At 45.6% G+C, this 144179-nt stretch overlaps 3 protein-coding genes and 1 long non-coding RNA gene across 7 annotated transcripts in view; 2 read left to right on the plus strand and 2 right to left on the minus strand.

Annotated features, from left to right (window-relative positions):
• Positions 1-257: 257 nt before the first annotated feature.
• On the minus strand, positions 258-27044 carry XK (X-linked Kx blood group antigen, Kell and VPS13A binding protein). Its single transcript, XM_006133929.4, has 3 exons — positions 26519-27044; positions 19643-19905; positions 258-7413 (listed from the first exon to the last, which is right to left on the minus strand). The coding sequence occupies exons 1-3, from the start codon at positions 26761-26763 to the stop codon at positions 6584-6586; spliced, it is 1338 nt and encodes a 445-aa protein (XP_006133991.1). The 5' UTR covers positions 26764-27044; the 3' UTR covers positions 258-6583.
• On the plus strand, positions 25880-61449 carry LOC142822003 (uncharacterized). Of its 2 annotated transcripts, none has more exons than XR_012898420.1 (3): positions 25880-26023; positions 48329-48420; positions 61013-61449. It is a non-coding gene; the product is annotated as an uncharacterized LOC142822003 (long non-coding RNA). The 2 variants fall into 2 exon arrangements; XR_012898419.1 differs by lacking the exon at positions 25880-26023 and adding an exon at positions 48109-48171.
• On the minus strand, positions 39713-91701 carry LANCL3 (LanC like family member 3). Its single transcript, XM_075913252.1, has 5 exons — positions 90911-91701; positions 47546-47669; positions 46703-46900; positions 42683-42890; positions 39713-41333 (listed from the first exon to the last, which is right to left on the minus strand). Exons 1-5 carry the CDS (start codon positions 91451-91453, stop codon positions 41174-41176), a joined length of 1233 nt encoding a protein of 410 aa, XP_075769367.1. The 5' UTR covers positions 91454-91701; the 3' UTR covers positions 39713-41173.
• Positions 91702-127703: 36002 nt separating this feature from the next.
• The window catches only part of ZP4 (zona pellucida glycoprotein 4), a 23589-nt gene continuing 7113 nt past the window's right edge, over positions 127704-144179 (plus strand). The window contains exons 1-12 of one of the 3 annotated variants that reach the window (XM_075913254.1): positions 127714-127933; positions 128235-128356; positions 128436-128538; positions 129618-129773; positions 130117-130304; positions 130503-130600; positions 130954-131084; positions 131727-131916; positions 132004-132151; positions 133247-133325; positions 133991-134104; positions 134436-134602. In XM_075913254.1, coding sequence (XP_075769369.1) covers positions 127735-127933; positions 128235-128356; positions 128436-128538; positions 129618-129773; positions 130117-130304; positions 130503-130600; positions 130954-131084; positions 131727-131916; positions 132004-132151; positions 133247-133325; positions 133991-134104; positions 134436-134581 — 1674 coding nt within the window. In that variant the 5' untranslated portion in view covers positions 127714-127734 and the 3' untranslated portion in view covers positions 134582-134602. Of the gene's footprint in view, positions 127934-128234; positions 128357-128435; positions 128539-129617; positions 129774-130116; positions 130305-130502; positions 130601-130953; positions 131085-131726; positions 131917-132003; positions 132152-133246; positions 133326-133990; positions 134105-134435; positions 134603-144179 lie in introns of those variants that run through there. The other 2 variants (XM_075913255.1, XM_075913256.1) reach the window with 2 other exon arrangements.

Consider the following 144179-nt stretch of genomic DNA (forward strand, 5'->3'; position numbering starts at 1 on the left):
CCTCCCCGCAAGGGGAACAGCCTATGACAGGGACATATTACATTGCTGGAGAAAGTAACCCAGAAGCAGAGGGAATACATGGGTCTCACGATGATGTGTGCAATGATGAGAATGCACCTCCCATGTGCCTTTGCTTTAAATATGGGTCACTTCCCATTTTGCCAAGGGCTGCCCAACCCTCCCCTCTGCTTCAGGCCCTGCCCCCACTCCACCTCTTTCCTCAACCGCCCCCTCCCCCGCCTTTTCCTTGCCTCCTCCCCTGAGCGCACCCTGTCCCTTCTCCTCCTCCTCCCTCCCAGCATTTCCGGAGTAGCATGAAGGGCCCCCAGTGCCCAAGAGTTGTAGGGGAAGGGGGTTACATGTAGAATCCTGATGGCTGCAGCTTGCACGCCACTGGTATAAACCATTTTCAGGGACATGCAAGCTTCTCTACACTCCCATTTTCACAACAGTGGCACTGATTTAAAAAAAACACCTATAAAAATGATGTGACTATTTTGTTGTTCCTTTCTGAAACAGCACTGTATTCTAATATTACCTCCATAATACAATAAACGACAGGGGGGAGGGGGAACAGGAGGAAATACAGCCTAAAGAATATAAACAAAATTTATTAAGGTCACTGATTGTAGAGCAGCAGATGCAAGCATATATTCTTTGTATTTGTTGCAGTTACTGTGTTTGGCACAACTCAGCATACAGAACTGATGGTCTATTTACAAGTACAGAGGTGCATACATAACCATGACATATTTCCAGTGTCTTTTCAATGAGATGCTGTAGTCCTCATTTAATGCTCAAAAGTTAAAGTGAATTAATCTACAATCGGACTGCTTCTTTGCTGTCTGGTTATCAATATATACCATGATTCATTTTTTGGACACATAATTTATGGATGATTAAAGCAGTAGACTGACAGGAGAGATTAGCCAGATGAAAAAAATAGTTGAAGACAATTTTTAAAAGCTAACAGATGAAACACATTATGTATTGCTATTTCCTGCTAATGTGCATGTGGATTTTAATGCTCATGAAAGTGAGGACCTAATAGCAGATGTTTAAGATAGATGTATTATGTGCATGCACTGTATACTGTTTCCCCACAGAGACCCTGAACACCCCTATGGCAGATCAGTGTCCTATATTTCAGTGAGCTAATCAGCTCTGTACCTGGTCTCAGGTCAAACATCCTATTTTTGCCTTGAATGTCCTATTTGGAGAAAATAAAGGCAGGTTACTCTTGGCCAAGATTTTCAAAAGTCACTAGTGATTTTAATTGTCTCAATTTTTGGATACCCAGCTTGGGAGGCCTTAAGGAGCCTGTTTTTCAGAGAGTAGCTGCTCGGTACATCATGAAATTTAGGCCCGATCGGGCTGCCGCAGCCCCAACCCTGCTGCTGGGTGGCACGTGACTGTGCTGATTCTGCCAGGCTGCCATGGCCAGCTTCCCCTCTCAGGCTTCTGTGGCCATAGTCCTGGCCCCACTGTTGGGTGATAGGCAGCCCTGCCTTCTGTGCGGCAGACAGTCCTGATTGCGCTCCACCCAGGCTCCTGTGGCCCCATGGCTAGCAGTCTCACAGGGCTGCACTGGACTCCCAGCTGCTTGCCCTCCTGCCCCAGGACTCTCTCATCCTGGAACATCTGTGGTCATGCTCTACCACAGAATTTGCTGGATGAGAGAATCCCAGATTTGGAAGGTGCAACCCATAATCACTTTGGAAGATCTTGGGATACTAAAGACAAGCAATCTCAACCATCGGGAATCTGTGCAGATGGCTCGTGTGCACCCAGCTATTAATATTTTTAGATATTATTTTCTATTTACATTTCAGACACATGCTATGTCTAGTCTTGTTTTCTCTGTATTCACTTTAATTAAAAAGGTACAAAACTGCAAACACTTGCTGTATTATTTCACTTGCTCATGCAATGATGAGTACCTTTTAAAAAATCTCACCAAGCAACAGCTGGCATCCTGCAGTTGGCTCCCATTTCTAAATTTACTTTACTCCCAGCCCACAGTTAAAACTCTGCAAGTATGCACTGCATTCATATATAAATTAAACATTTCACAAAACCTTGCTATTCAATTAAGGGGAAAATACTGTCATTTCTGTCAGCAATAATGAATCCGACTATGGAGTGGGTAAAATTTAGCATAGACTAGAACTGATAATTTTTTTTTGCTATTTTTATAAAATTTGGATGCTCCCACTCCAGCAATATAATAGGTTGACTGGCTGAACAAATGGCCTTTCCTTTTATCCAGAGGGCCAAGAATTTACGGTGATTTTGCGAAATATTTAATTTTTACTGAACTGAAATTTTGGGGGCAGTTAGAATTCACATGACCCTTGTATTTACTCCTTTTCCAGTCCTAGGTTTCTTTTGACTAACTCTGCTTGCAGCTGTGTTCCGAGTGCAGGGTGGAACAGGAGCAGTCCGATGATTTTCTCTTTCTTTATTCCCCAAATGGAGTGGCTCACTCAGCTATCAGATACTTCCCAGAGCATTGAAAAGGGAGAGGTGCATGCTTGCAGGGCAGCAGAGATCACAACACTAAGCACAGCCATCAGGGCAGGCATTGTGGGATACTGGCAGAAGCCAGTTATCTCAACAAAACAAACACCAGAGTCTATACTGGCTCTTTGTGAACAATAAAGGGAAGGAGAAAGACAAAATTCCCTCATGGAGCTGAAAGTTCTTTGTAGACAAAAATGTCTACTTTTAGCGACAAGTCACATTGTAGTGTGAACACTCACGCAGTTTTATCAAAGGAAGACACTTTTCCTTGACAAAATTTGCCAGTGTAGATAAGTCCTGGGTGCAACAGTACATACAGCTTTTGCCTCTATTTTTCCTTTATACATTCTCTTCCCTGCAGCAGTGGTAACACAGTTAATATATCTATATCTATCTATATATAAATAAAACCATCAGATAACACAGATATATATAGCAGCTGTGTTTATCTGATGGGTTTATTTAACCTCCTTTCTTAGGTCTGATGACTGTATATCTGCAGGCTGGTAGCCTGAAACAGTAACACTTACATGGAAGAAGTGTTTGATCTAGTATCTCAGATATAATTGGCTACTAGGCATGTTACATTTTGATTAATCAGCTAATCGATAGTCGATAAGGGGGAGGAGGGGCACTCATTATCCCAGCTGCGCCTCATCCTTTTACCTCCCATGGCTCTTATTACATTTAAAAGGCAGATGAGCAGTGGGGAACTGCAGCGCTACAGCTTATGCTTATCGGACAGTCGACTAGTTGCTTACAATCCTCTTGGCTACCTCTGCATAACTGAGGCAAAGGCAACATAACTGCAACAAAACTTATATATAGTCATCATGATAATTATCTAATATATTCAGTAGCTTCCACATGCATTTCAACAGACCAATCCAAAAATAGTAAGTAACATGGAACATTATCTAAAAATATGCATAGACAGACTTCATTATTGTGGGTGTAAAAACTATGTGTATACTAGACTCTCAGATGTCAGCTTTTGCTATTATTTATTTTAGCGTGGTATAAATATCTTACTGACCTGAATTTGGGAAGATCACATTGTTCCCAAACAGCAAAATCACAACACCATTATTTATCCCATAAACCATATGAATTACAGGGAAAATGTTTTGGAAATATCTTAAAAGAGCTTCACTGGTATTATTTTTAATATCCCACTTGTGGGAGAATTTTGCAATGATGAATTTATGCAGAAATTAGTGGGTTTTTTGTGCACAATTTCCTCCCCCTGCCCCAGAAATGGGTTGCAGAGCTGTTAGCTACCATGATGGGGGTGCTGTACCCAGCAGACCTTTGCAGAAATCAGCTTGCAAATAGTGGACAGTACTGGGTGAAGGGGAGGGTACTAGAGGTGCCAGAGAGCTGCAGTTCCCTTCATGTCTTGAAGGAAGGAGGCACCATGCATGAAACTCCACACAAGCTGGGACTTAGCATAAGACTGTTTCTCCTTCTGGATCCCAGTGCTCTGTGTGGGGGGAACAGGTACAAACGTCTGAGTTGGAGGGAGCTCAGCTGGGGTTCTTGTGGAGGGGACATGCAAGTGTCTGGGCTATGGGAGCATGCTGCAGCTGGGCTCTAGGGGAAGGGGCAGTGAAAGAGGAACTGAATTGTTGTAGCGATTTCATTTACTCTCTACTCCTGCAGGATTTTTTTGTGTATTTTTCAGACATTGGACCGGTCTACACTAACACTATCACTCTGAAATGTTCGTAATTCTGAACAAAAACATATGGTTGTTCTTTCATAAGTTCACAACTAAATATTGACTTAATACAGTTTACAACTTTATTCTGCAGAAGAAAAAATGCTGCTTTCTCTTTATTTTTAGTAGTTTGTGTTTAACCCAGTATTGTCCTGTTGGGAAATAACCTGCTGGATTGTTTGGGGTTTTTTTGGTCTCTGTGGCTGCCTGACAGTGTACTGCTAGTGCCAAGACAGGTGTGTGGTTGTCTGGTCAGTTCATAACTCTGGTGTTCATGAGTCTGTGTTTCTACTGCATGATGGGACATATTCCCTTGTGTATCCAACTGTACAAAGTTGGAAGAAGATGAGAACATTTCTACACTACATTCCTAGTTGGTGTAAATCACTATAGCACCATTGAAGATAATTCAAGCTTCCACACTCTGTTCCTCTAATTCATTGTTGAAGAAACCTGCAAATGACAGAATGTTTTTTCCTACACACTGAAATACTGCAGTCTCCCCAAGAATGTATTCCACGCCTTCTTGGAGAAGGAGACTAATCAACAGAGTAGGTGTCAGCCCCACTTGTTTCTTTTAAGGACTTCATGATCTACTTTAAAGTAGAATAGAAACTTAGCCAATGATGGTAAAAGAGATTCCAGCTAATGAATTTCTATTTGTTTTCGGTGGTATCCACGGTGTGTAAGGCTCAGGACAAACAAAAGGGGCTGAATCACCCAGGAAAGTCTGAATAAGTGAATACAGTCTTCAGACTATCTGTCACTGTCTTGCTGTTTAAAACAAAGCAAATCTCTTTTTAAAATGCTCCTAATACGTTGTCTTTCCTGAGTGCCCAGCATTCTCAGCAACATGAGGAGCACGTGAATAATCAATATGTTGTTGTGCCAAAAGGTCTTTATGCTCCTCTTTTAAAAGAACCCAAATCTGTGGAACTTCAGAGGCCAACAGGGCAAGGCAGTCCAAAATAATGACACAGTGATAATCAAAACACAATGTAAAATAAAAAAATATGGGGCTGAATTTCTTCTGCTTCCACATGACCCATGACGTAGAAGCCCCACTCTTCCTCTAGTTAGAGAGGGATCCAGATACATTGTATTGGGACATTGATAATGTACATTACACTGTGTCCATTCAAGGCTTTAAACATGACAGTGTAAATTCAATCCGCAGACTAAGCAGGAGCAAATGCAGAGAGTGAAGGGAGGTTCCAAAGCAGATGGAGAGAGGCTGTTCACAATAGTGAGGGATGGCAGAACAAGGAGCAATGGTCTCAAGTTACAGTGGGGGAGGTTTAGGTTGGATATTAGGAAAAACTATTTCACTAGGAGGGTGGTGAAGCACTGGAATGGGTTACTTCTAGGGAGGTGGTGGAATCTCCATCTCTAGAGGTTTTTAATTCTCTGCTTGACAAAGCCCTGGCTGGGTTGATTTAGTTGGGACTGGTCCTGCCTTGGGCAGGGGTCTAGACTTGATGACCTCCTGAGGTCTCTTCCAGTTCTACGATTCTATGAAGTAAGCCTAATGCTCTCTGCCCATTCTCAGAAATAATCACACTCTAGCACTAGCAGCAGGGCATTGGGTTGCATTGTAGCCAGCTTAGTATAGAATGCCTTGCAGCAGTCTGATCCTGATGTCACAAAGGCATGTAGTATGGATGGCATCACAGCAGTCATGGTGTAAAAGTTCATTATCATAAAAACTGAATCACCTGCACCACAGTTGATCATCTACAATTACTAGGTAGACCACAACTCGGCTCAGCTTCCATGCTGAAGTGGCCGGCTCTCATCACACTCTCTAAATTTAGTAGGTCTTCTCATTTTCCTCAGACCTTCTGAAAGAACCAGACCAGTGTCAGGCCCATTTTGCTATGTATTTAAAGACCTCACCTGTGGGGATCTCAGTCCAAGGAAAGTGTCAGTTATTTCTAAATAATTTTTGGCATCCCTGTAAACCTCATTCCACAAGGAATCAGGGATGTCTCAAAATAGTGCTTTATTTTGAAATTTGGCGCTGTGTAGAAATAGCCTATTTTGAAATAAAATTGAAATAAAAATCGATTTTGCGTATCTCATTTCGATTTTAGAGGGCAGTCTAGACATTCCCTAAGATGAAAAACCTCTGTGTGGAATCACCACAGAATATAAATCCACAAGCAGCAGTGGCCATACGTGTACACACGTCAAGGGTGCCATCTGTGTTTGCATGTCAGAGCACACAAGCAGTTCTGCTGCACCACCAGAAAAATTAACCAGGCTCAGAGTTCAAGATATGCAGTGCTTTGGGTCAGTGTGCCGTAGCTTTCCGGTTATGCCTGCTTGCTACTAGCCACTTCACGCATTGGAAGAAGCACTCGGGTGCGGATTCCCATTCTGAGACTCATTTGTCTTGTAACTGGCTTGGGCATCATCATCAGTACCATCCGACGATTTCAAGTCTGCCTTATCCATAGGCATAGCAGCCGCAGGTGGTTTGCAAGCAAAGCAGAGGTATTTGAAACAAGACAGCAAGCCTTCTGAAATACTGGATGAGAAAAGCTTTTTGCAGGGGTGGCAGAATTGGTAGAACACCAGCATGAAGAGGACAGCCATGCAATAGCCAATCAGCAGCTGCAAGACTAATAAAGGGGCACACACGTACAGGTAGACGTCTGTTCTATAGGCATACCACAGCAAAAGGAGGAAAGCATTCTCAATGAACCTTAGCATGTAATATACAGCCAGTCGGTACCAGTTCTGGGATTTGTTAATTAAGTCAGAATCATTCAGCTTCAGCTGCACTGCTGACCAGCAGAACATGTTAATGCCAGCATACAAGAAGGTAAGGAGGCACAATACAATAGTTGTGCCCACCCGGCTCAAAGCCTTCTCTATATTTTCAGGGAAAGGGGATTTGCTTTGCCAAAAGAGAATCCAGGGGTAAAAGAAAAAGCCAAAGAAATTCAGGAGCACCACAGGCAGGACCCAGATTTGAAGCACAGAACTGAAAAGAACCAGAACTACAACCCGGGTGGCAATCTCAAAGCTTCTCCAGAGGAATATGCAGAGGTAGGCTGCAGGTTTCACGCTGACATCATAATCATCATACTTAATCTTAATGGCCAGGATGTTGCAGCGTAATGCGCCATATACAATCGACAGCAGAGAAAGAACCATGAAGATGCCTGGGAAAAGAGAAGATTTTCAGAACCTTCTGTTTTAGCAAACAGTAAATGCAACGTATTCAAGTAGTACAAAGCAACTGGAAAGCTGCTTTCAACAGGGAAGCTGGTGATGCCCCTTCTATAAGACAGTGGTTCCCAAACCACTGAAGGGTGGGGGCATGGAGAAATATTTTGGGGGGGATGCAGTGGGACCCAACCCAGTCCCCAATGGGGTGGGGAGGAAGTGCTACCCTGCTCTGTTCTGCCCCCAAACCAGCAGCTCCCCCCGCAGCCACAGCTCCACTCAAGCCCCAGCCTGGCTCTGGTCCCAGCAACAGTTCTGCTCCGGCTCCAGCCCAGCTCCACCCCATACCAGCTCTACCCTCATTCCCTCTCTACTCCTAGGCCAACATCACCTCTAGCCCCAGCTGCTCCCCCATTCCTGTTCCCCCCCCCAAACCTGCAGTCAAAACCCCTCTGCTCAGTCAACTGTGCAGTAAGGGGAAGGGGAGAAGAGTGCACCCCACTGTGCTAGGGGAATCCTAGCAGCCTTTCTACACCACCCACTCCTGAAGAGTGTTCCCTGTAAGCTGGGCACTTGTGTGGCTCCTCAGGAGAAATTCAGATGCTATCCGGCTGATTAGCAGAGTGCCCGCAGCTTGATTTGTGTTTCTACTGGTGGTGCCCATTCAGACATGCCTCAGTGAATGTCATAAAACATGTTCTGCACATGGATGGAAAAGATTGGAGTTTCTTCTGACGCCAGCCTGCCCCTGAGCTAGGAGATGTGGGTGGGAGCATCACCAGTCTGCACTGTGCTCTGGCAATCGGGGGCTGACAAAATGGCCCCATGGAGTTAGTGCAGCCAGCACGAGTTAGAGCCTGGGAGTTATTCTAGCTTCTGCCAAGGGCTAAATCAGTTCATGGACGGCCCTTGGGCTGGGGGTTGAGCGGGAGCAGAAAAGTAGCAGAAAGCAACACATGTCCCGTCCTTCCCACCCTCCTCCAAGGAAAGTCTAGCAGTCATGGGTGTTTGGTAGCCTAGGTGGGGGAAGGCTTTGTTTTCCCAAACCGCCATGCATGGCCCCATCCCCAGAACACCTGCTGTGGGCAGAGTGGTGCTGCCCCCAGCGCCTGCCCTCCCGGTGCTCCTGGACAGGGAGACTGGAGCCATGTGGCCTCCTCCCTCCCTCCCTGTGCTGGGGCCACACTGCGTGCCCTCCTCCTCCTCCTGGTGCTCTGGGGGCCAGGGAAGCTGAGGGGCATGCATGTACTCACCCCCCCCATCTATTCCCCTCCTCGTGCGGGGGAGGGGCCCTCAGCAAAGGGGGCGGGGCTGTAAGTGTGGCTGGGGGCCTGCCTCCCTCAGCCCCAGCAGCACCAACTGCCCATGCTAGCAACACAGTCTAAACATGCTACCCCATTCTTACAGAGGGAGCCCTTCTCCCTGCCAAACATGCACACTAAAAGCAAGGGTGAATTTGGGGGGCAAGTAATACCTAACTTATTTTGTCACAAAAGGAAAAAGATCCAGCTAACTGCACTGGGTGGATCAGACAAGGATCTGCAGGCGCTCACCAGCACCCTATCCAGTGTGATCAGAAAGGTTACTTGGGTGGATAGTAAGGATGTTAAAATTCAGTCAAATAGGTAACCATGCAACTGCTGAAAATATCAGTGGTTACACGCTGCGGGCTCTGCAGTATAAAGACAAAATAAGCAGAGCCAGCAGTGAAACCTCTCCAGGAACGGGGTCACCCGCCCGTGTCCACCCAGCTCCTGGGGAGGAGGTTTCACTGCCCTGCCGCAGCAAAGCCGTCTCCCCAGGAGCCAAAACCATTAACCAATAAGAATCAGCTTACTGGTTAAACGGTTAGTCAGTGACACTCTAACTTCCTTAGTGGATAGTCTTTGAGCATGGGATTTCAGCAATGGTGCTCCCCAGTCATGGAATCAGCCACCCATCCATGAGTGTTATTAGTAGGCTAAGTGAATTTTGCAAATCACAGCTCACGGTGCTTTGATCTGGCTGTAAATTTGAAAATGCCCTGGGACATTTGTAAAAACAAAACAAAACAAACAAACAAAAAACCCCCCAGCTCTACACACTATGTAATCCTCTAATAAAATAATACTTTGCAATAATACAGTGCGTTTCCCATCTAAGAGTACAGTGGCATTATCCCTATCTCCTAGACCAGGAATGCTGAGGAAACCAAGAGATTTGAAGTATTTTATGCAAGCTTTGTGTAAAATCTAACTATGTGATGTACTTATATCCTCCTCCCTCCCCTGTCCCCACTGTAGTATCTGTGTGCCTCTCAATCTTGAATGTGTTTATCTTCACAACAACTCTGTGAGGTAGGGCATTCTTACCAAAGGCGAACTGAGGCACAGAGACTTGCTCAAGGTCACATAGGAAGTGTGTGATGGAGCTAAGAATTGAAGCCACATGTTCCAGGCCAGCACCCTGGCCACTCACTCTCTGTTTTCTCGTGGAAAAGATAAATATGGCATTTGTTCACCTAGCTGCATTGTATTTTCTTTATTTGTCTCTCTCCCCGCCCTGCCTCTATTATATAACCTTAGACTGAATTTAGAGATGCTGACTTGTAAGTATGGAAATCCACCCTTCTGTGTTTTTCCACACCTACTTATGATTCCTCAGGGGAAGAGCTTCATTGTGATTTAAACATGGCAGAGTGCGGATGGGGCTACTTGGAATCTGGCATCCAAAGTGACAACAGGTGGCACTAAAACATTACTGTGATGGGCATCTCCTTACATAGCTCCCGGGCACGTGAAACAGCAAATGCAGCCTCTCGCACCATGAAAAAAACATGGAGATTGGAGTTCACAAATGTCATGCAGCATCTGAGCTCAATGTCATGTGAAACTGTGATAGCAGAATGTTAGATACTCCATAATATCAGAAGCTTCAGGGGGTAGCCGAGTTAGTCTGTTACAGAAAAAAATGGTCTGGTAGCACTTTATAGACTAACAAAACATGTAGATGGTATCATGAGCTTTTGTGGGCACGGCCCCCTAACTCTGGTCATCTGAAGAAGTGGGCTGTGCCCACAAAAGCTCATGATACTATCTACATTTTTGTTAGTCTATAAAGTATTACCAGACCATTTGTTGGTTTTTTCCATAATATCAGTTACTAAAGTGCTTTTTTATCTGACTACAGGGAAGTAGGAGCTGTGAATTAAGATACCGAAAAAATGCATCCACAGGCTGAAATATATTAGCACAGAGCTTTCATACCTGATGTCTAAACTTCAGACTCTTCAATCTATAATTAGGCACCTAAAAATAAGTGGCTTGCTTTTTTAGAAGTGCTGAGTAGCCAAGCCACTGTTGGGCACTGCATACGTTCAGCACCTATGAAAATCAGGCCACTTTTATTTTAGGAGTTGAACTATAAATTTAGGACACAAGTTTTAAGCATGCACGTTTGAAACTTTCAGCTTTAATCTTTGCATTTTCATACAAGGCGTATTTTAAATGCAAATAATTAAAGTAAAACTCATAAATTATATAGTCATTTTTCAGAGGGGTAGCCATATTAGTCTGTAACTTTACAAACGAGTAGTCCTGTGACACCTTAGAGACTAACAAAATTATATATAGTATCATGAGCTTTCATGGGCAAAACCCACTTCTTCGGAAGTAGTGGGTTTTGCACACAAACGCTCATGATACTATATATATTTGTTAGTCTCCAAGGTACCACAGGACTACTCATTTTTTAATCATCATTTCTGTTAGCATTTAGAAGGAAATATGTGTTGAATATTAAACTGGTGATGCTACAGCACTTTCTAGTTTATCAGATAAAATGAGATTAGATAGATTTCACTCGAGTCAATTATTTTAATTTAGTGCTTAGCAATCAATGCTATCTGCAACTTCCAATTAGTTTGTTTTATTATCATATAAAAGGACCACATTTACTGCTTTATTACAGCTATTTAACCACACTTGTGCTATTGAAAGGAATTAAGCTCTGAGCATGACTCTAAGAAACTGAGATATTTTAATATCTTTGAGTGATTAGCTAGTGAGCTTTTCCCTGTACATTTTAACTGCCACCTTGTCTTCAAACATCTCTGAATTCATTTTGAATAGAATGCCTGACAAAGAATTACCGTATTTTCCGGCGTATAGGGCGACTGGGCGTATAAGACGACCCCCTATCTTTTTAATTAAAAGATAGGGTTTCATCTTATACCCCAGCGCCCCTCCGCCTCCTTTGCTCCCGGTGTCCCTGGTCTGCTGGAGATGGTCCCCAGCAGACCAGAGGCACCGGGAGCAAAGCCGTAGCAGCTTTGAAAGCCTCGGGGGAAGCCGGCGGGGGGGCATCCCAGGCGCGCCTGGGATGCCCCCCCCCCCGCCGGCTTCCCCCGAGGCTTTCAAAGCCGCGGAGGGGCTCCGGCGGCGGGGCATCCCAGGCGCGCCTGGGATGTATACCCAGCGTACAAGACGACCCCCGATTTTTGGGGGATGTTTTTTAACATCAGAGGTCGTCTTGTACGCCAGAATATACGGTATCCATGTACCTAAATACCCAGTATCAGCTTGTAAGGCTGAATAACCATGACAATTGTATAATGGTACAGTCCATATTCCATTGTGGGGAAGGATTTCTCCTGTAATATGCATTCTGTGTGTTTGTTTATTGCTTGAATTGTTCCCCATTTTTCTTTAAAAACAAATTATGTTTTATATATGGCATGAGGATTTTTTTAAGCACTGTATCCTACAAAGTAATGGCCAAAAGCAGACTAGCAAGTGAACACAGTGAGAGCCTGTCATTTCAGCACTCTTAGAAATCTTTGCTCAAGATCAAAACTGGTTCTGGAATTCCAAGAGCAAATACTGACAAGAGTTAATTAAGCAAAAAATTGTTTCTGCAATTTTTGCAAAGCGAATGCTCACACTAAAAAAGTCTTCCTATCGCAGAAAGATTTTACGGAAAAGCTGCCTGCAACCTGTTTGATAAGCTGGCAAGTATTCAGAACACAACCTGGTCCCTTTTAGTGATTCAAAAGAAATTATTTTAGCCCAAATCTGCCTTCCCAGCTGGTGGAAGCTACTTCCTATTCTGAATGGGTGTTTTCCCATTGGTAGCAATCTTGTACAGCAGTAGGCTGTAGTAGCCCAAGCTTGCTCTTTTACCTGAAGTCCCATGCTTGTAACAGCCTGCCAGCCATCAATCCAAATGCCACAATCAAACCAGTGGGGATGACACTGTTGGGCCACCAGGGAAGAAAATATAAAGGACTAGTACTGCCTGCAGTGAACATGTACCTGGCTCAGCACCCATCAGTGAGGAAGGGAGGGGCTGATGGAGTCAAATATTTTCCCGTGAAACTGTCTTACACCCCTTGATAGCAGTGCTGTGTGATGAAGGATTTCATTCTCTTGGAAATTTGGGGCTGTATTCTTTTTAAGAATGAATGGTTTGAGTAACACTCTGTCTTCCAGCACTACGAAGTAAGTTTTTGGTTTTTTAATGACTTACGGCTGACAAGATCTGTTCTTCCCCACTTCTTGGTAACATAAGGGCGACTACTGTCCTAAGGCAGTCATATAATAGTATGCTGATAATGCTGATACCTGGTAGAACCCAGCTGCTAAATCTAGAATGTTCAATATTTGGTAGGTACAGTTACCTGTACCTATGCTCAGGCCACTTACTTTGGTACCTAACATTTGGGACCTAGATATGAAAATGTGGTTGACATCCATAATTTTCCATGTTAATAAATACATTAAAATACTCAAAAGTATCCCACACCTCTTAAAAATGTTGTCCTAAATTCTGATAAGGAAGTGTTCTGTGGTTGACAGATTGCTGGGAAAGCAGACTCTGCAGCAACATCTTAATACTATCTGGCATTGGCAATGATAACAAGAAATCACTTTTTGCTTCTCAGTCCTTATAAAAAATCCTAATTTATATTTACTAGGATTGTCACGTTGCAGAAACAAATGTGTTTTGAAGGCCATGTAATTAAATATGGCATCTTTTCATAATGTCACTATTACTACCTTCTTTAACAAAATCTTTTTCAAAAGAAACTGCTGCAGCTGTATGAAATCTATCTATTCCTTAGATGGAGGTCAAATAAAACAGTAACTGAAGGTTATTTTAACTCTACTGATGACTGTCTAAGCAAGGCAACAAAGGAATGGAGAATTGTAGAGAACTTGATACACTACAGACATGTGCCTTTCTGTGAATAATCCATGAAACTTGATTTGAGATTCCAAAGCACTTTACACATTTGTGTAAGTATTGTACACATGAGAAAGAAACTGGGACACAGGACATTCCATGTTTTACCCAAAGCTACATACAAACTGAGGAGCAGAGTGAAGCACAGAACTAAAGCCTCGTGATTTCTAACCCCCAGGTCTAACCATCAGCCCATGCTCACCCAATGCTCCAAATCACTATGGTACCTTTCACAAACAATTTCAGCACAAATAAGTGGCGAGCAGATAAATAGCACCACGTTTAACTCTCGGTCCTTCTTATGCTTGATTTAGATCCACTTCTGTATTACAGTTTATGAGATGAGGCACCCAGGGCAACGTGCATAAATTCACAGACTAGGCAAATGCACTCTGGCTAACTATCAGCATCCTGTTTAAGTTGGTGTTAAGTCCAGTTTTGAAAGTTAGAGAAATGTGAATAAGGCCCAAATGTCTAAGGGAAGACAAGTGCAATGCTTTCCAGCTAATAAGTTGCCTCCTTGCATTCAGTATTATATAGTAACATGATTTGCTCTAGGCTTCCTCAAAGTTAGGGTGTGTTTGTGTGTGTAGATGTGGCATGCATGGAAGTTGCTGTCTTCGCCCAAGAGGAGGAATTTGCCTATGAATTTGTCATTTAGAACTCTGTGAAGTTTCTTCACTGCTCTGCTTTTGGTGGATGTACCAATTACCTTTGTATTTTTTTTATTATTCTCTATCAATCCGAGTGGCCCGAGACAGCCTTTCTCCTTGGTGACAACTACTAGCAGCCAACAATATTGGCTGGGGGAGGGAAGAGATGACTTTTCTCCAGCAAAGGCCATCTGCAGATCAGCACTTGGAGACCGAGTGCTGATTATGTTGCTCAATGCAGGATACTTCCATTCTGTTCTCATCCTCTTGCCATGGCTCAGCCTGCACGTGATTAATTCATCTTAGCTGTCAGGCACAATGAAGTACCCAGAGCAATGCTTTGTCTTTCAATAAGCTACAGCGCTGTGCCTAAATAAGCACTTTAGGTGCCTTTAAAAATAAAGCTGGCAGCTGCTAAAGCTGACATACTATCACTGGATGCTGATTAATTCTTTGGTGCCAGCTGCTTTACAGGCATTTGTGCTGGTAATGGACACTGTGGTCTGAGAATCCAGGTCCAATGCTTTTGCAAGGTCTGGAAAAGAAACTTTGTTTTTGCTGTTTAAAAAAGTACCACTGCCAAAGGCTAATTGACTAGCTCTGAATAAGTAATTTGTTCAGTGATCTTAGTCCAGTCTCTTGTGACCATTTCACTAAATAATAATGCCAAAAAAATTCAATGTATACTCACAACATGGACAAGAAGGCTGCTGCCAGTCAGTAGAGAGATACATTGACAGATCTATAGTGCTTGCACTACACCTGTATGCTTGCACTACACCCGGCCATAACTTAATCAGTTGAAATTTAACTCTTTCAATTTCTTTGCAAGTTTAGGTGTGCCTTGAAACTAGAAGGCATCACACCCAAATCAGCATGGTTGTATTGCTAAAGAATACAAATGTATGTGCATGGGGCTTTAGGAACACAGCCTTACCGGATACGCAGACCATAACTGGCTTTAAAAAAAAATTGTGTGTCAGTACCATGGGCACACTTGCCATATGAGAGACCTTAGTCTACAGTCAGTTCCACATATTTATTTTCTGCATGAGATGATACAGGGAGCAGACAGTGTGATGGGGGAAGGGCCCATCCCCTCCAAAAGGAGCATTTTGAATCAGTTGGCAGACATGTGGTTGAATGCTGTCTGTCATACAGCACAAGTGAGAAGCATAGGTGTGCGCATAGGGTGTGCGAGGCGTGCCCAGGCACACCCTAATCATGTCTTGGGCCGGCTAGCGGCTGCTGGAGAAGGAGAGAGATTTGTGACAGGGTGCCGCAGCCCCTCACTTTAAATTCCCCACAGCCATCTACGGGGCACTGTGGGGCAGAGAGAGCACATGCGCGGCGTGCTCAAATGCCACACAACAGATGAGAGGGGAGATGCCCGGGCGTGGCGTGATGTCACAGCCTGGGACTTTAAAACCATGCAGTCCAGCTCCAGAAGCAGCTGGGGCACGATTAGAGACGCCGGCCAGTTGGCCGGCACCATTTTTCCACCCCAGGCCCCAGCAGCACTACGCGGCACCCCTGAGGGGCCCCCGCCCAACCCGGCAGCACCACGCAGCACCCTGGTGGCACCCCGCGCTAGGGCCTGGCCGGCCTGTAGCTTGAGCTGGCTCTGACTCCAGCCCCACGAATTGGAAGGCAAAAGCCGAAGGTAAGGGAGGGCAGGGGAAGGGGGGAAAATAAGAGGAAGAGGTGGGAGAGGAACGGGCTTGTGCTGAGGGGAGGGGGGCAGGTCAGGAGAAAAAAGGGGAAAGGACCAAGGGACAGGGTAAAGGAGACACAAATGCCAGGGGGTCAAGTGGAGACAGTGAGGAAAAGGGAAGGAGGGGAGGTGTCAGTTGGAGGGGGGACAGGGTGATGCTGGGAGAGGAGAGGGTAAGGGCATTGGGGATTAGAGGGGGAGGAGGAGGTGCTGGGAGAAGGCTTGAAAGAAGGGGTGGGCATGAGGAAGGCGGGGATGGAGCAAGGCATCTGTGAGGGCACGGGCATAAGGGGAACGGGGCAGAGGGTGATGAGGGGGTGGGCATCAGGGAAAAAGAGGGCAAAGGGGGCGGGGGCAGTGAGGGAAGGGGAAGGCACCAGGAGGGTGCAGGTGCCAGGGGATTCTGGGGGTGAAGCAGAAGGGCAGACACCTGCAGGGGAGGGACCAGCACCAGAGGAGAGAGGCAGGGCAGGTGTGTAGAGGGAGGTGTTAGGAGAGGGGATGAGGAGGGGTAGCTCACATGATCAGAGTGGGGCTACTGGAGGAGTGGGCACAGGGGGGAGAGAAGGGCTGGCGGGGGGTGTAGGCAGGTCTCAGGAAGGCTGAGGGCAGTTAGAAAGGCAGGAGTCAGGACAGCAGAGGAGGATGAGGAGTTTGGGGGGCAGCAGGCACCAGGGGAGCTGATGGAGTAAGGGAAGGAGACATGGCAGCAGAGGGAAAAGGTAGAGGTTTATGAGATATTTATTAATAACTTGGGTGCCACAGTGGCACATCCAAACAAGCCACATTAACTCAGTACTGGTGCACAACACAAAATTAATTCTGCGCATGGGAGGAAACTTAGAGGGAACACTTCCCCCAGCCTCTCCATCCCCGAGTTAATGTCACACACATTGGTGTAATGCAATTGCAGGATAGTTGCATGAGAGGGGTTCTGGGGGGGCAAACTAATCCCTATTGGTAGGAGGATGGTGGGAAAAGTCCTTCGAGGGGGGGTATCACATGACACCTTTTACTTCTGGTCATGTGTCCATCTTGCTCCGAGAGTGTTACCTCCAGAGGTGTGGCCAATGGGGGTCAGGGGCGTGGTTAACAGGGGTCAGGGGTGTGACTAATGGGGGTCAAAGTACATTTAAAAAAAAATTCTTTGGGTGCACACCCTAATGAAATGTGCTGTGCACGCCTATGGTGAGAAGTGTTATAAAAACAACAAAGGGTCAGTTGTTGGTCAGTGGGGCACAATCATCTGCCTCTGAACATCATCTTAGATCTACATCTGGTACTTACCAAGTTAGGAAGCTGACAGTTGCCACCACCACACTGTCCTCACTAGCGAGCCACAACCTGTACTGGATACCTGCTCTCCCCTATAGTCACAGCTAAAGTACAATATTTAGATAAGCTGTTACATGGGGACTTTCTGAAAACTTCCCCAGCTGCAAAACCAACCAAAGTCTATCACCTGCCTGGGCTTCCCAGCCAAAGGAGCCCTTTGGTAATCTATCTGGGAAAGAGACACCTAAAACTCGCATTGCTGCTCAAATACTACTACTTCTCACCTGATTAGTAGGGCTGCCAAGTGACTAAAAATTAATAATAATTAATCACAATGTTAAACAATGTTAGAATATTATTTATTTAAATTTTGGATATTTTCTACATTTTCAATTACAATACAGAGATACAGGGCTCACTTTATATTTTTATTAAAAATATTTGCATTGTAAAAAAAAAAAATGAAGTATTTTCCAGTTCCCCTAATACAAATACTGTGGTGCAATCTCTTTATCATGAAAGTTGAACTTACAAATGTAGAATTAGGTACAAAACATAACTGCCTTCAAAAATAAAACAATGTGAAACTTTAGCGTCTACAATTCCACGCAGTCCAATTTTTTGTTCAGCAAATCACTCAGACAAGCGAGTTTGTTTAAATTTGCTTGCTGCTTGTTCACAATGTCATCTAAAAGTGAGAACAGACGTTCACTTGGTACTGTTGTAGCCAAGATATTTACATGCCAGATGCACTAAAGCTTCATACTTTCCTTCATGTTTCAACAACCATAGAAGTGTCCATGCTGATGACGGGTTCTGCTCAATAACAATTCAAAGTTGTGTCAGATGACACAAGCAGAAGGTTGATTTTCTTTTGTGGGGGTTCAGGTTCTATAGTTTCAGAACGCTTAAAAGAGCAACACTCTGATGCAGAAAGTATGCTCTACATCTCATCCCTCTCAAATTTTGGAAGTCATTCAGATTCTTAAACCTTCCGCTGAACGCTGTAGCTATCTTTAGAAATCTCACATTGGTATCTTCTTCGTGTTTTGTCAAATCTGCAATGAAAGTGTTCCTAAAACAAATATGTGCTGAGCCATCATCCAAAACCACTAGAAGATGAAATTTATTGCAGAATGTCAGTGAAATAGAGTTGGAGACACACAATTCTCTCCAAAGGTGTTCAGTCACAAATTTAATTAACACTTTTTTTTAAAACGAGTGTTGTCAGCACGACATCTGGAATGGTGGTCAAAGCATAAAGGTGCATACAAATGTTTAGACTATCTGTCACGTAAATACCTACAAAATTGCCATGAAAATGCAAATGCCTGCTATCTGGTGACATTATAAATAAGAAGTGGGCAGCATTATCTCCTGTAAATGTAAATAAACTTGTCTTAGCATCTGAACAAGAAGTAGGACTGAGCAGACTTGTAGGCTCTGAAGTTTTGCATTGTTTCATTTTTTAGTGTAATTATGTAACAATTTCTACATTTGTAAGTGGCACTTTCATGATAAAGAGATTGAACCACAACATTTGTATCAGGTGAACTGAAAATTATTTACAAACATATGCACTGTAAAACGATAAGACAAATAATATTATAATGTGAGCACTGTACACTTTGTGTTCTGTGCTATAATTGAAATAATTATATTTGAAAATGTAGAAAAACACCTAAAAAATTTAATACATTTGAATTGGTAGTCTTTTGTTTAACAGTGTGATTAGAATGGTGCTTAACTGATTGCATGAATAACTGTGATCAGTCAATAACTCTACTGATTAATAATTGGATCTTACAGAACATCAGCAGGCAAGGCATGGACCATGTCCTTCTAGTGCTATAACAGAAGCACGTGCTACCATGGCAACAGCCAAGGAAAAAGAAATCTTTTAGGGTGTCTCTGTACATATTTTATTTTTATTTTATTTCTTAAAGTAGTTCTTCCTTGTGCCAGCATGGGGGACACATGTATTACCATGTATCCCTGCCAAGCATTTAAGGGGGAATCCAGGGCAATTTTTTTCTCCTTGAATATATCTCAGTTACTCTGCCTCCTTGATAATCTATCTCCTTATCTTGCCATGAATGTGATCCACAAGATTACTTTTTATGGAGCACCCTAAATATGCCATAAGAAGTGCTTTAATCTAAAATTTAATGGAGTGGAGGAGAACAGGTGTAGCACAAAGTAATTGCTGGCTGAAACATACTGGAATATGCCCAGCAAATGAAGTAGTTTCCAACTTGTTTCTCCAGCTGAGGCAAAAGTAGGCAGTTTAGCAGAGAGCAACCTCTGACCCTCCACCTCTTTTTCCCACCAATACACAGATGGAACACAAACTGTACATACTTCTAGCTGCTGTGATCTCCTGTTGCAGGACACATATATACAGCTGAAGAGTCAGCTGCGGTGCAGAGCCAAGGAAAGCCTGGATCACAGAGGCCCTGCTGAATGCAGATCTATGTGTAAACAGCTTTCTTTCAGCCTGGCCTACTTCTTTTTCCACTTCTTCTGAATGTCCATCTTTAGGCATCTGCCTCTTCTTCGTGATGCTGACATAAGGCTCTTCAAACCTCCCCGCATGAAAGTAAATATAAAAGACTTCCACACACCTGGAAATAAATTGATAGAGAAAGTGTCACAGAAAAAAAATGAAAGGGCTTGCAATAACCTTATTAGCATTCTGTACCATTTCTACAATTGCTAATAGTGTGTGCTCTACTCTCTGAGAACCAATTCATCTCTCAACTTCTGTATTATGACAACCACAAACGTGACCCAGAGAGGGTGAACCACCCTGAATTTGAAATTAAGTACGTGAGCAAGATTTGTGAGCCTAGTGTAATTTCCTGTGAATGAGGCCAGTTCTAGTAGCCCTCATAAAACAAGTTTAGTACATATCTGTGGCACTAAAGTGGACTACGCATTCACACGCAGCTGCATCACAGGGTTAGACCCAGATCCTCACAGTTAATACCTAATTCCAATTGGGATCTAGGCACATAATTACCTTTGAGAAGCTGGCCCTCAGTTGGCTCACAGGAACAATCATTGGTTCCATTAATTTCTAAAATAACCACTTGCCAACTACCCTATATAAGAAGATAAGACTGGCCATATTGGATCAGCTCAAAGGTCCATCTATGCTGTATTCTGACAGGTCCCCCAGAGGGAATGAACAGAACAGAGAATCATCAAGTGATCCAACCCGTCACCCATTTCCAGCTTCTGACAGAGGCTAGGGACACCATTCCTGCCTATACTGGCAAATAGCCATTGATAGACCTAATCTCTGTGAATTTATCTATTACTTTTTTGAACCCTGTTAAAGACCTGCTCTCTTCATAATATCTCCTGGCAAAGAGTTTCACAGTTTGACTGTGTTGTGTGAAGAAATACTCCCTTCTGTTTGCTTTAAACTTGTTACCTGTTAGATTGTATTTGGTGACCCCCAGTTCTAGTGTTATGGGAACAAGTAAATAACTTTTCCTTATTTATTTTCTCTACATCAGTGATGATTATATAGACTCCTATCATATCCTCCCTTGGCCTCCTCTTTTCTCAGGTGAAAAGTTCCAGTCTTACTAATTTCTCCTAATATTGCAGCCACTCCATACACCTAATCATTTTTGTTGCCCTTTTCTGAACTTTTTCCAATGCCAAGTAACTTTTTGGAATGAGACGACCAACATTTGTACACACTATTCAAGATGTGGGTGTACCATAGATTTATATAGAGGCAATAAGATGTTTTCTGTCTTTTTCTCTATCCCTTTTTAAATGATTCCTAACATTCTATTTGCTTTTTGACTGCTGCTACACACTGAGTGGATGTTGTCAAAGAACTATCCACAATGACTCCAGGCTCTCTCTCTCTGGAGTGGTAATAGCTAAATTAGTCCCCATCATTTTGTACATATAGGTGGGATTATGTTTTCCAATACGCATTACTTTGCATTTATCAACATTAAAATTCAACTGCCATGTTGTTGCCCAGTCACCTAGTTTTGTGAGATCCTTTTCAAGCGCTTCATAGGGTGCTTTGGATTTAACTATTTTGACCAGTTTAGTATCATCTGCAAATTTTGCCACCTCACTGTTTACTCCTCTCTCCAGATTTTTTTTGAATATGTTGAATAGGATTGGTCCCAGTACAGGCCCCTGGGGGACTCTACAAGGGTATGTCTACACTTGTACCCTCTTTCGAGAGAGGGATGCAAATGAAGACATTTGAAATTGCAAATGAAGCTGGGATTTAAATACCCCATGCTTCATTTGCATAATTGCGTTATGACGCTATTTCAAAATAGCGCTATTTCGAAATAACAGACACTGTTAAGACGCAGTTATTTCGAGAGAAAACCCTTCTCTCAAAATAACCCTTATTCCTCATAAAATGAGGTTTAACCAGTTATTTCGGAAGAAGGGTATTTTCTTGAAATAACCGCATCTACACCGTGTTTTGTATTTCGAAATAGCGCCATAACGCGATTATGCAAATGAAGCATGGGATATTTAAATCCCGGCTATATTTGCAATTTCAAAGGTCTTCATTTGCATCCCTCTCTGAAAAGAGGGTGCAAGTGTAGACGTACCTCCTAGTTATTAGGAATGTAAATTATTTTAAAAGTTAAATGGTTAAACACTATGTTTAACCGATTAATCATGGAGCAGTTCCCCACCCCCACTTGCAGGACTGGCTGGGCCCATGACACTGCACCATGGGTGGGCGGAAGGAGCTTCTCTGGCTGGACTGGCCCCACTGCACTGTGCCATGAGTGGGGAGCTGCTCCAGCCTGGTTAGAATCATAGAATCCTAGGGCTGGAAGAGAGCTCAGGAGGTCATCAATCTAGCCCGCTGCCCAAAGCAGGACCAACCTCAACTAAATCATCCCTGCCAGGGCTCTGTCAAGCCAAAACTTAAAAACCTCTAGGGATGGAGATTCCACCACCTCCCTAGGTAACCCCTTCCAGTGCTTCACCACCCTCCCAGTGAAATACTTTTTCCTAATAGCCAATCTAGGCCTCCCCCACTGTAATTAGAGACCATTGCTCCTTGTTCTGCCCTCCATCACTACTGAGAACAGCCTCTCTCCATCCTCTTTGGCCTGGTTGGACCATCAGTCGCTGGTTCGCATCACCCAGTAAGAGTGTACTGTGCAGACTAAGGCTATGTCTACACTGTAGCCTTCTTCCGCAAAAGCTTATGCAAATGAAGCGCAGTGGCGCATATCGCCACTCTTCATTTGCATAATTAATTAGCAGACATTTTTGCGCAAGAGGCTTTTGCGCAAAAAGGAGCTATGTAGACGGTTTCTTTTTGCACAAAAACCTTCCTCATTTTTTCAGGAAAAACGGCTCTTGCACAAGAGGGGGTTTTTGCGCAAAAAGGAGCCGTCTACACAGTTCCTTTTTGCCCAAAAGCCTCTTGCGCAAAAACGGCTGCTAATTAATTATGCAAATAAAGCGTGGCGATATTCCACTCTGCACTATTTGCATAAGCTTTTGCAGAAGAAGGCTACAGTATAGACATAGCCTTAAAGTGTGTAACGATGTGGCTGGTTTTCTGGAAGAAGGTGTTCTCTCTACCACTGCACTATTTACACAATAGATCAGTACTGGTTAATAGCTTTATAGGCAGGGCCTGACGGAGGCATGCGCGCCCTGGGCAGCTGCCCGGCTCGCCAACTGATGGGAGGCGCCTGAGGGCAGCTGTAAGGGACACGTGGTGTTCCTTACAACTGCCGTGAGGCGCTGGGCGCCCGGCTCCCGCAGCGCCCACATCCCTGCGGTGCGGCCAGCAATGCCCTTCCCCCCACGGCCGCGGCGCCCTATATGGCCCAGCGCGTGCGCCAGCAGCAACAACTGGGCCGGACTGGGCCGTGCCTGGGAAGCCAGAATGCCTCGGGCCGGCCCTACTTATTGGGATCTGTTTCCTGTTCTACTGGACCAAACTAGGATTTGTGCAAGTGTGGATGGGGGGAATCAAGGTAGAAAAACACTGTGAACTTATTACCATTAGCTTCCTTATTCTAACCACTCTCCTCTCACACATACATTCTCTTTTTGATCTCTTGATTGATTATATTCTTTGAATATAAAGAGAACATTGATTTACTAAGCTTCTATTTTTATTATGTAGGACAGTGTCCTTAGTGCTGTTGCTATAGAGGGAATTTCATAAATGAAATGAATATATTTATTTTTGTGAACAGTAGTGAAAATCCGATAACCTCTAAATTCTCTAGAGCTATCATTCAGTTCTTTGCAAATCTACTATATATTTGAGAGAGACTAACAGATGAATAGACAGATACACACAAACTGTCCAAGAACTCCTAAACGGTAAGAGCTAGGACCACCAAATTTGGTATTCAGATGCCTATTATCAGAAGCAAGGTAAGGATTTGGTTGTGCCAGGACAATCGGATGTGTCTGGAATATGATTGTTCCTCATAAAAAGGAAAAAGAGAGTGAGAGAGAGTTATACTATATAATGACCACTGGGGAAAGCAAGGGGTCAGAGATGGGGGCCAGGGCAGTATAACCCCATTGAGGCAGAGGTGGAGAAAGGAACAGCTAATCTATTATATATTTTAGAGAGTGTGTCTGTAGCCCAGCAGAGGGACATCAACCCCTTCCATAGCTGTGTCCGCTGGAGCTGCAGTGGCCATAGAGAAGCGCTTCTCACCTGGACCCAAACTGCTGTGGTGAGAAAGGGCTGGGGGTAGTCCTCTCTCCCTGGGAAAGTCTACATACTGAGCCCCTCATTCCCAGGCTCATCCCAAAACAACTATTTACATGAAGACAAACAAAAATTATTTCAGTTAAGCACCTGCGCAGCACCATGTAAATCCTCTAGTGATTAAATATATGATAACCAGTTTAAAGACAATCTAGTTCCAAAGTGTAGCAATGACGACATACATGAACAGGGAAACCTCCATGGAAATGACAATATTTCTGTAGGGCCATGCTAACTGTACTTGCATTTTGGTCTTGATCAACACATCACAGAATGCTTACTACATAATGTAATTTAAGACTCAGATACTGTAAACAAACATTTATTTAGCTATATTATTGAAACACTTAAAGATGATTAAAAAAGAGGTGGCAGAATACTAGAATCATAGAATACTGGAAGGGACCCTGAGAGATCAGCAAGTCCAATCCCATGCACTCATGGCAAGACCAAGCACATGTAGATCATCCTTTCACTTCAACATGGTTAAGATTTCACTCACAGAATTTTTGAAATTTTTATTTATGTCACTATTTAAGCTTTTTGTTTTCTTTTTCCATGTCTCTTGTCTTAGGAAATGAAAATTGATGAAGTCAGACTAGTTTTCGTTCATAGTCCTTTTCACTTTGATTTCACTGGCAATATTTTATTTGGGTTTGGAACTATTTCTATTGGACTTCGTTTTTAGAAAATCTAGAACATAACTTAAATTTTGGGCCAAATTTAAATTGACAGTATCTCACCAAAATAATGAATGAACAAAAAAAATTCAGATTTACAGATGGCTTTTCAACAAGTTTTAAAATCTTTGAGCCAAACCCCTTCTCCTTTCCATATAGAAATTTTTTTTTTTTACTCTTTTTTGTTGATTTTTGAAAAATGACATGCATATGTATACTTATGCAGATAAAAACATTGTAAAGAGTCATGGCACATAAAAGAAAAAGAGAAAATATGTTGTTATAGGCTTATATCAAATGACCAAAATATTTTTCTTGCGAATAGTATTATTTCAAAGTGCATTTTCAATGCAATATCTAAAGTGGAATTTTGGGCTCGCTTGTTAAACAGAACACACCTTGTGGAAGAAAGGAGTCTTGAAAGTTATAAATACTAACATTAACTATGGTTTCATTATCACAAAATATTTAAATTAAGCCACATTAGGAGTTTCCCTTTGTTCGTGTTACATCATTCTGATGTATGCCACCACTATGCAGAAATTTGCAGTGAGGTATAGATTACACATTCACCACAACTATCAAATGGCTTATCTCATTCACAAGAGTCAAGCAACTTTAGAGAAATGGCCCCTGTCTGCACAAACAGAAAATAGCTTCTAGAGTCCATCTCAGCCTCAGCAAAGGTGTCACTATTTAGAAGAGAAGACTGTTTGCTTGCCACTTGGGAGGTGTAGTGTGGGGAGAGGGACTCACAACCTATTTTCTTCAATGCTAAGTGTTAAAATTTGTGGATTCCCAAGACTGACCAAATACTACAGCCTTTCCCTGAATTAGTCCTGTCTTTTGTTGCAGCAAGACCAGACTAACAGGACTACCTCTCTATTACTTTTCCCTGTATTGGCCCTCAGGACAGCAACATAAATCATTCTGACTGAAAAAAACAACAACAACAATTAAAGCATATTCTACAGTATTACTGTTACTTTGAAGAATGCAGGTGCATAGGCACAAAGCCTTGTAGGGGAGTTCATGCAGTTGGGGAGGTTGTGCAAAGACACACACAACATGCACAGATCTAGCTGATATGCATAAACATGGCTGTACCTATTAGCACCCACACAGAACCCAAACACCCAGCATATGCACATACACACAGCTCTCTGCAGACACACAGGACAGGGATGTGAAGAGAGCGAGCGAACGAGCATGCACACACATCTGCGTGTATTACAAAGGCGTCACCGTGCTGCCATCCCAGGAACACAGCGGCAGCTGCAACACAAATCTGAAGACTGCGCCAAGGTAACACATGGAACCGCGCGCGCTGCACATTGCAAACCTAGACACGGCTGCACCGGACACGGGGGGCGATTACAGGGCCGCCGGGGAGGGGGGGGGGGGGAAGTGGGGCAATTTGCCCCGCCCCCCCCCCCCCCCACTAGCATGTCTGAGGTCTACAGTATTTTTTTACGGAAGGGGCCCCCGAAATTGCTTTGCCCCAGGCCTCCTGAATCCTCTGGGCAGCCGTGGGCGATTATGCACAAACGCAGGGAGCTCGCTAGGCTTCCGAAAGCGAAAAAAAGCTGCAGCAAATGAGCTCAACGCTGCAGAGCGAGCGGACAGCTCCGCTCCATGGAGTCGAGCGCGGCTGCTCTCCGGGCAGCCCCCCGCTAGAGCCCGCGGGGAGGGAGGGAGCGGCGGCTCGCCGGGGATGCCTTTTAACCCAGCGAAAAGGGCCAAGGCAGGACTCGGTCCCCCTACCCCCGGCCCGGCTCCCAGCCCAGCAGCCGCCCCCACCTGACGACGGGCCCCAGCTGCAGGATGTGCAGCAGCAGCACCAGCGGTCTGTCCCGGCTCAGGTCCCGGTGGATTAGGACCAGGTTGAGCTGCACCAGCACGCAGGGCAGGAGGGCGAAGAGCAGGGTCAGCCCCTGCCAGATGCGGTCCCCGGCCGAGCGGTAGGTGCTGCCCAGGTACAGGGCGGTGCCCGTCTCGGCCACGAAGAGGAGCAGGGAGACGAGGACGGAGCCGGGGAATTTCATCTCCGCCCCTGCAGGCAGCCCGCGCGTGGTTATCTGTGTGCGGCAGCCGGCTGGGCAGGGCCCCCGCTCCGCCCAGCGCCCGCTCCCCGGCCGGGGCTCCCCGGGCTGCCTGCCGCGGGGGTGTGGCGAGCGCCGAGCCCGCTAGAGGGAGCCTCGGGGCGGCCGCCTGCTGCAGCTGCCCAGCCGCGGGCCTTTGGGTGCCCCCGCCCGCCTGGCTCCTGCCCGGGCAGCGGCACCTCCAGCCGGGGCGGGGAGCAGCCAGGGCTGCACGGCAAAGGGGCTTGGCCAGCCCAGGCCGAGAGGCGCCCGCTTCTTCCTTTGTGGGGCGGGGAGTAAGGGCCCGGGCCCCCGGAGGAGTCAGCTCCAGGGGCCCAACAGCGGGCGGCGGGGACACGGTGTATAGAGCGGGCGGTGCCATTGAACCCAGTTACCCCCCTAGGCTCTCCGACCTCATTGCACTGCCACCCCCTCCTGACAGCGACCCGCAGCCAGCAACGCTCGGGGGAGAAAGGTGGAAGCAGGAGGGTGGAGAGGACTCCGGTCCTTGTTGCCTACCCCTAGGATAGGGGGCTACACTTCTGAGTTCAGCAAGCCCGGCAGATGGGTAGGGGAAGGGTAGCTTGCCAGTGTCATAGAATCATAGAATCATAGGACTGGAAGGGACCTTGAGAGGTCATCGAGTCCAGCCCCCCGCCCTCAAGGCAGGACCACGCTCCACCTACACCATCCCTGACAGATGTCTATCTAACCTGTTCTTAAATATCTCCAGAGAGGGAGATTCCACCACCTCCCTTGGCAATTTATTCCAATATTTGACCACCTAATGCCTCCTCAAATGACTACTCCACCAACTGCGGGACTAGGAGTTGTGTTCCTACAACACCCAGCACAACGGGTCTCTGATCCTGACTGTGGGACATTAACATCATAGTCAACACCAATTGTGTGCTCAGCAGGGATGTGCAGACCGCTTCAGAAAAGACCTCCATTTTCTCAAATCAGACGCCAGCTATCACGGATTATGAGGGGAATGTCTCACCACAACCCTCCTCTGCAGAAGTCCCAGGAGGCTCCACACATTTTTATCCATCCGGCAGCGAAATCGTCCTGAGACACATCTCCACCCTCAAAGAGGCTGTCATTGATATTAGTCCACGGTAATTATAATGTGTCATCTAAGTTAGCAGAGACAATCATTAACAAGGTTCATGCTGAAAAGGAGTTTTGTGGCTAATCGCTGTGCTCTCTCCCAACGATGCCACCCTGATTACATAACAGTTTAATGAACCCATCTAGTAATTAAGGCGTTTCAGATGCCCAAAGAGAAATGCTGCTTTAAAGGTTAAGACCATTAATTCTTAGTTTGGCCACCTGCTCCACAGAAACAGCCACTGCTATTGGATGGTGACACATACTTCTTAAAGAGGAATGAAGATTGAAGCTTATAAAGGCAAGGTGAACACATCTGCATCAATAGGGTGGCTTTAAAGAAAATAAGCTAATGACCAGAAAGAGCATGTGATATTGTCTCACTTACTGGGCAAACTGCACCTTCCTGGTCTCTGCAAGCTCATCCCTTCTAGCTTTCAGGCCTCAAGGCATCACCAGTTTCATAGCAGAATTGTGAGATTGTCCTGCTCTCAGACTGGGTCCTGGGTTCCAGTCTCCTCCTGAGTAACAACTGTCATTTAACTCAGCAGCATGGGCAGTGAGTCATATGGACAAGAGTGTCCTGGCTCCAGGAATATTCCTGGCCTGGGAACCCTGCTCCAGCAAAGTTCAAGACTGAGGCTATGTCTACACTGTGGGGTTTTTCCTGGATCCCAGAAGTATCCGGGGAAAACTCCATCACATCCAGGGAATGCATCTTCTCTTCCACTTTTTTTTGCAGACGAGCAGACGTGCTCTTTTTGGAAGCCCGGTCTTCCTCACTCCACGAGGAAGAAGGGCTCTTCTGAAAGAGGAGGCTTTTTGGAAATTTGGCCCAGTGTAGACAGGCCAAATTTCAGAAAAGCCTCTTCCAAAGGGTGCAATTTGTGTACCTTTTCCCAATACATCAGTGTAGTGTAGACATAGTAGGTGCGTCTAGACTGGCAAGATTTTGCGCAAAAGCGGCTGTTTTTGTGCAAAAACTTGCCGCCTGTCTACACTGGCTGCTTGAATTTGCGCAAGAGCACTGACGTTCTAATGTAAGAATTCAGTGCTTCTTGCACAAATACTTTGACGCTCCTGCTCAGGGATAAGTCCTCTTGCACAAGAGGGCCAGTGTAGACAGGCACCTTAATTTTTTGCTCAAGAAAGCCCAATGGCTAAAATGGCCATTGGAGCTTTCTTGCGCAAAAGCGCGTCTATACTGGGCACGGATGCTTTTGCGCAAAAGCATCCGTGCCAATCTAGACGCTCTTTTGCGGAAATACTTTTAACGGAAAAACTTTTCCATTAAAAGTATTTCCGCAAAATCATGCCAGTCTAGACGCAGCCAGTCTGTCTCCCCCTCATCCCTCCCTGCATCCCCTTATCAATTTAAAAATGGTCCAGCCCCTGCTCCCTCCTCCTCCTCGCCAGCACAACAGGGCTAGAGTGGCGTCCTGTTGCTAACTGCATGGCTGCCAACATGTTCTTGTGCTACATTTTCTCCATGTGCTGCCCCTGCTCAGTGCCACTGTGACCAATGGAAGCTTCAGGGCTCCCTACAGCCCCCAGCTTCCCCTGTATCCCTCAAGCTCCCAAAGCCCCTTCCAGAGCCTACATCCTTATCTCCTGCCCCCACCCAGAGCCTGCATGCTACACCCCTGCCCATACCTACAGTCCTTTCCAAAGCCTGCACTCTGCATCCCCTCATGCCCCCAAACCTTTGTTCCAGCCCAGAACCTGCACCAGCACCCAAACTGCCTCCCAGATCATGCACCTCCTCCTGCTCCAATCCCCTGCTCCATCCCAGAGCCCGCATCCAACACCCAAAACTTCCAGAGCCTGCTCCCACCCAAACTCTTTTCCGGAGCCTTAGGCAGGGGATGCATGCGAGGCAGGGGCTGGGTGAGGAGTTTGAGTGGAGAAAAGGGAATGGGCTCAGCAGGTCTGACTTCTAAATCCTGCAATTCTTTCTAAGGATGTTAAGAGGCGAGTAATTACGTAGTCAATACAATTTGTATCAACCACACAATTAGTCGATAAGGAAAGGCACTCAGAAGCAGCTACCCCCACTGCGGCTCTACAGTTTAAATGTAGTAAGAGCTGGATGTGCTTCTACTACATTTAAAGTGCAGAGTCAAAGTAGGGGTAGCTCCTGGACCTGGCATGTGCCGGGTTTGCTCAGTCCTGGTTTATACCCAGTTCAGCAGCCCCTGCAGACAGTGCACTTTCAACCGTGTGCTTGGATACTCCTATAGGAGAAGCTACTGTGACATCTGCCTGTACAGAGTCGCCAAACTTGAGCTGCCTTAGTGCATAATAAACATTCCAATAAACCCATAATTTGCCATTAGTGGCCAGGTCACAGTGTTCTTAAAATTATTACAGAGTAGTATTCATAACATTATGTATCAACTTCAGATTTGTTACGAGTCTTCTGAGAAAAAGTGATAACGGTCTTGTTCGCAGATTTCTAGATCTGCATCTGCACTGGCAAATCAAGAGCTCACAGTTTACCGCAGCTCCATAATTTGTCACTCCACAGGTGATAGCACAGAGGGAAGCTATAGTGAAGAGAGGGCTTAGATATATTTTTTTAAATGTGCTAACATTTTTCACAAGGTAACTGAAGGTGCTCTGAGGATTGGGCTCTTTAAATAAGGAAGAGGGAGTGTGTGTATGTATGTATACACAATTGGAAACTGCCCAATACACCGAAGATTACCTGTCTTTATTATTATGAATGCTGTCATGGGATCTTTAATGACCACAGATGGTCCAGACCTTGGTTTTACTTCTCATGCGAAAGACCTCATCTCCAGCAGCACAGTGCCACCAAGAATGATACAGGCAGTCCCCGAGTTACGCGAATCCGACTTATGTCGGATCCGCACTTATGAACGGGGCTTTCTCGCCCCGGAGCTTGCAGGCAGCGGGACCGCCCAGAGCGCAGCGGTCCCGCCACCTTGACCTCCGGGGCGAGAAAAGCTGCTCCAGGTGCCCCTGGTCTGCTGGGGACCGTCTCCAGCAGACCAGGGACACCTGGAGCAAAGCCGGGGAGGCGGAGGGGTCCCGCGCCTCTGAGGCTTTGCCAAAGCAGACCAGGGAGACGTGGAGCAAAGCCCCGGGCCTGTGGTAGAGCAGGTGGGGCGCTGCCGGTTGGTCCCGCAGCACTGTTCCTTGGAGCTACTGGACCAACCTGGCAGCACCCCACCTGCTCTGCCCCAGGAGTCCTGATTCAGCTGCTGCTGATCAGTTTCAGCAGCGGCTGAATCAGGACGCCTGGGGCAGAGCAGCTGGGGTGCTGCTGGGTTGGTCCAGTAGCACCAAGGAGCGGCGGCGCTACTGGACCAACCCAGCAGCATCCCAGATGCTCTGCCCCAGGCGTCCCCAAGTCAGCCGCTGCTGAAACTGACCAGTGGCTGACTACAGGAAGCCCCTGCCCCGGGCTTCCTGGAATCAGCCGCTGATCAGTTTCAGCAGAAGCTGACTTGGGGATGCCTGGGGTTCTTAAGTTGAATCTGTATGTAAGTCAGAACTGGCGTCCAGATTCAGCCGCTGTTGAAACTGATCAGTTTCAGCAGTGGCTGAATCTGGACGCCAGTTCCGACTTACATACAGATTCAACTTAAGAACAAACCTACAGTCCCTATCTTGTACGTAACCCGGGGACTGCCTGTAATGGGATATTGAGTCAGTATTGATCTGAAGGGGTAAAAAGTGGTACCTAAAGCAAGTATTCTGAAGAATAATTAATCAATCAATACAAATATCCATAACATTTAAGATTAGGCTTTTATTGTAAAGCAAAAGATAATCACAGCTTTTATATCATCAATGTGTGTATACATAGATTTTTCTCTATCACTGCTAAGCTAATATTAACATGGCTTTAAAAGGTTCTATTACTCTGGCTTCTATTACTGCATGTATAATATACAGTACAAAACTAATACAATAAACTTGAAAGATCACAGTGTTCCCAACATTATAACAGGGTGTTTAAACCAATAAGGTGCATTTTTACAAGGATAAAAATCACTTTTAGTTCTATAGGAACTATACCACGCTATGGCTATGTGCAAGTGTCACCGAGAAAAAAAATGAAGCTGAGATATAACACTTGCTTACTACCCAAGAAACAGATACCATATGTCATATGCTGGAATATAGCCAATGATCAATGTATAGCAAATGATCAAGATATATGAAATAATATCTATGTTAGCAATGCAATATGCTTTCCCTCAACTTGCTGGTACTCATGTACATATATTTTTTAATAAATAAGGCAAAAGCAGATGTAAAATGCTAATCAGACAGGGCCTTGGTCATACAAACATGCATGATATGGTTAACTGTTCTCATACAAATAATCTTCTTGACTTCAACAAGACTTGATGTCAATGGGCAACTCATGAATACGTTTAAATGCACACATAAGGGTTTGCAGGTTTGGGGCCCAGAATGGTAGTTTTACACCTACTTCACATACATGCAACGATCTTATCCTTCATCATTGACATCAACAGGAGTTTTACCACTGATTTCAATGAGACAGAACAGGCCCTAAATAATTACACAAATCTGAACACAGCAGAAAAATCAATCGCATTATTAGCACAAACCTTCTCCCCCACATCAGATGTGTTTAAATAAGAATGAAGATTGAAGTGCAACATAATTTTAATTCATATAGTACTCTTGCTTGATATGAAACATATTTAAGAAGACTTTCTATATCCCCATATATAGAACACAACTGACCCCAGGATTTCTATACAAAATGTTTTTGGTATGTGTTACGTAACATTGTTTAGGAATATAATTGTATTATAAAATATCTGTTATTCAGCTATCAACACACTGCTATGCAAAATATGCTTTAATTAAAAGTTTTCTGCCATATTTTTTGTATTGCTGTATTTGAACCAAATTGCCATATCTTTCTCTTTGAGTCATCACATGAAAAATGTCACCGGGCTCTATCTATTTGTTAGACACTAGAGCCTTTCATCTTTTATGATAAAGCAGCTTCTTGCGTTTTGAGAAATCAGTGCATCAATAACAGGATGTATTACAAACATAGTACTCGTAATGACAACTATCACCATTGTATCAGGTCAAAAAGCTTGTGTTCTTTAACCCCTTTTTTCTAGAATGCTCACACACACACTGAGCATTTTTTCATAATTGCACGTATTAAATTAATCTATGTGAATGGACAGAAGTAGGTACAACTACAGACAATTCCTATATGAACAGAGTTTTTTCAGTGAATATACCTGTGATGACTTTGCTATAATTGGCATTGATTCAAGGCAGCAGAAATATGTTAAGTACAGTGAATACTGTACAATATTTGTGCAATGAAGCAAACTGTGCTATTCTCTTGAAAAATGCCTATTTGTATCCCTAAAATGCAGTATTGTTTTGTGGGCCCTGAGTTTTTCTGGCTTATGGCTTTGCAGTATGTTGTTCCCATAGTAATGTGGTTTTTAGACATTTTCTCATTTCTTTACATTTTAGTCTTAATGCTACTTTCAGCTCAATCCAGAACATTTAAATACAAACTCAAATTTCTTCTCACAGTAACGTAAACCACTGTTGTTAGCCAATGGTTGTTCATCCATGTGGTTCTTTACAACAAGTTTCATCTCTTAAATCTGTACAGCAATGCTCATCTCTGACTTTGTGATCTTTGTATAGGAGAAGAACACCCTTTGGTATTATGTTAATTGATGTTCAGGATATGCAAGTGGAGTAGACCATCAGAACTGAAATCTGTCTGAAGCATTTTGTCCATGACCATAAATATTACTGATTAAATTTAAAAAAATGGTCAACTCAGATGTACTCTGAATAATGCATGCATGGGTCAAAACAGGAAACTACATGCATAAAACATTCAATTGTGCTTGTAAATCCTGTAACTACATCTGCAAATGAATTTCTGCCTAAAGAATTAATCCCATTTGCACCTACAAGTCTATATTTTGCATACAGTGGTAATGTTACCTTTGTATTTCTGATGCTAAATATATGGAAATGTCATTAATGACATGAAAACATGGATTATTTTCAAAGGTAACTGTAAAATCCTTAAGGGTACCAGTGTGTGTGTGTGCACGCATTTGTGCATATTTCCCAGGACAGTTTAGGTGTATATTTTGGAACATTAGACCATTTTACCCAACATCTTGAGACTGCCTAAGTAAAAATGAGTTACAGCAGAACTGTGCAGATTCTCTACAAATTCATTTCTATTATATTCATGGATTTGAAAAGACAGTAGCAATCAATATACAGTCCCATGATTATAGCTAGAATCATGGAAGTGCCAGAGCCAATGAGCAGAGGTCAGCTGAGAGTGAGAAAGTAAGGTAATATAAATATGTAGAAAACCTCCTTTTACTCTAAAATAGATGATCTTACAGTAGTGAGCTTTGCTTTCAAACACAAAGGAGTTGGGCTGCTAAAACAGCCTTCTGAAGTGACTCATAACATGGATGAGGGAGGAAAAGAAAAGAAAAATACATGTAGACAAAGCTGTGATTTAAAACAATAGCATAAAATAAATGTATTCCTGATGATGAAAGCATGAGTGCTGGAAAACAATACATGTTAGAACTCACTTTTCTGTTGCTGAAAATTACACATTGTACCAGGTTTTATGCATTAAAAAAAAAAAAAAATCACACAACCTCAGTATTTTGGATCTAGTGTTCTAATGCCAACTGAAATGAATTACTCAACAGTAACAATTTGCAGATGATTTGCCAACAGTCATAAATAGTATATAGCTACATAGTCTGATAGCTATTCTACAGCTTCACACAATAACAGGATACATACACACCATAAATAAGCAACAACATACACAATGAATGATAAAGTATAACCCTTTTGCTTAAAGAAAAAAATCAGAGACTCTATTATGTCACTTAAATTCCTAGGACCTATACTTCAGCAACCAGTCACATTAAGAGACTTTACTTTAATGAGTAAAAAAGATTCTGCCATTTCATGTTCTACTTTTAGTAGGTGGGTGAGGTTCTCCTAACATATATCACATCACAGTTAGAAACTGCACAGGGTTATGCTTCCAACTGTTAACTTCTGGTTCTGAAAGAGGTAACTTCTGCTAGATGTTTTGTCTGCGCCTGGAGCTGAATCCAGCATGCAGCTTGCCTGGATGTGGCCTGCATGGCCCAGGGCTCCCCCCCACCCCAGCATTGGGGAGCCTGCACTCACACTCCAGATCCCTGCTGGGGATGGGGGTAGCCCTGAGACTTGTATGCTAGAGTCAGGCAAGCTAGAGCTGGCTCTGGCAGTCTCTGCCTGGAGTGGGGAGGAAGTAGCTCCATGTGCTGCCACTCTCCCTCCCACCAGCTGGGGAAGTGGCAGCACAGGGAATTTCAAGCCTGGATGCTTTTCCCTGCTGCTCCCATTGCACGCGATGACGGCCAATAGGAACAGCATGGGGCGGTGCCTGAGAGTAGCAGGGGAGGGAGGGAAGCCATGTGTCTCCAAGGAGCTGAGGAAGTAAGTGCCCCCTCATCGTGAGATCCTGCACCCCCACCCCATTCCTGCACCCCTCTGGCTTAACCTCCCAGCCCCAGTCTGCTCCTGCCCCCTTCCCACCCCGATCTCCTCCAGCCTGCTTCCCAGCAGCTTCCTCCCACACACTGAACCCCTCATTTTTGGCCACATCCAAGAGGCCAGGGGGTCCCACAAACTCTACTAGCTTGGGCCTCCCTAGGCTCTGGTGCTGGAGTGTGAGGGGAATGAAGGGAGTGTCTTTTTTTCTGCTTTTTAGTTGGGTGCCACATCAGAGACTGTGAGGGGTTTTTTTTGCTTCTCACTTGTGGGGTCCCCGACCCAAAAAAGGTCCTCCACCCTAGTCAGAAGGCAGTAAGTATGAAACATAGAAAAGTGTATCACTTTGTGGTATCTCATTCACAGAAGCACTGACATCCGCAGACAAGTTGTTTAATTATCTACCTGTTAAAAGTAACAATAAAGATTGCAACAGGATAAGTATGAGGGGAATTTACAAGTAGATGTGAATTAGGAGGAAAAAGTTAAAAATCCAGATTTACATTATGGCTAGCCTTTTCAGAAGTGCCTAAGTGAGTTAGGTGCCCAAGTTCTAGAGGAAATTAGGTGTCTAGCTCCTTTATAGGTTTTTGACAATTCCACCCTACATATCTCACTGTACATTATTACGATCAACACATGAAATTGTTTGCTACTAAAGAAATATTGAAAAATATGTCCTTACCCATCTGCAGGATATGCAGTTGCACAGGGCATCTGAAAATTTAGAGGTACCGGGTGGTGCCCTACACTACGATGTTTGCCGGAAGAGGCAGTGCAAATGAAGCGTGAATTAGCATTTTCTCGTACTTAATTTGCATAATCTCTTCCGATCTGTATTTGGGCAAGGGGTTTTTGCGCAAGATCCTTATGCCTCAAAAAAGCATAACGATCTTACACAAAAGGATGGGGGGGGGGGGGGTTTGCACAAAAAGGAAATGGTCACACTGCTTGTGTTTGCGCAAAAACCCGTTGCACAAAAACAGATCGGAAGAGATTATGCAAATAAAACGTGCAAAAATGCTAATCCAAGCTTCATTTGCATTGCCTCTTCCGGCAGACATTGTAGTGTAGACGTAGCCTTAATGTTCACCCACCTCTTTCTATCTCTCTTCTGTGGCTTCTGCTTCCTCCAGAGAGGATCTAGTTAACTTTAAAGTGAAAAAGCCTGCCAGATCTATTAGCAGAACACTGAACTTGTGATAGAGCTATTCAAGTGGTTATGAAGCCATTTAACAGGAATTTGCCAGCCCCAGGTATATACTGTCAGATTCTGAATTTACTGTGTTAGTCTACAAGATCGTCATTTAAAATTTGCTTTAAAAATATTTCTTTAGTGCATTACTGAAGATTCTAAAAAATCATCTCTCCCTCCCCTATCATCAGGCATTGGGGCACCAGTTTAATAGTACTGTGGAAGTAGTGCCCCTTAAATCCTAAGGACAGCCCCGCCTGCAACTCTTACACAAGTATTTGCTACTCTCACTAGCAGCCCCAGTTGACATTACCCACATGGCTAAGGATTATGAGCAATATTTACAAGACAAGCCTGGAAACTTTTTTTCCCCTATTGCTTTTAGAATATACAGCAAATTAGAAGAGATTCCTTACTGAATGTAAATCAGAAAGAATGAACTCTGCAAAAGGACAGAAATGGAAAGCCATCAGAGCAGATGATGGATACTTAACATTTTCAATTCCTGCCATTTATATTGAAAAAGTTAGAGATCAACAGAACTATACTTATTGGAAATTAAACAGAATAGCAAAGTAAGAGTGGTCTAACTCATTGCCTTTACAGAATACTTTAACTTTTTTTCTGCATGTTTAAAACATTATGTCACCGTATTCCTATTTGAAAACTTAGGTCTTGTATGTAACAACATCAAAATACTTTTTGCCTAGCATCTGAATTTTTCTATTTATTCCCATAACCTAGATTTGTGTGGGATTTTGACGTAAATTTCCATCTGCAGTGGAGATTCCTGAGATATAACTAGTGGATAATAATTAGGTTTTGTGGTGCCAGAGATCATTATGAAAAATTACATTTTGATGATTGCTGTGCTAATATATATATATATATATATATATATATATATTCCATTAAGGCTGAAATTCTAGATCTTTTGCTTGTGACTGAATTGGGTGCACTATGGTTCTTAGGGTGTATATATAAAATACACTGTTTTCTTCCATCTGCACCTATAAGTAAGGCTGTGGCTAATAAATGCAGGATTAAAACAGCCCTGAGTCCAGATGATGGCAGAATCCATTTCTCTTTTGTAAGAAAAAAAATATTTCCAAGATTGCTTTTTATTCTACTGTGAAAAACAATTAGATCAGCTCTCTAAATACTGCAACATGGATATTGTTACTCTTATATTTTAACTGTGGGAATACTATGTACACAAGTTTATACTTCATTATCATATATATAGTAGCCTGGTGTCTGAGAGTCTGTAACGCCGAAATGCTGGCTGTTCCCTCTGGGCGGCGCTGTGGCCTAAAATGCTGGCTGTTCCCTCTGGGCAGCGCTGTTGCCTGAAATGCTGGCTGTTCCCTTTGGGCGGTGCTGTTGCTGAAAAGCTGGCTGTTCCCTCTGGGTGGCCCGTGTTGCATGGGGAGTGCGGGTCCCAAACAGCTGCTTGCACCGCTTGCTCCCCTGCGGTGGCCCAGCTGAGCGGCGCAGAAGGCAGCTGAGTGCCATGGCGGAAGGGGAAAGGAGGCGGGGCGGTGATGTCCATGCCCGGGGGTGGGGCCTGATCATGTACGTCACCGCCTCGCCCCCCCTTCGCCTCCTGCCGTGGCACTCGGCTGATTTCTGCGCCGTTAAGCTGGGCCACTACGGGGAAGCCCAAACGGACGCTTGCCTCCCCGTGGCGGCCCGGCTGAGCGGCGCAGAAGTCAGCCGAGTGCCATGGCGGGAGGCAAAGAGGGGCAGGGCGGTGATGTGCGGCGTGACAGCGGCTCCAGGCCCTGCCACCTTGCCGTGAACGTCACTGCCCCCCTTCGCCTCCCACCGTGGCGCTCGGCTGACTTCTGCACCACTCAGCCAGGCCGCCGCATGGGAGCAAGTGACCGTTTGGACTCCGTGGTCCCCCGAGTGAGAGGTAGGAGTGGGGAGGAGAAGAGAAAGAGAGAGACAGAGAGAGAGGCAGGAGGCAGAGGAGAGCTGAGAGAGAGAGGAGGGGGAGAGAGACCAGAGGCTCAGGAGAGAAAACCAACATGGAGGAGAGACCTGAAAATCCCGTCTTATGACGGGCTAATTGGCTAATACTTCAATAATAACAGATTACAAAGAAAAAAACATGACAGGTAAAAAATTTCACCTTTCCTAAACACATGTTTAAAAAAGCCAGATTATGAAAAGTCTATTAGCCATCCAAAATAGGGATACAAGCTAGAAAAGGATCCCAATATCTCAGATGGGCAATCCATTAGATTTGGAGTGCTGGGGTGACCTCAGATTTTGGGCACACTTCTGAATACACTGTGACAAATCCCACTCATTTTATTTATCCTAGTTCTCACCATGACTTCTGGTTTCAGAACAACAGGTACATATACATGTTTGCAGAGACACAATGCAAGAATGAAGCAAATAATGATTCACTTTGCATTTTGACTGTGCTCTGCCACTTCTTGTTTTTGAGTAAACAGACTAGCATGACTATCCCTCTGATACAAAGTGCCTAACAAACTGATTCAGAAAAAGATTGTTTTATCCATCACTGAAATGCTTTGCTGAAAATGCAGCTACTTCTGGGATGAAATAACTACTTAACAATGCAACACAATGTCATATAACATGGAACTGATTCTTCAGCCCTTAGTCATCCCATTAAATCAATTAATGCGAAAAAGGTTATGGGAGTGAGTAAGGTTTACTAACATGTGAAAGGGCTGCAGGATTTGATTTTGTTCTATAGCCCTATCCAAAACCCATGGACACCAATCATCCTGAAAGAATCAGGCCCTAAGAAAAACTCAATCTTAAAATTAAAAATGGAAGGTGAATGGTAGGTCTGCAGAGTACTGGGATAGGGTAATGCACATGTGTTAGTTCATACACATGAATCCATTAGGTGTAATTTTTGACCCATCAGCTTTCCTACTTTCTCCTTAAATTCAATTTTATTTCTGTATTCCAGTATAAAGAAATATATTAGTTTGATGTATCGTAAATTCAGGCATTTGCTCCTACAGTATTTTAAACAAATCTACATTTGTGTTTTGTTTAAGTTTCAAATAGCACCCCTTCCCCCTGAAAATAGGGAATACAATTTTAACTTATCTATGGTAGCGCATTGTTATTGGACTATCCATAGGTCTTCATAGCCACAAATCACTTGGGCATTTACAATACTTTGTGTGGTACATTAGCAACATTATTTTGTTAATAAGAGAAATAAGTGGTTTTCATTTAAAACTTATCATCCTTCTCCTAAACCCAGTACTCAGGGTAGCATAAAAGATCTGTGATACAATTTGTATCTCTGAAATGTATTACTCCATTTCATCAGGACTTATTTTGTCACTTTTTCTATCATAATATATATGCTACAGTTCAAATAATGCATTAAAGACAATTTTTCTATGATTGGCAATAAGCAATATTACCTACTATCTGATGCTGTGGGAATAACACTTGATTGTATATACTTCCTATTTGCAGTTTTGTTGTGGCCATGGTAGCCCCAGGATATGAGAGAGAGACAAGGTGGATTAGATAATATATTTTATTAAACCAACTTCTACTGGGGAGATAAAACTTTTGAGCTCTTCTTCAGGTCTGATCTCAAGTTGTCCCAGTAAAAACCGTTAGCTCGCCCACCTTGTCTCTCTCTCTGGACTTTGCTATAGAATTTAGTGATCCAAGTCTTCTACATGGATTCTGTTGATCTTTTTCATGAAAGAGAAGATAAAAAGGAATACTACACCTGTAAGGTCGTGTTGGGGATTAGTTTTTCTCCCCACACACACAATTTTGAAACCCATGGTCAAATGTAACTGTCAGTTACATATATGAAACCCCACTGACTGCAATAGGAATGTGGCACGTGCAATTAGAGACAGATGGTTGCTGTATAATTGTTATTATATACATAGGACTGTGAAAAGATTCCAAGATATAGGTACTTGTAGAAAATGTGGTACTAATACTAGGAAATGTTTAATTAAGAAAGCCCAGATTTTGCCTTTTCACACTTTAAGTGACCTGTCTGTGTCACCTACAAGAGCATAGTTGTGCATTGTCCTATTTTGTGTGCCACTTCTTATGCCATTGGCTTAATTATTTTATTTCCCTTGCATGACCCTAATATTCAGATTTCCATTTTGGTTTTTTTGTACAACTACCATGTTAAAGATTACTAATGCCTCTGTCACTCATTTGAATAATGAAAAGACTTTACTTCCCTTGGTAAAGCTGAATTGCTATCCCTTCAGTTTTGAAAAACCACTTCATTTTCCCCTTTTAAACTTAATTTTTTTAAACCACATACTTCCCTCCCTAAGTCCCACTCTATTTCGTCTTCTTCCTAGCCCCTCAGCAAAATTAAGGCTAGCATTAGTGTTAGCACTGAATGTGGCTTATTTTCTAAATAGCCTCCCTTTACAGATAAATAAAACTGCAAGTGCCTAGCTGTTCCGATATGGCACTGGAGACGGTTCTTCTCTAGACAAAGACACTGAAGAGAGGGAACTCAGCCTGGTTGGGTTGCAGCAAGTCAATCAGGAAACACACAGTCCCTGAGAAGCCTTCATACAGACTATATATGTTTTCTAATGCCCGGGAACCAGCTTTAAATTCTTCTGTAAATAAGAACTCCGCAAACCTAAGAAACAGTAAAAACAACATATGAAGTCTTTATTATCTCTCTCTTTATGCAACTAGCTTTGGAGCCAACCTTGTGTATCAGTTCATTTGTCAATAGAAGATTTCACATCAGCACATTCACTAGGAAGAATCTTAATAGTTTCACATTTACTAGTTACCTGACACTTGCAAATTTGTTTTTATCTTTTCCTCTCCATTGGATCAAAAAGAACTGAAAAAATGCCCATCTGAAATCTACAAGCTTTTTCATGCCTCTGTATAACATTTATTAGTGTATAAATGCAAGGATTTTGTTTTGAAAACATGTTCTTATATTGGTCTGCGTTTCATAAGGACCCAGTGGGGCACAGAACAGCAATGTTTTCTAGATGGATGCGAGAAGACCTGTTTTGCAGAAATGCTTGAGCAGGAGAAACACTCTTAAAATACTATATAAGGAGCAGCACCAAAAATAAGACATTGTGACTATTGACCCATCCCCTCTTGCTAAGGAAAATGAAAACAAACACATCATTTAAAAGAGCTACAATGTGTCAGGAAAAAATGAACTAAAAAGCACTGCTCCCTGCTATAGTTCTATTTAGGCCCCATCCTCATCCCATTTAAACCAGCATGAACAGTAGTTGATCAAATTACACAGGTATAAAACTGGCGTAAATGAAAGTTGAATGAGGCCTGCCACCTTCAAGTACTCCCTCTTCCCTCCCACTCTGCTGCCTCTATATGATAGAGGCAGCAAGTTTGTGGGGCGGGGTAGGGGTGGGGGAGAAGGCGGCAATCGATTAGTCAACTAACTATCTGATAAGCATTTGCTTACTGGATAGTTGACTACTCTTTAACATCCCTAGAGCCAGCCCTCTAACCCTCACTCTTATGGCAACCATAAGGAGAGGTATAGAAAGTCAATGAAGAACAACCATGGACACTTTTGAGTTTAATCCCAGAAAAGGTTTTGCAGAATTCCACTAGAAGTATCTCATCAATTAATGTAATCAGTTGCTTATGATCCATTTGGATACAGACCGTAGAGAGAGACCAACATAGGCTGAGGAAGAAATAGGTATTCAGAATGTAAAATCTGTTTGCATATTCTTCTCTAGAGACAAAATGCCCCTATTTAAAAATATTTTGCATTTGGCTGGTTCTGACCACATTTAGATCTGTTTTGGATGTTTAAAGATTTAAATACTTGACAGGACTGTGGCCATAGACTATGCAAGTCTAACACTTCTGCGAGTGCTCTTTTTATTTTACAAAATCTCTATAATAATAAACCCCAAAGCCAAAGTGAGGTGTTGCCAAAGCCCCAAAGCCAAAGTGAGGTGAGTGAATTATGAGAATACTAACCTTTGTGCTCTGTAGATGTATTTAGAGTTTCCAGTAAGCCTATACAGGAGTAGGAACACATAGGCACTACCAGCCACTCCATGACAAATTCCAGGTCCCTTCTTCAGCAGGCCTTTCTGCCATGTCAGTTCCCCACAGCGGATGCAAGTGTCTAGATACTGAGGCTTCTTGGAAATCAGATAAGCTTTAGCGAACAGGTATGCAATACCTAGGGATACAGCAGATAAATCAGTTTTGTTTTTGGAAGTACAGTTAAGTTAGTAAAATATTATCTGATCAATACATAAGAGAACTTACATATTCTTCATCTATGATATATATTCAACAGCGTGTACATGCCACATATATGAAGGTGTTTGCCATCTGATAGCCTTGTGGTAAGTTGCATTTATCACACACTTTTAAAAGCCTCACGTGCACCACTAGTTCATTCCAGAACTAGCTTTCCATCCCCTCTGAACAACTTAAAACAACAACCATGTTTTTGTGTTTAAATACTCCTAAAAAGTAGAGTTCTTCCACCAAATCACATTATTTCCCATCATTGATCTTGGGTCAGTTAGTCTTGCAACAGTGATAGGTATAAGACCCAGTAGCTCTCATTTCTAAGAGCTAGAAATAGGAAGTAACTTGCTTTCCAGGGGGACACACTAGTTTATTCTAGACCTGGCAGATCTTGAGATGCTGGATGTCAGTCATGTCCTTTTTATGTATGAAAAAGCCATTTTAAATCATTTTTAGAGGTGAAGGGGGAAGGTGGGTGTGTAGCAGCTGGATCCTGGGTGCAGGTGGTCAGCAGGGGTACCCCAATTAAACCCTCCGGTAGTGGTAGCATCCTATGCATTCCTAGTTTTCACGCCTAAGCATGGGCCTCTGCCCCTGAACTTTGTTTAACAAATGAACAATACTGGAGCACTGTGTCAATTTTGGCTGTTAACTCCTAAGTTTTGGTCACAAACCCACTAATGTGTCTTGGTGGAAAGTAATTTCAATTTCCACTGTTAGAGCAAGAAAGAGCACCCTCAGTTAGGGTCAGTCACCATGGAACTCAGATGGAAGATTCCCGTCCATCCCCAGGCCTCTTCAATTTGGGACAATTCCACAATTAATATTTTATTAATGAATACTCATAGACCATAGACTTTAAGGTCAGAAGAGATGATCATGATTATCTACTCTGACCTCCTCCTGCACATCGCAGGCCACAGAGTCTCATCCATCTACCCCTAAGAGGGTACGTCTACACTACAGCGCTAGTTCGAACTAACTTAGTTCGAATTAGTTAATTCGAACTAAGCTAATTCGAACTAACGCGTCTAGAACTAAAAACTAGTTCGAATTAGCGTTTTGCTAATTCGAACTAGCAAGTCCACATTGAGTGGACTCTGAACAGGGCTTAAGGATGGCCGGAAGCAGTGCCGGCAGAGCATAAGAGGAGGACTTAGAGCGTGGAGATGCTGTCTCAGGCTAGCCGAGGGCTGCGTTTAAAGGGTCCCGACCCCCACCCCGGACACACAGTTCTAAGGGGTGCCCCGCTTGCAAAGAAGTTCTGGCTTGGAGTGCCCGGAGTACCCACACTGGGCACATCACACCACTCGGCCATCAGCCCGGCTGCACTTGCCGCAGGCTGCCATCTGGGGAGAGGCGGCAATTGGGGGGCTGCAGGAGAGCTTCCACCCCCAGAAGCCCGCAGAGCCAGCCCAGTCCTCCCCATCGGGGGCTCGTACCCCATTCCTCCCTCACCTCCTTCCACTTACCCTTCCCTAGCCCCCCTTCTTATTGATGTACAAAATAAAGATAACGTTTCTTCCAACACTGACTCTGTCTTTATTGAACAAAACTGGGGGAGACTGGGAAAAGGAGGTGGGAGAGGGGAAGAGAAAGGCTGGGAGAAGGGAGGGCAACTAACATGATCAGGGGTTGGGAACAGGTCCCAGATGAAGAAAGGCTACAGAGACTGGGACTGTTCAGCTTAGAAAAGAGGAGACGGAGGGGGGACAGGATAGAGGTCTCTAAAAGCAGGGGTTGGGTGGAGACGGTGCATTCAGAAAAGTTCTTCCTGAGTTCCCATAAAGAAGGACTAGAGGACACCAAAGGAAAGGCATGGGTAGCAGGCTTGAAACTAGTAAGAGAAAGTTGTTGTTGACAAAGCAAATAGTTAACCTGCGGAACTCCTTGCTGCAGGAGGCTGTGAAGGCTACAACTAGAACAGAGTTTAAAGGGAAGTGAGATCAAGTCATGGAGGTTGGGTCCATGGAGTGGTCTTAGCCAGGGGGTAGGAGTGGTGTCCCTGCCCAAAGTTTGTGGAAGGCTGGAGAGGGATGGGACGAGATAAATGGCTTGGTCACTGTCTTCGGTCCATCCCCTCCAGGGTCCCTAGGGTTGGCCGCTGTCAGCAGACAGGCTACTGGGCTAGATGGACCTTTGGTCTGACCCAGGACGGCCATTGTAAGCTCAGGGCTCAGGGTCGGGGGTCTCAGTGGACCCCCTTGATTTTCATGCACACCTGCTCCTGGGTGGCCAGGCTGGCAGCTCTCCTGCCCTAGCCGGCCACTTTCCTGTGCCTAGTGCGGAGATCGTGGACGAGGTCCACGATGTCCGCACTAGCCCAGGAAGGTGCCCGCCTCTTGCGGTCCAGGGCAAGCTCCCGGGAGCCGCCAGCCTGGTCCCGGGAAGAGGGGGTGGGCTGGGGGACATCAGGTGGGTGGCTCTGTGCTGTGCCAGGTGCAGGGTCTGCTGGCTGGGTGCTGGCAGGCTTGCACCTGGCACGGGCACCGTAGCCAGCCCGTGCCCCTTTAAGGGGTCCGGGGCCGGGAGGGGGGCATAGAGTTTCCCTGGTGTTGGCCAGAGTGGCCACCAGGGAAACCTGGGGAGGGCTAGCCTCCCACTAGTTCGAATTAAGGGGCTACACACCCCTTAATTCGAACTAGCTAGTTCGAACTAGGCTTAATCCTCGTAAAATGAGGTTTACCTAGTTCGAACTAAGCGCTCCGCTAGTTCGATTCAAATTCGAACTAGCGGAGCGCTAGTGTAGCGCCTATTAAAGTTAGTTCGAACTAACGTCCGTTAGTTCAAACTAACTTTGTAGTGTAGACATACCCTAATAGACCCCTATCTTCTGGCTAAGTTACTGAAGTCCTCTAACCATGCTGAGCTTCACGTTACACAGAATTCACCATTTACACTAATTTAAACTGACAAGTGACCCATGGACTATGCTGCAGAGGAAGGTGAATACTCTCCCCACAGGGTCTTCACCAATCTAACCCAGAGGAAAATTCCTTTCCAACCCCAACTATAGTGATCAGTTAGACCCTGAGCATGTGGGCACAACCCACCAGCCAGACACCTGGGATAGAATTATCTGTAGTAACTCAGAGCCCTCCCCATGTAGATGTCTCATCTCCAGCCACTGGACATATCTGCTAGCCCTTTCCCCATAAAATAAATCCTCAGGTCAGATCTGTTCATGAGTATACATTAGTAGTAGACAAAAACTGGCTATATTGAGGGGGAAGAGACAAAATACTCTTTTCCAGGCCCACCAATAAATACTAAGTCTGGCATTGGCTAGGCCTTCTTTCAGTACACCAAGGCCACTTCACCCTCCAGCCAAGCAGGATTTGCCTTGGCACTCAGCTATATCGTGCACTAAAGTCCTGCCTCTCATGAGAGCAAGGGGATTGGAATATATGTATCATACCTGGGCTACTTGTATAAGAGTACAGGATATTATAGCTAGATCACCAGGTGAAATACTGTGCTACTGGATTTTAAAGGCTTTCATAACCTATTTGAAAATCTCTCAAAGCGTTCTGGAAACTTTCTTCATTGCCTGATCCTCCACCCATTTCCGTAATAAACAACTGAAAAAACCCATGAACAATTTTCCTGCTTCACGTAAAAGGTAAAATCAATAAAATTTGACCTGATGGTATTTTTCTCAATAGAACAATTTAGTGTGAAAAGTACTGTAATTGGTAACATCTGGCTACTTCACAGCATCAATTTGAAAAGGACCTGGAGCTCCATGACACCAGTGCACAAGCTCATTCTCCCGCTCAATTGTCTCTCCCAGTTCAGGAGGCCAGTTGCAGTTCTGTTCCTGGTCCATAAGAAAGTCAATGCTCTGCCACACAAGCTCCTGATCTGCAGGCTGGAGGTACTCGTAATAGGACAGCAGCATCTGAAGGATGGATGAAAGGCCATGTGCTGCACCTATAAAGAATACAAATGGTTAAAATAAAAATTCTCTTTGCTCACAGATCCATCATGCTACATCTTTCTTCTGGAAATAATTTCTGTGTGGTTCAGATGGGTGTCTTGTTTTGATAGTTATAATGTTGTGTGGAGTAAAGGTCTTACACATGCAACTCAAAGATTCGTTACCACTTACATCTTTTAGATGCATACATTCAAAAAAAAAATCTGTACTAATTCACCCATTCTCACTACAGAGCGACAACATTTAAGAATAATGAAAATTAAAGTGCAGATAAAAGATTTCTTGCCTGCATTTCAAAAATACATAACAGCTGCAAACTCCCTGCTTAAGAGAAGCAAAGGCCCCAACTCAGTGAGGAATTTCACAAAGTTAAAAGATTTTCCCCTCTATCACAAGTTTTTCAGAAGGGAAATATCTGAGCCTGATTGGAATATGCAGTGTACACCTAGAAGCATTAATCACTGTGTTAATTTTAGGTGGCCACCTATAGGTAAGCGGATAGATATTATATGATCATTTGTTAATTAGGAACAACAATGATATACTGCTTGCCTGTCAATGTCTTATTTCTAAGTGGCTTGTTACCTTAGTGTCAGAGCAATGCCTTGGTTTCTAAGTGTCTGGTGTGTTCTACTCACCAAGGTATTCTGTTCCATAGTAAGAGTACATGAGTGGGCATGGTTTCCTCTTCTTCACTGCATACTGCTTCCCAGATTCTAATATAGCCTGGCAAATTGATCTGATTTGCACTGGGGTCAACACCTAAGCAGAAAACACCGAAAGAGACAGACTGTTACAATTTTTCCTTTTAAAATGATAAAGTTCCTTCTTTCTCATCCTTGCACACGTATTAAAACATTGCCTCTGTAGGCATACTATAATGTATTTTATAATACATTAACAGTAACAATCATTTATATAAAAAATGAGTGGCCCTGTGTCACCTTAAAGACTAACGAAGTATATAAAGTATGTGTGCGGAGAGAGAGAGAGAGAGAATATGAATCATGAGCTTTCGAGGGCACTTTAGAAGCAGGAAAAGGGAAAAAGGGGATTTGTGCATAGCCATCTCAGGTTTGTTACAAGCTAACCCTAGCCCTAACCCTAATAACGCGAGAGTTGTAAGAGATGCTGCCTCCGTCTCTCTTTAGGAGATAAGAATAGAATGCTGAGGTAGGCAGGAACTTCGAGATAAGGAAGCATCTGGAAGGAGTTTGTATAAACAAACAGATAACCGTTAGCTGTTGATGTATGTAACGGGAAGGTATATATACTTGTCTTTTACTGTTTGTACTTTGAAGATCTGCCTAAGGAAGGGGGACCCCTCTGTCCGACCACAGTCTTTCCTTGCAATTGCGCGAATAAACTGCTTCTAACTCATTGCTTGAAAATTCAGAGTGAGGACTTGTTTTCTTCCACAGTTTGGTGCCGTGACTTGGATGGCAACGCCTGGCTGATAAGCGGAGGCTGCTATGGACCGTTCCCCTTCAAAACCTAAGGCGCCAAACGGGAGGTAAGAGACCTTTTGAAATCTCTACTGGGATGTCGAAGGAGGACTTCCCATGGGGCTGTCCATTTCTTTTGGGCTCACGCCATGCAAACTTACTGAATCTGCAACAAGGTCAGGTGCAAAGTGGTGCTGAGGAATTTTTGCCACCTCATATAAGGGAAAGGTTATATTAAGTCCGGACATAAGGTATTAAGGTTATGGTTAAAGGAGATGCATCTGAATATTGGGAATGAATGAGTATGAAGTATGAGTGAGTGAGTGAAGAGTGAATGCCGCTGACCAGGTCTGAGACTTAAGCTGACTCCAGCTGCACCAGGGCTACTCTATGAGAGAGTCCTGAACACAAGGGGTGTCAGCCGAGCCTCATGAAAGTGAGAGAGTGACTCTCCTTATTTAATGAGCTGCTGATAAGGTCGCATCTCGAGACCCAGCAGACCCATTCTCTGGAGCGTGTAAGGATAGTCTAATATGAGCCGCTGAGCAGATGGGAATGAGCCGCTGAGCGGACAGAATACTCCCCTGTGAGATTCTAAGGGTAAATTGGTTGCTGGTTTTGCTGTGTGTTCTTCATATTCTGTTATCGAAAGTGCTTTTCTCTCTTCTGTATTGTCAGCCCAGGTTGCTGAGCTCATTGCTTTAACCCAAGCCTGTATTTTAGCTCAAAATCAAGCTGTTACTATTTATACGGATTCTTGATATACTTTTGGAGTGATACATGATTATGGTTTACTTTGGAAACACAGAGGCGCTCTCACATTCTCTGGTTCCCCTATTAAGAATAGTCTGTATGTATCTGCTCTTTTAGATTCCCTTTTATTACCCAAAGCTATTGCTTTGTAAAATGTATTGCTCACCAAATCCCCTGACGATGAAGTTACACGTGGAAATGCTTTGGCTGATTCAGCAGCCAAGAATGCAGCCCTTTCTGCCCCTCAGGCTGCATATACTTATGCCTTGATTGAGCATCCTCCGCTAGCATCCCTTGACGATCTCGCCAGCATCCAAGAGGTGGCGCCTGATGCTGAAAAATATTCTCGGAGTGTTACTGGGTGCACTTTACACCCTGATCACCTTTGGCGCTCTCTGGATGGCCACCTGGTTGTGCCTAAGGTGCTCTTGCCCTATTTTGCTCATGTGCACCATGGTGGGGATGATTGCTGTAGTTAAACGAGACTGGTATTCACCAGTTTTTTCTTCTGTAGCCCAGCACTACTGCCAACAATGTACAATCTGCCAGCAACATAATGTTGGTAAAGCCGTTAAAGTTGGGCAGGCAGCACCTCCCCCCACCTTGGGGACCCTTTGTAAATATTCAGATTGATTTTATTCAAATGCCTAAATGTTGTAATTATGAGTATATGTTAGTATTAGTTGATGTTTTTTCAAGTTAGGTTGAAGTCTTCCCCTGCAGAAGGGCAGATGCCAAGTCTGTTGTGAAAATCCTGCTGAAAGATTTTATACCAAGGTTTGGTATACCTATTGGTATCAACAGTGATCGTGGTACTCATTTTACTGGATAGATTGTAAAAGAGCTACGTGCAGTCTTGCAGATCCAACATAACTCCCCTGCCCCCACCACCCGCAGTCTGACAGGACAGTGGAACATCAGAATGGAATTCTGAAAAACAAACTGGCCAAGATCTGTGCAGAAACAAACTTAAAATGGCCAGATGCCCTTCCATTGGCATTGATGAGCATGAGGACCAACCCCAATCGCCCGATCCGACTACCAGCAGCACCCCCACTGGCCCTTGCCCAGATAGACATTCATTTAATGGATGATACAATGCTTAATTACTGTCAAGCATTAATGAAATGCGTTAGGTCTCTTTATTCACAGGTAAAGAAAGCATTACCCAAGGACCCTGAGCAACCTTGTCATCTGTTGGAACCAGGAGACTGGGTCTACATAAAGGTCCATCAGCGAAAGACTGCTCTAGCCCCACTCTGGAAAGGCCCTTACCAAGTTCTGCTAACCACTACTACTGTGAAGTGCCAAGGATTGACTGCCTGGACCCATGCTTCTCACTGCAAAAAGGCCCCTCCATCTCAAGATGATTCTATCCCGACTGCTGACAAGTCTCTCTCTCCTTCTGGTCCTGCTTTCCCTCCTTCTGGGCAGCAGGAGACAAAGACAAGGTGAAGTGCTAGTAACCTCTCCCTTGTCCACTGACAGAATTACCATATAGTCAGTATCTGCTAGAAAAACTAAAATATTACAGGGTGACATGCTAGTAACCTCTCCTCTGCATGATGCTGAACCACAACTGCTTCAGGAAAGAAGGAATGTCCACTCCACTGACACCACCACAGTCCAGAAATTTCTAACTACAAAAGACATTGAGAACTGGCCCTGGTGGAAGAGGCGGAGTACTGTACATTGGCAGGGAGGGACTTGCGGGGACCGTTCTTGGGAATGTGGTGTTGAGTGGTAGTTTGGGTTTCTTCCAGGGGCTGAGCTCTGCTCTTACAGACAAGTACCGTCCGAATATACTGCCCTCCCCAATTGGCTTTCAGATGAGGAATACCAGAAGCGCCTTGATGCCACTGTCCCCACCATCTCCTCCACCTCCACTACCGCCCCTGTTACGTACCCAAATACAGACGATACCATATATTCTGATAAAATTCAATGGCCAAGGCCCTCACACCTTAGTGATTTAGCTAAGTATTGTTCGGAAAATGTATTCTTTAGGGTTCAGAATATCTCATATGAGCAAACAATTGAGTGGAAAATAGATGGATCAGTAGAGATAGAAATATATATCACTACAAATGAGCATGAGCCGCAAGAATCCGAAATTGAGGTTAAGAGGTTTCATAGTGGGGTTGACATGATGGCCATTCCTGGGGTTTGCAGTATATCGGAAGGAAGGGACCCCTACTGTTATTTGGTTACCCAATTAGTCAATAATCAAATTCATACTCAGAGAATGTGTTCTACTAATGGCAATTTTACCAGTACTGCAAATCTGAGGTACTTGCAATGTGCTGGTGAATGGATATGTGGAAATACGGGTCCTGGAGGTCGAGAGTTGATAACCAATCCTCTTTAAGGTGGGAATTATAATGGATAGAGTGACCATCTTGAATCCTTGTGGTTATGTGTGTCTGTTGAGCTTCCTGAAATCGTGAATCGGTCTCCCACCATCTGACTTTTTCGATGTGAGAAAGTAGTGGGAGTAAAATCCTTTTCTTTTTTAACAACGTGGAACAGGTTCCACTGCTCTGAGGTGAGGTAGATGGTCGATCCCCTGGAGGACAATGTTCTGGTGAGATGGGTCCTCAAAGCAGGATGGGGATAGAAAAAAAAGGATGGGGATAGAGATGGGGGTAGAAAAAAATGTGAATGCAGTTTCCATTCTTTATAACATCCAGTACCCATCTGTCAATTGTGATGGACGATAATTGATGGTAAAAGGGTGCTAGATGTTGACGGAATAGATGGACAGGATGGGGTCACTATAAGCAGAGAGGTGTTACTAAACCCTTGATCTGACCTTCAAAACGTTTGTTTTGAGGTAGATGGCTGGATGGTCAGTGTTTTGCCTCCTTCTGTTCTGGCGCTGCCTCCTGTTACCAAATTGCCTTTGCTCTTGGCTATAAGGCATGGGTCTTTACCTCTGAGTAAAGGTTCTTCCCTGTTTGCATTTCACTGCAGAGACATGAATACCTAGCATCTTCAAGGTAGTACAGGAGTCCTTGAGTGAGTGAAGAGAGGTGTCAGTGGTGTTGGTGAAGAGCTTAGATCTTCAAAAGGGAAGATATTCTATTGTAGCCTGCTCCTCCCTCAGGAAAAACTGAACAAGTGTAGCCATGATGACCTCCTCATCACCACTTCTGTAGCGATGGAGCAAGACACCATGTCAGAGGCATCCAGAGCAGCTTGAAGGGCCGTACATGAAATCAAGGTGCCTTCATGGATATTGGCCCTGAACTGGTCTCTTCTGTTCTCTGGGAGAGAGTCAATAAAATGTGCCATCTGCTCAAAAATTGCAACAAAAATGTGGTGTATGTATTTGGCGAGCATAGCTGCATAGTTGGAGAGATGCTGAAGAATATGCCTTCCTCCGCCTGAGATCAAGGCATTTCCCTACTTGTCATAGGGAAAGGTCCTCGTCGCCAGTGTTCTAAGATATTCAGACCATGAGTGGAGTAAGTTTTGGCTTGTGTACCAAGGTTGAGGTCGTGTACTGGTTTGGATGTGTGCCACCGTGGCACCAAATTTATTAACACATACATGTTCCCAGCTGCCAAATCAGAAACGCCCTCACTGGGACAACCCCGGCCACCACCCCACTATGCTGCAGCAGGTCCTGGCCCCCTGCCCCAGCAACTCCCTTACTATGCTGTCTCAGCTGGTCTTGCCCTGAGAACAGACACCTGCTGTGTGAGTGCCACTGCACAGCTCTCTAGAGGAGGTGGAAGAAATTTTGTGTACAATCATGCACCTTAGTATGAACTATGCTCATCGCAATTGGTTTTCCCCTTTGGTTCACAGCATTGACCATTAAGGAGCTAAGGGGTGGGCGCGACGTAATATTTGTGGTCTGAGCAGTTGCAGACCAGACAGTGGTATTGTCGCAGGTGTCTGCCAGATGGCTTTGCCAGGGTCCCTGAAGGCTGGGTTTTTTTGGTGACAATGGGAGGTCCAAAGAAGGCATCACTGACTTTGCCTTCAGTGGTACTGAATCAGAGTCTGGTGGTGCCGACTTTGACTTAAGCTTCTCTGGTGCCCTCGCACTTGCCTTTGTGAGGTCCTTGGACCATAGGGAACCGTTGGAGCCAGACGGTCCCAGTACCTCCCTGTCTGGTGACCTCGCAAGGGGTCAGTGCAGGAGGTATTTTGAGTGTTTGTCCCAATTTTTTTTTTTCTGAGGAGGAGTCATCCTTACTTGATTCATGGGATCTCTTCCTGGGGTGGTATGAGGAAGAGTTCCTAATGCCAAAGCTTGAGGGAGCCATCTTGTTAGACATGGCCACTGGGGAGAGCTGCTGAGGTGGGGCCAAGGTGGGGTGGAGTGCTCCGGGCCCAAGGCTGGTCTTACTGTGTTTTCCAGGGAGATTAGCTTCAGTTGTAGCTCCCTGGCTTTCTGTGTCTGGGCCATTAATTGCTTGCAGTGCTGGCATTGGACTGTGGCATGGGCCTGCCTGACACACTGCAAGGGCCCTGACACAATGCAAGTGCCTGTCTGAAACCGGGATGGAGAGCCGGCAAGACAGGCAGCGTTTAAAACCGAAAGAACCTGGCATCCCAAAAACGTCAAGGTGAAAACTGGCCTCAAAGAAAAACAAAGGAGTTTTCTCCCTTCACCCCCCCCTCCACTAACTGTTTTAACTATTAGAACTATAAAGAGCAGCTGACTATACTAAATTACACTAACAAGAACTGAGTCTTTTGAAGCAAAGAGGTTGGAGAGCCCTTGTGGTTTTGACCAACACTGATGGCAGTAGAGAAGGAACTGAAGGGACAGTTGGCTGCGCATGTGTAGTTGTGGCACTGCGCATGCCATCTGCTTCACATGTGCAGCCTAGCAGAAGGCACAGCTACCAAAAATATCTGACTAGCTGCTCAGCGGTGGTTACACACCTAAGGTGGAGCACCCACAGGGACACTCCTCAAAGAAGTGGATTGTGCCCACAAAAGCTCCTGATTACATATATATTTATTTGTTAGTCTCCAAGGTGTTACAGGACTACTTGCTTATTTAGGTTACAGAATAACACAGCTACCCCTCTGAGACTTTTAATCATTTATATAGTGTGGTTTACAAAATGTTTCTCAAATGCAGTCCTAAATCCTGCTTCAACTACATCAGTGACAAAATTTACCTTGATTCCAATGGGATCAGAGTAAGGCCCAATGGGGGTGGGGGAAAGACTTGTTCCCCCTTCCAAAGATTTTACAAACTAAATGATATGTGATAAAGCAGAAGATGAGACACAAAAACAGCAGCTCAGGAAACAGAGTGTGCAGTTACTAATGACAAGGAGAAAGGAGAGATTGTAATGAATGCTGATGGACTGTTCCAGAAAAAGGAACAACAGCTTTTTAAACAACATACAATAAAACTCCAGTGGTCCGGCATCCAATGGTCTGGCACTCCTGATGGTCCGGCACCATCTGGAACCCGGAAGTGCTTGGGGTAGCCAGACAATTGGAGCTGCTCTGCCCCCAGCTTCCCCGAGTCAGCCACTGCTGAAACTGACTAGCGGCTGACTCTGGGAAGCCCGGGGCAGAGCAGCTGGGGTGCTGCCAGGTTGGTCTCCTAGCGTCGCCCCTCGTAGCACCCCAGCTACTCTGCCCCGAGCTTCCCTGAGTCAGCCGCTGGTCAGTTTCAGCAGCGGCTGACTTGGGGATGCCTGAGGCAGAGCGGCTGGGGTGCTGCCGGGTTGGTCCCGCAGCGCGGAGGGGCGCATGCCCCGCATTCCATCCCAGACTCCTCATAGTCCCCCTTCCGATAGTCCAGAATATTTGATAATCCGGCATCCCCTGGGTCCTAAGGGTGCCAGATTATCAGAAGTTTACTGTAATAGGAGAGGGTATTCAATTGGAGGAAGAACATTCCATTTTCTTGTTTGTTTCATTCATAGCTGTAAATGAAGTATAGGTACAGTAGACACTTCGGTTAAGGAACATCCTATCACACAACATGCCGGCATGCATACTTCTTATCACAAGGAAACATTACCGGGGGGGAGGGGAAGAGTAAGGGTAAAGCCTTGCACTGCTGCTTAGAAGGTCACTATGTTTGCAATGCTTTATCACTACAAACAGGTCAGTGCTGTCTTTATGACTATTGATTGGTAAATAATTAGATGAAGGCCTACCTTACAGGCCTAATTAGGAGGGAAAAGGTGGCTACATATTAATATGTTTCATATGGGATGGATCTTTTCAAGTGACAGACTTTCTATCTCAGTAGTTAATTAGGAAACTGTTTTACATTTTCTTAATTAGGATTCTAATGATATACACTTTTCTGTGTTCATTAGCAGCTTCTTTTGTGCCACTCACATCTGTCACTAGCTGACCATCACCAAGGAAGTGGAGGGGAGGGGAAGCATTTCACAAATAATCCTTCCCCTCCCCCTTGTAAAGAGAGAAATAGAAGAGTGACATCAGGAGACAAAGAAATTAAAAGGAATATCATGAACCCCGACAGGACTAGTCACAGAAATAAAAACCAATAACCTTACTCTTGCCACCTTCAGACAGTCTCAAACTATTTGTGCTAGAGCAGCAATGGGGAATGTAGCTAGTGAATGGGATGAATGAGGGGCCCTCCAGCTCAGTGGGCCACAAGACTGTTGCAACCAAGACAGTCTCCCAGGATTGGGTAGTTTTGCTAACTGTGCTTGAACACTTAGAATTTGCGAGGTGTGCCAATTGAACCAGAGAAGTGCTTTGATTGGATGCAGAGGGAGCACACAGCTCCCACAGTCAATGTTGTGTGCAATCAGCATGCTCCTCACTTCATATGCCCTTGCGTTACATGCATGTACTTTTTTTTTGCACTGGTATTACTAAAATGACATGGATAGAAACCAGCAGAATCTGGCAACCCTGTGCATGCATAATGGGATACAAAAATGTCTTGTGGCTGCACATAGAACCCTGATGGGTCACAGGTTGCCCACCCCTGTGCTATATGATTTATTATGAACTTTTCACATTAAAAAAGATTCTAAATTGTCCAGTATGCCGGTAATATTCCCAAAAAGCCATGTACCCTTGACAGATGAGCAAAATGAAGCTAAGGTAGTTGGTGGTGTTTTCTTCCTGTCAAGGCCTAAATGATTAGAAAAATCTTTCTCTGTTTACTTCATTTCTATCCAAATACAGTATTCTCTACTTCAAACTGCTCAAAATGCCTGATATTTGTACAATCCCTTGCACAACAGAAACTTGATCAAGTGTTACTGCACTTACAAATGAATAATAATAATTCATAATCACAGATTTCACTTTTTTAAAATAGTGTTTAAAACTAGTCACATCAGGTTCACTGCATTTCTACCACTGGCTCTGAATTCGTTTCAGGTTTGTGATGATCATACAATCATAGAAATATAGACATGAAGCAGGATGAGCAGAGGTCCAGGTTTTGACAGAAACATCTGCTCAAAAAGGGATCTTAGTGGCTCCAGTCAGCACTGACAGGGCCATTGACGGTCTGGTTGGTGATGATGCACAGTCGAGCTGGCAGGTTCCCGGCTTGTTTCCATGTTGCACAGTCCAGGAAGCAATCAACATTATTTCTGCTCCAGCTCCAAAGTGTAGTGACTGCCACAGAGTTCCACTTGCTGCCCCCACCCCAAGTGCCATGCCACCACTCCCACTGGCTGGGAGCCACAGACCATGGGAGCGGTGAGGGTGGCATCAGTGTATGAGGCAGCACAGAGTCCCACGGTCACACCGTCTCAGGGGAGTTGGTGGGGAGGGGGGACATACTGGCTGCTTACAGGAGCTGCTTGAGGTAAGCACCACTCAGAGCCTGTACCCCTGAGGTCCCCTCCCATGCCCAACCTCCTGTCCCTGCTCTGATACCCCTCCCACCCTCCAAACCCTTTGATCCCATCCCGAGCACTCTCCTGTACCCCAAGACCCTCACCCCCATCCCAGAGTCTGCCACCCCAGCCAGAGCTCTCAAACTCCTGTAACCCAATCCCTTACCCCAGCCCATAGCCCGCTCCTGTACTCGGAACTCCTCAGCCCCAGCTCAGAGCCTCATCATGCCCCCCAAACTCCTCATTCCGAGCTGCACCCCAGAGCCCACACCCCCACTCAGACACTCACCCCCTCCCACACCTCAGACAGGTTGGCAAAAATGAGCAAGTGAATGAGGATGGTGAGAACAAGCAACAGAAGGAAGGGGGATGGAGAGGGTGGAGGCAAGACTTTGGAGAAGGGTTATGGCATGGGCAGGTCCAGAGGAGGGGCAGGGTGGGGCAAGGCTTTTCAGTTTTGTGCAATTACCAAGCTGGCCATCCTAAGTGGAAGAGATCTTGAGAGGACATCTAGTCCAGGCCCCTGAAGTGAGGTAGTGCTAAGTATACACAGCTCATAGGCATGTTCTTAAAAACCTTCAACTACAGGGATTCCACAAACTCCCTTGGAAACCCATTCCAGAGCTTAACTATGCTTACAGTTACAAAGCTTTTTCTAATATCTCTAATCTAAATCTCCTTTGCTATAGATTAAGCAGATTTCTTGACCTACCTTCTGTAGACATACGTCCTCTTTGTAACAGCTATTAACATATTTGAATATTATCAGGTCACTCTCAGTCCCCCAGAGATCAGGCTCTCTCAATCTCTTATAATTTGTGTTGCTCTCCTTGGGACTCTATCCAATTTGTCCATAACTTTCATAAACTTGTCCATAACTTCCATAAACTGTCACGCCCAGAACTCTAGCTAAGGCCTCACCAGTGCCATGTAGAGGAAGATCATTACTTCTCTTGGCTAACATGACAACCCTGTTAGCCTTTTTCACAGCTTCATCACACGGTTGATTCAAATTCAATTTGTGATCCACTATAACCCTCATATAAGGGGTAATCAATAGGCAGATTGAGTCAAATCTGGACTGCCAGATTCTCTTGAACAGACCTGAAACATTTACTTCTTGTTGTTAGGGTTTTTTATTACTTTCTCTGTAGTAATTTGGACTTTGACAAAAAATAAATTATCCCTTTTTTAGTGGTATTATTGCCTAGCCATTTATCTCCCATTTTGTAGCTGCTCATTTGATTTTTTTTTCTTCCTAAGTGAAGCAATTTGCATTTGGCTTTACTGGATTTAATCTTGTTTGTTTCAGACCAATGTTCGAATTTGTCAAGGTTGTTTTGAATTCTAATCCTGTCCTCAAAAGTGCTTGAAATCCCTCCTGTCTTGGTGTCTTTTGCAAGTTTTGTAAGCATACTCTACACTTCATTTTCCAAAGTCATTAATGAAAATATTGACTAGTACTGGACCCAGAACTAACCCCTGCAGAACCTACTGGATACATCCTTCCAGTTCAATAGTGAAACATTGATAATTACTCCTAGGACCTTTTAAAAAATATGAATTAGGGGCTTGTCCACAGATCCTCCATCACAAGATCTTTTTTTTTTTTTTAAAAAGCGTAATTTAATACTGGACTTCAACACTAAAATTCATTAATCATAAACCATATAATCATTGGATTGTGTTATTACAGGGCAGACTTAAGCATGCATGGGTTTCCTTAATGTACATTTGCATACCATAACACACTTGGATTTCTTTTAATTTTAGCTCAGAATTTCCTGGGAAAAATTACAACATCCCTGTAATATTCTAATCCTAAACCATTGTTATATGCTCTCAATCTTAACTCCATCTTAATGTATGTTTTTCTGAGAATTACTATAATATTTCATTTTAGTTTTGAGCCAGCAAAAAAAGTCGTAAATGCAACTGCAAATTGCTAGGAAGGATAAACTGTGTACAAACTCCAAACCATCTATGAAACCTATAGAATACTTTGATGGTGAAAAAAATAAGGCCAGTAGAGAAATGCTCTTGCAATCCATAAAAATACTTGTGTTTGAGACAGTCTGGGGAAAACAGTTTCCGAATTACAACTACTTCAAAGGCTGTTGCATTTAATAGGAGTTGGTCATTCAGTAAGTGGCTTTATTCCCTTTAGCCAATAGCTGAGTGGCAGTAAGAGGCATTGCACTTCTCAAGGTGCAATCTTTCAGATTAGACTTTTGTGGGTATAAAAAGTCCTGTGGGATCTTTAATAACAGCAGAAATGTTAATTACAATAGCCTCCCTAGGAATGAAAAATCCCATTTAATTAGTTAATCTGTCAATCTTGATATTTAACTGGTTAACTGATTTAATGGAGGCAGACGGGTGGGCTTGTTCCAGTCCATCTGGGCTGGAGCACTCCTGCCCACCCAGGCTAGGCCTGCTGCAGATGTGGGCTTCTCTGTCTGCTCTGGAGTGCATCTCCCACAGTGCATCAGCCTGGGTGGGCCATGGGCTACTCTGTCCAGGCTGGGTTAGGGTTAGGATGGGCCCCATACAGCTGCTCCAACCCCTACTGATTAACCATAAGAGTGAGGCTTACCACCAGTTAGCCGGCTACCCATTCACATCCCTAATCCTTACTACATTTTAATGCAGATCCTTACAATTAGTCTGCCTAAATTTCCCCTGCAATTTCAGTTGAATAAGTCTTTCCCTGCTTCTTCTGAAAAGTTTAATAATGTTGCAGCGTACTGTTCAATAGCCATTGTTTTTGGTGATGTAGTGATATTACATGTGTCTTACTTTCTCAGTCACCCTTAAATACAACATTTAGGGTATGTCTACACTACAAAGTTAATTCGAACTAACAGCCGTTAGTTCGAATTAACTTTGATAGGCGCTACATATGCAAACCGCTAGTTCGAACTTAATTCAAACTAGCGGAGCGCTTAATTCGAACTAGGTAAACCTCATTCTACGAGGACTAACACCTAGTTTGAATTAAGTAGTTCGAATTAAGGGCTGTGTAGCCACTTAATTCGAACTAGTGGGAGGCTAGCCCTTCCCAGCTTGCCCTGGTGGCCACTCTGGGCCAAACTGGGAAAACTCTCCTCTCCCCCAGCCCTGGGGCCCTTAAAGGGGTAGACTCTGGCCAGACGGCCCTTTCCAGAGACAGCCCTGCCAGCAGTCTCTGCCCCTGACCTAGTGGCCGCACGATGAGCCAGGCAGCCAGTGCCAGCGACATGTCCCCCGCCCAGTCCCCCAGCACCCAGCCAGGGGCCGTAGACGGCGCATGGCCTCCTGGACTGGTGCGGAGGTCATGGACCTCATTGAGGTTTGGGGGCAGGCCCCCAATCTCCATGATCTCCGCACTAGGAGGAGGAACGCGGCCGTCTATGGCCGCATAGCGGCTGCCACGGCCTGCAAGGGACACAGGCGCACGCAAGAACAGGTGCGCCTGAAAGTGAAGCAGCTGCAGCAGGCGTACACCAGGGCCACCAGGGGTGGCGCCACAACAGGGGCTGACACCTGCCCCTACTTCCCTGCCCTTGATCGACTCCTGGGGGGCGGGGCGGTCCTCGCCAGCCCGGGAGGCAGCGATCCGGGACCGGAGGGCCCTGACCCGGGCACACCAGAGGGGCCACCGCCAAGTGTTCCAGCACCGGAGTCAGCAGGGTCGGCCAGGAAGACCAGGGACCGCGCGCGTGGGCCATGCCTCCCAAGGATCATACAGACACCTGTGCACATGTGAGCACGTGCCATGCCACCCTTGGGCAGGTGGCTCCAGCTGCGTGACACCCAGGGGCCGTGGCCCAATAGGCACATGCATGTGTGAAGAGACCTGACACGCTCCCGACCCCGAGGCAGGACCCAGCAGGATGCTCTCCCTTCACACGCCAGGGACATGGGTGCGGTCTTGGGGCAGCTCCCAGTCCTGGGGAGAGCCAGACATCCTGACCATGGCCTCTGTACAAACACAATGGCTCTGACGGTGCAGGGCATGGTTGCCTTCACGTCGCAGGGGGGTGCTGGGCATCATCCACTGTGTCCCCAGGGAGAACTGACCACTTCTCTCCTTTCTCTACAGCTGCACCAGCTGCTCGTGCAGGGCGCACCACCCAGCCCAGGACATGCTCCCACACCCGCGGCCTGCTACGGACCGCCAGCACGGAGCAGGATTACTGGGACCAGCACCTGGGGTCCCTGCGAGCCCTGAACCGCACTGTGGAGACCTGGATGCGGGCAGACCTGCAGCTCCGCCAGGAATGATACGCTGCAGGCCCTGCTGCAGAGCATGGTGCCCCGTGCCCGTCCTGCACCTGCTGCCCCCCCAACAACTGTCCCTCCTCCCACTCCTGTCCCCCTCCCACCTCTTCCTTCTCAACCTCCAAACCCTCCTTCTCAATGTCCACACCCCCCACCTCAACCTCCGCCCCATCCCCCTGGGGACGCTGAGGCCCCCTCCCTCACCATGCTGGGAGGCGGTTGGCCCAGCGAGACCCACACCCCGATCCCTGAGTTTCCCCTCCCCCTCCTTCCCCCTTCCAGTTTTCCCCCTCCCCTCTCCCACCCTCTCTCCTGCCTCCTTTCCCCAGTCTCCCCACAGTTTCATTCCCCCTCCCCAGTTGTGTTCAATAAACAGAGTTATTTTTGAAAATACGAGTCTTTTATTTGACATCAGGAAGGGGGGTTAGGGAAGTGGACGGAGGAGAGGGAGGAATGGGGCACGAGCCCCCGGTGGGGCAGACCGGGGAGACTGTTAGCACTCCTCAGGGTGGAAACTCTCCCACAGGGCCCCCTGGATCCAGACATCCCCTCGATGGTCCTCCCGGATGGCAGCCTGCAGACAGTGCAGCCAGGCTGCCGGCAACGTGTCCACGAGACGCAGCAGAGTCCCCGGGGGCAGGTCTGGTTCCATGTTGCAGAGTGCCGTGGTGCCCCGGGTGAGGGCAAGCAGAGCACTCAGAGACACAAATGCTTTGCTGTCCCTCAGTGAGGTAGACAAGCAAGCAGGGAACCCTGAGAACTGTGTCCGGGGTGGGGGTCGGGTCCCTTTAAGCACAGCCCTTGGCTAGCCTGAGGCAGCAGCTCCACGCTCTAAGTCCTAACCTGATGCCCTGCCGGCACCTGTTCTGGCCAGCCTTAACTTCGGTTCAGGGTCCACTCAATGTGGACATACTAGTTCGAATTAGCAAAACGCTAATTTGAACTAGTTTTTAGGTCTAGATGCACTAGTTCGAATTAGCTTAGTTCGAATTAACTAATTCCAACTAAGTTAATTCGAATTAGTGCTGTAGTGTAGACATACCCTTAAAGAGTATGGTGAGACTCAATTAGGCTCCGTCCATAGTCTCCCCATTTATCTATTAGGTAGTTAGGACTGACAGATCTACTTTCATAAAGACCACCTGTATTTAGCAATAGGTCTCCAACTAATTTAAGCCAAGCATGCCATTCAGTCAGTAAATAAAACTCAACTAAACAAATCATTGGGAAGTTTTTGGTCTATATTCAAACTCCTGTCTGCTCACTACCACATGGCAGAATGCATCTCCCTTTCCAGGTTGGACACCCTTTATTCAGAGTAAAAAATAGAAAAAGCATCAGTGAGGTTAATATTAGGCCTACACTTCGTGTACGTGCACATGTGTGTTTTGCGAGGCTGACAGAATACTATCTTGAAGGGTAAGAGTGCATGGAGAGTGGAAGGTAGAGATTTGCTTTGCAATAATTTGTTCAACTCATGAACTTTCTGAATGCATTTGGGGTTATAACTCCTTTAATGAGAAACACTACTATACAGTACTGAGTACCCTACCGGATGCCTTTATACTGTAAATGCCTAAAAAGGAGAACCTTATTTGTTTAGTTACAACTCTTGTACACAATGCAGTACATCTATGACAAAAAGCACTAAGTACGTACCTATTATTAATTATTAAATAATCGGTGAGAGCATAACTCTAGAGCAGTGATTTTCAAGATGTGGTCCATTGGCCCATAAATGTCTACAGACTATGGCTAGGCTTGCCAGATAGTTGAAACAAAAATACCGACCCCCTCTCCACCCCCCCAAAAAAGAACCACTGCAAAAAAATTCTGTTGAAGGAAATAAAAAAAAGAGGGAGGACCAAAGCTGTGGAGGAAAAAAATTAAAACAAAACATCATTAAAACAGCATGTCCCCTTTAAGAGTGAGTGCAGGGATAAGAACAGGGGAGTGGTTGAGCACTAAGACCCTTCCCCTTGGTCAGCAGCCATTTTGTGCCAGCAGCCTTGCGGAACCAGGTAAGTGGGGGGCTCCGCTGGGGAGAAGGCTGGGCACTGAGTGTTTGTAGGGTTGCCAGGTGCCCGGCATTTTCGCCTCCTAGTTGGGGAGGAAAAAAAATAATCAGAAAGTACTGGACATTTTAGGTGTCCAGTATTCTCTGAATTTTTTACTGGACAGGAGGCAAAAATACCGGACTATCCAGGTGAATGCCGGACACCTGGCAACCCTAAGTCTATGGCTAAGATTTTCAAATGGGTCCTACTTCATTGAAAAATGTTTATGGATTGTCAAATAAAAAAAATAATTGAAAGCCACTGTTCTAGAATGTAACATTTACGGTATTCTACTGCAAGTCTTGTTTGTGCATGTAACAGTTACTAGATATAGACTTAACAGATCAAATCTCTCCCTACTGTTCCTCTAATAAAGGGATCTAAAGAACTTCAATTCTATGCTTTTTATAATATTTTATAACAATGTCAAAAATAGCAGTTGAAATTTCTGATAGCAGGGCACAAGGCTTTTGTTTTGAAATCTCATAATGTGAACACCCAGCAGAGGGAGCTTGTGAAGCAGCTATGACATGGCACAGCAGCTATAAAATGAAGAAGGTTTTTGTATTCAGGAGGCCAGCTGACTCTAGCATAAAGATGGGCTGGGACCAGCCCAGTAGTATAATGACAGCGTGCTGCATTGCAGGACACCAAAATTCCATTCTCAAGCCTCGTCTTTACTGCCAGAGCCAACAGGAGATGTGAATGTTTCACTGACCTTTTCATGGAATGTACTGCTCACTCCTGTCGCCGGTGTTCCCGAAACAAGAGCCATAACTGCATGGGTGAGAGATGTGGACTCTCCAGGGAAACTAGAGGCCTCCCTGTATGGATTAGAAGGCTTTGCAGTTACAAAGATGGCTAGGGCCTAATTCTCCACAAGTGTTCCCTCTGTTTGACTGGTATACAGCTATTGTAGTGTAGAAGTGTTTTGCTATGTGCATTCCTTCAAAAGAGTGGCAGACACTTCATGCTTTAAACACCATTCGCAGAAGTACTGATTCTGAAGTGATACCATCTAGAGTGGCACTTCACTATTGCGGATACCGATTGGAATACTTCCAGGTATTACATTGTATCACAACTACATGAGTGCTCAAGGACACAAGGGGAAGGAGGATTAGGTCAGTTCTTATATCCATTTCTACTTAACTGCAGATCTATTATAGGTAAACTACAAATCACCATAAATCCGGTTGATATGAGCTGGGTGAAACCTTGTTATGGGTTGAGTTAAAACCTCAAACGGATGTGCGAATAAGCCCTTCATTTAAGATAGTTATAAGGAGGAACACCTAAAACAAGGTCTAATAAACTCTGCACAGAAACTAGCACTGGGGCGGATGAGAGTGCCGCGGGGCCCAGGGCAGCGCTGTGGGGCCCCGGGCAGCAAAATTTCACGGGGCTCCCCCATTTAACACAGCGCATGTGCCCCGCTCACCCTGCCCTAAATCTGCCACTGACTAGCACCATTTGGGCAAGGGTTTCCACTGGCTAGTGAGACCTGGCGAGTGAGTGAGTGAAACGCCTCTTTCTCCCCCACTTCTGCCTCCTCCCCTTCCTCCCAGAATATACAGAAACTGATAATAGACAAAGACAGAGAGGGGGAAGGCAAAAAACGAAAGAAAACCAAAGCCAAGCTATAGCTTGTGAGCGCAGTATGACCCAGGAAAAAACCTAGAGTGGGGGTGGGCAATAATTTTTGACAAAGGGACACTTCAGAAATTTTTTAAGTGGCCCCAGTACTCCCTGGAAGAGGCGATGCCTCAGACGGAAGGGGTGGGGACAGAACACTTTCATGCTTCCCCACCCACCGACCCTGATTGGTCTGTGAGTGGGGGTATGTCTACACTACAGAGTTAGACTGGGCTGGCTCTGCGGGCTTCTGGGGGTGGAAGCTCTCCTGCAGCCCCCCAATTGCCCCCTCTCCCTAGATGGCAGCCTGCGGCAAGTGCAGCCGGGCTGATGGCCGAGTGGTGTGATGTGCCCAGTGTGGGCACTCCGGGCACTCCAAGCCAGGACTGGTTTTCAAGCGGGGCACCCTTGAGAACTGTCTGTCCGGGGTGGGGGTCGGGTCCCTTTAAGCGCAGCCCTCGGCTAGCCTGAGACAGCATCTCCACGCTCTAAGTCCTCCTCTTATGCCCTGCCGGCACTGCTTCTGGCCAGCCTTAAGCCCTGTTCAGGGTCCACTTAATGTGGACATGCTAGTTCGAATTAGCAAAATGCTAATTCGTACTAGTTTTTAGTTCTAGACGTGTTAGTTCGAATTAGCTTAGTTCGAATTAACTAATTCGAACTAAGTTAGTTCAAACTAACTCTGTAGTGTAGACATACCCTATGTGAGGGTGTGAAGTCTTTGCCTCTGCCTCCTGTGAGAGAACTACCAGTTGTTCTTCTTGGCAGTGGGATGAGATTGACCTGGAGTTGGGGGGGGGGGGGGGGGCACACAATCAGGGCCTAAGGGGTAGGGTGAGCATGCAAAGTCTCCTTCCACCCTGCCTCTGTTCTGCAAGGACCACGCAGCGCTTCTAAGCTCCGTGCACTCTTTGCAGGGCAGGGGCAGGGCAGGAGGAGACTTTGTGCACTTCCCTCTGTCCCCAGGCTCCAATTGACCTGAGGGCAGGGGAGCACGAAGTCTCTCACTCCCTGCCCTCCAGTGTGTGGCACTTAGAGTCAACCCTAGCAGTTGACTCTGCCACGTGCTCCCCCGTCCCTAGTCCCTGATCAGCCTGGGGGCAGGGGAGTTGCAGGACCTCCGTGGGCCAGATCAACCTGCTTGGTGGACCAGAACCAGCTCACAGAGGCCCTTTTGCCTGCCCCTGACTTAGAGTGAGTTTTTGGGTCTTCTGGTTAAAGTAGTTGAATGTTAAGGTAACTGCTCCTTCAGATCTTCATTTATCCTGTATTCAGAGAAGCAGAACTCTGTTTCTTGTAAATAAACAAGATGACATCAAAGAGATATAACCAGGCTATCAATTGAATTTTCCAGCTGGTAATAGAAGAGCCCCACAATTTGACTAGTTGCTCAGGTTGAGAAAGGGCAATGTTACTTTTCTTAAAAAGTCAGATCCCCTTTTTCCTCTTCCTCTGACTCACAACCCTTGCCTTGGCAACAATACATTAAACAAAAGGGCCACTCTTTTATGATCCCAATTCTAACCTGAAACCACAGGCTGCACTTTATTCCTGGGAAGAGGATCAGATACTTGCTCAGGAATCCAGGGCAACACTCTGATAACTGCTGGTTTGCTATAACAGCTACGTATCTCACTTGCCTGGTGCAGAGAGGATGGTCCTCAAAGTCATCCATTTCTGCATTCTAAACTTTCCTTTAAGAAAACCAAAAAGTAAGTTTCTAGGACCAAGGGCTGCAAACACAACAGGAGCACAGCTAATGACATGGCTACCAGGTTGGGTTGCCAGATGGTTTCAACAAAAATACCGGACACACTGGATATTTATATTGTCTCATTTCCCAAACAGAAAGCTCAAATACTGGACTGTCCAGTTCAAAACCGGACACCTGGCAACCCTACTATCAGGCAGTGAGAGAAGGAGGCATTGGGCCTATAGGGATGGCCTCCACCCATTCACTGTCTCAGTTCAACACCTGAGCAAGTAAAGGAAAAATTGCAGCCATCTTGCTCGAATCTCCACTCTCCCCCCTACCCTGGGTTATCCTAAAGGAGGAAACAGACATCAGCAGGTCCTCAAGCCTCCCCGCTTCTAAGCCATTTCCTGTTCATCACTCAGTCCTACACTTAGATGAAGGTCAGATCCACAGTACAGTTCTACTGCACCACAACTTCTTCCTATGGCTCTGTCTGTAAGCCACCTAACTCACAATGCATTTCCTAGCCCTAAGGAAGGGAACAGATGGTCCCAGCAGCTCTAGCATCCCTTTCCAGCCAAGGGAAGTGGCAAAGCAAAGCTCCCAATTCTTCCCGTGGGACTGGGAAATGATGCTGCAAATGGGAGTAGCCAGGAGGGGTCTCTGGACTATGAAATTGGCTTCTATCCTCCTGTCACCACCTCAATGGAGCCGTGTAGTCTCAGACCAACTATCTGCAAAAATACCATCCCTACCTAGAGTTTTTCCTGCAGAAAATGCTGCTACAGACTACTGCTCAGCAACATACTTCAGAGCTAAAATTTTAACTACATATGGTTGAGAATGCTCCCCAATTAAAATATTCTGGGATGAATGAAAGAGCATGTCTAAAAATAACAAGCATGTGAGATTTGTAAATTAACAGACAGCTATAGCCTTGCTTAGTCTGATGAATCCTCTTGCAAAATTCTACCCATTCATATGGCACAGCCAATTTTGCTTAGTGAAATACCTTTAGTTCTTTCATTAGCAAACTTAACACAGAGTGGTGGCACGGGTGGGTGATTTGGGGACAGATGTTGGATGGTCAAAATGCACACAGCAAGTGTCAGCTTTGTGCTCTCCCCTTCTGGGATCTGGTTTATGCAACACCAGCCCTCCCACAGAAGTTGGAGCAACTCATCTGCTAACACTGCAGCATTTGGTGCTACTTAGTGGTGTCCTGGCAACACTGCTTTGCCTGCACTTATGTCCCCTTCCCTGTTTGGAGAGCAGGGAGGGAAGAGGTGCCAGGGCCAGTTCACCACTGAAGGAGGATCCCTCCGTCTTGGGTGATCCTTCTCAGTACTTTGCTGTTGCCAGCATTGCAGGTCTTCACCACAAAGTGACCATATCATGCTGGAGGATCTGGCCTTCTGTATTTGGGCTTGTAAATTTTCCATGACAGTTTGGCAAGTCTGGATTACAAATGTAAATATTTCCTAAGGTTAGCACCTTGCAATTTGTTTTATGGGCCCTAGTTGTTGCTCTAGGCACACAGCAAAGACCAAAACTCTATCCTTCTTTCCTCCACTGCATCAGAAAGGAGAGGGGCAATGTATGCTGTAGCAACTTTTTTTTAGCCACAGCTTACTTCCTCCTCACAAGCAGATTGGGTGAATTTGCTGCAGGGTTCCCAGGTGTACAGTATTGGCCCGGACAGTCTGGTATTTGCAGACTCTGTCCATTAAAAAAATGGACAACAGGAAATACCAGACATGTAAAATGTCTAGTATTTTCGGTTTGTCTCAGGCGGAAGACCACTTGGGACATTCTTCCCCTGCCACATTTGGTGTGGGTGAGGGGAGAAGGGTGGAGCAAGGGGATTTAAAGGTGCAGCAACTTTTTTTGGTGCTCTGGATTTTTTCGCTCAACCAGTTCTCTCCCCCCCCCCCCCCCCCCCCCCCCCGCCTTGTTTGGTATTTTTTGTGAAAGTATCTGGCAACCCTAATTTGTGTCAAGTATCCAGCAATCCCCTATGCACCAACAAGAGAGAAAGATCATTCCTTTCTTTGCACTTGGACTGGTAATTCAAGTAACCTGCATAGAAGAAAGAAGGTCTTATTTCCGCACCCCTTTTCAGGGAAGCATAAGGCATCTCACAGCTGAGTCCCAACTTCACAAAAATGTGCCCCCAAAAAACAGTTGCTTTTACGGATGTTAGAGATCACATGACTATTCAGTTAACGGCATCAAATATTGTGACTATTAGATAGTACCTGGAGAAGGGGGGGTAGCAGCCAGTGGCCTCTGAAACAGAGACAGTAGCACAGACAGCCTCTGTCTGTGGCAAGCCTGGGCCAGCTGCAGTGTGGGGGGGTGGAGGAGGCAACTAGACAAACCTCTTCTCCCTATCTCAGCACTTGTACTCATTCGTAGGTCACAGAAGACAAGTCTAGGAGAAAATGGCCCTAAGTGGAGTGCAACTTCTATGCGCAAATGTGTGTATATAAACTCATAATATTGCAAACAAAAGCACTGAGCTCCCACAGGTCTCTTTTAAATTTACTTCTGCAGGAGTTAAGAGTACTCAATCTCACAAGATCAGCTCCAATGAGGTGTAAATTTTTGGTGTTTGGTTCTGTATAAATGTTCTCAGAGAAATTTTCAAACAGAACAGCCCTATGCTGCGACTATTTCACAAAACACACACTTAAATTCAAAAGTACCATTAATAAAGTACAAGAACAAAACTAGCCATTGGAAAATACAGTTGTCAAGGAAAGGAGGAAGTACACTACATTATCATGTGTACATGTATTTGATCTGAGGGATATAACACGGAATCCTAGAAGTCTATTAGACAAATGACAATGCACTGAACATTCTTCCAAGTCGACCCTCAGTTGGAAAAAGCAATGGGCTAAGTATTGTACATCTTTTCATACACCCAATTTGGAGCATACTTTTATCTGGAGCATACTTTTAATCTTTTCTGGACTTTCTTAATTTTCCTGGAGAAACAACGAAAATGAGTGAGCATGTTAAATCTATAAGATGGGCAGCTTCTTAATTTTTTTACCATATTCAAGCACACCTACATTTTCCAATAACAAACAGGATGTTATTGTTAATTGCAAATGTAAACAAAACAGGAACAGAGCAGATGCTAGCAGATGGTAAATTGCCAAGGCACTGCGAACTGCCAACTTGATATAGAACTGTAGAGCTATTATGGGGAGGACGGCAGGGTTGTTTTATTACGTTATACAATGTGGTAGTATTTTGTACTCTAAGGAGTTATACTTAAGCGGGAATTTAAAAAACTGCCACAGCAGGTAGGATTTCACCTTCAATGTTTGTCAGCTCAGGAACAAAAGCAAACATTTTATACGGACAACAGTAGCGTTCAGTCAATAACTACTAAACAAAATCAAAGAAAAAGAAAGTCTGAAGATAAAGTTCAGAAATAGAGTGCAGTAATAACACTATACAGATATAATCCCCATTGTGGATCATTTTAAAAAACAGTATAGACTTTAGGATGACTTGCTATTAAAAGATTAAATAGTTGCTTTTTCAAATGTCATTGATGGAATCTGATTTACTTCATCTCTGCAGAGAAATACAGGGAATAGCTATTAAAATCCTAGCAGTTTCACTATTTACCCAGCAAAAAGTTTAATTTATACCATAAACAGACAATAAATCAAACATCTGTATTTCTCAGTCAGAACATATACATATATGAATGTGTTTTTCTATTGCACTAACTATGGTGTCTAAATGCCTTCTAAAATACTGTATTAAACTAATACAGTAAACCAATTTACTGAACATAGTTCCAGTTTATTGTATACTTCGGCTTTACACAGCAATTGTGTAAGTCATTAAATTCTGCCCATCACTTTTCCTTAGAACAGCCATGGTAGTTCAAAAAGGGACAGAGAGAATTTTAGAAAGGATTAAGTTAGAAGAAAATCAAGTGACATCATGAATAAGACATGCCAGGTTGAACAGTGCTAAAGCTTTTGTTTCTACTTCTTTGGGAATATTTGCTGAATACACTCCTGGCTCAACTAATAGCATCATTTCAGGGAAGATATTTGCACCCCACACAATCGCTAGTCAATTCATAGGTTAAGTTAGGTTAATAATATTGACCAAAATTAGGGAGTTGAGCAAACACCTGGTTTCATTAGAGTTGTAGGGTAAAAATTTCTGAGACAAGCTATGATATTCTGTTAAGAACCCCTATTCTAAATTTCAAGTCTGGAACAGGCACACAAGACATCCATGTCTATCTAAAAGACACAGTACATGAAGGTTACCCCTCCCCCTGCTTAGTCAATTGGAAGAAGGTCATCATAGCTAACAATCCAGACAATGGGTGAGACAGAGGACATACATAACACATTCAATGGTTCTAGGAACAAATGCTTACTGTCTGTTTTAATCTCCAGGTGCAACACCAATGGATCACATCTGTGCAAAGATACCTTCCTGAAGGTAAGAGACACATCACCACTTAACACAACTGACAATTGATGTCTGCTTTAAATACTTGTTTAACGAGATACAAGGTATCCCGTAAACTCTGGGCAGAAAACACTATGTAACCTTCGGATTATTGCTATCATTTTGCCTTATGGTTAGCACTTAACCGGGGGATCTTCCCCCCTCCCGTCACTTCATTCGCCCATTAGCATCCTATATAATCAGTTGTAACCTATTGTCTGGCAGTGTTCACCAAGCCTAATAAGTGACATTCCACCAATGCTGTGTGTTAATAAACCCTTCTGCTTGCCTCATACATGGTGTCCAGACTCTGTTCCAACAGAGTCAATATCAAAACTCTCACTGACTTTAATAATGGGATCAAGATTTGATCCCTTACTGCAGACAAACACTATGTGACCTTGAAAAAGCTACCTAGCTACTTCATTCATATTGCAACTCCTCAAAGAACAGACAACTGCCACAAAAATATTTCAACTCCACAGACAAGATTCTGACCTTGCAAACACCAATATAAAGCTGGAGTAACTCTGCTAGTGTAACCCACACACCCAGGCTATGTCTACACTGGCGTGATCTTGCGCCAGAGCTATGCAAATGAGGCTAAGCGTGGAATATTGCCAAGCCTCATTTGCATATCTAATGAGCCGTCATTTTGTGGAAGAGGCTCTTGTGCAAGAAGAAGCAGTCTACATTGCCCCTTCTTGCACAAGAAAAACCCTCTTGTGCAATGCTGTTACGCTGATTATTTTCCAGGAATAACGGCATTGCGCGAGAGGGTTTTTCTTGAGCAAGAAAGGGCAGTGTAGAGCCAGCTGGCTTTTAGCTCAGAGGGTAGAGGCTCCTATACTCCACTTCAAAGGTCCCAGGTTCAAATTCTCCCCGTGGAGGTCACTCCTATGATTTGTCTTAAATAATTTGCTTGGTGAGCTCCAAAACAAAGCTTCTTTAACAAGATTCAATCCAATCATTGCCTCGTGCACAAAAATGGGGCCTCATTAATTATGCAAATGAGGCACAGCAATATTCCATGCGAGATGCATGCTGACAACACTGACTGTAAAAGCCATGCGTTCCTTCTGCATCTAATTGCCACACCCCACAAATTCTAGGTATGCAAAACACAGCAAAGCTACTGTATCCTGGGAGACCATCTCAGTTACAACACTCTTGTGGCCCACTAGGATGAAGGAGGGCCACTCGTGTGACTCACTCACTAGCTTAGGTCACCCATCACTGAATTAACCATGCAGGAGGCATTTTTTTTGTCCTGCTTGGATTTCAACTCAGATTGTGTATGCTCTACCTTTAAGTAGAAGCAGGTTAGACATTTTTGAAAAAATATCCATTAAATATTTCAGAGGCTGAGAGTTATCTCAAGGAGGCTTCAGGCCACGACACACACCGTCAGAAACAAAATATTGGACTAAATGAACCAATTCTCTAATCTATTATAGCAATGTCAGTGTTCTTGAATCATGTACAGTTTGATCAGTATCACTGCATTGCAAGACATCTCCATATTAGTCCTGGGGGAAATTCTGCAATTTTTCTATAGCTCCAAATGCAATAATTGCAGAATTCCTCCAGGATTAGTATATGTAGCCCAAAGCAGCAATGGCTTTCTTGAGGCCAGATTGCACTGCACCGCAAATTCATGCTTATTTGTTTGATACTGCACAACCTTGCATCTACTGTAAATTATTTGTTTCTACACAGACTGAGTGCAAAGCAAGTGTGAAACATCAGCCCCGGTATAAAAAAGCATAGATTCCTGTAGAAGCATGTTTACACCCACCCGACATAGGCGTAAGTGACTGGACAAGCCAAGGCACTGGCAGATCAGATTCCAATATGTATTCAGAAGGGCTTTCCCAGAATTACTTGGGCTTAGGTTTTGCTCTTAATCTGCAACACAAATATTCAGTGTCTTTTCCACAGATAAAATAAGATTCAGTTCTGAAAAAGTGCATGCTCATCATCTCTCTATTTTTAACCTCTTCAGATCTTATTGTACTTTTTCCTCTGTTTTTACAGGTATTTGTCACTTGCCTCATCTTAGAAGCCAATGCAAGTTTCATCCTTCTTACTGCCACTTCTGGATCACTAATATGACAGCAAATGAGATTGGACCAAACGTCAAGCTACAGTCTCCATTAGAGATCATCCCTCAACTTTATGTATTACATTTATCATTACTTTTGCATATGGTCTTTCAGCCAGTTTCCAACCCACATGACAATGATCATGTTTAAATCAGCTGGGATTAAATTTTCAAGGAAGATTATATTTGACATGGCATCAAAAGCTTTATTAAAATCTAGAATAGGGTAAAAGCGACAAGGAGTCCTGTGGCACCTTATAGACTAACTGAAGTGTAGGAGCATAAGCTTTCGTGGGCAAAGACCCACTTCGTCAGATGCATGTAGTGGAAGTTTCCAGAGGCAGGAATAAATATGCAGGCCAGGATCAGGCTGGAGATGACCAGGTGGATCCAATCAAGGAGGATGAGGCCCACTTCTAGCAGCTGATCTGGAGGTGTGAATTCCAAGAGAGGAGAAGCTGCTTTTGTAGTTAGCGAGCCATTCACAGTCTTTGTTTAATCCAGAGTTGATTGTGTCAAACTTAAAGATGAACTGTAGCTCAGCAGTTTCTCTTTGAAGTCTGGTCCTGAAGTTTTTTTGCTGCAGGATGGCTACTTTTAGATCTGCAATTGTGTGTCCAGGAAGATTGAAGTGTTCCCCTACAGGTTTTTGTATGTTGCCATTCCTAATATCAGATTTGTGTCCATTGATTCTTTTACGTAGGGACTGTCCTGTTTGGCCGATGTATATAGCAGTGGGGCATTGTTGGCACATGATGGCATATGTTACGTTGGTGGATGTGCAGGAGAATGTACCAGCCTGCAGCTGGATGTGGTGAGCAACTGGGACCTGCAAAGTGTGGGGAAAGGCTCTGGACTGGGAGAGGGGTCTGGCCACTTAGAGACTGAGGCTGTGTGGTCACTGCCAGTGCAAGCATGTCCAGCCTGCAGCCCCTTGCAGCACATCCAGGGCTTCTAAGGAAGAGACTGTGAACTGTCCTTACACTCTGCAGACTGCTGTGTTGATGTCCTTGTGCTACAGAGCTTACCTGTGTCGATGAAGAACCAGGCTTACCTGTGTCGATGAAGAAAGGCTTCTTTGTCGGGGCATCGCGTCCAGACTCCCCCGATCTGCCGACAAATAGCTGATCGGCAGATCGGGGCAGCCATTTAAATTTAAATGAAGCCGCGATTATTTTAATCGCGGCTTCATTTCCCTCTTCCGATCTGGCTAATCTACATGCCTCCGTCGAAGGAGGCATGTAGTCTAGACACACCCTAATTGTCCTGTAGCACTACTTTCTCTGCTCTACCTCCAGTGCATCTGTAGTCAGAAGGAACAGCGCTTTTCAAGCTACTTAAGAATATGATAATGGCATTTGTTTCATGGGTCAAGGTGAGCCAAACTACATCTTTTAATTTAAGACCATTTCTATGACTCTTCTAAACATTCCAATACCTACATATTAATGTTTTAATGCCCTATGAAGTTGGTGCTCTAAGGGTGGAGGGGGGAGAATAACAATTTTAGACAGCAATGCATGACATGCAGGCCTGAATATCGGCTCTGCTGGCTCAGTCCTGAAGAGTGCCAAGTAGATCTGTTTAAAAGTTTTCCCATCCACATTTCTTTTTAGTTAAAAATGGCCCTTTTGCCACAAGGAAAATTGCTATTATTTCTAATTTTTGTTAAAATTATCCTGTTGTAGACAAAACAAAAACTATAAACTTGAAAATTTTGTTATTAAACAAAACCATCTTACATACATACCCCAGAATATTTTCCACAAAGTTGCAAACCACATGAAATTATTTTTCTTTCAGAGTTTCTCCCAGAGAATATTTACCATTTTCTGAGCAGTTGTGATGTCCAGCAAAGTACTTGAGCAGGGCTGAATTTGTGAGCAACCTCATTTTCTGTACCTCTTCCTTACCACATGAAATGTATTAAGCTCTTAGGTGCAACTCATGATGCACACATAGCACAAAGGAAAAACAGCAAGCCATATTAACCTCATGCATGGCTGCTCAGCAATATATATATTCATGCCCTCTCCTAGCAAAACTTAACAAAAAGTATGGTCAATTTCAATTTGCAGGACTGCTGCACAATTAGAACAGTGGACTTTAGCAAGGCAAAGGCAAACCTTGACCAGGGAATGAGAAAATGATCACAAATGGAAGGAAGTAGTAGCTAGAGATTGATGAAGGGGAAAAATAGAGGTATAGGGAAAAAAAATGAAAAATGTATGAGACAACAGGCCAGGCACAACGAAAAAGGTCAATCAGAACAAGGAGGGAAATGCTGCTTCAGCCAGACCAAAAACAAAACAAACAAAAAAGGAAAGACTAATAAATCACACACAGATAAAGCAAAATGTGTCCCCCCCCCTTCCCTCCCGGACCACAAAGAAAGAGGAACAACAAGTCATTTATGAATGAAATAGAAAGAATAATGTGTGTAAATATAGGTTATCATATCTTGGCTTCACCTGTTCTCCAGTTTGTTATTGTTTTCCCCTTTCCTGCATTTGCCCTACATGGTTAGAATGTTAGATAGCTGCACAATCTCCATAACCTTATCTGTCCCTTTCTATCAATTACATGCAGGTTGCGTCTAGATTAGCATGATTTTCCGGAAATGCTTTTAACGGAAAAGTTTTCAGTTAAAAGCATTTTTGGAACAGAGCGTCTAGATTGGCACGGATGGCAGAAAAGCGTCCATGCCAATCCAGGCGCGCTTTTCCGCAAAAAAGCCCTGATCGCCATTTTCGCGATCGGGGCTTTTTTGCGGAATACAATCTGAGCTGTCTACACTGGCCCCTTTGCGCAAAAGCTTTGCGCAAAAGGGACTTTTGCCTGAACGGGAGCAGAATAGCATTTCCACAAGAAACACTGATTTCTTACAGTAGGAAGTCAGTGCTTTTGCGGAAATTCAAGCGGCCAGTGTAGACAGCTGGCAAGTTTTTAAGTAAACTGCAGAATACCATCAGTGCAGAATTCTACCAGTGGAGAATTCAGGCCACCCACCATTTGCACTAAATGATGCACTGACTAAATCACAGAAGTCTGCTCAAATAAGCTCTTTATGCTTTTTCTATCCCCAGGCCCACATATTCTTAAGAAAAGCTGCTACTTCCTAGGCATCAGAATCTATGCATGACCATGCTTACACTTCCTGACTGCTGTACACCAGGGACTGAGTCACTACCCTCAAGTGTACTAGTTACAGTTAAACACCTGGCATGTAAAGCCACTGAATTAGTGAGGGAAGAAAAGTTTCCAGTTGTTGACAGTAACTTAGTTTAAGATCAAGAAAATTTTAATCATATGGACACTGAAATCAAAATGGAGTCTTGGATTCCACACAGAAATCAAAATGGAACCCAAAGGACTGAGAGACCTTTTTACCACCAAAACAATCACCTGCACACAGCACTATTGCTCTGCACCAGGAACGCTAGTTTGCACTCAACACCACACCTTGTGCACTAGAGATACTCTAGCTGTTTTCCCACCTTGGGATCTTTATAAGCGCAGCTCCCTGAAGAGGTCGGGTTCCTTCGGTTTGTTGTTTCCTGTTCGTCAGCAGCTTGCTGTTCCCAAGGACCATGGTGAAGGCCGGGACCTACTCCAGGCCAGACCACCATCCCAGCTGCTAGCAGGGTGCTTCAGTTCACCACTGTGGCGATAGCCCAGTGTTGTGGGCTCCAGCTATCTGCACCACCGAACCAAGCATACCACCTAGTTTCACTCTGATTATTGTGGTGAAAGTCCTTAACCCCGGAGCCAAGGACTAAACATTTCCATCAGGTGTGTGTGCTACTCACGTGCTGTTCCACCATCGACAGAGCATCATCAAGTGGACTCCTCAGTGTTTCTCCCCTGAGGCTGCCTGAGCCAAAGGGTTGAAGGTCTGCGCCTCAGCTGTCACCTCCATCCTAGACAGACTGAGTATAGTTTATATCCGTCTTTATACTGTGCTATCCCCTATTATTTCAGAGGGTGAGGTGTTGGATTTCTTTGTACAGTGTTGTATTCTGGGTTTATTCATTCTTACACTGCTATCGGTTGTATTCAATATATATTTTAAATTTGATATTCGTGTCTGTGTTTATTTCGGACTGGAGAAATCTGCCAGTGATAGATATGGTGGTTTCCAGGTCGGACCACCTTCTGGGACAAAGGCATTTACCATCTATTTGGCCCTACACCAAATTTAGCTTACTAGTGCACCTTTGCTAGTAATACAGTGGAAAGATAAATCAGCCATACCAAATAGCTAAATGCCTCGAACAGCTCGAGGACATATTTAAAATTCACTGTCATGATTAAAACTTTTCTTTTGTTCGTCAGCAATGCTTTATGACAGTCACTTAATCTCGTCCACAATGCATTGCTCATCAGCAAGAGATATTAAGCCATTAATATCAGGGATGCTGATTAACTGCAAAAAGAAAGCATTATAATTCTTCTCACACACTAAATTATGCTGAATTGAGAAACAGCACATGACTCAGCAACAGACTGGATTGCTAGGAAGACACTTTATTATTATATTTTTCTACAATGAAACAGCTATTTTAATTGTTTTGCCATTGCTATTCAGACAACAAATTATTTTCAGGCAGCAATTACTGAATTGATTATCTTACACTATAGGTATGAAATAATTGCCTTTGGGAGACTATTTTAATTATATTCTATTATGCTGGACTGCAGTTGAAGTATGTTGCATAACACAGTGTGGCATCCCATTCCCATCAACATTCAAAGTATCCTGTGACAGATGCAGATAAAAAGGCAATTTGACACACAGTCTCAGCAGAAATTGTCACCTGACAAATTCAAACCAGCTGGAAAATAAGATCCCAAATTATGATGAATGCCTTAAATAATTTGCCTACATATTCCAAACTGCAATAACCCCACAACAGCAACATAGGCCTATGGAACCTCAAGACTTAACTATTCTAATTCCTTCCCAGTTCCTTTGAGCACCCCTCTTCCACCACTTGCAGAAAGTGCTGAATGCAGCAGCATCCCTATTCTCTGGATTGATGAGCTGTGAGCACATGGTTCTTAGTCCTGTGGGAATTCGGACCAAAAATTAAAAATTCTCTGCCAAAAATTTAAAAATGTTCACATTTTAAAATTCTGCTAATTTTGTCAGAACACCACAGTATAACCATGCCTGTTTCAATTATTTTGGTAATTTATTTCATACTACCTCTCAGCAAGTTTGTCTGTAACACAACCAAAAAGGATTCAGAATTTTTTTTAATAGATTCCATATCAGGCGTATTAATACAGAACTTTGAGTAGTAATTTAAATTAGAATACAGAACTGTATTTCCTGCAAAGGCTTGGGGGGAGTCAAGAGTAATCATAGAACTTCCAAGGCCATCTAGCCACCCTGCACTCATGGTAGGACTAAGTACTATCTAGACCAGTGGTCCCCAAGCTTTTGGGGCTGCCGGGCACCCGGGGGTGGGACCCATACGCCGTAGGCCCAGGAGTCGGCAGCACCCATGCGCCACACACCTGGGACCGGCACTGCCCCTTTGCCGCACACCTGAGGTGGGGCCGGCCCCGATCACTCAGCGGGTGCACAGAAATGGCCCGGTGGGCACCATGGCGCCTGCGGGCATTGCATTGGGAACCACTGATCTAGACCATCCCTGACAGGTGTTTGTCTAAACTGCTGTCAAGAATCTCCAATGAGAGAGATTCTACAACCTCCCTAGACAAGTTTATTCCAGTGCTGAATCACCCTGATAGGAATTTTTTCCTAATGTCCACCCTAAACCTCCCTTGCTACAATTTAAACCTATTGCTTCTTGTCCTATCCTCAGAGGATCAGAACAATTGTTCTCTCTCCTCTTTGTAACAACCTTGATGTACTTTAACTATTATCATAGTCCCTGTCTTCCCTTTTCCAAGCTGAACAAACCAAATTCTTTCATTCTATCCTCACTCATAGCTCATTTTCTAGACAATCATTTTTGTTGCTCTTCTCCGGACTTTTTCTAATTCACCAACATCATTCTTGAAATGTGATGCCCAGAACTGGACACAACACTCAATTTGAGACCTCATGAGCATGGAGTAAAGTGGAAGAATTACTTCTTGTATCTTGCCCAAGACCACTGCTGCCAATACAACCCAATGAGGATTGATTTTTTTTGGCAAGTGTTACACTGTTGACTCATATTTAGCTTGTGGTCCATTATGATCCCTAGATCACTTTCTGCAATACAGAATGGGAAATGACTGCCTTGGAAAAAGTGTGTGAGAAACTGATTGGTCCTTCCTAAGTGGAGTACTTTGCATTTGTTCTTATTGAATTTCATACATTTTTTTTTCTGGAGGAGCTGAGGGAGAGGGACATAAATGCTAGCAAGGAGCCTGGAAATGAACTTGGAGGGTTATAGGATGTGGGTGGGAAAAGTATGGAACATTATTTTTGGGAGGAGGGAAGAGGGGGAAGGAATTGTTATGGAATGGGGGAGCCTCCCATGCAAACCCTGCCTCCCCCATGTCCTTTCACCTCCCTCCTCATCCCCATGTGACCCTATCCCCTGTGGCCCTGCACTTCAATTCCTAATCAGCTCCTGCCCCATCTCTTCTCCACTACTCCTTTTGAACCCCAGTCTATGTGACTTTCCAGAAGCCCCATATACCCCACTCTGTCAGTCCCATCCATAACCTGGGTCTCCTCACCTGGCCCTGTGGGCAGTGTTGTGGGGAATACATCTTCTCCTCCTCCCTCTCGGCATCTGGCTGCTCCTCCCTAGCACCAGCAGCCCCTAGTGACGAAAATGCAAAACTGCAGCACCTCTCAACTTATTGAAGGGAAAAAAAAATCATCAGAAGGGGGATATGAATTTCTCACATGCTTGGTGGTGGCACATAATTCCCACAGAAGTGAATCTCCACTCTTTATACTTGCTGCTTTTAAAGTGATGGACTGATTTTAAATAGGCTTTGTTGAATTAACAGAGAGAAAGCTGGCCCTGTTAGTTTAATAGGGAAGAATGTCTATACCTGAGAAGTCATGATGCATATCTGTATTCAATCTACCCCCAGTTCAAAGGTCCTAACTTTTTATCTTAAATTCCTTAGTCCCTGGAATACCTGCCTCAAGTCAACTCTTCTCACTTTTAAAACATCTGAAAATGCCATTTTTTCAGAAAAATATTTTCATTTGTATTCACTGTTGGCCCCCCGTGACAGATACCACTCCCTTCCAACTCCCCTTTACTGGCAGCACATCCTCTGGCTTTCTAATCCTCTTTTATATGATTTGATCTGTGCTCTTTTTAAACTACATTTTACTTTAAATTATTCATGCAACACCCTGAGTGCCTTGACAAGGGCTAGTCCATTATATATAATGTAGCAGGTATATAAAGTGAAAAGTGTCAATGTTAAAAGGAGCATAGTGATAAACATTAAAAAGCCACTATTTACCACCTGATACCGCAGAGTTATCCTAGTTATTTCCTGCAAGCAGAACCAATAGCTGCTCAGATACTACTATGCATAAATTCTGAAAATAATAGTGACTTTCCCATATGCATCTGTGTAGTTTGTATGAAGGGGGAAAAAAATGATCACAGGACAGCAAACAAGCAAGGAGAAAAAAAACCAATTCACAAGGCTTTAAAACACAGATGGTACACTGCTCTAGGGATCCTAATTAGATGAAAGGATTCAGAGGGGTAGCTGAGTTCGTAGTTTAAGTTTTTCCAGTTACAGACTAATAGTCTACTTGGGCTGTACCCATGAAAGCTCATGCTACCATCTACATGTTGTTTTAGTCTAAGATGCTGCAAGACTATTAGTTGTTTAAGTTTTTCTAGATCAAAGGATGAAACTCAACAGCAGCAGCCTAGGCATGACCAGATTTGAAAAGTGAGAAAACAATACACCTATTGCTGAAGTGGTGAGGGTGAGAAAACCAAGGAGAGTTTTGGTCACAGTGAGTTCAGTGGAAGAAGAGAGAAATGCCAGTTCTTTCTCTTTTTCAAACAAGGAACCCTCCCTCTTACCCAATCAGCTCCTCTTTCAGCTCCTCTTTCACAATAAAATTCCCCTGGACAAAAAAAAAAAAAAAGGGGGGGGGGGGAGTAGAGTTGGAGAAAAATGTTTGCTATAGCTGACTGAAAAGTCGGGACATAATTCATTAACGTTTTCACTTAATGTGGCCTTGTTTTTGACAAAAGAAGTTGAAATTCAAGTATTTTTCAAGCAACTCTAGGGATTTACCTCTCTAACGCTATCTCTTATTGAAAAGGGAAGATGCTCATCATAGTCCCAGCATGTATACATATTTTCTAGCCTCTGGGCTAGATTTTTAATTGCTGTGAATTAGCATAGCCCCACTGCAATCAATGGACCTATGCCAACTCACACCAGCTAAGAACTTTGCAAAAAGAACCTGCTTTAATTTTTTTAAGACTATAGCCTGCTCCAGATTCTAATTTATTTCTTGCTCTTATTCTATTCCTTGTGGAATGTTGGTTCTTATACTTTTATGCTGTTTTACTCTGTGTTCCCTCACCCTCTCTATTCTCCCTCTATTTTTCCATCATCCCCTCTCCATCTTCTCACCTCCCAGCTCTCTCTCACATTCTCTGCTACATTCACTACCCCCCCCCCCGCCCCCAATCCATACTCATTCACACTGTTTAATTTTCTAAACTTGCACCTAATTCTATCCCCTGCAAGGCAGGATGAAACTTTATGTAGCTAGGAAAAAAAAAAATAAAAAAAAAAATCAAGCATTCACATTAATGTTTCATAAGAAGGGGGTACATACAGCGTGACAAATATAGCTATAAAGTAGTACTATAATGGCAAAGAACTTTCTTACGTATTTACAAAGTTTGTAACATAAGAATTTGAGAAATGGGACACGGTTATATTGTATGTTACTCCCTGAAAATGTGCTTAAATTCCAGCATTAGACTGAGCATGCATTTCTGAAAATATGAACAATAAGATGAGCACTTCAGGATAACTTGGAGTTCCTTGGATACAAATGCTTTGTTGGCTCTGAATACATACAGGGACTGGTTACCACTCTGGCATGCATGTAACAGTCTCCAGAGAATGAATTCAGATTCATCTCCACAAAAACATACAAGCCCTGATCCCATTTGCCTGCAAAGCCTCCTAGTGCTTGCACAGTGACATACATGTCATCTTTGATGGCAATACTATGGATAAAGTTCATTTTAAAAAGGGGCTTTTCAGCCTTCTCCAGCACTTATTACAGAAGTGAGGTTAGCATTTGTACCACATATAACAATGCGACATCTTCCACCAATCCTTTCTGATGCATTCTGTCAGATGGATCTCTGCACCATTTCCCATGGGAGGGAGGGGAGGCAGACAAGCTCACAGTCATTGCTCCACTGCATCCCCTAGGCTGGGAACATAACACTCAACTATGCAGAGAAGAGAAATGCTTTGCATGCAACAGACACCCCTCTAGCAGTTGAAAGGAGTGACACTGATTAATTTAAGGGAGACATAGTTCTCCATGATGATGATGTATTTGTTGAGCATGACAGTGTGCTAGACTCAGAGGAACAGTATCTATAGCATGGCCTCTCCCAGAATGGAGGAGGTAAAGAAGAGGGATGGAAATGCAGTAATCGAGTGTGGATAGAGGAGGCTTCCTGGGGGGCGGGCAGGAGGGAAAGAGTCAGTCAATCTCTCTTAAATATGACTCTGCCATTTGAATTATTCACAACTTCATCTGCTTCTTCACTATCTTTTAGCTGAAGTACAAATATTTCGTCATCATCATAAAGAAATGTAGATACACAACAACCATTTGTGCATGAAGTTCTCCTATTACAATACAAGAACGTATGACCCTGTGTAACACAGTGGGACTCACCACCAAAGCACGTCCCGCTGTTCACTCTGGGAATTAGCTTCTTGGTGTGAGAGCATCCCCTTCTGGCTGTTGTGTCTGCACTCTGTGGTCCTCCCCGTCTGGGAACCCACAATTCCCCTATCCTCTCCTGGCCTCAGTGACCCACTGCCAGTCTTCAGCTAGCTCCTTACCTCGGGGCAAACTGCAGTCTGAAATGGCCACTCATCATTGGCAAAAGGGTGTGGATCTGCTGCATTTGCCTACCCTGAGGCCTTGCTTCAGGTCCTGCAGACTCAGAGCTTGCCTGGCCAGAACTTCCCCAGCTCTGCCTGACTTTCCCCAGCCCTGCTCTAACTACAGCCCTAGGCTACATCTACACCGGAATGATCTTGCACAAAAACTTTTGCGGAACAGTTCTTGTGCAAAAGCTCTTCCAGAAGGGAGCATCTACACTGGCATGTGCTTTTGCGCAAGAGCATTCGTGCCAGTGTAGACGCTCTCTTGTGCAAGAAAGCTCTGATGGCCATTTTAGGGCTTTCTTGCACAAGAAATTCATGTTGCCTGTCTACACTGGCCCCTTGCACAAGAACAGTTGCGCAAGAGGACTTATTCCTGAGCAGGAGCATCAGAGTTCTTGTGCAAGAAGCACTGATTTCATACGTTAGAACGTCAATTTACTTACACAAGAACTTGCAGCCAGTGTAGACAGGCAGCAAGGTTTTGCACAAAAGCGAATGCTTTTGTGCAAGATCACGCCAGTGTAGACTCAGCACTAGTGCTCCGAGGCTCATCTCAGGCCCTGCAGCCTGGGAATGAGATCAGGCCAAGAGCTCCAACTCTTCCTGCCTCTTTCAAGCACTATTCTATATCAGGAAGCCTCCCGCTTCCCTAGCAGCCGGGTCCCTCCTGCTCCTCCAACCAGAGCAAGGGTCAGTCTATCTCTCCTCCCTGATAGGAGCCTTTAATTTATACTCCCCTCAGCTGGGCCCTAATTGACTAGTACCTGCTTCAGCTGTGGGGCTTTGCTCTCATCCCTCTCCCAGGGCTGGGTTTTACTTTTAAAGGGTGAGTACAGGGCAGAGGCCCTGTCAAACCCAGAACCTCAGACAGACAATCAAGATGGGTGAGGTAGTATGCTTTTTTGGACCAATATTATCTCACCCATCTTTTGTCTGTAATCAACAAATTCAGAATGTAAAATACCATTTTACAGATGTCAGCTATCAAAAGCCATACTACTACTGGATGTAAGATTGTCTGCATACCTTACAATTTTGTGTGTCAATCAAATAGCCAATCCTGGACAGCTGTGCTGTGAGATGTGTATGAGAAACATTTCACTAGCAGCAACAGATTTGAAAAAAAAATTCAACATTTTAAAAACAAAAGTCTGCCTTTTATAGTTGAAGTAGATAATGAAGCTTTCACACACACTGAGATGTACCTGTGATGCAACTGAGATTTTTGAAGTTGATCTAATATTAGACATGAATCACAGCCTCAGAGTTTGGATTCTGACTTTGAAAAAGTGTGGCTTTGTTTTGGCCCATCGCAGAGATAGAGGTCAGTTCTGAAATTCCAATCTGAACTGCATTCTCAGTCTGAACACACACAATATTCAGGATACTTCAGATCCAAGGAATTTGTTTAGGCCTATTTGTATGTCAAATCTCCCATCTTAAACTCCCAATTTAACTCCACTAATAAAAACATTGATGTGTAAAATCTAGTCAACTAAGTGCACTAAACAATCAGGGAGCATTGTTTCAGAGGACTGGTGTGAGAAGGAAAACCCTTTATCTCTGTAGGTATCTGCTTTAAAACCAGTTCTAGTTATGCAACCATCAACAGGTGCATAGTAGGCTGAGTGAAATGAGAGATATTATAGATTCAAGTAGTGTCCAGAAAACCACCACAATACTTCATGCTAGTGGGCAGTTTAAGCAAAGAGCAAATATTGAATGAGAATGGAAACAATCAATCTCTGACCTCAAAATTAGTCTTTCCAGATGAGAACTGAGTTACATTAGAAGAGCAGTGTGGGGAAGTCTGCACTGCTGGGGTTCATTCTCTCTCTTATGTAGAAACAGGGACGTTGACAGACTACAGAGTGATCCTTCCAAATATTGCATTCATGATTAAAAAACAAACAAACCAAAAAACCCTAAATACAAATGTCTTTAAGTTTTAGACTTGTGGATGCCAGGAAGGTTTAAGAACGGAGCTAAAAGAGTAGGTGGAAAAACTAATGAGTGAAAGGTATAAACAGAAGGATGCAAACCAAAATTTTAAAATGCTAGGTACAGAGAGTATGTGGAAGGAGGTAGACCAACAAGAGATATATGGGGAACTGGACAAGAGCAGCAAAAACAGCTTTTTCATTACACTGATCTCCTTGTTACACCACTTTGAAATCTACCATTGAGAAGCACTATAAGATAGAGAGATTAGTCTTTCAGGTTGTACAACATACATTTTGATTCAAGCATGGAATACACTAGCCTCTGTCCTAGCAGCAGAAAGTTCACCCAGATATGGGCATGAGGAAGCAAAATACTTCTGCAACCTCTGCACTACTTGGAAGCCTTTGCCCAATCAAAACAGCCCCAGAAATGTATGGCTCAGACCAGGGAAGTGGTGTGGCCATGTTGCCCAGAAAAAGTGCTTATTCAGTCTCTTCTCATGGTGCCTCAAAAGCAGTCTAAAGCCACCATTCCCTTGTGGAAACTTCAGGGAAGAGCAACCGTACAAACCCTGCTTGTTCTCACCCATATCATACTGCTATGGGTCACTACTGGTACACCCAACGCCAACAGAAGTTAATCAAGCAAGTAGATGTTAAATGTGTCCAGATTGAGAGAAAATCTCAAGCCTATTTAAAAAGAGACTGTAAAAATCTACAGTGTTTGATCATTTGAATTTCTTTGTCTTTCCTCCATTTTCTGACAGTGACAAGGATACCAGTATAAGAAGATACAGGGAAATTAACCAATCAGCTAATGGTATGCTTCCTAAATAGGGTAACAGACAGAAACATCACCACTAAAAAGAAAGGCAGGGAGCAATGTTGTATAATCAATAGAAAGAATACAAGTAACATTTTAATAGACTTTTACCACTGTGGGCATCTGTGGTGACATATGGATTCTGTGGGATATCTAACTACTGAAGTAGCATAAGAAGTGTAGAGCGTTGGCAAAACAGATTTATCTTTTTTTTTAATCCTCCCCCCGTGACTCAATATCCTTTTTCAATGTGGGAAAGGATTAACTTTTCCTTGAAACAAGACAAAGAAAATATAGTGACTGAGGGGAAGTCACTAAAGATAAATAATCAAGAACTAACATACGGGGTAATTAATGTAGGCCTCTAGACAAGCAAAAAAAAAAAGGGGGGGGGGTTGCATATCTTAATTTTTAACCAGATTCAGAGGGCCCAACAAACTTAGAACTAAGACTTGTATAAAATGGGCAGCCTGCTACAGATATAGTACTACCACAGAATGAAAAGGACCCTCATTGGACCCTGTGACCAAGAAGGGCTTACCTTAAAAAATGGGCTTGAAAGGCTTTGAAATTTACCAGCGTTTTAATGGGAAAAATGGGTGACCTGGTAAAGGCACTTACATATAATCTGTTTATTAAGATGTTTTCTTTGTAGTGCTTTTGTTCTAAATAGTTTGGTTTATGAAAGCTAGCTGGTCATTGGCATAGCTCCCTGGGGAAAGAACAGCACAGCAAGTGCTGAACTAAACTCAGTGAATGGCAGGAGCACTTGCAGCCTATTTCATAACCGGTCTGCTAGTTCCCATACGGAGAAAGTTCTCAGGCCTTAAATTAGTGGTTCCCAACCTTTTTTATGCCACGCACCAGCAAACCCATTCACAAACTTTTGGCAGACTGATAACATTTTATGTACATATTTGCATATTCATTATGCAAATAAAATGTTTCCTGTCCACCTAGCCCCAATCCAGCCCCTTGCTCCCCTTGCGCCCCTTGCTGCCTAATACCCTTTGACTGCCACCCCTATGCCCTTTGACCCTTTAGTCTGACCCCTACAGCCCATGCCAAAACCCTCTTGCCCTGTGATCCCACCACTCCTTTGCCCTCACCCCACCGTCCCCAGAGAAAGAGGCTGTCCTCCTCTAGGAAGCATAGCTTGCTGCAGCACAGGCAGGGAAAGCGGCCCTTGGCAGCGCTCACACTCCCTCCTCCTTTGCGCCCCCTCCCTTTCCAAGCACATCTTGCACCGTCATGGGAAGGGAGTGTGGAGCTCCAGCTGGGCCGCCAATACTGAGGCGGGAGGGAGGTGCCTCCTGCTCTGCCTCCTCCTGCCACCACCTCAGCCCCAGGGCTGTCAACATCAAAGTCGGCTGGGAGGCGGGGGTGAGCAGAGCCCTGGCCAGGCCACTATTGCCAAGTAGGGAGAGAGGTGCCTCCTCCTTTGCTTCCTCCTGCTGCCACCTCAGTTCTAGAGCAAAAAAAATAAAAATAAAAAGTCTGCCACTATGACTGCCAGAGCTGAGCTGCAGCAAACAGCTGGCTTCAGTTCCGACAGCTGCCGTGGCCTGGCGGCCAGCTGTCTGCCAACCAGAGGTTGGGAACCACTGCCTTAAACCATCACTTAAATGGGGCAAACTTTAAAGGGGCCGTGCTTAATTTGTGTCAGGGTTGGGCCTCATAGCACCACTAGACAATTCAGAGCTGGCACCTCTGGGCTTGCTGCATCAGTTATGAATGTAAAAAATTGCTTGAGCCCCAGAAACAGTTTCATTACAAATTAACCACTCTGAAGGGGTCAGAGGTGATGTTATCTTAGGAACTATGACAGGAAGCATTACAAAAAGATGAAAGAAAATACAGGACTATGTAGCACTTTAAAGACTAACAAGATGGTTTATTAGATGATGAGCTTTCATGGGCCAGACCCACAGCCTCATCTGAGGAAGTGGGTCTGGCCCACGAAAGCTCATCATCTAATAAACCATCTTGTTAGTCCTGTATTTTGTTTCAGCTACACCAGACTAACACGGCTACATTTCTATCACTATTTTACAAAAAGATGTATTCCAAAGAAGAAACAACTGGAAAAAAAACCCTAAGTATAGTGAAAATACAAAGAATAAAGGACCATGTACATTATAAAAATGTAACAAGCACAAAAGACACATTCACTATCAGGATAATATTCCACTTTCCTCTCTGTGTGATGCTTCAGTTGCAATTTAATGGAACCTAATAAAAACCCAACAGAATACATATCTTATTACTCCTAATGAATAGTATCACCACACGTCAAGGGCCAGATCCTGCATAATCTCACTAAGGTAAGCAATCCCTATTTGCGTAAGTAGTTCCACTGAAGTCACTGGGACAACTTGTGTACTGTCCTAAAACCTTTCCTAACCAGCACCAAGAAAATGTCTCCTCTTTTCATAAGCTCAAGGGTATTCAATTGAATTCACTTTGTAAACCCTTTGCAGGCCAAGCGGAAATTTAAGTCGCCAGAAGCAAAATCAGGACTCAATATTTCAGCTAAATTTGTATCCATTATAGTAAAGGGGGAAAATGATATAAACTGAAAAAAGTATAAAGCATTTCTTCACAAGTGAGCAAATTCTCAAAATCTAGGTAGTAGTTTAATTTAATTAAAGAAAGAGCAAAATTATAGCAACAACAACAAGGGCCCTAAATGAATGTAGGAGATAAATTTCACTTGTGCTACCAATATTTACTTGGCAGCTTCAAGAAAATAAAGAAAATACATTTGGGAAATAAGAAAACATGCTGCAACAAGTAAAAAGTGAGATTGTACATGATCAAATTATGGGAAGTAGCATTCTGAGCTAACAAATTGTTGCCATTTCTGACCTTGGGTACCAAGTGATATGTAAAAGACTACAGGATCTGGCCCTAGCATGTGCTTGCTGAAATATTCTATAGCACAATGGGAACTTTGATTGGCAGACAAATTATATTAGCACAGGTATATACTACAGGCTAAGATTACTTTGAATATTTTCAAGTGTGGCTTTAGTTATTTTGCTTCTTTTTCCCTTTCAACATTAGTAAAAAATTAGGATTTGGTATTGGGATATGTAAAATTATAATGTGGGAGGAAGTACAGTTTATTAGTAAAAGCACACAGACAAGGAGTCATGAGATTCGGATTCTATTTCCAGTTCTATCACACTCACTGCATGACCTCTGAAACATGACCCTCTCTGTGTCTCTATTAAACCCATCTGTTAAATAGAGACCACAATATACATACATCACTGGGCACTTGTTAGGCATCACTCAGTAGTGCCAGGCAGACTGAGCTTCACCTTTCAGCAAGTGCTGTTGAGTAGGCAGCAAAAAGGATCTTTTGTTTCCTTGAGTTATCCAAGGTGCTATCCAAGTGCACAATATTATTTTTGTTATATATCTCTGGTTAATAAGCTATACAAGAACAAAAAATAACAAACAGTATACTACAGTGTCTATCACTAAAAATTTTCAGACAATCAAGAAATTCAAATGGCTTAAGTTCTTTAATAGCTGCTTAATTATGCTGGTGTCCTCTAAATCCTCCATTGTATGCACTTTTGGGCCACCACTGCAGTGACCACTATAAGAGAAGGCAGAACTGTTTGTGTTTACAATTTTTTCCCCACAGTAGTTGTTTTGCTTCCCAGGAAGAAAAAACAGAAGCATAAGAATTTGCAGATGAGTGCTTTACAGAAAACACCTCTCCTCCCCAAAGATCTGACTTGACAAGAGGACAGGGGAAAGAATTTAACAGATGTTTGTTCAGATACAACATTGACTACTCTGACAAACTTTATTGCAAATGAAAATTATTGTTTATTGGCATGGCAGTTGTGATTGCTCAGCAATGATCAGGATAAGGTCCAACGCCCACCAAATTGTCATGACAATTTACACCAGCATAAGATCCTCCCTGCAACAAAATTCTGTTTCTATTCAAGTCAATGGCAAAGGCATCCACAATTTCACCCTACATTTTCCAAATAATTCACCTCCCATTTTGGCACCAAAATAAGTGGTCAGCATTTTCAAGAATCTCTCTGCAAACTAGATTCTGAGCTCTTTGAAATTTCTCGCAACCAGAGTGATTGAGCACTTCAAAATAGGAGTGTTTTTGAAATTCTAGCCCAGCCAATACAAAGCATATAATTGCTAGTTATTATATGAAAACAATGCTGATTGATATATCTGCTTCATATTAGGAGTACCTTCCCTGGAAATACAAAAGTAATTCCCTTAGTTCATTTTAAAATATAGGAATTGGCCGCCACCACACACCCAAAAATGGACTGGACCTGCACAGTGAAGGCAGAGAACTTTATTTGCACCAGCATGCCACATTTTACCTGCTTTTATCCTCAGCTGTCCCACTTACCATTTAGTTTCCCAGAATGTATTCCTGCTGCATCCTTATTTTAGGCTGCATTTAAACCAGGGACAAGAAAGGAAATCCCCCCCCCCCCACCCTTTTCTCCTCTTTGGAAAAAAATCGGATTCTTGGGAGAGAGTCCAACAGTAATTCACTAAAAAAAAAATTAATTGACTTTGGTATCCTCGACCAGGAACTCAACCCCACAGCCCTGGCGGGAGAGTGACCTGTTGACAGCGACAGACCCTGCCAGGGACACCGGAGTGCCTGTGGAGCAGGCTGCCAGGCAGCTCTCGGGGAGGGGGGACCAAGCCTTACCTCGGGAGGCTCCCTGAGCAGGACCCGGCCCAACACAAGAGCCGCTGTCAGAGCCCAGAGGGAGCGCCCCTCCGGAGTCCCGCCCACCCGCCCGCCGGGGCAGCCGTGGACCGAGAAGCGCGGGAGCCCCTCGTTACCTCCATGCCCAGCTGCTGCTTGAGCACCAGGGCGGCGCACAGGTAGCCGGCGCGGCCCACGAAGAGCTCGTCGGAGCCGCACTCCAGGAAGGTGACGGGGGCGCAGACCTGGCTCAGCTCGCGGAAGCGGCCCAGCAGGCGGCCGAAGTCGGGCAGCCCCAGGGCTTGGTAGACGAGCGCGGCCACCGCGTAGACCCCGGCGCCGCCGAGCAGGAAGGCGGCCCGCGTGTCGGCGTCCGGCTCGCCCCACTCCTCCTCGGAGCGCACGCAGGCGTCCACCAGGCGCCGGGCCACCCGCAGGTAGGTGTCGCGGGCCGGGGCCAGGGGCGGGCAGCGCCCGGCGCGGTGGAGCATGTAGGCCACCCCGGCCAGCCCGCCGTACAGCCCGCCCCCCGCCGCGCCGCCCTCCAGCGGCGGCAGCTCCGCCAGGATGCGCTCGATGGTGGAGGCCACCCAGGGCACCACCGCCTCCTGCCGCTGCCCGCCCGCCAGGCTGCCCGCGTAGTCATCGAAGCGGTTGGCGAAGCAGCGCTTGCTCTCCATGCCCCGCGCTGCTGCTGCTGCTGCCGCCGCCGCCGAGACGGGGCGGCGGCGAAAGCGGGCTGGGCTCGGGAGAGGGCTGGTCCGCCCCCCGCGCAGCGCGGCGCCCTTCGCCAGCCGAGTGTGCGGGCTGGCTTCAGCCTGGCTTTAAATGCCTTGGGGGGAACCACCCACCCCTCCGCGCCGCCTCCCCCTCCTCCTCCTCCCGGTGCTCAGAGGGAGACTGTGCGCTAGCCACAGGCCGCCTCTCTCGGGCCGCGCCAACCCGCTGTCGTCCTTGGCTGCAGATGCGGCTGTCAAGCGGGAGGGCGCATCACCTGCCCGAGACGCCTCCTCTCCCCCCGCACTCGTAGCCGAGGGGGTGCGAGGAGCAGAAGGGAGGGAAGCCAGTGGAAGGAGGCAGCCCGCTAGCTGGCCCCGATCCTCGCTTCCTCGCCGCAGGCAGAGAACGGGGAGCGTGGCCCACACTGGCTTGGATTGATCCAGCCCTACACATCCAGAAGGATGGCGATTCCTTTCTTCTTGCCTGCTCCTCCCAGCAGGCGTTTGGATCTTTCTCGTTCCCTCCCAGAGGCGGTGGATCTCCCTTGTGGCCGTCCTGCGCGGGCTAGCAGATTCCTGAGCCAGGGTGTGTTCTTTCGCAGCCTCTGGAGGCCATTGCAGCTGCCTAAAGAGGCTGTCAATCAACAGAAACCCTCCCCAGGGAATTCCCCCCCCCTCACCTCACTCCCCCCACCGCCTGAGGTGGTCCCCTTCACTCTCCATTATTCCTCCTTATAAGGTGGGTGTGGGGTTGCCAGCCCTTTAGAATTGTTCTGGAATCACCAGGAATTAAAGATTCGTTCTTTAATTAAAGATAATGTCATGTGATGAAACCCCCCCAGAATATTTCCAACCAAAAGTGGCCACCCTTGGTCAGGAGCCAGAATGAGCTGCAGCTATTATTGCTGGTGGAACAGCCCTTAGGGAGCCAGAACATTAGAACACATTGGAAGGAAAGCAGTACTTAGCAGAACAGAAGGTACAGGAGATACAGATGTGGCAAAAATCTCCTTTGGGCCTCCTTTAGTCATTCCTGCACACATTGAACTTGGGAGGAACAGAGATCTTGGTCCATTTTCAGAGGAATAACTCATTCTGAATTTACATTAATACTGTAGGGTGTCCTAGTTTTAGCATATATAACTCTCAGAAGCCATAGTACCAAATACTATCTGTGGCCAGGGCCATATCTTTTCCTTCTTATGTGAAGTTGCACAATATGAATACACTTACCTTCAATGCTATGTGACCTCATTTCTCATATTGATTTCCCATGCAGAAGGTGGGGCTAGTGATGGCATGGAATGGCCATAGTCTATGATTTCTGTTAAACCCAGGGCTGTGAGTTCAATCCTTGAGGGGGCCATTTAGGGATCTGGGACAAATCTGTCAGGGATGGTACTTGGTCCTGCTGTGAGGACAAGGGACTAGACTTGATGACCTCTCAAGATCCCTTTCAGTTCTATGAGATAGGTATATCTCCATATATATATATACAAACAGTGGATGTAAAAATTGGTAGGAAAAGAGTGCAAAAATGAGACCCAGCTATAGCCATTCTAGACCTCTTCACTCTTGGACCCAAAACAATAAAGGAGAGATCCTTCCTCCACATACACACACTAGTTCTGGGGAAATCTATAGCTAGGATAGTATCTCCTTTCCCTCCTGCTATAGCGCCTGCAGAGGCAGCCAAAGCAGGGACCAATAGCCTCCCCAGGAATTGAAATTAAAGAGGGTGTTTGAATTTACAAGGGGGGAGGGTGTCAGGGCCGATGAGGGGTGAGACCTTGAGGGTGAAGGTGGGCTGTATGGCACCATAGTTCACAAAACTGGGGGGGTGTTGGGGAAATTCAGGGGGGGTATACACCCCCATCGGGGGGGAGAGGATATAGGGAAATCCCTGGCAGGGACCTTTGCGTACAGAGAGCATCCTATAGTTTTTTTTTTATGGCAATATCTTTTCCCTGTGCGGATTTGGCTGTTTTCAACTCTCCTTATACTTCTTCCTCACAGTCTCCTTATTTCAGTTTTATTCCACATTTGCTTCTCTTCTCTCCTGCCCTGTCCTCCTCACCCTTTGCCTTTTCAGTAAGGAAGTTAAGTATCAGGTAATTGATCGGGTAGTCGATAGGGCACTTCCACCCTAGGGCTGTTGCTACACTTCAAAGGTGCTCCTGGGCTCCGCATGACACTGCTGCTTTAAAATGCCATGGGAAGCCCGGTGTCAGGCTCCTCACGGCATTTCAAAGTAGAAGCGCCGCACAGAGTCTGGGTTCAGTCCCCATCTGATCCCGGGCTCCATGCAGAGCTGCTGCTTTGAAATGCCACAAGGAGCCTGACATCAGGCTCCCTGCAGCAGTGCCACATGGAGCAGCTGAGCCAGGCTTCATGCAGCGCTGCCACTTTGAAGTACCCCTCTCTTCTCCCCACTTTTGCTGTCTCTGATAGAAGCAGCAAGGTGGGGGGGAAGTGACTAGTCGACTATCCTATAAGCATTTGCTTATCAGATAGTCGACTTGTTGACTAGTCCTTTGCATCCCTACACTTCAGTGTCTCCCTTTCCTTTCCTTTTATTTTATTTCCATTTAACTGATTTCCTACTAGCCAAACTATCCCCCTCCCCCCCCGCCTTGGTGGAATTAACATGCCATTTGCTGCCTTCACATTGGTCCCAGGTAGAGTGAAGAGGTGGATGTGGGGTCCAAGACTATGGCCTAATCACTTTTAAATATGGTGTAGGTAAGAGGGGAGATTCTCCAGTCAAGGAAGACTTAGGATCCCTATGGGAGGAGAGGGGTGGATGAGTAGGGACAAGAATGGCTGAGGGAGGAAAAAGGAACTAGAATTTCCTATCCCCACCATAAAATATCTGAACTGATGTCACTGTTCTGTCCATTCTGCTTGTGTGTTCTACCCCGTGCTGTATGTCTTTTCTAGTTATTTTGTGTGCCCTTCAGGGCAGGAAATATTTGCTACTACTCTGTGGCTGTGTAGTGCCTATCACAATGAGGAGGTACCGATCTTAGTTGGTCCTTATGCACTACTACTACTGTAATAAATATGATTAATAATACAAGAAGCTAGTCAGTCTTCAAACCTCAAAGATCTTGGTGTGCATATTACTAAGTGTTTTAATTCCTGAAACTGGTAGCATGGCTGCCTCAGATGTTGTCATGTTGTCATTTACTGCAAGTGCATTTATGAGGTTCAGAGTATGTAACTTAAGTTAACACAGCTATGTTACCCAACACAGATTTTTCCATCATAATTTCTGATGGCTGATTAGGAGGAATGAACCAGATACAGTGAAGAAGAATCATGCCCAACATCTTTTGTTCTTTTTAAAATATCCCATCAGGAAATGATAATGCTAAGGTTATTTGACTTCAAACATGTATTTATCAGAAAAAAATTGTTTTAAATCTGATTATGTTTTTTTAAGGTTTATTAATTCTCCAAAGTTTAGGAGATTTTTGTAATTTAGATATAAAGTAATAATGTACATAAATCAGAGTACATTTTGTAGTGGGTCAGTATGTAAGTATGACAAAAGGTGATATCAATCATATACTAATATAAACTAATAAAGATGCTTGTTCTGAATGTCATTTCTGAAAACAAAAATACTTATTGTTCTGACAGTACATGGTTCATGATGCCTTTAGCTGTACTAAACTTTTGTATATACGTATTTACTGCTGCTCATAATATAAATATGAAATAGTCTCAGTATTGCCAACCTCGAGAATTCAGAAATCATGAGACTGGCTTATATATCATGAAGTCTTTTTAAAAAAAAATGTGTAGGTTTTTTAATATTTTTTCTTCTGGTTTCTGAGACTTTCAGATGTACTTGTATCACATTTTCAAGCTTTGTCTACAGTATTATGAGAGAGAGAAACTTTTTAAAGAAAGCTGAGATTCTCATGCAATATTTTGATTCCAACAGCGGGGACAAAATCATTAAATATTATCAGAAAAATCACAAGAGTTTGAAACACTGTCGTTTAAAATACTTATTACTGTAACATTTTTATTGTCAGTATGAAGAAACCATTATTATGCACAGAAGAGGAGCTAGTTTAATGTAATGCTTTTGGAAGTCATCTATTCATAAAGTAAGGAGAGCATAAGCACAAGCAATGATGATCTCTTGAAAGAGGTAGTGTAACAATTTTTGTTCTGTCATTTCTTCAAAGGCATTATAATAAAGAGAATTCAGAAACCTGTATTGGAATGATGTAATTTAAAAAGGAAGTCAAATCTACTTTTAAATACGACATTTTCTTTATACTTGCTCTAACATATATTCTGTATAAATGTTTAGACTTTACATTGAGGGGAATATGTGTTTCTTCATTTTGTTTTCAGACTTGTTTGGGAAATGTCATTCAGATATCATATATTGGAGCACTTTTGCTCTTCCTCAGCTGTGGTACTGGCGGACTGAAGCAACTATTAACTTAATATACTCCCTCCTGCACTTAGGGATGTGACCAGGTAATTGACTTGCCCTAGCATGTGTCACAGTTTCTTTTCAAATAATGATGTGGCTGATCTTTAAAAAATAGTTTGTCATATGCTAGCTATGGGGACTTTGGAATCTTCGAGAATCACTTCCAGAAGAGTTACAGACTGCCACTCTTTATGAGGATAAGTCTAAGTATTCTCTAGTTTAAACAGATCTTAAAAGTTTTTATTTAATGTCCGAAGTTGAACTGAAACTGGGTCTCAGAAGATACAGTAATGCTACATCCACTAAGAAACTCAGTCTTCGTGACTTTTGCACATCCTCAATCAAAGAATGTAGCAAGTTTCTCTTAGGTAAGCAGGATTGGTCTGTGGTTAGGTGCCAAAGCACTTCAAAATCAATTTTTGTTCACATTTGTTTACTGCTCTTGCTCTTAACATGCTGTCTGTCTTCCTTTCATTGCTGCAACTCACTCTGATGTGGTTTGCAGAAACTGTAGGAGTCATCGTCCATACCTATTGTATTCCATGCATTTTATTTGTTCAGCACAAAACTGGTGTAACATAATAAACATTGCTGGCATTGCATTATATTTTTTGACAGAAAGTTAGTAGTTTGACATTTTAAAGCAAGAGAACATGAGATCAGGTTTAGTATTTACTGGTGTTTTAATAAACAGATGTCATTTTATTTTTCTTTCTAATGCTTAAGGTAAGACCTAGCAAATATATATGAATCGCAATAATTTTATGCAAAGGCCTTGCTCTCATTCTTAAGTGTCTGTAAAGCTGGGGCCTTAGATTGAAATGCAGTACTAGTATGCATTTTAATTTTCTTAGTTTTTCTGTTTGCTAATGCTCTTAAGAAAAGCTAGAGACTGTAGAAGACAATTCACAGCATCACGAATAGTGTAGGAAGAAATTCCAGTTCTTTGTTGCTAAGGCAAATTAATTTAGACATATTTGGATATGATGTTCAAAAATGTTTTTGTGTAAATAAGCTGAAGTAATACACCACTTAAGTGAGAAGGACTATGAATGTATTTAAAGCAAAGCACATGTTCAGTTGTTTTGCTGGATCAAAGCTATACTGCTGATGGCACTTGCATTACAACTTCTGCATTTTGTATAGATTACTGATTAACACACATGGTATTTGTGTCCCAGAAACCACACAGAAAAATCGTAAGTGTCAAAGAAGGTTAAGGCTGACATTTTCAGAGCCATGTAAGTGTTTTTGGATACACAATACAGATTAATTTTCATTATTGGTATACACATCCCATAGGTAGCTTTGAAAATTTCAGCCTCAAATTATAATGAAGTAAGTCCACTGGACTTAGTCTTGTTTGAAGTTGACAGTAAAGTTCTAATTAGTCATGCAGTTCAGAGGTAGCAGAGAAGAGCAGCCATAAGAAGCAGGTTGCAGCAACTTGCATCCTGTGGTGGGAACATTAGGCTGCAATGTTAACTAGTGTATATACTGTCCTCTTTTTTTAACTTTGCTTGAGTGTGAAATGTGGGAGCAGAGGAGGCATACTGGAGTTTTAAAATCACACTTCTCAGTATCTCAGAAAGGTTTGGGTGTGCTTTGGTTCGGGGAGATGGATCAAGGGGTAAAATAAGGGGCTCTCATGTTGTTTCCTCATTCCTATCTTATATACTCAGGACAGGATCTGACCAATACTCTGACTGAACCCCAGACTCTCTTCTGTATTAAGGCCCCTTTCATACTACTCTGGCAGTGTAAAGGGGTCTAAGTTTAAGTGAGAATCAGGCACACTATTTTGCCCAATTACACATCAGAATACTTTAGCAAGAAGGAATTGAGTCTCTCTACAACAGAGAAGAGGAACAGTAATGATTCTTATGTGCTCACTTTTGTCTGGTTATGGCTATTCCAAAGCTTTCTAAAGCTTTATTTAATCCATGTGTGCCCTTCTGGAGAAGGCAGAGGGCAAAAGACATATGGATGATGATACAGTTTCACCCAAGATTGTCTCTAGCATTCAGAGATCACACAAGCGGAGTATGAGTGCTTGATACACCAAGGTTGAATTACTTCCTTATGTCATTGTGACAGTGATGCTCTGCTCACCACTGGGGTACCACTTGGTGGTCTTGGCTGGGGATTAGTTCTGAAAGTCTAAAACCCCTTCCTAAGCTCATCCATACACCCTGCCACTTACCTTTCTCTCTTTGCCACTCAAATGCTCCCTTCCTGACTTGATGTCTCCCTTTTTGTGGCATTGCCCTCCATCCAGATCACTGTAGTTTTCCCCTTCCAGGGGTCCCAGAGTCCCACTGGTCAACCATTCCGGGCAATCTTCTGCCCTGTTACCCAGTCTACTCCGTACCACTTCTCCAGTGGTCAGTAGGCAAACCCAGGTCTGCCCTCTACTAGAGGCTCCAGTCCAGGGACTCTACAATGAGCCGCCAAGGTACGCTTAATCCCAGAACATGGTACTGTTTCCCTGAGCACCTCCTACTTGCCTCTGTCAGGCTCTTCCTCCAACCTCCCCTCAGAGCCAGCATCCGAGGACTTTTCGTCTCCTACTGTTTCCTCTTTTCCTTCTCTGTGACTAGAGGGTGACTTGTGGCATCTACACTACACTTCCTTCAACTTCTAACTTCCTGGCTTTATCATAACACTTCCTGTTCCTTCTCAGCTGGGCTCCCTTCACAGTCAGGGGTTGCTTATCCAGCCTAATTCCCCTCAAGTGTAGCTTGTCAAGGTAGTTGCTCCCCCACAAGCCTTATTAACCCTTTCAAATTTGGTATGGGATAAATATCCCATCACAGCTGTCCATTTAAACTGATTACAATACTGAGGTCCCAGAATGTTATACAATATCAAACTTTTTATATAATTCAGAATTTTTATAAATCAGAAATGTCAGAGCTGCAAATTGTAATTAGGGCAGATGAGCTCTCAGGTAATAATCAGCAGGCTATCCCCCTTCCCTAGTTCCCAGAGTGTCATCTGCTCTCATTTTCAATAATGGCTACATACAAAGCACATTAATGCTTCTATCTTCTCTAACTCTTCACTGCAGGCCCCAGGCTGCTCTCCCGTTCTATGAATCACTAAATGCAGATTATCAGTCTCTTCTCTCCAAGTTTGCACTGCAGTTGTTGCTAGTGCAGCTCCTACTGTTGTAGAGAGGTTACTCTGAAATTACCTTCAATAGCAAAATAAAAACACATACGCACTAGGGAAGTTAAATTTCGTTTAATCAACTAATTGACTAGTCGATTTTCCATAGACTAGTCGATTAGTCTAAACTCTATAAGCAGGAGAGCCGCAGTGGGATTAGCTCCTGGAGGAGCTAACCCCACTGTGGCTCTATGCCTTTTAATTGCATTGAGAGCCTTTTAAATGTATTGTATTAAAAGCGCTGTTGTCATTCTGGTGTCAGGCGCATGCCGTTCCTGTGCACCTCAAGCAGAACATAGACCAGGACCACACATCACAAAACTTGTTACTCTATGAGTAACCAGTCTCTTCCATGCCTCTTCTGAACATTAATTCCTTTCTTCAAGACTAGTGTCTTCACGTCTGTGTCCACTAGAGCACTTCTTACTGAGTTCTCAACTACAGTCACTTAAGTTTGGGAAGGAATTTTTTACTGGTATCAGATTGGCAGAGGCCTTGGTATTTTCTGCCTTCCTCTGCATTGAGAAGTTATGTGCACGTGACTGAGGTCTGTGCATCCCTTACAACTACATAGGCAGGCTGAACATTTGTCTATAAATTCTGAAGATGTTTTCCACCCTCCTGTAGGTTTAAGGTTTATAAAATTAGGTATTAGGAGGAGTAGGATCCCTGCCAAAATGTGGCATAACAGAGAATTCTTAAGAATTCATAAATGCAGTTGGAGAAAACACCATGTTTCTGAAAATGAGATCAGGACTATGACAAAGGCAATCAAATGTTTTGCAGCAAAACAAATTAATATATCAAGTCATAGAAAATAATATTTAATCTAAGAAATATTATAATTTGAAATGGAGGAGTTAATTTAAGAGTAGTTTCTCCAGTCACTGAATGACTATGCAGCAACATTTAAAGAATCACATACACAATTTTTAAAATGGAAGCCTGAGGAAGAATGACTTACTATTTTTGCATGTTTAGTGAAATAAACTTTTCAAGGATAGGCTATTTCCCTGAGAAATACAAGGGAGACCTCTGGTGACTAGATATGGTATTTTTATATATCAAATTTACTCTGCTCCAATCTGGAATTTATCTTTTGAGTCAATGTTCGCTGACATAGACATACTAAACACATGTACACACAAACTCCAACCCTGGCATCCCCATGACTTGATTTATGACTTTATTCTAAATTTTCCATTAAACTTCTATTGCATCAGACGCTCATGAGGGAGGGAATGATAGAGCACTATGATACTTCTCTTATCAGATAATACAGTAGATGTAGTTAGCGTTGGGGAAATTAAAATGAAATCGGAAGGGAAGAAAGAAAACCTGCAATAAAAGTACAAAGACACCACATTGTAAATCCTGTACCAAAAGGAGGGAACAAAATAATGTTGGGGGATTGTTATGAGGTTCTTCCATTCCCTCTTTGAGCTATTTTAATTAAAACAATTATTATAATGACACATTAATGACCTATAGTGAAGATTGTACATTGCTTTCTATTTAAAAGTCAACTCTTCTAAGCCTTCTAAAATCTGCATGCTTACTCAGATTATCTTATCATTTGCTGTGCCCTGTGGGGACTGATAAAATGTCCACTGGTGTTTATCACATGTTATTCTGCAATGCCTACAACGTGGAAATGACAGTCTCAGCTTATGGAGTGAGGATGCAGGTTGGAGCATAGTCAGACCCTGCACCCTTCTCCAGATGAGTCACAGGATGTTTTTTCATGTTTGGAAGAAATCTGACACTGCGAAGCACTGCGAAGTGTGACAATTGTGGTGAATTCTGTGATTCAGAATGGATAACACAAATCCAGTGTTTCTCAACCAGTGGTACGAGTACCCTTAGGGGTCCTTGAGAGAAATCTGGGGGGGGTACATCAACACAATTGAAATTTGAAGAAAACTGAACTTTTGTTTTTAATTTTACAGCACTTTATTATTTTTGTACTTTTTACACCCAAAAATGTCATCGCCCACCCGGCTATATTAAGTTGTTTTAATGAATGTGTTGCAATGGTAGAAAAAAAATGCTGTGTGTCTGAAAACTGTAGGTACTGGGAGTACTTTATAAAAAAAAGGTTGAGAGAAACCTCGCTAATCAACCCCCAGCGCCTCTGCTCAGCTGAAGCCATTCAGTAGGGAAGCGAGCATCCCTTTGGTGTTCAATATATTCCTGGTTATCCAAAACCATGTTATCTGAATCTCTGCACTGTCTGAATTCCTTCCTTGTTCCTCATGTATCCCATGCTGGAGGAAGGAAGAAGGATAATGCCAAAGTACAGATAATAGAACAGAGACCTCACAGGAAGAGGAGGATCCTGGCCTTGGGAGAGGCCTCCTTGCTACTGACTGGCTCTGTGGCAGTGTGGGGAGCCCCTGTATCTCTGCAGTCGGGGGAGCAAATGGGTAGGGACCCTCGAATCCTGCAGGTACAAGGATGGGAAAGGCTGCAGTCCTGGCCTTCTGGGATAGTGCTGGATGAGGGTCCCTGCTCTGCCTTACACCTCAAGCCTGCTGGGACTGGGTGTTCTAGCAGTGCCGGGAGCCCTCTGCAGCCCCACTGTCATGAGAGTGAGTGAGCAGGTCAGAGCAGAGAGCCTGGCTGTAGCCAGACACAAACCCCATCTTGTTTTTCCACGAACCCCATCTTGTTTCGCCCCCCCCCCCAGAGAGTAAGAGAAAGGCAGTCAGCCTTTGATGCCCTGGAAACGCAGGTGTGGTGCCTGTCCCTGACTCTACCATAAACAGAAACCAGACAATAAATGGGCTAGCTGACGACTGGGAGGCCTCCCGTCGCCGTGATGGCTAGTATCAGTAATTGACACGCCTGTACTGTCTCAGGAGAGGAATCTTCACCCATCACATACCAGAGGTGCCCATTGTCTGCATCTTCCCAGGTGTGAATTATGCTTTGCACCCTTCGTGGGAAACTTGGCATTCAAAGCCATTTTTCCTAATTGGCCACTTGGGACCAGGAAGAAGCCCATGTGACCCAAGGGGTATAAAGAGGGTTTAGTTGCCAACCCCATTTGAGCTCCAATCACCTACACCTGCTGGCAGGTACTGATTGTCTCCCGAGGTCCGTGGGACGCCCAACCTCGCCCTACTTCTTCCCGAGGGATTGAGAGAAAGACGCTGGCCATGCCTAGTCTGGAACGCAGGGGTGAGAATTGTACCTGCAATGTGTTTTCTTTATGTGTACACTCTAATTGTCTCTCTGTTGTAAGTTTAGTTACTTTATAGTTTCTTAAGGCAAACTGCTTCATTTCTATTGTAAACTGCCTTTGGTAAGGTGATTTAGCTATAAACTTTGGGAATAAGTGGGATGCCCTCATTCACTTATAAAATATATATATATTGAACCAAGTTTCTTTTATTTTATTTTCTCTTTCTTTCTCCTATAATAAGCCAGTGAGTGTTAAGCTTCTGACTTGAACCCATGCTGCTATACCCGAACCAAACACAAACAAAAGAACTTCAGCTGGTCAAAGGGACAGGTATAGGGAGAACTTGGGCGTTTTGGATTGTGTCACTCCCCAGTGGCAGATCCATTGGGGCACTTCTCAGTCTTTCCCTAAGGCTGCCCGCTGCGAAGGAATCTTGGATTCTAGCAGCTAAAATCTGAGGTGTTATAAGCTCTCCCTATAAACTTATTGGGGCGCCCGTCAACCTCCTCCAGGTTGCCCACTGCAAGGGACCCTGGTCTCAGCAGTTGAAGTCTCGGGTGTATAGCGCACACACACACCGGGGCATCTGAGAGCCTGTTGGCTGCCCTCTGCGACGGGACCCCGGTCCTAGCAGTAAAGTCACAGACGTTAAACTATTTTTCGGGGTGCCCTCCAGCCTCCTAGGCTGCCCTCTGCAACAAGACTTTGCGTCTCAGCAGTTGAAGACTTGGGTGTAACACGCACACACACACACACACACTGCCCTGACCATTTCGGCTGATACTGGCTGAGACTGCAAGAAGGTGTGTGAGACTCCAGCCAGGGGGGAGATGATCCCTCTGCTGAATGGCTGCTGCCTACCCTCCTGATTATCTCATCAAAATCTGTGTCCCTCATGTGATGTGGGCAATTGGGCGCATGCTGTGTGCTGCTTCTGCAAACGGTGCTTCTGCTGGTTAGAACCGGCAAGCAGGTGATCTTGGCTCTATTTCTACTCCTGTTTCTCACTTGCCAGTGACCTTGGGCAAATCACTTCACTTCTCTGAGCCAGAGTTGTTCCATCTGTAAAATGAGGTTGACGGTAATTACCTGCTTGTGAGAGATGACATTCATCGAGGTTTCTAAACCATTTTGAGGTCCACTGAGAAAAGGCACTATATGCAAATGTAAAATATGAATAAAGAGAGGAACGGCCAATGCTTGGATATACCTGTGGTGCTTTGGCCTGAATAAACATTCATCTGGGAAAGGAAAACATGCTTTTGCTGCTATGTGGGTAACAGAGCTCACTTCCTCTTAGGTGCCCCCACATGGCCAGGAGTGGCATCTTAGCTCATTCTCAGGGCTAGTACTCCTGCTGATGGTCATTCCAGCATTGCAGTGATTTCTGGGTCTGGTAATTTGGCCCCGTGGTTAGCTCATCTTTAGCTCTTTGCTTCCAGGGCCCCAATTGTTTCACTGAAAAATGTCTTCAACAGAAACAAAATGTTTATTTCTTTGGCTTAGCTTTCTGCCCCCTTCCTGCATTCAACAACCCCTACAATGGGTTTGAATACCCCCTTCTCTGAGGCCTCAAGGGAATCCAGTCCCACCCTCTAGTCTGGGTTCCAATCCCATACCCTGAACCAAACAGCTGTGTCTACTCTTTTATCTTTGCTGCAGTGTTCCTTTAGTCATGGCATAACAACAGGCATTTTGAAAGGATAAAAGAGTTTCAAGTAATTTCCAAAATCCCTGAACCGTTGCCAAGGCACAAGATGAATCTAGTAAAGTGCAGTGCAGGTTACGTTTTTTCATCTTTCTCCTACTTTGTAGGAAGAACATTTATGTAAAGATGATTGCTTCAGTGGTTTTTACAGGCATTTACTCCTGGTGCTGACAGCACAGAATGCAAAAATAATGTCTGGAAAGAAAAGTCTCTAATTAGGCTATTGCATAAATGATAAATATGGGTAGTTCCTTGACTTGATTCAATAAGTGATATCTTTCAACTGTAAGCAAGAATGTCATAACTCTACATCCTCCACCTTACACGGGATCCTGAGAGAGCTATTATAAGTAGTTTGAAATAAAAGAAAGTCTTTTTAATGATAAGGTGGTCAGCTTCTGCTGTATCAGTCACATTGTTACCATTGCAACTTCTTCCAAAATTGCCCATGCTACAATTCCTGATGGAGCAGCATCAGTGTACAATGAAGTTTCTGTCAAAAAGCTTTCATAATGATAATAGAGCCGTCAGTACATTTCAAAATGAAGGAACCTAACAAGTTTAAAAATTCAACTGCCTGTTCATAATGATTATATCTTGGCACATAAGAATATTAGAACTTTTAAGTACATCAGAAGCAGGTAGCTTACTAAACAACTGGACGATCAAAATAACAAACGAGCACTCAAGGACAACAAAACAATTACGGAGAAACTAAATACATTCTTTGAACTGATCTTCATGGATGAGGATGTGGGGGAGATTCCCAGGCTTGAGCTATTCTTTTTAGGAGCCAAATCTAAGGAACTGTCCCAGACTGAAGTGTCATTAGAGGAGGTTTTGGAACAAATTGATAAACCGAACAGTAATTAGTCACAAGGTCAGATGACATTCACCCAAGAGTTTTGAAGGAACTCAAATGTGAAATTGCAGAACTACTAACTGTGGTACGTAACCTGCCCTTTAAATCAGTTTCTGTTCCAGATGACTAGGGGATAGTTAATGTGATGACAATTTTTAAAAAAGCCCCCAGAGATGATCTAAGCAATTACAGGCTGGTAAGTCTAACTTCAGTATCAGTTAAACTGTTTGAAACTATAGTAAAGAACAGATTTGTCAGACACACAGATGAACATGATTTGTTGAGGAAGTCAACATGGTTTTTGTAAAGGGAAATCATGCCTCACCAATCTACTAGAATTCGTTGAGAATGTCAACAAACATTGGGACAAGAAGGATCCAGTGAGTTTAGTGCGTTTAGATTTTCAGAAAACCTTTGACAAGATACTTCAACAAAGGCTCTTAAACAAAGTATGCTGTTATGGCATAAGAGAGAAGACCTTCTCACGTGGATCAGTAATTGGTTAAAACAGGGGTTCCCAAACTTTTTGACATGGGGACCAGTAAATCCATTCACGAGCTTTTGGTGGACTGGTAACATTCATTTACATATTTGCATATTCATTAAGCAAATGATGAATATTCAAATAAGTTGTTTCTGGTCCTCCCAAAGCCCCCAGTGCCAGCATTAGCAAAGCTTTTGATACAGTCACCCACAATATTCTTGTCAGCAAGTTAAGGGAATATGGATTGGATAAATGGACTGTAACATGGATAGAAAGCTGTCTAGATCAGGGTTCCCAAACTTTTTACTTTAGTTGGAACCCGGTTTTTTTTTAGTACTGTTTTTTGCAGCCCAAAAATATAAATGCATATAAAAAAAGAATGAAAAATGAATAAATTTTCAGTGTTTCACCTGGCTGCATCCTCCACCCAGCCTGGGCCAGGGCTTAGGGGACCCAGCGCCGCATGGGCTCTCCAGGAGGCACGAGCAGGAGCAAATTGGGGTAGGGTATCTGGCTAGGAGGGAGGGTGCAAGGAAGGGTAGGGTTGCCAGGTGTCCGGTTTTGTACCAGACAGTCTGATATTTGAGGGTTTTGTCCGGGAAACAAATTGAGAAATTACCAGACATATAAAATGTCCGGTATTTTCTAATTAGGTAAGTTTTATTATAATTAGGTGTATCCGTCCTTAGCTGGGAACTGCCTGGCTGGTAGATGAGCTCACACTGCCTGAGTGTGTCTACCTGCCAGGCAGTTCGCAACTACTCGAGGTAGGGTATGTGGGGGGGGGAAGGGCAAAATGGAATCCCCGGCCAGACTCACTCATCTGCCAGGGTCTGTAGGGTCTGCATGTGCCCGGGTCAGTCCCGCTCCCCCCCTTCTCCTCCTGATCTCCCCAGTCCAGCCCTGCTGCCCCCATCCGTCCCTGCTTCCGGCCGGTGGCCAGTTTCCCCCACTGCCACCAATCTCCCCCGGTCAACCCCGCTCCCTTGATGACCCCCCCGACCAGCCCTGCTGCCCCCGTCCAGCCCTGCTTCTGGCAGCTGGTTCTCCTGTCCTCCTCCTCCTGATCTCCAGCACTCCCTCCCTCCCCCCCTGCCCAGCCCTGGTTCTGCCGCTTGCCCTCCCCGAGCTCCACGGGACAGCCCTGCTACCCCTAGCCCTGCTTCTGCCACCCACCCTCCCGCCCGCCTGCCCTGATCTCCGCAGGACAGCCCTGCTACCCCCAACACTGCTTCCCAGCAGCTGGTTCCCCCCCGCCACCTCCTCCCAGCCTGTTCCTCTCTGCCCCACTCTGCTCCCCTCCCGGCAGCCACCAGGCACACACAGGCCCGGTATTTTTTTCCCACGGCCCGATACCGGCCCGTGGCCCATAGTGTGGGAAATGCTGGGTTAAAAGATAGGAAACAAAGGGTAGGAATACATGGTCAGTTTTCAGAATGGAGAGAAATAAATAGTGGTGCCCCCCAGGACACCGGTACTATTCAACATATCTATGAACGATCTGGAAAAAGGAGTTAACAAAAAGATTGCAGCATTTGCAGATGATATAAAACTGTTCAGGTTAGTTAAGTCCAAAGCAGATTGTGAAGTGCTTCAAAAGGATCTCCCCACGTTAGGTGACGGGGCAACAAAATAGCTGGTTAATTTTAATGTTGATAAATGCAAAGTAATACACATTGGAAAACAGAATCCCAAGTATACATCTAAAATGATGGTGTCTAAATTATCTGTTACCATTCAAGAAAGCAATTTTGGAGTCATTGTAGATAGTTCTCTGAAAACATCCACTCAATATGAAATGGCAGTCAACAACATTAACAGAATGTTGGGAATCTTTAAGAAAGAAATTGATAAGGCGGCAGAAAATATCTTTTTGCCTCTATATAAATCCATGGTACACCCACATCTTGAATACTGTATGCAGATGTGGTTGCCTTATTTCGAAAACATTATTTTGGCATTGGAAAAGTTTAAAAAATGGACAACAAAAATGATTAGGGGTATGGAACATCTTCCATATCAGGAAGATATCAGGAAGATTAGGGGTATGAAATGTCTTCCATATCAGGAGAGATTAATAAGATTTGGACTTCTCATATTGGAAAAAAGATGACCAAGGGGGGAGGGGTATGTCTGTAAAATCATGTCTAGTGTGAAGAAAGTAAATGAAGGAGTATTATTTATTCATTCTCATAACACTAGAACTGGGGGTCACCAAGTACAATTTAACAGGTAGCAAGTTTAAAGCAAACAGAAGGGAATATTTCTTCACACAACACAGTCAAACTGTGGAACTCTTTGCCAAGAGATATTATGAAAAGACCAGGTCTTTAACAGGGTTCAAAAAAAATAATCGATAAATTCATAGGGTATGTCTACACTACCCTCCTAGTTCGAACTAGGAGGGTAATGTAGGCATACCGCACTTGCAAATGAAGCCCGGGATTTGAATTTCCCGGGCTTCATTTGCATAAGCGGGGCGCCGCCATTTTTAAAACCCCGCTCGTTCGAACCGCGTGCAGCGCAGCTACACGGGGCACGAACTAGGTAGTTCGAACTAGGCTTCCTAGTTCAAACTACCATTACTCCTCGTGGAATGAGGAGTAACGGTAGTTTGAACTAGGAAGTCTAGTTCGAACTACTTAGTTCGTGCCCCGTGTAACTGCGCTGCACGGGGTTCGAACGAGCGGGGTTTTAAAAATGGCGGCGCCCTGCTTATGCAAATGAAGCCCGGGAAATTCAAATCCCGGGCTTCATTTGCAAGTGCGGTATGCCTACATTACCCCGCTAGTTCGAACTAGGAGGGTAGTGTAGACATACCCATAGAGATTAGGTCCATCAATGGCTATTAGGCAGGATGGGCAGGGATGGTGTCCCCAGCCTCTGTTTGTCAGAAGCTGGGAATGGGTGACAGGGCTGGGATCACTTGATGATTCCCTGTTCTCTTCATTCCCCAGGAAATACCTGGCATTAGCCACTGCCAGAAGACCTTTGGTCTGACTCAGTATGGCTCTTTTTATGTTTGCCAAAGATTTTATAATTTTTTAACTAGTTACAGTAAACAGTTTGTGGTCTAGACATGAAAAGTATTTTATAAAAGTGAAATATCAGTATTACATATCAGACAATCTAAGTTAAAAACTTGTTCAAGGGCCAATGGATTTGGCCTTTGAGACATCCCCTCTCACGAAGTGAATAGTTAAATAAATACTGTGGTAAGTGACATATGGATATCAAAAATAAAGAAGATGCATAGATAACACTATAGAAAAATAAAATTATATCTACAGCAGTTATATTATTATATGCGTGTATTATCCATATATTAATTACATCTACTATATATTTTGGAGAGTTTGTGCATCTGTCTCTCTGTTTGTGTATCCATCCATCCGTTTGTGAGTCCATTTATTCAAGAACGCCTCCTAAATGGTAAAAGCTAGGACCACCGAATTCGGTATGCAGTTCCTCTTATCATAACTTAAAGCAAGGACTGGGTTTGGTTGCACCAGACAATGGGATGTGTGTGGAATGTGATTGTTTCCCATCAGAAAGGGAGGAGTGTGAGAGCAGAGACAGTTATACTAACATGACCACAGGGGACACCATGCACAGAGGACAGCTATATTCACAAATGACCACTGTGGGGGCGGGGTAGGCAGCAAGCACCCCATCCCTAGGAGCAGCTGCTGGCCGGTAGCATGGCCCCCACCACACCAGGCCACCCATGGGCTACCATGGCAGATGGCTCCTGCCTCCCCAGGCTGCTACCAGTAAGCAGCTGATGACTGGGCTCCACTGTCCCCAGGTGTGCCCAGAGAAAAGCTGGCAAGCAGGCAGCATAGCCCCCACTGCCCTGGGTCAGCTCTGGACCAAGGCAATGCCAAAAAAGTCTTCTAGTTCGGATATAGTTTGAGAGAGAGGGAGAGAGAGATATATATCTTCTGTTTCTGGTATTCTGAACAATGACAAAGAACAAATAGCAGCTTGGGACTTTATGAAAAGATAATCATGAGAAACGACACCAATAACAACTGTCATTATTTTCGCTTGCTATTTAGACCACTCCGGTATAATTCCTCTAGACAGTGTGCTCATAACATCTGGGGAGAACAACACAGGAGGGGGGTTGTTTTTTTCGCTTGTGGCATAAACCCAACCTTCATTGTTTTTTTATTCTGTGCAACGGAGATAAGTTAGTATTTCTTCCAGATGGCGAATTCTTCATCATATGGGGAAACTGTAAAAATGATCAAATCAAACAGTGTTATAAGATGCAAAATATAAAATACAAATCTAAAAATATAAAAGAAAAGATCTTGGCTACATTTCTGTTTTTTCTTAGTTAGAAACTCATTGGGAAACGATAGGCACTTTGAGGAATTTAAAATGTGTAAAACAGGGGTCTCAATCCCAGCATGAAAGCCAGTCCTGGATGGAGCAATTGCACAATCTGACCTAGGACTCCTGGTGGATTGGGGAGAAGCTGTCAAGTACCAGCCTGCAAGTTCCACCCCTTCCTGCCATTGTGCCACCCTCTCCCCCCCATGGCAACCCATCCCCCGAGCATGTGGCTTTGGGGATCACCAGGGCAGAGGGTACAAGGTATGAGATTATTTCGTCAGCCCCAATTCCATGATGTGGGTAAATGTTACACTCATCTGATCTTCTTATGAACAGAAGCATAAATTATGCTTCAGTTTGGAAAAGATATTGACAGTGGAAATGTTGTGATACATTATCCTTTTTTATTGTCTTTGTTGACACACTAATTTGCAAAATTACAGTTTGTATTGGGTGTCCTGTTCACTAGTGAGAATGTAATGAGGTTCTTCAGGGATGGTGATACTCATGTGCTAACTTATGACACTTAACACTTGGGCCATCTCACCTCCACACTGCCTACTAATCCATCTGTACTTTGACTGTGGATGTGTACATTTCAAGATGGGGGTGTTATTCCCAACTCAAGGGGACGTACCTGCGTTAGCTCTCATCAACCTGGTGCACGTAAGTGTTCTCTACACAACAGAATTTTGCGGACAAAGATTATGCTGACACTCAGAAAGTGCTATAATAAAAATCGGTACAGGTTCACACTCGCTCTCTCTGTCGGCAGAATGAGCCCACAGTTGGATTTTTACCCCCCTACCCTCTCTAAATAGTGCCTGTGTCCCCCCTGCACTGCTCCTTCACTCCAGTCCCCTGCCCTGATTCCTGCATCCCCCACATTCTTCCGTACCCTGAGCCCCCTGCATTCCTAGCCCCCTGTTCTGACTCTTGCACCCCTCCACAACCACTCCAACCCTCTGCCCTGAGCCCCTCCTTATTTCTCACAAGACTGCACCCTGCACACTATCAACCTCCTGCCCTGACTCCTGCATCCCACACCTTTCAGCCCACGGCCCTGAGTCCTTCTACATCCCAGCTCTCTACCCCAAGCCCCTCCTCACCCCCCAACCCTGACTACTGCATTACCCACCCCCTGCCCTGAGCCCCCCCGCACTCCACCCCACACTTAAATTTCATACAGTTAGGGTGTGTCTAAACTACATGGCTCCATCGAGGGAGCCATGTAGATTAGGCTGATCGGCAAAGGGAAATGAAGCCGTGATTTAAATAATCGTGGCTTCATTCAAATTTAAATGGCTGCCGCGCTGAGCCGACAAACAGCTGATCAGCTGTTTGTCGGCTCAGCGCGCTAGTCTGGACACTCCCATGCCTACCTGAAAGCCCTTTATCGACCTCCCCATTCTGCCTCGTAGGATGAGGTTTACCGGGGAGGTCGATAAAGGGCTTTCATGTCGGCAGGGGAGCGTCCAGACTAGCGTGCTGAGCTGACAAACAGCCGATCAGCTGTTTGTCGGCTCAGCGCGGCAGCCATTTAAATTTAAATGAAGCCACGATGATTTAAATCGCGGCTTCATTTCCCTTTGCCGAACAAACAAATCTGCATGGCTCCGTCGATGGAGCCATGTAGTTCAGACACACCCTTACTGTCATATTACAATGCCTCCTCCCCCCAATCTCTTGCCTTGAGGTCCCTCCAAGGGGTGCAATATGACAGTACCTATAAGACATTTAAGTTACTTTCACCCCTGGAAGGGATGGATCTTGCACTGCTCTCCTATGCTCTGATAATTGTCATTAAGACAGCACGGATGGCAGTGCAGTGAATCACAAAGGTCCTGACTAAAAAAGACTCCCTGTTGCCTGACATGCTGTGTGATATGGTTAGGAGCAGCTTTAAATTGTTTTTGGCATTCACAGAACAGCTGCAGACTGTGAACTGTCACTTTTGTGCTTAAGAAACAAGCACTGAATGGTGGGATCGTATCGTCATACAAGGCTGAGGTGACGAACAGCGGTGACAGAACTTCTGAATACAGAAAGCAGCCTTCCTGGAACTGTGTGCTTAAATTTGCCCGAGCACCATGGTGCAAGAACACCAGAATGAGAGCTGCCTTTTCAATAGAGAGGTGTGCCAGTTGCTGTTTGGAAGTTGGCGACTCTAGATTGCTACCGGTTGGTTGTGAATCAATTTGGATTGAAGGAGTTGACTGTTGGGGCTGCATTAATACAGGTGTACAGGGCAATTAATCACATCCTACTACAAAGGACTATGACTCTGGGAAATGTGCGTGAACTAGTGGATAGTGTTGCAGAAATTAGTTTCCCTAATTAGGAATGTGAATGTATAACTATGTAAACAGTTAACCGATAAGTCCAGGTTTATCGGTTAATGTTCAAGGTTACACGCAAGCTCCTGTCTCGCTCCTGGGAAGCCGGCTGTCACCCCTCGCTGCTGCCTCTGTATCAGAGGCACCAGTACTCCTTGATTTGCAAAGAGTAAGGGAAGTCAATGGGACCATTAGCTCCTGTCAGCCTCTTGGGGTATGTCTACACTACCCTCCTAGTTCGAACTAGGAGGGTAATGTAGGCATACCGCACTTGCAAATGAAGCCCGGGATTTGAATTTCCCGGGCTTCATTTGCATAAGCGGGGAGCCGCCATTTTTAAATCCCCGCTGGTTCGAACCCCGTGCAGCGCGGCTACACGGGGCTCGAACTAGGTAGTTCGGACTAGGTTCCTATTCCGAACTACCGTTACTCCTCGTGAAACGAGGTGTACCGGTAGTTCGGAATAGGCACCCTAGTCCGAACTACCTAGTTCGAGCCCCGTGTAGCCGCGCTGCACGGGGTTCGAACCAGCGGGGATTTAAAAATGGCGGCTCCCCGCTTATGCAAATGAAGCCCGGGAAATTCAAATCCCGGGCTTCATTTGCAAGTGCGGTATGCCTACATTACCCCACTAGTTCGAACTAGCAGGGTAGTGTAGACATACCCTTGCTGTGAAGACAACGCTAAGCTTGGTTTAAGGTATGTTGACTGGAGTTGCATACCATAAGCCGACAGGTCTAGTATAGACCTGGTCTAAGGGAGAAAGGTTTGCTCAGTGGTGGAACGTTGTTAATGATTAAACAATTAAAATTATATAATTTAACTGGTTACCCATGGCCTTGCAGGCGGGGTCCTGCCAGTCAGGCCTGCTGTGGCTGCGGGCAGCAGTTTGCTCTGGCCGGCCATGGGTGAGGAGCTGCTCTAACTGGGCCAGTTAATCCTACCAGGTAAGCAGGTTGATAAGTCTACTGCTTACCAAATAACCTCTTACATACCTTCCTCAGAAACTTTGTTAATGTGGACCAAATAATTACCATAGATAGCTAAGCAAAGGCAATTGTAAAACCACCAGATTTGTCAAGGGTTCTCAAAAGCAGATGTAGTACCTGAAACTATGGTTTTTTAAATGTCTCTTTACTACTTCATAGTATTCATCAAGTATCTCTTTTATCTTTGTGTAATTAACATACTTAGGAGCTAATGCTAATTACTGGATGTTAATAGAAAAGTTAAAAAATCCAGCTGTTGTGTTGAATTGTTTCAGAACCGTATGTGTGAGAGAACAGTGCAGAACAGAGATAACACATAGCAGGAGAGGCAATTACAGCACTCTGTGGTAGGTGTCATCATTCATAGTATTGTATAGTGTAAGGCATGACTGGCACAGACTTCTCATTCATGGCATGTCATCTTCAGCTGTGGCATGCACTTCACTTGCATGCTATATGCCACAATATAAAGTAAATTACAGTTTCCTTTGGGAACCTACTTTGCTGAGTGTAATTATAACTGAATGGCGAGTCTAGGACAAGAGTTATATAATATTTGGTCTATTTGTTGTTTTTACATTTTGTGATATTGTGTAATTTAATCTATTGAAGAATAGTATTTCAGATTAAGACAGAGGAGAAAGTAAGTGGGTACATCCTGGTGTGCAGCTGTGGCAAGAGCTGGATGAGCTGCGACAAAAGCTAACAGCGACCCGGGTTGCAATAGGACAGTACCTGTAAGAAATTTTAAGTAACTTTCACCACTGGATTAAGCATTGGTTTGTCAATACCATTACGTGAATTGTTATTCTTCTAATCACTATTCCTAGCTAACCAGATCATTGGGAGTCCATGGAATGAACTGGCTTGAAAGCTGTCCTGTATTGCAAAGATAGAAATAAGAATACTGCAAGAAAAAAATGGTTAGGTCTGGACCTAGATTTGTCTAGTTATTTGACCAAATATTCATCCTGTGTGTCAAATCTGCAGATCTCTAAACTCTTACGTCACCCAGATTAGACCTGAGAAATATTGGGGTATGTCTAGATTACATGGGTCCGTTGACGGAGCCATGTAGATGAGTTTACTAGACATAGGAAAATGAAGCGGCGATTTAAATTGCCACTTCATTTACATCAAAATGGCCGCCACGCTGTGCCAGTCAGCTGTTTGGCGGCACAGCAGGACAGTCTGGACACTCCGCGGTCGACAAGGGAAGCCTTTGTCAACCACTCCATTATGCCTTGTGAAATGAGGTTTACCGGAATGGTTGACAAAGGCTTACCTTGTCGACCGCGGAACGTCCAGACTGCCCCGCTGTGCCGCCAAACAGCTGATCGGCATAGCACAGTGGCCGTTTTGATGTAAATGAAGTGGTGATTATTTAAATTGACGCTTCGTTTTCCTATGTCTAGTAAACTCATCTACATTGCTCCGTTGACGGTTCCATGTAGTCTAGACATACCCTTGATTACTTACAGGGAAATATCTAATATAAATTAATCAAATCTAGATAAATCTGGTAAAGTAATTTTTCTCTTACTCACTGTCTTCTTCAAAAGGGCAGATTTGTTACTTTTAGGGTACATTTACACTGCATACCTATTTTGGAATAAGTTATTTTGGAATAGAAACTCCAGAATAGTGCGTCTATAGAGCAAATGCCCATCAAAATAGCACTGCGCTGTTTTGAAATAGAGAGTCCACACTCATTGGATGCTGAATAGCATTTAAGGCCATCTGGAAGCACTTCAGGCAGGGCATTAGGACAGCAGTCACTTCCTGGAGCTGCTTCCTGAGGCTCAAGCTTAAAGGGACCCCACCTGTACAGCTGTGCCTCAGGCTCTTCTCCTTTGACCATATGAAAGGGAGGTTCCACTGCTTCCTCATCTTCCTGGACCTCAGCGAGTGATCTCACAAGTGGTGGCAGCCTGTTGTATCTTCCACAATATATGCAAGAACAAGGGGGAGACGTTTCTGCCGGGGGTGGGGGCAGAGGCTGAGCGATTGGTCAGGGCCTTTGAACAGCTGCACATAGCTGCCATCCGGCAGGCCCATCGGGGGGCTGTGCGCATCCAAGAGGCCCTGAGGGAAAGTTTCAGACAAGGACTCCAGTGACACTTTCCTTAGGGTCTCCTCACAGGGGCCTGTGCAGTGGCCCTCTTTGCCTCCCCCCCGCTTCCCCTGCCCTCCCTTTTCCTCTCTCCCGCCTCCTCCCCTGTTGATACAATAAAGCAGACCTTTTGTTTTTGAAACAAGGAACTGTAGTTTTGGTTTAACTAGGGTAAATGTAACTGGGGAAAGAACCTGGGAGGGGGAAGGAAGGAAGAGGGAGGCTCAGGGATCGGTCTGGGAATTGCACCTGCCTCAGGTGGTCTCACTGCCTTGTGTGCAAGGCCCTTGGCAGCCATGGGGTGGAATAGGGAGAGAAGCCAGAAGGGCAGGAACTGGGGCAGGAGCGGCCAGCAGGCAGTCGACTGCAGCAGTGTAAGCTGCACACATAGTCGACCTGCCACTAGAACTCCTGCCAGATGACGTGTCGCAGCTCCATATCCGCCTCCAAAGACCACTGCAGGGCACGCAGGATGGTGATGTGCTCCCGTTCCAGGTCCTCATGGGCTTGTCTATGGCGGCAGCCCCACGGGATTGGGAAGCTGGTGAGGGAGATGTTGCAGGCACCTCACTTGAAGCTGGTCCAGCTGTGAAGAATAAAGAGAAGGGCAGTCAACCCAGGACGCAGGGTGCGTGAAACCTAGCCCTCATCTCTAGGCCGACACCGAAAGGTCTCGGGTCAGACAAAGATGATGTGCTTGGAGCAAGGCCATCAGTCACCTAGAAAGCAGGCCCCTTCCTGCAGGGTCACAGTTCCCCGGGGGAGCCTCGCTACTCCCACATTTCAGGGACAAGACGGCACGGGAAGGTGCCAGCCAGGCCTGTGGGAAGGAGGCGACGGGACGGCTCAGCTTCTCTCTGTGCCATGTACATGTTGGGACTGGCAGTGGCAGCATCTGACAGGGAGAGGACTTGTACCCCTGCCCGCTGGAGAGGGGGCAGGGTGGTGGGGGGAGGTGTGTGTGGGCGGCAGACGCTGCTTGCTGGGGAGGGTGCTACTAGGGTCCCCTCCACTTCCTTCCCCTCCCAGCTGGCTCCCTTAGCAAGGGCTCAGTGTCCTCTGCCTCACTATCCTCGCCTGGGAGTGGATGCTGCCCCCAAAGTGTGGGCCTGACCATATGCCGTGTGTGCCACTGCTGTGTGTGTGTGTCCAGGACCACAACCTCCTTAGTGGTGGCTTGTGGTGGGAGGGTGTCCCACCACGGGGTCAGGACTAAGGAAGGCCTGTGCAGGAACCCTGTGAGCAGGAGCACATGGGTCCTCTATGGCCGCCTCCTGGGGCTGTGCTCTCCAGACTGATGCTCCACGTTCCCCCTTGTGCACTAGCTGCTGTGCGATGCCCGGTTTAAGAAGGCCGAGTGAGGAGCACACAGCCTCTTGCTGTCTGCTGCCTTCTAGCTGGCTAGGGACATTCATGGAGCTCACTTGATGGGCCTTCTCCTGTGTCTTTCGATCCCTCGACGACAACCTGGGGGGGGGGGTGGTACCGGCTCCAAGGATAGGGTGAGATCCTGGCTGGAGGCAGGCATTGTGGACCTCATGGCTGCTTCTCTTCTCTTCTCTTCTCTTCTCTTCTCTTCTCTTCTCTTCTCTTCTCTTCTCTTCTCTTCTCTTCTCTTCTCTTCTCTTCTCTTCTCTTCTCTTCTCTTCTCTTCTCTTCTCTTCTCTTCTCTTCGGCTGCAGGCCTGCCCTCTGGGAGGATACAATGGGCGTCTCCCACCCAGAGTCCACAATCAGGGGAGGGAGGGACTGACCTCCCTCTCCCAGAATGCGGTGGAGCTGGCTGTAGTATTGGCAGTTCTGGGGTGCAACCCCTGAGGAGGAGCTTCACTCTTTGCCCCTAGTATAGGCCTGCCTGAGCTCTTTAACCTTCATCCACACCTGCTCCTGGGTGCATGTGTGTCCCCTCTGCCCCAGGCTGTCAGCCATTTGGCCATAAATGTCCGCATTCCTGTGTCTGGTGCAGAGATCCTGGAGGTTCACCTCCTCTTCCCAGATCTCAATGAGATCCGTGATCTCCACACCAGACCAGGGTGGTGCCCACCTTGGCTTCAGAGCTGCCTGCAGCTGTGCTGGCAGCTGTAGGGGGCTCAGGTGCAGTGTTGTGATCCGCAAAGGCAGCAGGGCTGGCAGATCTGGGTGCTGCTGTGTGGCATGGTGCAAGCAGGGCCTGCCGTGTGCCAAACTGTCTCCCTTGAGGCTGCACCTTTAAAACCTGAAGGGGAAGGGGAACTATAGAGTCCTGATGAGTGTGGACAGAGTGGCCTAGCTCTTGTCTGTATAAAATGTCAGACATGGTTACATCTATACTGCAGAGTTTTTGCAAAAAAATGGCCATTTTGCGCAAAAACTCGTGGAGCGTCCACACCACTCGTGCGTTTTTGTGCAAGAAAAAGTACAGTAGATCGTAGAAGACTGGGCTTTTTGTGCAAGAGTTATTCCTCTTTCTATGAGGAATAAGCCTTTTTGCGCAAGAGCTCTTCCGCAAAAAGGCATGTGTGGATGGACAACGGGTCTCTTGCGCAAGAAACCCCTATAGGAAAAAGCACAGGTGCTCTGATGGCCATTCATAGAATGGCCATCAGAGCTTTCTTGCACAAGAGCATCTGTGGCAGTGTGGATGCTCTCTTGCGCTAAAGCACATTTCTTGAGCAAAAGCACATGGCAGTGTGGACACACTCTTGCACAAGAACTTTTAGCAAAAGATCTCTTCCACAAAAAGTTCTTTCACAAGAAGCCTGTAGCCCATCTGAAGAAAGACCTTGCCAATCAGGAATCTTTAACTGTCTTCTATGGACTTTTACCACTAGAGGGCAATATGGTAATACATATATGATTTACATTTCCTTTTTTTTTTAAATATATAAGCCAGGCTATTAACAGAACATTATTAAGTCTGTAGAATCAAGCACTCAAGTTGCAAAATGCTCAACTTAAGGTTGCCTGTGCAACCTTAATTTGCTCTTCCTATGAATGTGAATTATGACACACTCTTGAATTACATGATGATCACATACTATTTTGTTCCACAGTACTGCTGCTTTATTCAGTTCTGTGGAACAAAATAATATGTGATCACGTAATTAAAAACTGTGTCATAACACATGTATAAGAAGGGCAAATTAAGGTTGCACAGGATGGACCTGCTCTGGGGATGAGCATGGCTGAGTAGTGAAGGAGACTGTTGTCTGTCAAACTCTTGATTTTATTTATTGCTGAAGTTAGAAGGGGCATAGAGAGAAAGGCAGGAGATAGCAGAAACAGAAAGGTTAAAACAGTGGAATGAGCCACAGAGTTTCTGTGTGGTGCTGGACAACTGACAAGTCACTGAAACCAGACATTTCATAAGTGGCCACTATGTGTTCCTCGTGAGTGGCCACTGTGGGTGCCTGATTTGAGACATGGGTCTGATTTGCTAAACTGATGAGCACTCATAGCTGCTAATGAAGGCAGTGGGAGCTGGATTTAAATATATTAAGCTCTCTAGAATGCTAAGTACTCTGAAAAATCAGACCTTATGCATCTCAACATGGGTACTCATAATCTGTGGATAATTTTGATCTGAATCTACCTGGGCTAGATCCACAAAGGGATTTAGGCACCTAAATGCCACTTAGAGATTTCAGGTGCCTAATTCCAAACTTTAGGTTCTTCACCACTCCCTACCACTTCCACTCAGATGCACCCTAACTTTACAGACATCTAAATTCTCTCAATGTCTAAGTTTCATAAAGTCCCTCAGACACCTACATTTCTGCCATTGGACATGTGCGCAGTCATCTAAATCATTAAGGCCACTCAACTATTCTGCACCTAAGCGCTGGTGGGATTCATAGGATAGACATGCCCATACCTGTTTCACTTTTGGGGCCTGATCCAGTAAGGGTGCTCAGAGCATGCCTTACCTCCATAAAACCAGCCAGCCAGAGGAGATGGTAGAGCCTCCTACAATACCCAAAACTCATTCAGGTTACAGCTCTTACCACAGGCGATGACTTTGTCATTTGCTTTGGGGTGCTTGATCTCCACTCCGTCCCTTCCCCCAAACTCCCATTTCCACCCTGCCTCTTCCTGTCCCCATTCTGCCCCCTGCCTGAGCATGCCTTTCCTCATTCCATCCCTCCTCTCCAAGTGCCTTCTGCATGCCACAGAACAGCTGATTGTGGCAGGAAGGAGGCTCTGAGAGGGAGGGGAAGGAACAGGCTGCTGGAGGGTGGGAAGCACTGGGGAGGACGGAGGAGCTGATTGGCAGGGCCACTGGTGGGAGGGAGGTGCTGGGAGGGAGCGGGAGGAACAGTTCAGTAGGGTCACTGGCAGGCCAAAAACACTAGGAGGGGCGGAACACCCTATAGAGGAGGTGCCAGGGGGTGTTAATGTAACCGCCACCGGGTGGATTTGGTTCCATACTAGGGCTATGTCTACACTGCATCCCTCTTGTGCAAAAGCCTATGCAAATGAAGAGTGGATTAGCATATTGCTTCATTTGCATAATTAATTAGGGGCGATTCTTGTGCAAGAAGCTTTTGCACAAAAAGGAGCCGTCTACATAGCTCCTTTTTATGCAACCCCCCCCCTTGCGCAACAGCCATTCTTCCTCATTTTTTCAGAAAGAACAGCTCTTGCGCAAGAGGGTGTTTTGTGCAAAAAGGATCTGTGTAGACGGCTCCTTTTTGTGCAAAAGCCTATTGTGCAAAAACGGCCCCTAATTAATTACACAAATAAAGTACAGTACTGCAATATGCTAATCTGTGCTTCATTTGCATAGGCTTTTGCATAAGAAGGATGCAGTGTAGACGTAGCCCGAGTGTGTGGGTTACACTAAGCACCAACTATATTTTCTCCCTGAGTGCTCCAGCCCCAGAGCACCCACAGAGTCAGTGCCCATGGCTCTTACCCAAATTCACATTTTCCCTCTACCTGATGTCAATCAGGAACTTGGTGCTAGGTCTCCTATGGCCCAAGTGAGTGTTCTAGCTATTGGGTATTTTGAGGCAAGGGCTTCTCATTGTATCCTGTTGAAGCTGTTTCCCTTTGTATTAAAAAAATACGTGTGAGACAATCAGGGTTCAGACACTCCAAGGAAGAACAGGGAATCTGAACCCCAAAAAGTAAGCAATCAAATTAACTGATGTATGCAAGGTTATTGTGCTATAGAAATGTACTGAGCACAGGTCTTTTTTAAAAGATTCATGGTGATCATGAATATCATTGTGTGACGTATAGATGGGCAGCGTAGGGGAAGAGTTGTGTATGTATGCTGAAAATATCAGAACATGACGACAGCCGTACTGAATCAGACCAAAGGTTCATCTAGCACAGTATCCTGTCTTCTGACAGGTGTCAAAGAGGAAATGAACAGAACAGACTTCTGGCAAACAGGCCAGGAGCACCATCCCTGCCCATCCAGGCCAGACCTATCCTCCATGAATATATTTAAGTCTTTTTTGAGTCCTGTCATAGTCTTGACCTTCACAACGTCCTCTGGCAAAGCGGATCACAGGTTTATTGTGCATAGTGTGAAGAAATCCTTCCTTTTGTTCGTTTAAAACTTGTTGCCTGTTAATTTCATTGGGTGACCCCCAGTTCATGTGTCATGAGAATTAATAAATAACACTTCTTTATTTACTTTTTCCACAGCATTCATGATTTTATAGACGTCTATAATCTCCCCACTAATTTGTCTCTTTTCCAAGCTGAAAAGTTCCAGTTTTATTAATCTCTCCTAATATGGAAGCTAATTATTTTTGCCCTTTTCTGAACCTTTTTCAACTCTAACATATCTGCACACAATATTCAAGATGTGGGCGTACCATGGTAATATAGAGGCAATATGATATTTTTGTCTTATTATCAATCCCTTTCTTAATGATTCCTAACATTCTGTTAATTTTTTGACTGCTGCTGCATGTTGAGGGGATGTTTTCAGAGAACTATCTACTCCCTTTCTTAAGTGGCACAGTAAACTTCCGATAATCCGGCACCTTTGGGACCCAGAGGGTGCCGGATTATCAAATTTGCCAGACTATCAGAAGGGGGGTGTGACGGATCCAGCGGGGTCTGCACTGGGAGCGGGGGAGGGCCCCCCCCCGAGCGGGAAGCGGCGGCCGTAGACGGCCGAAAGCCACTCGGCGCAGCGCCGCCAGCCCCGCTGCGGCAGAAAGCGGGGGTGGGCGCGCGCCGGGGGAAGCGGGGGAAGCCCCGGGCAGTCACGAAATGCCCAGTTAGGGCGCCACGGTTTGCGCTCCGGGGCGGAGCCTCGGGAGCGCTCCGGTGGGAGCCGGCCCAGAGAGCCCCGGAGGGGGCGGGGCTTACGCCCCTGACGTCACCCGCCCGCGCCCATATCAGGGGCGGGGAGATGCTCCGAGAAGGGGGAGCGAGAGGGCAGCCACCCTGGCTTCCCGGCACCCCAAGCACCCGGCCTTCTGGGCAACGAAAGGAGACGACGCCGGCAGCTGGTGACTCGCCCTGGGATGGGCACGGCGGCTGCGACGGGGTAAGTGATTTAACCTTGCGCTGGCCCGAGGGGCCGGCGGCGTGGGAGTGGAAGGAGCCCGAGGCAGGACCGTTTTGGCGCCCGTGGGCAGGCGAGTTTCGGGCGGCTGCCCCACCTGCTGTGGGGGGATCGCTTTAAGGCACCCACCCCACTTAGGGCCTTGGGCTGGGACCCGGTGGTGAGGGCGGGCCCGGGTCCCCCACTCCCCACACCCCGACCTCAGCGCAGGTCCTCAAGGCGGTAATAGCCGAACATACTACCCAACCTTCCCCCACCGAGAGGGAGCGAGAGGAAGGGATCAAGACTAGAGGGACGGCTCATGAGCCCCGGCCGGGCCCTGGCCGGGGTCCGCCCGGGAAGGTACCGGACTGGGTCCGCCGAGCCCCCTCGGCCCCATACAGGGTGAGGGGTGATCGCACCCGGGACCGGGCTCACTTACGGACCCCGGATATCGGGACAACTAAACTCTCAAAGGCGGTGGGTTCGCAGAGCCCCACCCCACTCCGCCAGCCCTGGCCCGGGGTGCGGGCGGGAGCCGCGGGGTGTGGAGCTCGCACCCTTAAAACCCTCCACAGGGGGGCTATGAGGGGCCTGGGGTGGGGTGGGGGGGATGCCGCCCCAGACTCCTCATAGCCCCCCTTTCCAATAGTCCGGCTCTGCCTCAGGCGTCCCTGATTCAGCCACTGCTGGTCAGTTTCAGCAGTGGCTGAATCGGGGACGCCTGCAGCAGAGCAGCTGGAGTGCTGCCGGGTTGGTCTGATAGCACCTACTCTTGGCGTGGCGAGACCAACCCGGCAGCACCCCAGCTGCTCTTGGGGACGCCTGGGGCAGAGCAGCTGGGGTGCTGCCGACTTGGTCCCACAGCACTGCTCCTCGGCGCTGTGGGACCAACCCGGCAGCCCCCCAGCTGCTCTGTCCCAGGCATCCCCAAGTCAGCCGCTGCTGATACTAATCAGCGGCTGACTCCAGGAAGCCGGGGCAGAGCAGCTCTGCCCTGGGCTTCCTGGAGTCAGCTGCTGATCAGTATCAGCAGCGGCTGACTTGGGGACGCCTGGGGCAGAGCAGCTGGGGTGCTGCCGGGTTGGTCCAGCGGCTCTGCCTCGGGCTTCCTGGAGTCAGCCTCTGGTCAGTTTCAGCAGCTGCTGAATGGGGGACAGCTGGGGCGCTGCCGGGTTGGGTCCCGCAGCCCTGAGGGGCAGCACTATGGGACCAACCCGGCAGCGCCCCAGCTGCTCTGCCCTAGGCTTCCTGATTCAGCCGCTGGTCAGTTTTAGCAGTGGCTGAATGGGGAACCTGGGGGCAGAGCAGCTCCAATGGTCCGGCTGCCCAGAGCACTTCCTGGTTCCTGATGGTGCCGGACCATCAGGAGTACCGGACCATCAGATGCCGGACCATTGGAGTTTTACTGTAATAGCTAATTTAGACCCCAGTATTTTATATGTTTAGTTGGGATTATGTCTTCCAGTGTGCCTTACTTTGCATTTATCAACATATGCCCCTACACTGTGTTTTGGGGGTAGACTAGATTTTTAATAATCCCTCCCTTAGACAATGAACTGTGAATTTACCTGTTAGGGTAAAGCTTTGTAAGCCACAGACAATGAATGCACATTTATGTAGAAGGTAAACAAAGCAATCCAGCACCAGAGGAAACATTTTGGTGTGTATGTCAGAGTCAGAATCCCTAAAGGTCTACCTAGGTCTTAAGGCAAAGACAATGTGCTTTGGAAAATAAAAGTGGAACAAAAAGACACTTTAATTATTCATCATTGAGGGGGAAGGAGGAGGCAGCACCCTTTAATTCTGAGAATGTCAGATGGTCCGACTGAAAGGACTGGAGATGCTCTTAGCTTGATGTAAATGTGAAAGCTGTTTAGGCAAAGATTGCAGTTTGCTAGTGTTATATTGGGGACACTAGAAAGCGTGTTTATACTTTCATTTTCAGCTCAGTTTCTGTTACTCTTGCTCAGCATCATTTCAATATATTCTCTTTATTGATACTTATGCTTTGTTTTACTGTAAACCACCTCAGTGCTGTATGTTAAAGTGTGACTCCTCACTTCAGCTAGGAGGCTGGCATGTGCACTGTCTCTTTGGAGGCAGTGGGCTTGTTAATTTATGGAGTTTCCAGTGAGAGAGATTGGACACTTCAGAGGGACATATGGGAACTGGAGTTCACAGAACATTACTTGTTAGGCAAGATTAAGACTGGCAGAGACTCCAAGAAGTATGCAGGAGAGGCAGAGTCAGTGGTGGCAGGCATCTGAGGCAGAGGGGTACCACAGCGACTTATAGGAGGAGCATCTTGAGAAGAGCATCACAGCTTGAGTATTTGTTGGGCTGTTAGGACACTCACCTTAGGGACCCAGGTTACAGTCTTTGTGCCAGTTAATTTATAAGTATTTTATACAAAGTGGAACTTTAGGGACCTGGGGGTTATGTCTGTGAAACACACACACACATATATACATTTACACTCACAGACAGGTGGTGCAACCAACTTCATCTAAGGATACCTGACACTTTCAGTTATAAGACCATGTTTTCAGTTCATTAGAACTTTACCAAACTTCAGTTATTCAAGTTGAAATTTTCCTCAGGTAGAAATTTTCTGTGAAAGTTTCAGCTAAAAGAGTTCTGCCTTGTCCAAAAACAAGATTAAAACTCTGATCATCGGAAGAGGTGGGCTGTTTTGTTAGTCTATAAAGTGCTACCAGACCATTTGTTGTTTTTTAAGTTTATCCTATTCAGACTAACTCGGCTAGCCCCTGAAGCTTCAAGATTAAGGAAAAGAGGCATTTTTTCACCCATGTTGAAAAATAATCTGTTTATTTGAGATGTTCTGGCACCTTCCTGGATTGGAGATGGGACTCAAAATTGTGCCTCTTGCTAGGAATCTGCCCTTTACTGTGTCCAGGCAACTGCACCTATATTTGGTCAAGTTATGGGCCTTTAAAAAGAAAGTTTCTCTTCACACAAACTATGACATTCCAGGATGCAATATGAACCAGTGAAGCGCAGTGATGCTGCATGCTTGGTCCTGCAACCTGGGATACCGCACAATGCTTTACTGCTATAACTCCCAGCTGGGCTCCACTCAGACAGCATGCAGCTCACATGCTGAGGGTCTGTGCAGAGCTGCATCTTCGGTCGAGCCAATCTGACACCAGCAGCCTGTTAACAAACAGGCACATTTTGGCTTTCAGCAGCAGGTGTTACTACCTGCAGGATGATCCTTAGCGTGCTCTCAGTCCTAGATTTGTCCCCCAAAATGTGTTTTGTACTGCCCAACCCTCTCTGGGATACTCCACCTATATTAGCTCCTAAGCAGGAGACAATCTGCTACCTTAAATGAAGTATCCTAAACAATTCACAACACTGGATTAGATTGAATTAAATATATTGAATTAAAGAATAAAACAAGTTTATTTAACTATATAGAGATATATTTTAAATGAATGCAAGATAAGGCACTAAGATCAGAAATGTTTACAACAGAAAGAGATTAGAGCTGTCAATTAATTGCAAGTTATCCCATGCAACTAACTCAAAAATTAATTGCGATTATTCACAGTTTTAATCGCACTGTTAAACAATAGAATAGCAATTGAAATTTATTAAATATTTTGATTTTTTTTACATTTTCCAACATATTGATTTCAAGTTCAACACAGAATACAAAGCGTACACAGCTCAATTTATATTATGACTGTTGATTACAAATATTTGCACTGTAAAAATGAAGGAAAATATTTTTTTTCAGTTCACCTCATACTTGCAGTGCAATCTCTTTATTGTGAAAGTGTAACATACCTATGTAGTTTTTTTATTGCATAAATGCACTTGAAAATAAAATAGTGCAAAAATGTTAGAGCCTACAAGTCTACTCAGTCCTATTTCTTGTTCAACAAATCACTAAGACAAACAAGTTTGTTTATGTTTGTGGGAGGTTATGTGGACCACTTTTTATTTGCAATGCCACCAGAAAGGAGAACAGATGTTCACATGGGACTTTTTTAGCCAGCATTAAAAGGTATTTACATAACAGATATGGTCAACATTTCTATGGTCCTTCATCCTTCAGCCACCATTCCAGAGGACATGCTTCCATGCTGCTGACACTTGTTAAAAAAAATCGAATTTGTGTCTAGGGAGAAGTGTATGTTTTCACTTCTGTATTACCCACATTCATTAGTTTTCAAATGATACCTCAGCAGGCATATTTTGCACAAAGATTTCTACAGCAGTACAATGGGTATGACTAGAGGGGTGAATTCCATCATACATGCTCACAAGAGATTTGTTTGAAAGGGAGCTCAAGTCTCTGAAAATTCCATCTACTGTACATGGAGCATGCTCCAGCTCAGAGCAGAAGGACTGAAGAGCGCTTTCCCTACAGTGGTGCCTTCAGGTAGTGAAGGGCAGACACAGTTATGGCAATTGCAGACAGAAACTGAAAGCTGGGACACTATTTGTCCTGCGTCCTCGGGCTATGTCTACACTGGTGGGTTATTGCACAAGAATTGCCATTCTTCTGCAGAGCGTCCACACTACCCATCACTCTTGTGCAAGAACATTTACAGTAAAGTATGGTAGGAGAGGACTTCTTGCACCAGAGCTATGCTCTTTTCTAACAGGTGTAAGCTCTCTTGCGCAAGAGCTCTTGCGCAAGAGGGCAGTTTGGACGCAGGGCAGGGGTTTCTTGCACAAGAAAGCCCTATGGCTAAAATGGTCATCAGAGCTTGCTTGCGCAAGAGAGCGTCCACACTGCCATGGTCGCTCTTGCGCAAAAGCACAGCTCGCACATGGCAGTGTGGATGTGTTCTTGCGCAAGAGTTCTAGCACAAGAAGCCGCCAGTGAAGACATAGCCTCAGTGTTCTCCTGCCAACACTCAGGCAGCAAGGAGGAAGGAGGAGCGATCAGCCTGACTCAGTGCAGATGGGCTTTTGGGAGTGAGAGGGAGACAAGAACCATGAGATATGGTAAGGAGCAGCTAAGCTAGTTCTCACTGGCTGGAACTGGATTCTCTGGCCCACATTCTCCACTGTCATGTAGCCATATACCCTGGTGGCTGTAAGAGGCTTCTCTTGTGATTTAGTAACTAGGGCAATGGCAGATCAGACTCTTCCCCCTCACTATTCAGCTGCACATACACAATGCAGGTAACTGGATCATGTTCCAGCAGCCGCTAGCTCTGTGTGACCCAAGCCATGGCTAATTGTATCCATCCAGAGGAGACATCCTGCTGGTAGGGAACTTGATGCTTGTAACAGCCCTGAGCAATGAAGTCCAGCGCTGGCCTGGCAGAGAGCCTAGCAATGTGGGATGCTCCAGTCACAGAGGAGGGGTAGGGGACTGTTCAGTCTGGAGCAGGAGGAAACCAGTTCCCAGCCTCCTTAGGTTCTAACTGGAAATATTAGACTCCTAGGGCTGTGTCTTTACTGGTGCGATCTTGCACCAAAGCGGCCGCTCTTGCGCAAAAACTTGCTGCCTGTCTACACTGGCCGTGAGTTCTTGCGCAAGTAAACTGACGTTCTACTGTATAAAATCAGGGCTTCTTGCACAAGAACTAGGATGCTCCCGCTCAGGAATAAGCCCTCTTGTGCAAGTGTTCTTCCGCAAGAGGTCAGTGTAGACAGGCAACATGACTTTCTCGTGCAAGAAACCCCGATGGTTAAACTGGCCATCAGAGCTTTCTTGCGCAAGAGAGCATCTACACTCTCTTTCTGGAAGAGTTTTTGCACAAGAACTCTTCAGCAAAAGAGTTCTTGTGCAAGATCATGCCAGTGTAGACGTAGCCCTAGGTAGAGGGACATGGCCACAGGTTCCTCTCCTGCTTTCTCCTGAGAGGGGCCAATCAGCCCTATCTCATCCACCACCACCCAGGTTGCACCTGCAGGAGAAAGGATTGTGATGAGCCTGAGCATTCCCAGCTGCTGGCTCCGGGAAGGTGTTAATAGGACTCAGGGGGAGGCCAAAGCTAGTTTCACCTGGTCACTGCAAGAATTTTCATCTGGGCTCTGCCCAATCAGAGCTGCCTCTGGGCTACAAGGGTGCCAGGCCAAGAGTAAGTGCTTTATGGCTTGCTGTTAGGAAATGAGCATGGCTGGTGCAGGGCAGGCTGGGTGCCCTTTGGGGGCTGTACTCTGCTGGGTGTTGTGTTGTTCCCTGGCTTTAGGAAGGTGGGATGGGTTTTTAGAGGATCCTGTCTTCTTGGTCTGTGGGCAGAAAAGCCTGCAGTTTGCTCTGCCTCCTGACAAGGGTGGCAAGATGTCTCTTGAACTGACTGCTTGGGGTAGGTGAGGGTAATGTTTTGAGCCAGAATGTTTTCCTGTATCAGTGTGTGGTTGCACTGGAAAGGAGCAGAAGTGAATTTTTGCCTTTGGCTTTTTTGTCCTGTTAACAAAGGCCTGTTGAACGGCAAACTCAACCCTAGTGTAACTAAGTAACTGCTTACATGAGTCAAGTGTTCATGCTTATCCCCTACAGAAAGCTAGAAGGGAGGAGGCTGCAGAGCTATAAACTAGCAGTTAACAGCCTCATTGCCCATCTTCTACTGAACTTGTTACAACCTACTTTTTCTTGTCTTTCTCTAGATACCCTTGGGAGGCCACACACTCTGCAGAATGATCCCTCCTGTGGGGTTTGGGTGTCTCAAACTCTGGATGGTTCCAGGAAAGTAGATGCCTCCTATGATGGCTGTTATGTGTATGAATGGGTGAGTGACCTGGTGGTGCCTGCATGGGGTTCTACTAAGGCTGAACCAACAGTCCTGACTTGTGTTTTTTCTTCCTCAGAATGGTAGCTACCTGATGGCAGTTAGGATTGAAGGGACAGATGCAGGTGGGCACAGGGCCCTCCATGGAGAGAAAGTTCTCAGGTGCCCTGCAGACTGGCCAGGTAAGGGTTTAGTATGTTTGTTTTCATGTGAAAACCTCTGACTGTGGCACTACAGATGAGCAATTGCTTTAGCTAAACATGGATGTTCTCCTCCCCTTATGCTAAGGGAGACCTGCACGGGGAAGGCTCATGTATTTTCCTTCTCTCCTCCTTGTAGAAATCATGGTGGGAGGGGTAGGAGACGCTCTCTGGACTCCTAGAGTTGTTCTTCATCCTTTTTGGCAAGAGTGCCCCTGGGTGGCTACACACTTCAGAGCCTGGAGTTAATTGTCTGTGTTCCATCAGGCTGCTTTGAAGCTAATTTTAAATAACCAGCAGAGTATCACTGTTGCAAGTTGTAGTGGAGCCTACCAAACCTGTTTCCTTTCCCACCTTTCAATTTATCAAGGTGTCAATTTAGAAAGAACATGCATGAATTCAGCAGGTATCTTTGAGCTTGGGACTATGCAGATTGAGGGGCATGAGTTGCAGGTCCAGGCTCTGAGCTGAATGCATCTGCCTTTCTAATACTTGCCTACACCACTGCCCTTTCACTAGTCTGAAGTGCTTCTTAAGCTTGATGCTTACCTCACAGGGACAAGGGGAGGGATTTTGAAGCAGTTTTTCCCAGTCACTGATAGAGGCTAATAGAAAAAGCCATGCCAGTGTAACTGCCGGGGCAGATTTGAACCTGGGATCTCTGGAGCTTAATATAGGAGCTCTGACCCTTGGAGCTAAGAGCCAGCTGGTTCCCAGCCCATTCTGTAGAGGTCTCTTGGTCTTAACTGTTGCTGTGGTCTATATGCCACTGCATTGGTTGGTGAACCACAGTAGGTGTGTGGGTTACCCCAGGATTAGCTTAGGGTTTGGTGAGAGGAGGGAGAAAAGAGGAAGTGGCTGCTGTCTCCTAGCCTGATGCTTCAGATGCTGGAGCAGGCCAATTCCCAGTAACTCAGCTGAGCCTTGGGACCCATACAATACTTCCCTCATGCCCCTGGTCCAATAGGGCACAAACTCAGTGGCTCACCTCTTGCCCCACCCAGCTCTTTTGTCTTTCCCTCTTACTCTGATCTCTGCATAAATTTCTTATGGTCTCTCAGCCCTCGATGCTCCAAGCCCCAGTGTCTGTGGTGCTGTCCAGAGCCAGGACAGACTGCCCTGCACCTCTCCGCCTGTGTCACAAGGGGAGTGTGAAGCAAGAGGCTGTTGCTACAATCCTACTGATAGGCTGAAGCCTTGTTACTATGGCAACACAGGTGAGTTTCTAGGCACATGAGTGGTCAACACAGCTGACTAATGCCACATGGGGGAGGAGGAAGAGGGGTTGGCCAACTGAGCATCTAAACCAGAGTAGGGCTTGTAGTAGACCTTGTTGTGCTGGCTACTCATTACTCCTGGTAGTCAACTAACCTCATCCATCATTAGACTGTGCTTCTAGTGCTGCCATGAACAAACAGCTTTGTAGGCCAGAAGGCATGTCATTGTCCCTGTGGAAGCTGCAATAACAGTCAGTTGCAGGTGTCCCCCTCCCCCCACACTCCTCCAATGTAGGAGTCTTTGTCCCCACTCTGTCTTAAACTGTCACATGTTCACTTCCAGTGACAGCACAATGCACTCCCGATGGCCAGTTCTCTATTGTGATTTCTCGGGATGTGACTCTACCATCCCTGATCCTGGACTCGGTGCATCTGGCCAGTGGAAGCAGTGCTGGCTGCGTCCCTGTGGCAAAGAATGATGCCTTTGTCCTGTTCCAGTTTCCACTTTCTGCCTGTGGCACCACTTTCCAGGTAAGGGTTGGGGAGGCTGGCTTAGACTGGAACAGCAAGACTCTCTGGGTCAGAGCTAGTTATGATCTCAAGTCCCTTATGATGCCTATGTCCATCCCAATGACTGTTGATGGTGGGTAGAAATCTCAGGTTTCCTAATATCCAACTTGCTATGAAAGCAGCAGAGCTGCAGGGTGACTGGCTGATCTTCCATTGCAGATGGATGGGAGCCAGGGTATATATGAAAACGAACTGGTAGCAGACCAGGATGTGAGAACCTGGAGTCGAGGATCCATAACGCGGGACAGCATCTTTAGGTAACCTCATGAAATTCACCCGTCAGCATCTACAGAGTGGTCTCTCCAATTAGCCCTGTTCAGATCATCGTTGTCAGAAGCCCAGGAACAGATTCATTCAGCAAATGTTTGCAGTGTAAATACTGAAACTGCACAGTCCCTGCCTCTCAGTCTCGATTCTCCTAGGTCACATGATGACCTGGCCTTCCCTGAGGCTGAAAGAGCAGACTTAAAGCCTCTCCCTCCAAATTATCCAGAGGCATGACAGCCAGTCAGGACCAACCAGCCCCATCCCGCCCCTCCTCCCCAAATAAAAGTCCCCAGGGTCCGGCTGGTCCTGACAGCTGTTAACTTCATGGTTTCTCACCCCCCAGATTGCACGTCCGCTGTAGCTATTCTACTAGTGGCAACTTCCTCCCTGTGAGCATCCAGGTCTTCACGCTACCACCACCCCTTGCTGTGTCCCAGCCTGGCCCCCTCTCACTGGAGCTGCGCATTGCCACAGGTAGCAAACTCTTCCTCCTGTGTCTGGGTCTCATTTCTCCTTAATGGGAGAGAAGGGCAAATCATAGACTCAGAGTATTCAGACTTGAAGGGACCTCGGTCATTGAGGCCAGTCCTCTGCCCTCATGGCAGGACCAAATACTGTCTAGACCATCCCTGACATTTATCTAACACTCTTAAATATCTCCAGAGATAGATTCCACAACCTCCCTGGGAAACTTACTCCAGTGTTTAACCACCCTGACAGGAATTTTTTAAAATGCTGTGTGGGAAGTCAGGACTATCATTGGCATGGGTTCAGTCCAAGAACGCTACTGCAGTTAGAATCAAACTAGCACTCTTCTTGCTGACAAGGAGTTGCCTATTGGAAAAAATTTTTAATACAGTAGCAGAGCAAATATATTCTGGGTAGGCTTGTCAGTTAGCAAGAAGGTGTCACCCCAATATCAGCACCTGACAATCTTTTTGATTGCCCTTGAATTCCTGGAGGGTTGGCAACTCTAATATGGGTTATAATTAAAAATAGGGATATGCTTCCACTTGCCATATGAAAGTTAGGCATTTTCTAGGTAGACGCAGGCTATTCCTGTTAGAAAAGCCTTAGTTGAAGCCGCTGACCTGCTGTCCCTCTGGCTTGTTGCAGAGCAGGGTTATGGCTCCTACTACACAGACAGAGATTACCCTGTGGTGAAGGTCCTCCGTGACCCCATCTACGTGGAGGTCCGGATCCTTCAGAAAACTGACCCAAACCTGGTGCTTGTTCTTCACCAGTGCTGGGCCACTCCCAGCGCCAATCCTCAGCAGCAGCCACAGTGGCCCCTCTTGGTGGATGGGTGAGTACCTGGGGGTACCACATGAGGAGTGTCACAGGGTCTGGCCAGAGCAGGACACTCTCTAAATACTGCTTTGCTCATTCCTAGGTGCCCCTATGCAGGAGACAACTACCAAACCCAGCCGGTGCCTGTAGGAGCTGCGTCAGGGTTGCAGTTCCCGTCTCATTACCAGCGCTTCATCATCAGCACCTTCACCTTCGTGGACTCTGCTTCCCAGCAGATGTTTACAGGCCCAGTATGATCCCTTATCCATAAGGGTCCTTCCATATGCATCATGTGGGCTTCCCTCCTGGCTCCTGCATCAGGGAGGGGCGAGGGCTCTGACGCCCCAGCAAGCTGTATGGGGGAGTGGTTCTTCCCTAGTAGTGGATAGTTAGACTTGTCCCTCTGACTTGTGGGAACCCTTTCCCACAAAGACCAGCTTTCAGCTGGAAGTTGGGAGAACCACTCACGCACAGGGCTGTATCTCTGCTTGGAGATCATGTAGGACTCAGAATTAGTGTTCCATGTTGCTCCAAGCCATGGGGTCAGAGCTCATGTACAAGCAAGGAGCTGATCTAAAGGGTGGGAGGCATCCAGTAGCTGAACTACAACTCCAGTGAGGCCATGCATTTCCATAGCATAATGTACTCACAGGAGAATGGAGTACAACAAATACTACAGGCCAAGAGTAAACTGGATTGCCTCAAATGTCCTGAGGGGAAGGTGGGACTTAGGACATTACTTGTTGGCTGTGTCTACACTGCACCCCTTTTCCGGAAAAGGGATTCAGATTAGACCAGTCAGAATTGCAAATCCCCCCCCCCCCCCCCCCCCCCGTGGCATTTGCATTTACATGGCTGCCGCTTTTTTCCAGCTTGGGGATATTTAAATCCCCCATGGATTTGCAATTCCGACTGGTCTAATCTGCATTCCTTTTCCGGAAAAAGGGTGCAGTGTAGACACAGCCGTCTAGTCTACTGTTCTGTTTTACAACTCCCAACGTGGGCTTCATTCACCCTTGAATGCAAACCCATTCAGTGGAAGTTATCCATGCAAGCAGAGAATCTTCAAACTCTGCTGTTTGAGCATGTTTTGGGGATGAATAACTCCAGCACCTCAGGGTGTTGCTACATTGCTTGAAGGGCCTTCCTATGCACTGAGCATCACAAAGCATTGGGTTGTGAAAAGGGGTTCTGTTAACTTGGGCAGACATCACACCTGTATCTGCTGGACATGCTGACAAAGATGCAAAAGCTGCTTCAACCTGTTAAGAGCCTTTGGGGACTGTCCCCTGTCCCCCTGCTGACTAGCAAGAGCAGTAATCTCCTAACCACTCGCCTCTCCCTAGGTGTACCTGCACTGTAGTGCCTCAGTGTGCCAGCCTTCCCTGCCTGCATCCTGCACCACCACCTGCCCTGCTGTAGCCCGTGAGTATTCTGGCCTTTCTGTTTCTCTCTGTAGGGTGTGATTCATGTGCCTGGCAAACATCATGAGGATTTCTCTAAACTAGGGAGTGCAGGGGTGCTTCAAACTGAATTACACCATGGCCCTCCTGACAAAATTCTATACAACTTGATTGTGGGGGAAGTGAGGGTGGCACTGAGCCTGACCAACTCCCACTGCCCATGGGCAGGGTCAAAACTGAAGCCCTGAGACATCAACTCAGGGCCCTAGCAAGTCACAAGCTAGCCCTGGTGACATGAATAAATAGCTGTGATTGTCTTTGGGGTCCTGATGGGGTTTGAGAACCCCTACTTGAAACCTGGTCTTAGAGGACACTCCTAGTTCCTACTTGACCTGCTCCTGTCTCAAAGCTCTTCCTTCTGCATACTACTGGGGACTCTGTATCACAGGGGATAACTTCAGTCATGCATAGAGAAGCTCCCGTCATCCACTACCTCTTACAGGGAAGCGAGAATTGGGCTTCCCTATAGAAAGGATGTGGCACTCAAGGCTGGAGCAGTGGACTGTCCTAGCCATGACTCAAGCTCTAGGAAGCTTTGGATTTCCTGCTGACCCAGCAAGCTGTGTGGTGGGGAACCCCCCACTACCACCACCAAGCCTTGCAGCTAACCTTTTTCTTGCTGTACAGGGAGCAGAAGGAGCTTTCAGGAGCACCCTCTGGATGGCCTCTCAATCACCAGCAGGGGGCCTGTGATCCTGCTCCAGGACAGACCAAAGAGAGAAGGTGCCGTGGATGGACTGGGTAAGAGCTGGAGTCATGGTATAGGTCAGGTCTGCAAAGCCTGACCTTGCCCTTGAATCCATAATTGCTCCGTAAGGGAGGTGCTGTCCAGTATTACAAAGGTCAATTCACATTAGTGGCCTCTGAACATGTCCTGGCTCACTGTTCAAACTGACTCACTACTATTGTCTGCATCATATGGAGGTGATGCCTAGGTGCTAGAGGCATGGGAGTCTGTCTTGAGCAGCAAGATACTAGGTGTGGGAGGCTGTTTGACCACATGATATCTACTCCTCTCCCTGAGCTGAGCAGGCTGGGCGCATGTATAGTAACAGTATTTCTTTTCTGGCAGGCTTGTCTCTGAACACTAGCACATCCTGGACTCTAGTCTGGGCCAGTGGAGCAGTTCTGGGGACAATGTTCCTGTCACTCCTGGCAGCTGCATGTTGGAGATTGAGGAGAAATTTGGTGTTTGAATCCAGTGTGTCTGAAAAATAATAATAAAATCATTCCAGAGCATCGGTCTGTCTCTTCATTGCCCCTCTAGTTTTGAGGTGCAGATGCCAAACTTGAGAAGTTGCTGGGAAGGGTAGGTGGTTTGGTTAATGAAACTTCCAGTCATAGACTATTTTTCCAGTACTGGGGTCCCAGCAGCACAGGCTACAGTCATCAACTAATGCTGCTCAGTTTAGCTTTGAACACGAACTGTCAGGTCCCGCTGATAGAAGTTTGTGCTTGGCAAAAGCTGGGCCTTGACATACTCCTCTATCAGCAAGAACTTAATATGCCTTGAGGTGGGTGGTGAAATAGCACAAAGAAGCAATGAACGCCCTCTACAAGGAAAGCAATTGCTACATGACCTTCTCAAATAGGTTGGTGATAGCTGTAATTGTTCAGCAACGTGACAAGTTGGGATCTGATCACTGGGGCATATAAATTTGAAAAGTCACGCACGATCCTACTAGTAGCGGCATTGTAATTTTCTGCAGGAGTTGCGGCTCTTAGTGCATAAACCATCTCTCTTCTCCACAGAACCCCAGTGCACTAGGTAAGCCCCCTCTGCTCTTGCTCACTCCCAGGCCCTTCTTGTAAAAGGACTCGAACAGGTCACTCCGACCTGTCTTATTAAAAATCCTGCTGAATCAAGCTCATTCCTCAGCTGACACAAGTCCAAGGAAAGCAGGAGTGAGGAGAACAAATACTCCACTAGCAGACAAGTGTTCCTCTGGCCTGAGGACATCAATGATAAATGGCAGGTAGTACAAACTAATCCCTTTCTATCTGGACCACAGTTGATTGTGGTGACAGGATTGAGAGGAAAGCATATGTAACCTATTATACTGAATTGGACAATTTTAATTCTGGCACTTGCTAACTAGTTCAGTAGCATTGGTTCTGCATGGGGGGGATAGGATATCATACCAGTGCTTTCAAGGTATACTCATGAAATCAGAGGAAGGGCAAGAGTATATAGGGAGGGAGAATTCCTTTGTACTCGTCTGCATTTAGGAGACTACATTTACCTCCCTCTAACCAGCTCTACTCCCATCAAGTTTCTGCTTGCAGAATTTGTGGCCATCCCACCCTACTTCTCACACATGGTCTCTCTTTCCTCCACTACTGGTCCAACTCATTTCTCTTCTCTTCCCCCCCCCCTCCCTTTTTTTCCCCCAGTGTAGACAGGCAGCAAGTCTTTGCGCAAAAGTGGCTGCTTTTGCACAAGATCACGCCAATGTAGATACAGCCTGAGGGCTGCAGCTATGCCCAGACACTAGTCCAGTGACTGACAGCAGCAGCTTGTTGGCAAACATCAGCTACATATGGGCTTCCAGCAGCTTGGGTTACTACCTGCAGGGTGGTGATACGCGGTGAAATCTAGGGTGATACTCGGGCCTGGATTTGGCTCCAAGAGTGTGTTTTGCACTGCCCAGCCCTCTCTTGGACACTCCACCTATCTTAGCTCCATTGCCCCTCTAAAGCAGAGGTTGAAAACCTTTTCTGGGGTAGGGACTACTGCCCCACAGAAAAATCAGTCGGGCTACATGCAAGTGAGAAACAAAAACCACACAGACAGGGCCCTGGACTGATAAGCAGGGGGAAAAAAGACAGTCACATCACTTGTACAACTTGTGGGAAGGCATTTCAGTTCAGGGCTTTTCCCCTCCCCTGGATTAACTTTTCTGGAGGACCAGAGCTATTAGATTTTTGGGAGGGGCCCCGTTATGCTGGGGGGCAGTTCCAGAGGGGATGGAGATAGTTATTTCGAGAGAGAACCTTTCTCTCAAAGTAACTGGTAAACATCACTGTATGAGGAATAAGGGTTATTCCAAGAGAAAGGTTTTCTCTCAAAATACCTGTGTCTTTACAGTGTCAGTGCTATTTTGAAATAATTTTGAAATAGCACCATAATGTGAATATGTAAATGAAGCATGGGATATGTTAAATCCTGGCTTCATTTGCAATTCAAATGTCTTCATTTGCATCCCCCTCTCAAAAGAATTAGTTAATTCGAACTAAGCTAATTCGAACTAACGCATCCAGACTACAAAACTAGTTCAAATTAGCGTTTTGCTAATTTGAACTAGCATGTCCATACAGCGTGGACCCTGAACCGGGGTTAAGGATGGCCGGAAGCAGTGCCGGCAGGGCATCAGATGAGGACTTAGAGCGTGGAGCTGCTGTCTCAGGCTAGCTGAGGGCTGTGCTTAAAGGGACCCAACCCCCACCCCGGACAGACAGTTTTCAGGGGTGCCCCGCTTGCAAAGCAGTCCTGGCTTGGAGTGCCCTGAGTGCCCACACTGGGCACATCACAGCACTCGACCATCAAACTGGCTGCATTTACTGCAGGCTGCCATCTGGGGAGAGGGGGCAATTGGGGGGCTGCAGGAGAGCTTCCACCCCCAGAAGCCCGCAGAGCCAGCCCAGTCCTCCCCATCGGGGGCTCATACCCTATTCCTCCCTCACCTCCTTCCACTTACCCCTGCATAGCCCCCCTTCCTGATGTACAAAATAAAGGACACGTGTGGTCAAAAATAGAATCTCTCTTTATTGAACAAAACTGGTGGAGACTGGGAAAAGGAGGTGGGAGAGGGGAAGAGAGAGGGTGGGAGAGGGGAGGGCAACTACAATGATGAGGGGTTTGGTACAGGTCCCATATGAAGAGAGGCTAAAGAGACTGGGACTTTTCAGCTTAGAAAAGAGGAGATGGAGGGGGGATATGATAGAGGTCTATAAAATCATGAGTGGTGTGGAGAGGGTGCATACAGAAAAGTTCTTCATTAGTTCCCATAATAGAAGGACTAGAGGACACCAGAGGAAAGGAATGGGTAGCAGGCTTCAAACTAATAACAGAAAGTTCTTCACAAAGCAAATAGTCAACCTGTGGAACTCCTTGCTGCAGGAGGCTGTGAAGGCTAGAACTATAACAGAGTTTAAAGAGAAGTGAGATCAATTCATGGAGGTTGGGTCCATGGAGTGGTATTAGCCAAGGGGATAGGAGTGGTGTCCCTGCCTGAAGTTGTGGAAGGCTGGAGAGGGATGGCACGAGACAAATGGCTTGGTCACTGTCTTTGGTCCATCCCCTCCAGGGTCCCTAGTGTTGGCCGCTGTCAGCAGACAGGCTACTGGGCTAGATGGACCTTTGGTCTGACACAGTACGGCCATTCTAAGCTCAGGGCTCAAGGTCGGGGGTCTCAGTGGACCACCTTGATTTTCATGCAAACCTGCTCCTGGGTGGCCAGGCTGGCAGCTCTCCTGCCCTAGATGGCTGCTTTCCTGTGCCTAGTGCAGAGGTCGTGAACGAGGTCCATGATGTCTGCACTGGACCAGGCGGGTGCCCGCCTCTTGCGGTCCTGGGCAAGCTCCTGGGAGCCGCCAGCCTGGTTCCGGGAAGAGGGGGTGGGCTGGGGGGCATCAGGTGGCTGGCTCAAGCCGTGCCAGGTGCAGGGTCTGCTGGCTGGGTGCTGGCAGGCTTGCACCTGGCATGGGCATCGTAGCCAGCCCGTGCCCCTTTAAGGGCTCCGGGGCCGGGAGGGGGGCATACGAGTTTCCCTGGTGTTGGCCAGAGTGGCCACCAGGGAAAGCTGGGAAGGGCTAGCCTCCCACTAGTTCGAATTAAGGGGCTACACACCCCTTAATTCGAACTAGTAAGTTCGAACTAGGCTTAGTCCTCGTACAATGAGGTTTACCTAGTTCAAACTAAACGCTCCGCTAGTTCGAATTAAGTTCGAACTAGCAGAGCGCTAGTGTAGCGCCTATCAAAGTTAATTCGAACTAACGTCTGTTAGTTCGAAATAACTTTGTAGTGTAGACATACCCATAGAGACTGTCCAGTTTGTCATGGCTTGTCTTGAAGAAGCATAATCCTTGGCACTTCACTAGCTCTGTCAATTTATTTCTTTGCTTCCCCAGGTGGGAATTTAAGTTTTAAGAGAGCCTGATAAAGATCTTGTAGGTAATATTGGTAATAAAAATAAATATAAAGTGAATAGTGTATACTGTTAGGCTGTGTCTAGACTGCATCCCTTTTCCATAAAAGGAATGCAAATTAGACACATCACAATTGCAAATGAAGTGGGGATTTAAATCCCCCTGCTTCATTTGCATAAACATGGCTGCCTTTTTTTCTGGCTCGGAGCTTTGCCGGAAAAAAGCGCCAGTCTAGATGGGGATCTTTCGGAAAATAAAGCCTTTTCTGAAAGATCCCTTATTCCTTTTTTTAAGAGGAATAAGGGATCTTTCGGAAAAGGCTTTATTTTCTGAAAGATCCCCGTCTATACTGGCTCTTTTTTCCGGCAAAGCCCTGAGCCGGAAAAAAGCAGCAGCCATGTTTATGCAAATGAAGCAGGGGGGATTTAAATCCCCGCTTCATTTGCAATTGTGATGTGTCTAATTTGCATCCCTTTTACAGAAAAGGGATGCAGTCTAGATACAGTGTATACTGTAATTGAAATGTCTATATTTTAAATATAGAAAAATCCAAATACATTTAAATAAGTGGCATTCTATTGTTTAACAGTGTAATCAACTGTGATTAATTTTTTTAATTATATGAATAATTTTTTAATAGCTTAACAGTGCTAAAATAAAGGTAAAATACATTGTGGTATTAAAACATAACAACCTAGACTGAATTCAAGGTAAAATTCTTACCAACTGCTTCCAGCAATAGGTCATGAACTGCTCCCAAAATCCAATGGCTGTTTGTTTTGTTGTCTTAAGTGGAAAGGAGAAATAGACGGGGAAAGACTTAGGGGCTATGTCTATGCATATGTTTTTGTTGTGCAAAAAAATATGCAAATGAGGCAAAGCCTGGAATACCACCACCTCATTAATTATGCAAATGAGGCTCCATTTTTGTGCTAAACCCCCTCTTGCGCAAGAGCCGTTCCTCTTTTTTCCACACTTCACATCATTTGCATATTTTTTGTGCAAGAGGGGACAGTCTAGACATAGCTGAAATGTTTTGCCCCTTTCTTCTATCTTTTATTCACCTTTTGAAATGCACTATCCTGAGTATTGCTGCCCTCCCCCCACCCCAAAATCAGTCAGGAAGCCTCATAGTGAATGAAAGAGGCTTCATGCTATCATTTGCTAAAATGCAGATTTGCCTTATCTCCCTCTTGCTTTTCTAAGGATCGTTTATACTACTTCTATGTTAAGTGAGTTAAATGCATACATCTTTGTTTAAAATGTGATTGACGTGTTCTGCTAATCAGGACTACCTGGGTTTGAACATGTGCCACCAATATCATTCATAACTTAGATACATCTTGCTATACACATCTCATCATGATATTATTGACCAGTGAGTTAAAAGGGTGTTATAAGGAGAAGGGAGAATTTCTCCTTGGCCTTATGAGAATAGGACAAGAAGCGAATGGCTTATATTGCAGCAAGACAGGTTTAGGTTGCATATTAGGGAAAACTTCTTGCCTGTTAGGGTGGTTAAACACTGGAATAAATTGCTTAGGGAGATTGTGGAATCTCCATCACTGGAGATATTTAAGAGCAGGTTAGACAGACACCTGTCAGATGATATAGACCATGCTTGGTTCTGCCGTGAGAGCAGGGGACTGGACTTGATGACGTCTCGAGGTCCCTTCCAGTTCTATGATCCATGAGATAGGAAAATGAGCAGTTAAACTAGTTCTCACTGGCTGGCACTGGGTTCTCTGGGCCACATTTTCCACTGTCATGCAAACATGTGTCCTGGTGGCTGTAAGAGGCTTCTCTTGTGATTTAGTAACTAGGGCAATGGCACATCAGACTCTTCCCCCTCACTATTCAACTGCACATACACAATGCAGATAACTGGATCATGTTCCAGCAGCTGCTAGCCCGCTGTGTGACCCAAGCCGTGGCTAATTGTATCCATCCAGAGGAGACATCCTGCTGGTAGGGAACTTGATGCTTGTAACAGCCCTGAGCAATGAAATCCAGTGCTGGCCTGGCAGAGAGTCTAGCAATGTGGGATGCTCCAGTCACAGAGGAGGGGTGGGGGACTGATTCCACAGCAAGGCGCAGCTCAGCAGCTCAGTCTGGAGCAGAAGGAAACCAGTTCCCAGCCTCCCTGGGTTCTAACAGGAAATATTAGACTCCTAGGCTGTGTCTACATTGGCAAGATTTTGCGCAAAAGCAGTTGCTTTTTGCAAAAACTTCCTGCCTGTCTACACTGGCTGCGAGTTCTTGCACAAGAGCACTGACGTTCTAATGTAAGAAATCAGTGCTGCTTGTGCAAATACTCTGACGCTCCCGCTCAGGAAGAAGCCGTCTGCGCAAGAGGCCAGAGTAGACAGGCAGCTAAGACATTTTGCGCAAAAGCAGTCTAAACGGAAAAAAGTCCTTGTGGCCGCTTGGATGCTCCATACCTGCAGGCAGCTCCAGACTTCCTGGTAACCTGAGCCCCCTTAAAGGCAGACGCAGCCTGCAGAGGCCATGAGGCAGAAGCAGCTTTGCCACATCTGCCCAGAGCTCTGCCACGCGGCTCTGCTCCCTGCAACGGCCACCAGACCACCGAGGATGGCCGCTCCGGGGGGGGGGGGGGGGGGAAACAACCCACACCCCCAGCACAGGAGGCACCAAGGCGCACAAAGCGCTGTGCCCCTTCCTGGTCCGCAGGGGAGCTCGATGCCCTCCTGGACCTCGGGGCCAAGGAAAAGGCCCTCCATGACCTATGGTCCCGTCGGCGCAACGCGGACATTTTCCGCTGCATGACCCTGGAACAGATCCGGGCTAAGGTCAAAGAGCTGCACCTGGGCTATGTGAGGGCCAGGGGGCAGGAGCCGACACCTGCCTCCACTACCAACAGCTCCACACCATCCTGGTCCAGACACCACCACCCCACGGACTCTCGGTGCTGGTGGACACCTGCAGGCACCTCCCCATCACCAGACCCAGTGAGATGGAGGAAGCACACGGTGGGAGGTGGGTAACCGAGTGGGCCCAAGCCACATTAATGTGGTGTCACCTGGGCTCAGGGGTGGAAGGCATGGGATGTGGGGACAATGGCTGGGCTGCCTGACTGACCCATCCTTTCTTCTCTTCCCTGCAGCGGGACCAAGCAGGAGCAAGGGACTCTCCAGCCCTGCGGCAGCGGCAGTGGCAGCAACCCCAGCCGCCCAAGCACCAAGTGGGCAGGTCCGGCAGTGGGACCAGCTCCTTCGGCACCACGTGCAGGCCGAACGGATGGAGACAGCCATCACGCGCTGGGTGGAGGTGGACCTGCAGTGGCGCCACCAGGCCTGGGCACCTTCCACACCCAGTGCATGAGCATGGCAGATGCCATTTCCACCCTCACCGCGCACATTGGCCATGCCATTCGTTATTGCCCCATGCACCCGTCATCCCTCCCATGGCAATGCCCGTGCCTCCTCCTGCTCCCCCTCCTGCTCCCACAATGCCCCCTCCTGCCCCTGCCCCTCCTGCCCACCTCCCCGTGGCCTGACCCCCATGTGCAAGTCCGCCCCCACACAAGCAGTCGTAGGGGCCACCTCTCCCAGCAGTAGCTCTCCGCTCCCAGTTAAGAGCCTCCCACCCTACATTTACCCCCTCCCCATTGTAAATAAAAAGTTCAAACATTGTGTTCCAAAAAAACCTGTGTTGGTTGTTTATTGGGAGGAGGGAAGGGTAGAGTTTGGGATGGGAGACCGAGGCAACCCTACCATGGGGCCTGGGAGAACATCTCTGTCAGGACCTCCCAGATGCCCACCCCATCGTGGTGCACCTGGCAGATGGCAGCTGTGCGGGGCTGTTCGAAGGCCTGGCCCTCGCCTGCCATCCATGTCGGGAGAAAGGTCTCCCCCCTCTGCTCCACAAGATTGTGGAGCACACAGCACGTGGCCACTACCTTGGGTACATTCTGCTCACCCATCTCCAGATGGGTGAGCAAACAACGGAACCTGGCTTTCAGACACCCGAAGGTGCACTCCACTTGGTTGCAGGCCTGGTTGAGACGGTCGTTGAACTGGGCCCAGTTGTAGTCCGGTCACCCCGTGTAGGGCTGCATTAGCCAGGACAGCAGGGGGTAGGCTGCGTCCCCCACATTACACGTGAGCATGGTCACTTCCCCAACAGTAAATCCCCGCTGGGGGAAGTAAGTGCCTGCCTCCAGCCTCTCACACAGGCCAGAATTTCTTAGAATGCGGGCATCATGTGCCCTGCCGGACCAGCCTGCATAAATGTCCGGGAAGCGGCCATGGTGGTCCACGAGGGCCTGGAGTACAATGGAGAAGTACCCCTTTCTGTTTATGAAATGGGCCGCTCGATGCTCTGGGGCACGGACGGGGATGTGGGTTGCATCCAGGTCTCCCCCGCAGTTGGGAACCCGAGGGCAGCGAAGCCAGCCACCGTAGCCTCCACGTCGCACAGGCGGATGACTCTCCGGAGCAGGACGTCATTGATGGCACGGACGACCTGCAGAAGGGTGCAGAGAAACACAGGGGAACACATCATGTAAGGCAGGGTAAGTGCGTGCTCCCTTGGGCCCCCCCCCCCGTGATGCCCTCTGTCCACACACACACACACACACACACACCAGGGCCCTCTTGCCCCACGAGCTCTCCTCCCCCCCACCAGCAGGCCTGTGCAAGGGAGGGACGGCCCAAACCCCTGGGTGACCCAGCCTGGAGTCTTGCCTGCCCCTGGGCATGGAGTGCAGTACCCTTCCTCCCACTCCCCCTGGGACTTACCTGCATGACGACGGCACCGACAGTGGATCTGCCCACCCCGAACTGGTGTGCCACTGATCGGTAGCTGTCCGGGGTGTCCAGCTTCCATAGTGCGATGGTGACCCTCTTCTCGACGGGGATGGGTGCCCGCAGCCGGGTGGTGCTTCTCTGGAGCGCAGGGGCGAGCCAGGCACACAGCTCCAGGAACATCCGCTTTCACATGCGAAAGTTCCGGAGCCATTGCTGTCGTCCCATTGCCCCAGGACCAACCAGTCCCCACCAGTCGGTACTGGTGTCCAGTCTCCACAAGGACCTCTCCACGGTGGGATGGGGATGGCACAGGGGTGCCACAGCCTCCCTGGTGAGGGAGTCCAGAGCGACCTGCGCCTCGAGGTCCTGGAGAAGGAGTGCAGCAGCCTGGAGCAGCAGCTGCAGCCACTCCAAAATGGCCGGAAGGGGCCAGAGCAGGCACAAGGCCACCCCTGGCTCCATAGCACAAGAAACAAGCTAAGATAAAAAAAAAAAATCAGCTAAAGGCACAAGACAGTGGTGTCCAATAAGGCAGAGGGCAACCACAACTAGAACTGCTACAGCTGTCAGTCCCTGCAAGAGGTCCTAAAGCCCACAGCAGCAGGAAAGAAACGGCTGTCCAGGGAGATCCCTTTAAGCACGTGTCTCAAAGGAGCTCCAGCCCCCACCCCTAGAAAGGGCTGGTGCCCTTTTGCCCTCTTCAAAATGGTTCCGAGCTTCTGCTTTTGCGCAAAAGCATCCCGCCAATGTAGATGCACTTTTGAGCAAAAGCGCATCATCCTTAACGATGAGTCCCAGACCAATAGAGACGCTCTCTTGCGCAAATACTCGAATGCAAAAACTCTTGTATTAAAAGTATTTGCGCAAAATCATACCAGTGTAGACGTAGCCCTAGGTAA

Source organism: Pelodiscus sinensis, chromosome 1 (genome assembly GCF_049634645.1).
Source record: "Pelodiscus sinensis isolate JC-2024 chromosome 1, ASM4963464v1, whole genome shotgun sequence".
Taxonomy (NCBI): domain Eukaryota; kingdom Metazoa; phylum Chordata; order Testudines; family Trionychidae; genus Pelodiscus; species Pelodiscus sinensis.

Coding starts and splice junctions, on each gene's coding strand:
- XK (XM_006133929.4), bottom strand. CDS start 26,763: ATGAAATTCCCCGGCTCCGTCCTCGTCTCCCTGCTCCTCTTCGTGGCC. Junction 19,906..26,518: donor CAGCTGGGGCCCGTCGTCAG/GTGGGGGCGGCT, acceptor ATTTATTTCCAG/GTGTGTGGAAGTCTTTTATA. Junction 7,414..19,642: donor GGAGATCACAGCAGCTAGAA/GTATGTACAGTT, acceptor CTCTTTTCCCAG/GCATCTTCATGGTTCTTTCT.
- LANCL3 (XM_075913252.1), bottom strand. CDS start 91,453: ATGGAGAGCAAGCGCTGCTTCGCCAACCGCTTCGATGACTACGCGGGC. Junction 46,901..47,545: donor CTATGGAACAGAATACCTTG/GTGAGTAGAACA, acceptor TATTCTTTATAG/GTGCAGCACATGGCCTTTCA. Junction 41,334..42,682: donor TACATCTACAGAGCACAAAG/GTTAGTATTCTC, acceptor ACTGTTTCTTAG/GTTTGCGGAGTTCTTATTTA.